Source organism: Oncorhynchus mykiss, chromosome 17 (assembly GCF_013265735.2).
Source record: "Oncorhynchus mykiss isolate Arlee chromosome 17, USDA_OmykA_1.1, whole genome shotgun sequence".
Lineage (NCBI taxonomy): Eukaryota > Metazoa > Chordata > Actinopteri > Salmoniformes > Salmonidae > Oncorhynchus > Oncorhynchus mykiss.
In genome coordinates, this window is record NC_048581.1 from 54,385,391 (window position 1) to 54,528,713 (window position 143,323).

General features: G+C 41.9%; 8 protein-coding genes and 1 long non-coding RNA gene across 39 annotated transcripts; 5 read left to right on the forward strand and 4 right to left on the reverse strand.

Annotated features, from left to right (window-relative positions):
* Positions 1-9,868: 9,868 nt before the first annotated feature.
* Positions 9,869-25,146, reverse strand: LOC110494106 (POZ-, AT hook-, and zinc finger-containing protein 1). 2 transcript variants are annotated; one of them, XM_021568826.2, is made up of 6 exons: positions 23,778-25,146; positions 23,533-23,596; positions 22,218-22,389; positions 20,556-20,708; positions 16,575-16,772; positions 9,869-13,306 (listed from the first exon to the last, which is right to left on the reverse strand). In XM_021568826.2, the coding sequence occupies exons 1-6, from the start codon at positions 24,995-24,997 to the stop codon at positions 12,786-12,788; spliced, it is 2,328 nt and encodes a 775-aa protein (XP_021424501.2). In that variant the 5' UTR covers positions 24,998-25,146; the 3' UTR covers positions 9,869-12,785. The 2 variants fall into 2 exon arrangements, with proteins under 2 accessions (XP_021424501.2, XP_021424503.2); XM_021568828.2 differs by lacking the exons at positions 16,575-16,772; positions 20,556-20,708 and having other exon boundaries at positions 23,778-25,141.
* A 1,184-nt stretch (positions 25,147-26,330) lies between these two features.
* LOC110494107 (eukaryotic translation initiation factor 4E transporter) lies at positions 26,331-40,804 on the reverse strand. 7 transcript variants are annotated; one of them, XM_036950149.1, is made up of 20 exons: positions 40,664-40,804; positions 39,415-39,586; positions 39,250-39,323; positions 39,009-39,136; positions 38,528-38,787; positions 36,226-36,418; positions 35,211-35,380; positions 34,396-34,428; positions 34,164-34,302; positions 33,222-33,401; positions 32,683-33,008; positions 31,744-31,824; positions 31,360-31,543; positions 29,704-29,801; positions 29,211-29,350; positions 29,047-29,119; positions 28,598-28,712; positions 28,143-28,421; positions 27,743-27,898; positions 26,331-27,552 (listed from the first exon to the last, which is right to left on the reverse strand). In XM_036950149.1, exons 2-20 carry the CDS (start codon positions 39,538-39,540, stop codon positions 27,353-27,355), a joined length of 2,955 nt encoding a protein of 984 aa, XP_036806044.1. In that variant the 5' UTR covers positions 39,541-39,586; positions 40,664-40,804; the 3' UTR covers positions 26,331-27,352. The 7 variants fall into 7 exon arrangements, with proteins under 7 accessions (XP_036806044.1, XP_036806047.1, XP_036806042.1 ...); XM_036950152.1 differs by having other exon boundaries at positions 32,734-33,008; positions 40,460-40,779; XM_036950147.1 differs by having other exon boundaries at positions 40,460-40,779.
* Positions 40,805-40,994: 190 nt separating this feature from the next.
* Positions 40,995-48,870, forward strand: LOC118940476. 11 transcript variants are annotated; one of them, XR_005037015.1, is made up of 13 exons: positions 40,995-42,534; positions 43,151-43,219; positions 43,415-43,504; positions 43,646-43,754; positions 43,975-44,069; positions 44,266-44,327; positions 44,577-44,950; positions 45,064-45,152; positions 45,445-45,529; positions 46,646-46,972; positions 47,191-47,266; positions 48,490-48,578; positions 48,785-48,870. It is a non-coding gene; the product is annotated as an uncharacterized LOC118940476 (long non-coding RNA). The 11 variants fall into 11 exon arrangements; XR_005037008.1 differs by having other exon boundaries at positions 43,975-44,327; XR_005037012.1 differs by having other exon boundaries at positions 44,266-44,950.
* A 100-nt stretch (positions 48,871-48,970) lies between these two features.
* On the forward strand, positions 48,971-68,363 carry zgc:172271 (PBP2_transferrin domain-containing protein). Of its 11 annotated transcripts, none has more exons than XM_021568848.2 (26): positions 48,971-49,128; positions 49,241-49,301; positions 50,253-50,286; positions 50,608-50,684; positions 51,107-51,263; positions 51,354-51,408; positions 56,402-56,674; positions 56,875-56,929; positions 58,420-58,577; positions 59,005-60,027; positions 60,372-60,535; positions 60,688-60,787; positions 61,206-61,382; positions 61,940-62,102; positions 62,182-62,246; positions 62,389-62,546; positions 62,804-62,990; positions 63,109-63,257; positions 63,370-63,460; positions 63,565-63,624; positions 63,704-63,886; positions 65,929-66,076; positions 66,239-66,321; positions 66,507-66,691; positions 66,817-67,003; positions 67,112-68,363. In XM_021568848.2, exons 10-26 carry the CDS (start codon positions 59,973-59,975, stop codon positions 67,153-67,155), a joined length of 2,199 nt encoding a protein of 732 aa, XP_021424523.2. In that variant the 5' UTR covers positions 48,971-49,128; positions 49,241-49,301; positions 50,253-50,286; positions 50,608-50,684; positions 51,107-51,263; positions 51,354-51,408; positions 56,402-56,674; positions 56,875-56,929; positions 58,420-58,577; positions 59,005-59,972; the 3' UTR covers positions 67,156-68,363. The 11 variants fall into 11 exon arrangements, with proteins under 11 accessions (XP_021424523.2, XP_036806048.1, XP_036806053.1 ...); XM_036950153.1 differs by having other exon boundaries at positions 51,354-51,403; XM_036950158.1 differs by having other exon boundaries at positions 49,241-49,291.
* On the forward strand, positions 67,963-75,932 carry sirt4 (sirtuin 4). The gene is made up of 4 exons (XM_021568851.2): positions 67,963-68,070; positions 74,337-74,827; positions 74,945-75,239; positions 75,462-75,932. Exons 2-4 carry the CDS (start codon positions 74,337-74,339, stop codon positions 75,612-75,614), a joined length of 939 nt encoding a protein of 312 aa, XP_021424526.1. The 5' UTR covers positions 67,963-68,070; the 3' UTR covers positions 75,615-75,932.
* A 9,124-nt stretch (positions 75,933-85,056) lies between these two features.
* tomm6 (translocase of outer mitochondrial membrane 6 homolog (yeast)) lies at positions 85,057-86,472 on the reverse strand. The gene is made up of 3 exons (XM_021568853.2): positions 86,344-86,472; positions 85,866-85,988; positions 85,057-85,755 (listed from the first exon to the last, which is right to left on the reverse strand). The coding sequence occupies exons 1-2, from the start codon at positions 86,445-86,447 to the stop codon at positions 85,892-85,894; spliced, it is 201 nt and encodes a 66-aa protein (XP_021424528.1). The 5' UTR covers positions 86,448-86,472; the 3' UTR covers positions 85,057-85,755; positions 85,866-85,891.
* Positions 86,473-86,568: 96 nt separating this feature from the next.
* On the forward strand, positions 86,569-88,496 carry LOC110494110 (ubiquinol-cytochrome-c reductase complex assembly factor 2). Its single transcript, XM_021568852.1, has 4 exons — positions 86,569-86,780; positions 87,355-87,429; positions 87,666-87,735; positions 88,322-88,496. The coding sequence occupies exons 1-4, from the start codon at positions 86,643-86,645 to the stop codon at positions 88,432-88,434; spliced, it is 396 nt and encodes a 131-aa protein (XP_021424527.1). The 5' UTR covers positions 86,569-86,642; the 3' UTR covers positions 88,435-88,496.
* Positions 88,497-88,558: 62 nt separating this feature from the next.
* tspo (translocator protein) lies at positions 88,559-94,255 on the reverse strand. Of its 4 annotated transcripts, none has more exons than NM_001124626.1 (4): positions 93,879-94,088; positions 89,644-89,821; positions 89,300-89,438; positions 88,559-89,087 (listed from the first exon to the last, which is right to left on the reverse strand). In NM_001124626.1, exons 2-4 carry the CDS (start codon positions 89,817-89,819, stop codon positions 88,908-88,910), a joined length of 495 nt encoding a protein of 164 aa, NP_001118098.1. In that variant the 5' UTR covers positions 89,820-89,821; positions 93,879-94,088; the 3' UTR covers positions 88,559-88,907. The 4 variants fall into 4 exon arrangements, with proteins under 4 accessions (NP_001118098.1, XP_021423086.1, XP_036803783.1 ...); XM_021567411.2 differs by having other exon boundaries at positions 88,561-89,087; positions 93,871-94,255; XM_036947888.1 differs by lacking the exon at positions 93,879-94,088 and adding an exon at positions 92,311-92,369 and having other exon boundaries at positions 88,561-89,087.
* A 7,414-nt stretch (positions 94,256-101,669) lies between these two features.
* frs3 (fibroblast growth factor receptor substrate 3) lies at positions 101,670-114,936 on the forward strand. Its single transcript, XM_021568854.2, has 7 exons — positions 101,670-101,949; positions 104,578-104,702; positions 104,798-104,886; positions 106,922-107,108; positions 107,436-107,597; positions 109,693-109,817; positions 110,002-114,936. The coding sequence occupies exons 3-7, from the start codon at positions 104,821-104,823 to the stop codon at positions 111,394-111,396; spliced, it is 1,935 nt and encodes a 644-aa protein (XP_021424529.1). The 5' UTR covers positions 101,670-101,949; positions 104,578-104,702; positions 104,798-104,820; the 3' UTR covers positions 111,397-114,936.
* Positions 114,937-143,323: the final 28,387 nt, after the last annotated feature.

Sequence of the window (143,323 nt, forward strand, 5' to 3'; positions counted from 1 at the left end):
ATCCAACTGTAGTTTTGAATGGTGTGTAATATTGAATTGTTTAGAACAGATTGTGATAATAAATGATGTATCCTTTTGTTAGATTGGAAAATCAACGATCGAAGTTAATAAATGTCTACAGGCTTTCAACTTTGGTCCCGTGCGGTCTATCATTCCATAGACATCCTTCATCAAAACCTTTGTTACAGCAAGAACATGACGACCTAAGATTTGTCCGAATAAACAAGACCATTCCAGCCATCTGTCTATGTGAACCACATTAATAAGTGTACTGTAGAGTCAGGTGGAGGACCAGCAGAGAACAGTGAGTAAGATAAACTAATCGATTACACAGTATGATAAACATTACACGTAAAGGGAGACCCCATGTCTTTGCATATTCTTTATTATGGCTGCAAAGTTTACGTTCAGTACAGATCGTTGTTTTATCAGTTAAATTGGCATCCCCATGGTTTTTCATAAATAGTGCATTGAAATACCAATTAGACAAATTATCTAATTTTGAGAAAGCAGTCATCAAATACATACGATAATGCTAGACATTTCATTTATGAAAATCTAACTGCTATATTTATCTGCCATATGCGCATGAAAATTAATGTTAATTCATGTTTTATTCTCAACTTGCGTTAGGAAATCAGTTCAGAAGTTCAGTAGAAAAAAATGCAGTTACGCCTTTGTCTGTTTCTTTATTCTTTTTAGAGATCAATTCTCTATTAGTTTTTTTTTTGCCAATAACAATCACCAGTACGATGATGCTCAGTCATCAAAACACAAACAAACAGGGAAAAAGAAAGGCAACTTAAATACAATAGTAGAACAAAAAAAAAACATGATGGCGTACACCCAGAAAAAATATTTTGTGTGGAGGTGCTGACTAATGGCGAATAAACTAAACCAAAACAATAAAGAGAGTCGCACACTCCATATATAAACTCCTAGTAATTTATTTGGAAAATCACCAATGTTTCGGCATCCATGTGCCTTCTTCAAGGTGAGGCGTTGGCGATTTGCCCAGTAAATTACTGGAAGTTTATATATGGAGTGTGCAACTATCTTTATAGTTTATAACTTTAAAACAATGCACAATACTTTTCCAATACATAACTTACAGTATCAAACCAAGTCGGAAATGACTGTTTTATTTATTCCTTATATATATTCCTTATGTGCTCGATGTGAAACTAGGCTTTGGGCAACACCTGTACTGTCCAGTTTACAGATGGACATGTTCAGACAGTGTCTCACGGAACAATTGGTAAGTTATTTCTGTTGTATCAACACACTTCCCTAAACGTTTATCCCTTACAAAAAAATTAAACCTAATGCCAAACAGGACACAAGCGAACATGATGTAACTTAGTTTTGGCTGAAATGCTGGAGTCACAAGGCCGGGGCTCGATATCGGTGGGAAGGAACCTGGTGAGATCCAGTTTGGACCAGGAAGATGTTAATTCTCTCGCTTCCCCCAATGTCAAGGTTACCTTCCACTATTCGGCTGAATGATCAACCCATACGGTGTGATGAGTAACAGGGACAGGGGGAGAGGGTGGCGATTATTAGCCCATGGGCCAGCATCATGTGATCGACCCAATGTCTACCTCCTCTCCTGTTCCAACCAGCAACCAGGGAGCCTCAAACGGAAAGATAGGAGAAGCACTCAACGACCTGGTAAGACAATAGAACATCAGTTACACAATCGCTGATGGAATTGTTCAGTAAATAGTACAAATAAATATATATACTGCACACTGCAATTTCTGATCTCATAGTGACATCCTGAAATTACAATTTCATACAAATATCTATTGTTGAGTCAAAACTTTACACAAAACTTAAGCATCTCATTTGACTGATCTATCAAATTTGAATAATGTCTTTGATATTAGCGTTTGTTTCTGTCACGATCTTTGAAATGAGCGGACCAATGCGCAGCGTGCATAGAGTTCCACGTGTTTATTAAAATGAAATTCAACAATAAACAGCAAACGAGACGTAACTACTGGAGTGCTCACAGGCACTACACAAAAACAAGATACCACAAACTAAAGTTGGAAAAGGCTGTCTAAGTATGATCCCCAATCAGAGACAACGATAGACAGCTGCCTCTGATTGGGAACCATACCCGGCCAACAAAGGAATAGAAAAACTAGAATGCCCACCCAAATCACACCCTGACCTAACCAAATAGAGAAATAAAAAGGCTCTCTAAGGTCAGGGCGTGACAGTTTCATTGAGAAGTTTAGAATTTGTAGTTAGTCTAAGACATCCTTCTTTATATTCTGGTTGCAGTACTGGAGGCCTTGCCTGTTGAAGTTGGTATTGGGAATCGGGGGATCAGCATGGGATGCAAGTTTCCATCATGGCTTCTCCAGATGAGGTAAGAAAGCTGTCTGATGATCAGCTCTGTGGAGTTGAATATAAACTTGACAGTGAAGAATAACATTGTGGGATAAAAGTGAATCAACAGTTCATCAACATTTCAGCTTTTTCTCAAATCCAATTTATTACAGATCCAACTGTGCATTGTCATATCATGTGAGCAGAGAGAAAAAAACATGGTGGGGTTGAGGTTACAGGAATCCTGTTGGCATATGTTAGCACTGTATATGATAGGCAATGCATATTATGCGTGATACTATTTGAAGTATGGCCAACATAAGCAGGGTTGTCTACTAACCATGGGTTGATCAGTCAACAGAGCTTCATCCTGTTCACTTCCTAAGCACTGGGATGACACACATGATAAATCAGCTGCTTACTCAGCTAAACCTCTAGTTTAAGTGGAAATTAATACACTAATATCTAACAGAGATATACGCGTTTTTGCTCAATTAGAATAGTCTACATTCAAAGTACTTGCACAAGTGATCATCCAACCTGGTTGTGTGGCGCCAGGACAACAACCTCTCCCTCAATGTGATCAAGACAAAGGAGATGATTGTGGACTACAGGAAAAGGAGGACCGAGCACGCCCCCATTTTCATCGACGGGGCTGGAGTGGAGCAGGTTGAGAGCTTCAAGTTCCTTGGTGTCCACATCACCAACAAACTAACATAGTCCAAAGACCATCAAGACAGTCGTGAAGAGGGCACGACAAAACCTATTCCCCCTCAGGAGACTGAAAATATTTGGCATTGGGTCCTCAGATCCTCAAAAGGTTCTACAGCTGCACCATTGAGAGTATCCTGACTGGTTGCATGATTGCCTGGTATGGCAACTGCTCGGTCTCTGACCACAAGGAACTACAGAGGGTAGTGCGTACGGCCCAGTACATCACTGGGGCCAAGCTTTCTGCCATCCAGGACCTCTATACCAGGTGGTGTCAGAGGGAGGCCCTAAAAATTGTCAAAGACTCCAGGCACCCTAGTCATAGACTGTTCTCTCTGCTACCGCACGGCAAGCAGTACCGGAGTGCCAAGTCTAGGTCCAAAGGGCTTCTAAACAGCTTCTAACCCCAAGCCATAAGACTCCTGAACATCTAATCAAATGGCTTCCCAGACTACTTGCATTGCCCGCCCCCTCTTTTACGCCGCTGCTACTCTGTTATTATCTCAAATCAAATAAATGTTATTAGTCACATGCTCCGAATACAACAGGTAGACCTTACAGTGAAATGCTTACACACAAGCTCCTGACCAACAATGCAGTTTCAAAAAATACAAATAAGAATAAGAAATAAAAGTAAGAAGTAATTAAGAGCAGCAGTAAAATAACAATAGCGAGACTATATACGGGGGGGGGGGGGGGTACCGGTACAGAGTCAATGGGCGGGGGCACCGATTAGTTGAGGTAATATGTACATCTAGGTAGAGTTATTAAAGTGACTATGCATCGATGATAACAATAGAGAGTAGAAGCATTATATCTGGCCATCATATCTGGTCATCATCTCGTCTTTCATCATCTGGTCTTTTATCGTGTCTGTGTTCAGCCTGGGAGGATGGGTCGGGCTATAGACAGTGGCAGCTTCTCTGTCACCCACGGTCGGTTAGGCACTGTTCACAACAACACACACACACCGAATGTACAAAACATCTCCATGACGTAGACTGACCTGGTGAATCCAGGTGGAAGCTATGATCCCTTATTGACGTCTTGTGCTTTATGTTTTGGATCATTGTCTTGTTGGAAGACAAATCTCCGTCCCAGTCTCAGGTCTTTTGAAGTCTCCATCAGGTTTTCTTCCAGAATGGTCCTGTATTTGGCTCCATCCATCTTCCCATCAATTTTAACCATCTTCCCTGTCCCTGCTGAAGAAAAGCAGGCCCAAACCATGATGCTGCCACCACCATGTTTGACAGTGGGGATGGTGTGTTCAGGGTGTTGCTTTTACGCCAAACATAACGTTTTGCATTGTTGCCAAAAAGTTCAATTTTGGTTTCATCTGACCAGAGCACCTTCTTCCACATGTTTGGTGTGTCTCCCAGGTGGCTTGTGGCAAACTTTAAACAACACTTTTTATGGATATCTTTAAGAAATGGCTTTCTTCTTGCCACTCTTCCATAAAGGCCAGATTTGTGCAATATACGACTGATTGTTGTCCTATGGACAGAGTCTCCCACCTCAGCTGTAGATCTCTGCAGTTCATCCAGAGTGATCATGGGCCTCTTGGCTGCATCTCTGATCAGTCTTCTCCTTGTATGAGCTGAAAGTTTAGAGGGACGGCCAGGTCTTGGTAGATTTGCAGTGGTCTGATACTCCTTCCATTTCAATATTATCGCTTGCACAGTGCTCCTTGGGATGTTTAAAGCTTGGGAAATCTTTTTGTATCCAAATCCGGCTTTAAACTTCTTCACAACAGTATCTCGGACCTGCCTGGTGTGTTCCTTGTTCTTCATGATGCTCTCTGCGCTTTTAACGGACCTCTGAGACTATCACAGTGCAGGTGCATTTATACGGAGACTTGATTACACACAGGTGGATTGTATTTATCATCATTAGTCATTTAGGTCAACATTGGATCATTCAGAGATCCTCACTGAACTTCTGGAGAGAGTTTGCTGCACTGAAAGTAAAGGGGCTGAACAATTTTGCACGGCCAATTTATCAGTTTTTGATTTGTTAAAAAAGTTTGAAATATCCAATAAATGTCGTTCCACTTCATGATTGTGTCCCACTTGTTGTTGATTCTTCACAAAAAAAATACAGTTTTATATCTTTATGTTTGAAACCTGAAATGTGGCAAAAGGTCGCAAAGTTCAAGGGGGCCGAATACTTTCGCAAGGCACTGTATATGACAATATGGGCATAGCCTGTGGTGTTAGTTTTTGTAGCTTACCTATTAGTTTGTGTAGCTTACCTATTAGTTTGTGTAGCTTACCTATTAGTTTGTGTAGCTTGCCTATTAGTTTGTGTAACTTCCCTATTAGTTTGTGTAGCTTGCCTATTAGTTTGTGTAGCTTGCCTATTAGTTTGTGTAGCTTACCTATTAGTTTTTGTAACTGACCTATTTGTTTTTGTAACCTCTCCCTCCCTTCTCTCGCTCACTCTCTCTCTCTTTCTTTCAATCTTACTCTATATATCTCTTTCCTCATACCGCTCCCTCCTCTCTCTCACTATCTGTGGTTTTAGGCCTGGGGCTGAGTGTGCACCTGGTGTACCTGGACGAAAGTTCACCTAAGAAGCTGAGAGGATTCCTGACCCTAACTAGCTCCATCTTCAGTGGCTTCAGGAAGGTCATGGTCAGATTGTCAGTACCCTTGTTACTTAACCACCTAACTCGCGTCCTGTGGTCCGTTTACCCTTTCAGTGGTCAGTTGTTCTAGCCTGGTCAAGCATACTGACCTCGGTGTTGTGCTCACAGTGCAGCGGTCACTCAGTCTGGTTGATGGGCTACAGTTCATGTTCATGACACCTTAATACGTCCTCAGTACCCACAATCACAGTGGAGTTACATAGATTGCATCCATAGAGTCAAAGAGGGCAACATACAGGTTAGCTCGGCCACAGTGACAGTCTCATTCTGTAAAAGATGAAGCCAACTCTCTTGCCATCTATCTTACTTAGAGAAAGAGGAGAACTTTCAAGGTTCACACCATTCAGTCAAATCCCCTTCTGAATGTTCCAGTTGACCGCCCTGAGCCTTCTCCACTCCAAATCGGACCAGCTCAACCCCACCATCATGTGCCCTGGATTACCCTGTCCTGGTCCGGCTGGGCTGAAGAACAAGATTCTGAACAACTCATCGGACAAATTACTAGAAATGGAATCCCTTTGTAGCATGATGTTGTACACATTTATGGCAAAGTTCTCAAAATAAATATGTGAAATAAATTCTAATAGGAGAATTTTAGCAAGTTTGGAGGTTGATGTTCAAGTATCAAACATAGAATTAGGATGGAAGGAAGAAAGACACAGTGTGGTTGAGAGAGGACCTGTACTCATGGTTTCCCTATGTTAACGTTACCCTCATCTTCTTTGTCATCTGTATTTATGGACTAGGACCTTGTGAGTACATCATTTCTTATGTATTATGCATGTCTTATTTTCACAAGTCTACAGCTGTAGGCTAAGTGGTGTGTGTACGATTCCAGATCTGAGTATTGGGAGTCGAGTGAGCTACGTAGTGGTCAAATGCTGCTCCAAGTCAACATACACACAGAACCGCAAAGTTACAAACATTTCAGTGATCAAAAAGACTGCCATTCTAGACAGTTGCATATCTCTGAGGTCCTACTGTCTGTCTGTACCCTTATCTTTTGTCCGGGAAACTGTCAAAAAAATTGTTTAAGTAAGGACTACTTGATATAACTTAGTGCCGATTAAAATTGTATATTCCCATTGATTAACCAACAAGACACTACATTTGGGCCCTCTGTTTTCATTTGACAGTCAACCGACTAAATCTATACCATGAGCCCCAATAATATGACACTGAAAACAAAATAGCCCATCAAAACAATGTTGCTGGGCAAGAAATGTCATGACTGTCTTTCCTTTTCAATACCTAAATGTCACCACTTTGGAGCCGATGTCTATGCAGATTGGTTGTCTGGAAGTGAGTAGAAATATATACTGAACAAAAATCGAAACGCAACATTCAACAATTTCAATGATTATACTGAGCTACAGTTCATATAGGGAAATCAGTCCATTGAAATTTAACTAGGCACAAATTTATGGAATTCCCATGAGCAGGGGCGCAGCCATGTGTGGGATTGGGAGGGCATAGGCCCACCTACTTGGGAGCCAGGCCCAGCCAAGAATGAGTTTTCCCTCACAAAAGTACTTTATTACAGATCTCAATACTCCTCAGACAGCCACACACACACACACACACACACACACACACACACACACACACACACACACACACACACACACACACACACACACACACACACACACACACACACACACACACACACACACACACACACACACAAAAAAAATCCTGCAGGTGAAGAAGCCGAATTACACACGGTCTGCAGTTGTGAGGCCGGTTGGAGGTACTGCTAAATTCTCTCAAATGACATTGGAGGCAGATTATGGTAGAGAAATTAATATTCAACATCTGGCAACAGCTCTGGTGGACATTCCAGGAGTCAGCATACCAATTGCATGCTCCCTTAAAATTTGAGATATTTATGGCATTGTGTTGTGTGACAAAATTGCCTTTTATTGCCCCCAGCACAAGGTGCACCTGTGTAATGATCATGCTGTTTAATCAGCTTCTTGATAAACCACACCTGTCTGGTGGATGGATTATCTTGGCAAAGGATAAACGCTCACTAACAGGGACGTAAACACATTTGTGCACAAAATTTGAGAGAAATACGCTTTTTGTGCATATTCAACATTTCTGGGATCTTTTATTTCAGCTCATGAAACATGGGACCAACACTTTACATGTTGCGTTTATTTTTTGTTCAGTATATACACACACACATATATATATATATATACAGTGCCTTGCGAAAGTATTCGGCCCCCTTGAACTTTGCGACCTTTTGCCACATTTCAGGCTTCAAACAAAGATATAAAACTGTATTTTTTTGTGAAGAATCAACAACAAGTGGGACACAATCATGAAGTGGAACGACATTTATTGGATATTTCAAACTTTTTTAACAAATCAAAAACTGAAAAATTGGGCGTGCAAAATTATTCAGCCCCCTTAAGTTAATACTTTGTAGCGCCACCTTTTGCTGCGATTACAGCTGTAAGTCGCTTGGAGTATGTCTCTATCAGTTTTGCACATCGAGAGACTGAATTTTTTCCCATTCCTCTTTGCAAAACAGCTCGAGCTCAGTGAGGTTGGATGGAGAGCATTTGTGAACAGCAGTTTTCAGTTCTTTCCACAGATTCTCGATTGGATTCAGGTCTGGACTTTGACTTGGCCATTCTAACACCTGGATATGTTTATTTTTGAACCATTCCATTGTAGATTTTGCTTTATGTTTTGGATCATTGTCTTGTTGGAAGACAAATCTCCGTCCCAGTCTCAGGTCTTTTGAAGTCTCCATCAGGTTTTCTTCCAGAATGGTCCTGTATTTGGCTCCATCCATCTTCCCATCAATTTTAACCATCTTCCCTGTCCCTGCTGAAGAAAAGCAGGCCCAAACCATGATGCTGCCACCACCATGTTTGACAGTGGGGATGGTGTGTTCAGCTGTGTTGCTTTTACGCCAAACATAACGTTTTGCATTGTTGCCAAAAAGTTCAATTTTGGTTTCATCTGACCAGAGCACCTTCTTCCACATGTTTGGTGTGTCTCCCAGGTGGCTTGTGGCAAACTTTAAACAACACTTTTTATGGATATCTTTAAGAAATGGCTTTCTTCTTGCCACTCTTCCATAAAGGCCAGATTTGTGCAATATACGACTGATTGTTGTCCTATGGACAGAGTCTCCCACCTCAGCTGTAGATCTCTGCAGTTCATCCAGAGTGATCATGGGCCTCTTGGCTGCATCTCTGATCAGTCTTCTCCTTGTATGAGCTGAAAGTTTAGAGGGACGGCCAGGTCTTGGTAGATTTGCAGTGGTCTGATACTCCTTCCATTTCAATATTATCGCTTGCACAGTGCTCCTTGGGATGTTTAAAGCTTGGGAAATCTTTTTGTATCCAAATCCGGCTTTAAACTTCTTCACAACAGTATCTCGGACCTGCCTGGTGTGTTCCTTGTTCTTCATGATGCTCTCTGCGCTTTTAACGGACCTCTGAGACTATCACAGTGCAGGTGCATTTATACGGAGACTTGATTACACACAGGTGGATTGTATTTATCATCATTAGTCATTTAGGTCAACATTGGATCATTCAGAGATCCTCACTGAACTTCTGGAGAGAGTTTGCTGCACTGAAAGTAAAGGGGCTGAATAATTTTGCACGCCCAATTTTTCAGTTTTTGATTTGTTAAAAAAGTTTGAAATATCCAATAAATGTCGTTCCACTTCATGATTGTGTCCCACTTGTTGTTGATTCTTCACAAAAAAATACAGTTTTATATCTTTATGTTTGAAGCCTGAAATGTGGCAAAAGGTCGCAAAGTTCAAGGGGGCCGAATACTTTTGCAAGGCACTGTATATTAGACTAAATTGTGTTTGTCATCAATGATGTAGCGTTTATGCTACCATGTTTTATTCAGGACCTTTATTTTAGGCAAGTCAGTTAAGAACAAATTCTTATTTACAACGACGGCCCAGGAACAATGGGTTAACTGCCTTGTTCAGGGGCAGAACATTTCATAATCTATTCTGCACAGTGACATCTTTATTTTCTACTTATGGCCTCATGAAAAGTTTGAATCCAGTCATAGTGGCGTGGCTAAAGTGACCCGTGATGTGTCATGCTCAAGAGAAAATCAAAGTCAACTCATCCTAAACTTAAGCACAATAATAAACACACCAAAGATAACACACTCAGGAACAGTTTCAGATACATCTTTATTGAATCCCCATCTCTGTATCAATTAGACAGAGATGACAGACTCAAAAACAGTGTACAAAAACAGACATCTATAGAAAAGTATGCTTATATTGAAATATGTCCAAAGGTTTTATAACAAAACATGTAACTCCATTTTTTTTTTTTTTTTAAGTTCAACGATCTTGCAGAGTACAGAGATAAAATACCAAGGTAACATACATATACAAATGTACATCTTCTGTGTGTGCATGTTTTTATGCGTACAAAAGTGTCATTGCAAGTCAATCTGCGCATGATTTACCATTTCAAGAGAAAGGTCCTTTTTTTTAATCTCGCGTTTCAAATCCACTGCCGTGCACAATCAGTATTGGGAAGGCACTTTGCAACAGACCAACAGAATAAGACAAGAAAACAGCAAAGGTAAGTATCCAAGCAATCAATCAAAACATCTATTATATTGAAGTACCAAACAGATGAGATAAATAAAACAATACCACCAGATGATTTGATTAGCATGTATGGGCGATCCCAAGTGTTGCCACAACCACCAATTATATAAGGGCATATTTCTAAACAGCATCGGCTCTCACTTATCCAATAAATAACACAAAACAGGCCTTTATAAATGATTTTTTACTCCATTCGCTGTGTGAAAAGCATCGCTATTTAGTGGGGATATAAAAAGAGCTTAATATGACCTAAACAGACTGATTGATCAAAGCCATGGGTCCTATCACTAAACTGGTAGTGTACACTACCAGAGCCAGGTAACAGCGGCGTGAACTAGACCTGGGTTCAAATAGTATTTGATTTAGCTTGCCTGGCACAATAGAAGAGTCCCAAAAGTGCAAACCCACCCATCAGTCACTCCAGCCAGACTCAAGCAAATGCTTTTCGAGTACTTTTTGAACCCAGGTCTTCAGTGAACAGCGAAACCTCCGTCACCATCCACACCCCCAAAAAAACATTTATATCCAGAACAGTACACAGCAGACCATAGGTGTGCACTGTGAGGAAAACCTTTCAAATCAAACCACCAAAACCTACACACCTCTTTCCATCATTGGCAAGGAAGGAAAAAAAAACATTTTATATATATATATATATATATATATATATATATATATATATATATATATATATATATACACATACATATATATATATACACACACACACACACACACACGCAGGATCCCCATTAATTGACAAACTATTAAAATCAATCATTAGGTTTGATCACATATATACACATTTCATATATACATATATATGAATGTTATATACACTCATTACAATCATAATATAACTATAAATAAAAGCAGGAATGTACTGAAAGTAATAGAGCAAAATTATCTGAAACAAATTAAAGATCAAAAGCCTTCTGGTTGATTACATTCTGAGGACAAAAGCACACATATCAGAGCACCAAACACGCACACACACACAGATATTTCAGCATACATACTCTTCTTGTCGCTCCCTAGTAGGCCTCCCGTATCTAGCATAACTTAAAGAGTAAAATCAGCACAGCACATCGACATCTCAAACGTTGATTTAGAAAAAATAAAAATAAAACAACTTTGTGCACAACACGGACAATAAGTTAATAAAATATATATTCTACATTTCTCACGATTTCTAATAGTCAAACCTGAACTTGGTCCCTGTTGAATACCCAGAACTGATTTCACAAGTATGTGACTAACAAATACATCGGTTCTTTAAAATGTCATAATAAGAGAATACAACATTATCAAATGTGACAGCCATACTGAGGCATAAGGTTATATTCTTGCCCTGCAGAATTGACTGATTATATTCAGTTGAATATATTCAGTCGTACAACTGACTAGGTATCTCCCTTTCCTTTATATTCGGAGTTGGACTAGATGTCCATCTGCAGCCTCTTCCCATCAGAGGCTCTGTCTGAAGTAAGGGGGAACCTTGGGTTAGAAGGCGTCACTGCAGCTGTGAAAACCATGTAGATAACAAAGCATTTCAAAATGGCCCAGTCAACATATGTACTAACCCACAGATTACCAATATGACTAGGACCTCAGGGTTTTTTCTGCATAGAAAAGTCTTGGCCGGGCCGCCTAAATCCAAACAGTGAAAACGTTTTCAGTGTAAACGGCTAAAACCAGATATAACGTATGTTGAAAAGATAATGGACCTAGGCATATTTATTTTTCAAACAGATCCTCTTTGGATCTAAATGTAAAAAACTAGACAGTCGGGGAGAAACTAAAATGTTTAAAAAAAAAAAAAATGTCCCCCATTGATTTTGTTTTAATGTTTGAGTCACTCAGCTAGCATAAGAATGCGCATAAGCCATGGTAAAGTGTGTACAATCGCAGGAAATCCCCCCCCCCCACAGCGCCATGATAAAATGTGTGGAACTGCAAGAAATTAGCTTGGTGAAATTGCAGGAAATTTTCTCTCGGTGCCCAATCAGGACTCCATGGCCACGCCCACTGCCACCACCTAAGCCCCATTTTGATTGAGAAAAAACCCTGGACCAGACATAACAACAATAACAGCATTGACTAATATATGTTTCTTATATGTGCATGTGTTTGGTAATGGATCATAAGCGGATGGTCATGTCATAAACAATAGAAATACAATAAAGACAAAAACATGACTGACGGTAGACTTCAAAGACAGACAGCAGATTCAAAAAAGCTTTTGAAGTTGATTAATGTTAAAATGATTCACGTTTATGTACATTTTATATATTGCTATGAAATGGAACATTTACATTGATAGTAATAGCGAGGTCCATGACACAGAAAGGTAACAGAAGGTGATAAACAACAACAGTGAGAGATGATGCAATGAACAGCAAAGTAGTCTAAAGACAACATCATTCCCTTCCATCTGATAGGCTGAACAGACCTAGGGCGTACGGGTCACTTCCCCCCCAGGTCCATCCCACTATGCCCTGCCTCAGAGTCCACCAGCGACGAGGCAAAGGCAGACTGGACAATCTGGAAGCCAAACGACTCCAGCAGAGACATGTTCTGTTGTGGGGAGAAGGGCGAGCCCAGCGAAGGACCCAGCTCCCCCAGACCTGACCCCGACCCTGCACCCACCACCAGACTCTTCTGGACCCCATGATGATGCACTCTGTTGACGTGCTTGTTGAGGTAGGATTTTGTTCGGAAGGTCTGGGTGCACTCGCTGCAGGGGAACTTTTTCTCTGGAGAGTCCTGGCTGGTCTTGGCTTTAGCGCCACCTGGTGGCGACCTCGGCACTGTCCCGGTACCAGCAGAGGCTCCGTTGCAGGCGAATGGTGTCGGAGACCCAAGCTCCTCCCCCTCAGACTTATGCGGAGATTTCATCTCGTCGCCATTGGACAGCTCCCTGAAAGACGGCTCGTCTCCCTCAGATTCTCCCTGATGGGGACATTTCCCGGCATTCTCTTGCCCGTCTGAGGTAAAGACAAAGGGGGAGAGGGACAGGGACATGAGTTGGGATAGTTGGTGGGATGGGGAGAGTACAGAGTGGGTTGGGGAGAGGGGAATGTCACAGGGAGAGTCAGGAAGCAGGGGAAGGATAAAGGGAGAAAGAAAAACATGAAAATTAGGCCATGCGCACAACACAAAATCTTGCTAGACCTCGAGGCAGCACTGCTCTTCACCACCATCACCTGCAACATAAACAGGACAGTTTAATGCTTTGTGTACTAACCATCTACTCCCATCTGCAGTATTCTTATAGTATTGCTTTTAAGTAGAATTGTACTGCAATTCTTAGAAGACATGGTGGTCATTCATATCAAATCAAAGTTTATTGGTCACATACATAGATTTGTAGATGTTACCCGCAGCCAAATGCTTGTGTTTCTAACTCCAACTGTGCAGTAATACCTAGCAGTAATAATAAAATAAATATACACATAAATACAAAAAAATGAGTTATATAGGCTGAGCCATGACTAGAATACAGGAACAATGGACATCTTAAAGCAAGTGGGGACAACAGACAGGAATATGGAGAGATTGAATATGTCCGTAAAGACTCCAGCCAGCTGGTCTGCCCATGCTCTGTGGGCGCGGTTTGGGCGCTATTTCTATGCTTCCCGTTCTTAAGTTTAGTTTTTGCATCTTTTACTTTCGGTTTAGTACACCAGCTTCAAATACATAATTTTTGGTTATTGAAAAGATATGTCTTAGTAGTTTAGATAGTACAATTCTCTCTACACTATGCATTGCTTGTTTTGTCACAAACTGAAATTAGGCAAACTATTAGAATTTTTACAACCAGAAAGGCGGATCGATTTCTGCATATTGCACATTTAACATGTTTAAAAGACTTACGTCGGCCGTGGAGAACGAGAGAACACAGTCCTCGTGAGTGTTGGGGGCCCGCGTCTCAATGTTGTTTTCATCGAAGTGGGCAAAGAAAGTCTTTAGCTCATCAGGGAACGAGGTGTCGGCGACATGGCTGTTTTTTTCCCTTTGTAATTTGTGATTGTCTGGAGTCTCTGCCACATATGTCTCGTGTCTGAGCCGTTGAATTGCGACTCCACTTTGTCCCTGTACTATCGTTTTGCCTCTTGATTGCCTTACCGAGGTCGTACCTGGTCTGTTTGTAGACGTTTATGTTCCCAGACATCTTACCATGGTTAAATGCAGTGGTTCTGGATTTCAGATTTGCGTGAATGCAGCCATCTATCCATTGTTTTTGGTTTGGATAAGTTCTATATCGTCACAGTGGGAAACACATCCTCTATGCACTCCAAGATGAACTCAGTCACAGAGTCAGTGTATACGTCGATACTATTTTCAGAGACGACCCAGAACATTTCCCAGTCCGCGTGATCAAAACAATCTTAAAGCATAGATTCCGATTGGTCAGACCAACGTTGAACAGTCCTTATCATGAGAGCTTCCTGTTTAGGTTTCTGCCTATATGTGGGAAGGAACAAAAAGGAGGCATGATCTGATTTACCGAAGGGAGGGTGAGGGAGGGCAGTCCCGGAAGGGAGAGTAGCAATAATCCAGGATCTGTGTTGGGCGTCTAGCACAGCAGATGTGTTGATAGAATTTGAGTAGCGTTTTCCTCAAATTTCCTTTATTAAATCTCCAACTACAATAAATGCAGCCTTATCATATGCGGTTTCCAGTTTGCACATAGTCCACCAGTTACCACAATCACATCATGAATCATTAATCATGAAACAAACCCCTGCACCTTTATTTTTCCCGGAGAGTTCTTTCTTCCTGTCCTCGCAATGGATGGAGAACCCCGCTGGCTGAATGGACAAGAACAACATATTTGGAGAGAGAGCCATTATTCTCTCGAAGGAACTCCTCAACCTGAGCTCGTCTACTTTATTTTCCAGGGACTGAACGTTAGCGAATAATATACTTATAGGAACAGAGGGCACATTTGTTCAGATTATGCGGTAAACAAACATTCCGCAGTTTCATTCCTTTACCCAATAGATAATATGCTTTCATTGAGAGCAAAAAGTATGTTTCTTCCTTGTGAGTTTCAGGCAAAAAAAAAAACCACAATTCTACACAACTGCTTTGTTGGCATTTCCTTACACTTAAGATTTTCACCTGGAAACAAGTGTTGGTTGGTAGCAAGCCATGGCAGATTATTTTAGCTCTGATTGTACAATATCAGCCCAGAATATCTGATATGAAAAAGGCCAGGTTTAGGCAACTTTGATGGGGGTGTGAGCCTCCGTCACCATCCACATGAGGGCGCAGCAGTGGTTCGCGGGTCTGCGTATCCACATCCATACCCACACATGCAGTCATAGCCGGCCCTAGCCTTTTGGAGGCCCTAAGTGAAATTGACAGTGGAGAGAAACAAATTCACTTTTAGAGTTCATTTCCTGCAATTCTACACATTTTTGCCATGGGGCGTAGAGAAAATGCAGCCGTTTTAAAGAAATTTGCTGCAATTCTACACATTTTGCCATGGGGCGGAGAGAAGATTTTGCAATTTTTAACAAATTGAATGTATTTCTACTCATTTTGCCATGGGGCAGATAAATAAATGACAAGTTTTACAGTGGATTTCCTGCAGTTCTACACATTTTGCCATAGGGTGGAGTTAAATGTTTGCAGTTTTTTATATGATATCTGAGTGAGAGACTAAAATAAAATATATGGGGCATCCCCGGTCGGTAATTCGACCATGATTACTTCAAGTTTAGATCGCCGGCTAGAGTAATTTACCAATCCCAAATTTTTTTTGCTGACATGGGTTACTTGAGTGACTGTCAGTGACTGACATAAGAGAAACTGCTGATGCAAAACCAAATTTTGAAATTGCACCGTGTGTATTCTATTATTCTAACTCAACAGTAAGTTGAGTCCCCGAGTGAGTACCTAAAAAAAAAAGGGCCTACAAAAGGGGGGGGGGTCACCAGTTGCCCATCCCTGAAATAGTCTATTGTATCAGTTTTTTTCACGATACCAAAACCACATCGGAACTACTCCTGCGACATCTCATGTCTCCACATCCGCTAACTTCTAGCGCTTATTTCCAGGAAAACTTACTCATGCATCCCGTCAACCAAATTTCCTTGACTCTTTATACCCATACACCCATAAAGGTTGGAATCTCCTCATCCAACCAACCCTTTACAGTGGAACCCTTGTTACCCGTCCAATCAGTGGGCCTTGTTAGCGCCCAGGCACGGCCCAGCCCCCACCCTCCGGCTGGCCCGTACTGACCTGGCAGAGGCCCGTGGAGGGGTTGGAACCCAGGCGGGCCGGCAGAGCATTCCCAGAAATACGGAGCCCCCCCAGGCCCTGGTTTCCCCAGTAGCAGCTCGGGCTGCAGGCCCAGGAAGGGAGGGCCGGGCTGGGGGAGAAAGCAGTGACCCTCTGCCTCTTGAAAGGTGACCAGCAGCCGGCGACTGGTGCACAGGTCTACACCACCGACAGACAAACACCAGGCCACCAACAGAAAGTAGAGTGGGGACAGCAGAGACAACAGACAAGGCCAGCGGAAACCATACAGTCAACGTAGTCCGAATGTTATCCAGACCTCACGAAGTCTTTCACTTAGTAGTTTTACTTTGTCCAGTGGAATGAAACTTTTTCCTGTATTACTTGCCAAGCCAGCAGACTGCTAGTCTGTTCTAGAGAATTTAGTGTTTGCAACAGTATTTATTCTCTGTCAAATAACATTTTCCTTTAGGAAGTTTACAGCTATTCTTTATGCTATTTCTTTCTATTTCCTTTATAAAATATATTTTATCTTCATGAAGCATTTTTCCATTCTTCAATCCATACTCTTATCAGCTCCTCCAGGTCGCTTTAACTCTACTACTCACTCCTCTCGAACGGGGTTCTGTCTGCAGCACAGGACCCTCATCTCATGCCAATCAGGCCAAAACAGTTGACCAATGGTGCTGAATGAAGATGCTATTAAAACTGTCATGATCAGTCACACTACAATGGCATTCTACAGTTATTTATTCTAAATAAAAGCAGTTGGTCAATAGATTTTAAATTCTGGCATTCTGTCACATTTTTTCATTGATTTTAGATTGGAGATATGTAATCACTAGGAAGCCCATTTCTACAACCAAAAAACAGGTTTTTGCGCCGCATCTAAACTTCTCTCCACACTGCTTTGGCTATCTCTCGGAGTCGGACGTACTGTACAGCAAAATCCATAGGCTGCTGCTGGTTGCCATGGCAATAATATAGTTGAAAAAAGCTCCATTGAATCCAGAGGAACATTGCACAGTACAGTATGACTCAATAGACATGCAACAACATTAGTGCATTGTTTGACCAATGGCCACAAGGCGATGGAGATGACAGCAAGCGACAAACAGCGTTTTCAGACAGAGTTCACATTGCCATGCTGAACAGACAGAGATGGGTGTGGCACTAAGGCTATTAGGCTTAACAGTCTATATGTCTGAGCCTTGATTTGGAAAATGGGGTGGCATACATACACCTCTTTGTTGTAGATACTGCAGTGTCCAAAAATGTACCACTGGGGGGCAGTGACCCATTAAAAAAGACACCAAAGGCTACAATTTAAAATGTTCCTTTCACCTTAAGTCATATTTTAACTTCAAGAAATAGGCCTATACAAACTCTAACCTATTGAGCAAAGTTATTCTTATTAAAAGATGAATTCACATGATCTAAAAAAATCTAAACGTGAAGTTCCCCATTCAACTTCTCACTTTCCTCACCCTCTCTTCGCCATAAAGCCATGCAGAAGAGCACCCTATTTAAAATGTTTGCGTTGTGCTCACCATCATTGAGACACAGCATACAGGCTGGGTGTCATGTTTTGGCTGAATAATGTACTAAAATGTGAATACAATTGAAATGTCAACTTTCTCAAATGGAACCACAAAGATGGAAATCAGACAATGTCGTATTGAGTGGGAATATACACTGTTTTAAATTATACTGTCAATATTCCATAGGAAACCTATTGAACTAGAAATATGCATAATAGAATAGACATTCAAATTGGTATTTGACGGTGGGTGGACCAGCCACCATCATTCTGTAGTAATTGGAAGTTAATGTTTCAATGGTGTACCAGATACATTGCAGTGGTCTGAAGGGATAGGTCCATTCTATGAATTAGATTTCTATGATCGAAATGACACCCACCCTTTATTCAAGAGTATGCGGTGTCTCAACCGATGACGGGCACAACAAACACCTCAGGTGATGTAAAATAGGGCCTAAGCTTGAGGTCTTCACGGGTCAACCTGAACCGAATACCCGAGACCTGAGCGGGTCCAGGTCCAAAATTCTAACTATTCCCTTGGGTCCAGGTCAGGTCCTGTTTCATTGTCATTGGGTCTATATAACTACAGGTGATATACATATTGTACATATATACAGTACAAGTCAAATGTTTGGACATGTCTACTCATTGAAGGGATTTTCTTTATTTATACTATTTTCTACATTGTAGAATAATAGTGAATACGTCAAAACTATGAAATAACACAAACGGAATCATGTAGTATTCAAAAAAGTGCTAAACATACCAAAATATATTTTAGTTTGACCACAGAATGAAGGAAAAGCAGCCAACAAGTGCTCAGAATATGTGGGAACTCCTTCAAGACTATTGGAAAATAATTCCTCATGAAGCTGGTTGAGAGAATGCCAAGAGTGTGCAAAGCTGTCATCAAGGCAAAGGGTGGCTCCTTTGAAGAATCTCAAAAATAAAATATACTTGGATTTGTTTAACACTTTTGTTAACTACATGATTCCATAGGTGTTATTTCATAGTGTCTTGACTATTATTCTACAATGTAGAAAAAAAGTAAAAAATTAAGAAAAAACGTGAAAAGAGAAGGTGTGTCCAAACTTTTGACTGGTACTGAATATGTATGTATATATATTTTGGGGGGAGGAACTGTCGGGATCTTACTGTTGAGAGTTAGAATAGTAGAATACACAAGGTGCAACGTGGAGTAATCATGGTCGAATTACCGACCGGGGGGACCCCCATTAATTTTGTTAGTCACCCTCACTCAGATATCATATTTTGTATTATTTTTTGTTCCATGGCAAAATAAGTAGAATTGAATTAAATTAGATCAAATAAATGCTAAATCGTCTCTCCGCCTCATGCTTAAATGTAGAATTAGAGCAAACTTGGTTTAAAAGTGCAACATTTTCTCCTCGCCCCATAGAACATTTAGTAGAATTTCAGGAAACGAACTCTAAAACTTCAATTTTCTCTCCACTTTCAAAAGGCTAGGGCCAGCTCTGTGTAGGTATGGATGTGGTTATGCAGACCTGCCAGCCACTGTGACCCCTAATGATATTTGCAGATTTGTTTTGTGCCCACCACCGCCATTAAAAGTTGCCCATCCCTTCTATTGCATATTTATTTTATGCTAATAAGGTGAATTTATTAACTTATAGAAGGCCTAGCCAACAGGAAGAGCAACATGGCTGATAAACATACTTTTTTTTGTCACTCGGGTCGAGTCTAAATCCAAACCCATTAGGGTACAGGTAGAGTCTAGGTCTGGCTGTTGTCCGGTCCATTCGTGTTCGAGTCTGATTGTTCTCGGGTCTGGCTCCAACGTTTTGGAACAAAGAAGACCTCTAATCTAGGTTACAACATATGTTTACGCGTTTTTGAGATAATTGACATTAAAAGGTTAAAAGAAAATGGCACAAACAGTTTAACAACCCTGTTTGTACACTTTCAAATCATATCAAACTCAACCGTTTTACTTTTTCAGTGATGAAGACATGGATGTCTACCAAGGGGCAAACATGTTTTGAAGATTTAGTTCAAATCAAATGGGGTGCAGTCAGAAAGTGCATTAATACAGAACGACCCTATACACAATATCAGCCAGGACAGCTATTTCAGCCAGGACAGCTATTTCAGTCAGCTTTGTAAGTATGGCGCTTCTTCTGAAGACAGTGTCCCTACCGTTAGCTGATGGAGGCGCAGAGAGCGGATAGATCCTTTGGCGTTAGCATTACTGCACAGGCATAGACAAGCATGCCTATATATTTTATGTGCGTATGTGTTTGTGTATGCTTGTGTTTTTGGTCAGGCTTTAAAAAGACAGACAGAGCAGGTTTCCCCCACAAGCAGCAGCAGAGCAGATTATGATCCATACAAAGCAATAAAGAGACATATGCTGGGGGGGGGGGGGGGCAAGGTGGAGCGGAGCAGGGTGGGCGGCTGCTTGCCTTCCACTGCGCACTGGCGTCCCGTGTGGTAGAGGGCACCGCCGTGGTTCTGCGGCTCGGGGAAGGCACCGTGTGCTGGGGCGGTAGCGGGGAGCAATGGCGAGCCGTGGTGCGTTTTTACGTGCACCTTAAGGTAGGATGCAGTGGAGAAACCTGGAGACCAGGAGAAGAACACAGAACAAAAGGGCAGTGGCACTACACATCCAGCTGGGAGAGAATGGATGCTCCCTGTTGTCATGTACCCAAAGATGACTGTGGGACAACAACAAAAACTTGTTCCCACGTCCACCTTTCGTGAAACTGTTTTATATTTTCATGCAGACAAGCATAAGAGCTGGTACCAGGGATAATAATATGATTTTGTTGAACTGAGCTGAGCTTTTGGATGATGTAACAAACCCTCAAAAATAAATATGAAGCGCATCTAACTTCAAAAGGCAAGGGAGAATGTGAACCTGCAAAAGGAAGGGTAACCTCAAGCAAGAGTCAAAAACTATGCAACCACTGTTCTCTCTTATCTAAGAATGACACCATCTCTAGCCAGGTAACTCAAGACAAAAGAAGCAAGGTAAATGAAGACAAAAGAAGCCTAATACAGTATTTTGGGGCAAAATTTCAGACCTTAGGTCTAAAGACAAACGGCACCGGGGGGGGGGGGGGGGGGGGGGCTCAGTAATTTACATTACTGAGCTATATTGTATGTGCCAAAAAATTGGGAAATTATGTTATTTTATACATTCAATTGCTCAAAGAGAACCCCATACGAACTGTAAAACATGGTGATGGATCTTTCATGTTAAGGGGATATTTTGCTTCCACTGGTCCTGGGGCGCTTGTTAAGGTCAACGGCATCATGAACTTTACCCAGTTCCAAGGACATTTTAAACAAAACCTGGTTGTTTCTGGCAGGAGGCTGAAACTTGGCCGCAAGTGGATCATATGAAAATCCACAAAGAAAATGGTTAATTGGCCACAAAATATGCATTTTACAATGGCCATCTCAAGTCTATGGGTGTGAAACCCATTGAAAAGCTGTGGTTTGAATTGAAGAGGGCAGTCCATGAGTGCAGATGACGGATACCAAGGATCTGGAACGATTCTGTATGGCGGAATGATCTAAGATCCCTCCCAATGTGTTCTCCAACTCATAAAACATTTTAGAAAAAGGCTGAGGGGAGGTTTTGAAAACAGGGGTGTCAATTCTACCCCTACCTTTGAGGAAAAAAAAACATATTACTTGTTAAACAAAATTTCTTTCTTTCAGCAATTGTTTTAGTATAAAATCATTTCATTTTTTTGGGGCACATACAATACAGCTCAGTATTTGAATTATTTATTTTATACACTCATTTTTGCTGGTGTAAATTATTTCAGACCCCACTGTGTGTACTACCTTGCAGGTCACACATGTAGAAAGCAACCCAACTTCTTTGCACCAGCTGAGGTAGTTACTTACATTATTAGATTTGAATAGTAAAAATATTGGTAGATCATCCTTGTGGCAAGATCGAAATACCATTCTGGAAGAAAGGCAGGTTAACAACAACAACAAAAAACATACACATTTAAGAAACAAGAAGACACAGTTATAGAAGGAAGCTGCCATCCTGATTCTCCTGACATGTATGAGGAGATGATGCTGCACACTAGGCCTGAGGTTACCTTTGTTGCATATGCTACAGTAGTTGTGAGGTCCTTCACTGTGTTTCTTGAGGTGGTCGGTCATGTACGCAGCCCGGAGGTACTTCCCACATACCTGGCACGGGATCTTGTCCTCGTGGCAAGCCAGGTGGGACCGCAGACGATCTCTCGTAGCAAAGGAGGCATTACAAATCTGAGGAGGAGGAAAATGCAGGTAAAGAGCATGACCTCATACGTTACCTACAGAAACAGTATTCATTTACCGTCAACCATGTTCTAATCGACAAGAATGAGTATGTTTACATGCAAACAAATAATTCCATATTTAACTGATTATGGCAGTAGGCCGAATATGGCAATAGCCATAAACACTTTACTCTGCTTATTTTAAAGATGCACTATGTAAAAATTGCTCTGCCATTTCCTGGTTGCCAAAATTCAGTCCTCGTTTTTAGTTTATGTGACAAAACATGCAAGTATTGTGTAGAGAGTCACGGTAGTATCTAAACCACTGTGAAATATGTTTTCCATTAACCAAAATATAGTACTTTCAGCTGTTTGAAGCTGGTGTAGAAAACCGAAAGTAAAAGATGAAAAAAACTAAACTTAAGAACGGGAAACAAAGAAATAGTTTTTATGGATCTGTGGGCTTGGCGGCAAATATGAAGCGAGGGCCAGCTAACGAGGGCATACAGGTAGCAGTGGTGGGTAGTATATGGGGCTTTGGTGACAAAACGTATGGCACTGTGATAGATAACATCCAATTTTCTGAGTAGAGTGTTAGAGGCTATTTTGTAAATGATGTAGATTAAGGCAGCCCCCCGCACCTATCTGATTCAGAGGGGTTGGGTTAAATGCGGAAGACCCATTTCAGTTTAAGGCATTCAGTTGTACAACTGACTAGGTATCCCCCTTTCCCTAGTCAAGTGAGTAAAACAAAACTGAAAGTAAGCATCTTAAAAAAAGTTCACACATAAAAACTTTGTATGTCTCAACTCAGAATCAAATAGTCTTTGCAAAAATAACATGGTATGTTGGTAGAATGTTTATTTTGATTGGCGATTTTCGCCATTTATTTCAGTCCCATCAGGTAGCCTGATTTCAGATGTGTCCATGTAAACTGGATTATTAGAGAAATCGTTCATTTTGCAAAGCACGTAAATGTTTTAAACTATTATATTAGTTTGTGTTGTCATTGAGTAACCATATTCAATGACAATTCAATCATTAAAACAAATACCACACTGACTGATTTGAAGTGTTGTTCATTCATTGTGACAAATATTGCATCCACATCAACTCTCCTAAGAGAATCCAGTTGTCACTATTGTCTCACCTGACACTTATGGGGTCTCTCTGTTGTGTGAACCTGCTTGATGTGTCCATTAAGATGGTCTGGCCTGAATTAAACAAACATAGGCATGTTGAGACAGATGCAGACAGTACAAGAATGATTCTGAGTAGGAAGACCATTTGTCTATATTTTCCCTGGGAACACAGAATGCTTAGAATAGAATAGGGAATGACCCTGGAAGTAGTGATGGTAATGTAGGTCTACCATAATAACTGTCCATAGCTCACCTTGAAAACCCCTTTCCACAGCTTTGACAGACGTAAGGTTTGCCCACAGATCCATCGTGTGACCGCACATGGTATGACATCCTATCCTTGCGCTTGAATCGCAGGCCACAGACATGGCACGCATATGGCTTTTCCCCGGAATGAGACAATTTGTGTCGGTTCAGGTGGTAGACATCCCGGAATACCTTTCCACAAATGTCACAGCCAACGTGACGTCTCGTCCTCTCTCGTTTACGGCTGATATCTACTGTTCCATGCAAGGGCATGCCATTCTCCAACAGACCGGGCTGACCAGAGTGCGTTATCAAGGTAGGGCCGCCTCCGCTACTCGCGCCATGGCTGGACGCTCCATGCTGCGCTTCGTGATTTCTCAACCGCACAGCCTCTGTAAATGCTTTGCCACATATTCCACAAGGAAATAGCTGCTCAATGTCTTTAACGTCAGAGGTGCTGTGGTTATAATGTATATGCTCTATGGCTGTCGCTTTCTTTGGTCGTCCCCTGCCTCTCTTAGAACCCGGAGATCCCTCTTCTTGGAACGGGTTGCCCGTCTTCTCTGATGGAGACACGGGCTGCAGAACTGGAATAGTGGACTGGGGGCTGCTATCCGAAACAAGAGTGTCATTGGCATGACTTCCGTCCACATTATGTGTGTGCCCATTGTTGCTATTTTCCAACAAGCCATTCCCATTTGACATGTCTACCGCTAATTTGAAACCCAATTCAGAGCCCCCCGTGGCACGGAACAAACTGACGTCGCCTCCTCGAGAGGGTGGTATAAGGATTTGTACATTGGACTGTTTTATTACTTCTTGGCATATCTCGATGACAGAACGCATTAACAGAAACTTAGCAGCTGTCATCAACTCGGGGAAACATTCCAATCGTACCACAATCCTAGAGGTGTAGACAAAGTCCAAAATGTCTTTAAAAACTTTGGGGCTTATCGTATGCATCTCGAGTTCTTTTGCCTCCCCGTCGCCCTCCGGTTGACAACCAAAAACGGACTCGAAGTACTCGCTGCACGCCGCCAGTACCGCCTTGTGGGCAGGGAAGCTCTCTTCGCCAACGCGCAAGATCACATCGCAAAACCTGCCTCCATCTTTCCTCTGAATGTTGAGGTTGTGTAGCATCTCCGCGCTATGATTGCTCACCTGATAGGTGTATGAAGAATTCCACGACTGCTCCGCTATTCTCTCCATGCCGAATTCATTCAACATCAATTTAGGTTAACGACTAGGGGTGGCGAAACAAATAGTGTATAAAGCTCAATAGTCCGAGTAAATTAAATAAAAAACACGACGACCACCCTTCCCTGTTTAGCATCTAAAATGTTAGCAGGGAAAAATGGCAGCCCCCCAGCTTCCTGTGAACTTTAACCTTTTTCGTTTCAAATGGGGGGGGGGGGGGGGGGGGGTGGTGTAATCGTTCTATATTTCCACGTCGCTTTTAGATACTCGACAAAGTGTGTCATGTAAAATGTATTATTCTGATACTACAGCCATTTAGCCGTCAAGAGGTTGGGTTGAAGTTGTCAAATACATTCATAATATTCCTCTTCCTGGTTTCTCCCTTCATCTTTTTTTCTCCAACAAGCCCCCTCCCCCAGCCGCCGCTGAGAAAAGGCTGACCGTCTAGCTTTCAGAACAAAAAAAGGGTGCGACCGTGCGCATGTTAGAATATAACCCCAAAAATGAAGTTGAACTATACAGACGACTCCAATCATAACTTTGATGCGGCAATATTTTATGACCCATCCAATTCTGACACTACACATGTCTATAACACATAGCTTGCTGCCATTCACACATTGCAGATGCCTTTGGAGAATTGCCCAATTTGAAAAGGCGCTACTCGCATATGCAAATAACCAGCTCATGACAGTAAGGCAAAGAAATTACGAGAACCGAAACTCAAACATGGAATTTTACATTTTCAAATTATCGTCAGTTGCCACCCCAAAAGCAGAAAGGTAAACCAACCATGACATTCAATAAGATTCAACCATGACATTCAATAAGATTGCCCCCCCCCCCCCCCCCCCCCCCCTTAACTGTCCTGTGGTTCCAATTAAATATGACCTATAATTCATTAGAATGAGTGATCACTTAAATGTGGAAGGAAAACTTAAAAAGTAGCTTATGTTGGAATGTGGGCATACCATAACAGAATGGTGAGTGTGTACCTGTGATAATATTCACCCAAGTAAACCTGATTGGCCAGCTCAACCAATGACATGTTCTACAAATAAATGGCAAGCATTTTTAGATATTTTTTTTTAAACAGGCAGATGTTTTTCCTCCAATTTATGCTTGGCCCACAAATGAGTATACTGTAGGCTGAGTCAACATTTGGGTATGCGTTAACAGAATATGCATTTAAGTGAGATTGTCACGGTCTAGTGACAATAACAAATCAGGCAATGCCACAAATGATATGACTTAGCAGCTCATTGTTCAAATATGCAGTATTCACATTCTCCTGCATTTTCAAAGGCACACGTGTTAAGGCTTCAGCAATCTTAGTTCAAGACGCACAAATAGAGAACAAAGCCATTGTGATACATTTTTATTGAACATTTTATTTATTCTGTGCTTTTATAACTTAATAGCACATTAACAAACTGAATCTCTACCACCTACCCCCAAATATGTGATAACGTGATTCAGAAGTGCTTCTCTGTTCCAGTGACTGGCAGAGGGGGAGGGACGCAGTAAAGAAAAAAAAAAAGAAGCTGTGGGCTCTCAAATATTACCTTAATTCCTTGCATCATTTCACCTTCTCAAAAACACATTGGAGAAGGTGCGACAGAAGGGACCTCATGCCTTCTCAAATACTGCTGAAAAGGAGGCAGGCGAGCCGATGGGATGCAAGTAATCATGGAAAGATGAATTGAGAGTCAGAAAGGCACACCCAGCACTTGCTGTTCCCCCTGTAACACTCCAGTCACCTTTCCAGACAGGGCAGGCAGTGCCACCAACTGACCAAGCCGTAGGGAGGACATCTTGAGGGTACACGCAGGGCAACTCCACAAGCAAACATTGAACTTGTCACCCCTTTCTCAGTGCAGCTCAAATCCATGGGGGGGGGGGAATAAAACTACCAGGACACACGACAAAGACGCGCCACTACCCTCGCTTCACAGCTCTACTACGTCTGACTGCGGCAGTCCGCACTTAAACAGCAAGATACAACCTTCCCCTTACCAAGAAAATCATATTTATGTACAGGTAGAAGAATCAGATCCATTCCTACAGTCTGTACAATGTTGGGCCTATAAATTATTTACTTCATCTTTACTGCAAAAAAAAGATAGAAAAACATATCCCAAAACATGCTGCAAAAAAGAAAAAATCTTATAGAACTCAGTCTTTCCCTTAAGTTGAGGCCTCTTCAAAACTCTTAACAGTGACTTCAAGGTTTAAGACAACACATGGACACACTCCTCGTTCTCCAGGAACTGTGCTTAGTCTTAAATTAAAGTCCACCTTTTTTGTTAATGGGGAGGTGGAGAAAGGAGGGGGGGGAAAATGAAGTCTTCCATTATCCAGCATTCTGGTTGTATGAAACTCTTCTCAGGGCTTGAACTCCAGTTCATCTACACTTATGACCTTAGCAGGCATGGAAGGAAGGGGCTGCTGCAGCACATCTGAGCCAAACCACTTAGACAGACCAGCTCCCCCCACACCAGTGGGGCTACCCCCATGTTGCTGGGAGTGGCTCGTCCGGTCAGGGCCGAGGTTCTGCGACTGGTGGCCTGGGACTGATGGATGCACTGGGAGGAGAGAGAAAATGAAATTCATCAGTAAAGGCCATTCGGAACATTGGGAAACTAATGTCCTTAAAAAAAGGATCCACTGTGCCAAGATTGTGGTGCCCTCATCTCTGCATAAACACTAGTAAAACAAATGCAAAACAGGTGTTCATCTTGAACAACGGCAGACTGAACAGAAAATGTCACTCACTTGGTCTCGGTTGCTGCTGCATTAGCTGCATGTGATTGCTGGCTCGGGGAGGTAAGAGGGGGTGTCCTGTCGCCCCTAGGGGGTAGAGGGGTTGTCCTAGCAGGGCAGGGGGCAAACCCTGAAGCTGAGCAAGGTCAACGTGCTGTGGAAATATGCCTAGGATGGAAAATGAAATGTCAGTGAGCTCCTCAGCAGTTCCCCACACACCTCAACCATACACTGCAGGTAAACTCATCCTGAAAACAAACTCCAACTATAGTTTTTCTAAATACCCCTGGTAATATAGGCATGAGTGTCATTTTCAATAGGCCAACTCATCTTGACACTATAAAACCTGTCAGTGGCCTTATGCGATGGCTTAGAATAGCTAGGTACTGTAAACAGGTAGACCAGTACTAACCTGCCTGCATCAGAGCAGGGCCTAGCTGCTGTGGCTGGATGCCCTGGGCCAGCATCCTCTGCACAAGGCTGGGATGGAGCTGGGGCGGAGGGGGGCGCACCATGGGCACATGTCCGTGGGATAGCAGTGGTATCGGGTAGATGGGGCAGGGGTGCCCAGCAGAGCCTGGCCTGGGGCGGTCCTGGGAGTGCTGGCGAGCCTGGGAGGCGGCCTTCACCCCTCCCAACTGAGAACCACTACTGCCTATCCCATCCAGAAAAGAGCTGGGAGAGCGCCTGTCTATAACACAGGCGCACAAATGCTACATTAGACAAGACAGTAGCAGAAACAACATTGCACAAGTAAGGAGCAGAGACATGGGAAGTCATCCACCTGGTTTTACCTGAGGTTGCATTCAATGCATTTCCCAAACAATGTCATTACTGACATGCAAAAACAGCCGTTGATGAACGTACCCTCTTGGGAGTGGCCTTCCTTGCTGTCTGGACGACTACCTGGCTCATCTCGACTCTTCTCTTTCGTCTCGTACATCTTACGGATCACAGACGTGGGCACGAAAGATGGTGACAGCTGTACAACACACAAGCATCAGTAGTTAAGTTATTTTACTTATATAGGAGGGCATTAAAATAAAAAAAGCAACTTAAACCAGACAGTTGATCAATACTGAGCAGATGGGAAATGTCCACTTTAAAGGAAGAGTAACAGACAAGTGCTTATTTATCAAACGGTTTCCTGAAACTACTATGGGTTTGAGTCAGTGGAGGGATTGAACAAGGTTACAATGTTTTCACTGGAAAAATGGAATGAGTGTTTCTTATTGGACAAGTTCAGGTAGTCCCGCCCCATTTTGGTTTTCTGGTTGGCGACTAATGAATACAACGCAGACAACCTTTCGACGTACCATGCTGGTGACTGTGTTGCCAGGGGAGTGTCTGCCTGCAGGATGAGTGCCTGGACCAGGGGATCGGTTCATCCTGGGTTGCCAGATAACACACGTCAATGTAAAATGTCACCCCCATAAATTGTGAAAGATGTCAAATTTGAACCCTTTTAACCCTCAGTCACCTGTTGTGTTGGTAGACCTTGTTCGGAGGCAGTTTGTTGTAACCGGGCTGGAAGGTGTTGTGGGCATGGAGAGCAAGGTCCTGCTGGTTAATCAGAGCCTCCAGGTCAGCCTGGTCCACAGCCATGGACAGCGCCCTCATCTGGAGGCAAAGTCATAAACCACCAGTTTTTACTTACACCACGAGTCAAACGCATTCCACAGAGGGCTGAGTGTCTGCGGGTTTTCACTCCTCCCTTGTACTTGATGAATAAAGGTCTAATTGGTAAAGAACTCTCCTCACCTGGTTGTCTAGGTCTTAATTGAAAGGGAAAACCAAAACCTGCAGACATTTGGCCCTCCATGAAATGAATGACACCCCATCTCAGGTTTCAGTTTGCATGCCATAATCGTTTGGTTACCAAGAAAAGGCAAGATCTAACAAAGGGTGTTGCACCATAAAGAACTATAGATTTGATGTGCTTCAGATAAGGTTTACTGTAAACAACATCCAACCTGTTGCTGGTGTAGGGTGGGTCCATGTCCAGGGCTGAGGGATCTATGCATATCTGGGAACTGCTCCCCCATCATGGGCGCCGCACCAACAGGGTACCCTGAAACAAGACCAATCAGACAAAATCACTTAAAAGTGAAGGAGCACAAAAACATTGGAGCACAATGAAAATAAGAGTGTTTATGATAAATTACTAAGTTAATGAATGAAACATTATTGGTGTTCCATGCTCAATAAAGTACAACGTACCCTCAAATAGTCACTTAGGTGAGACAAATGTTCAGCTGCCCCTTTAAGGGGTGGGCCATCACTGTGGCAACAGAGGGACTCAAACGCCTGAGATCAGCAGTGTTGGAAACTTGGTGACTGTCGCTATGTTTTGTGAGTTCAGACTGCACCAGCCACTTAACGGTCAAATATTCAAGAGACAAATTCAGCTACTTCTCAGGCTGCTTTTGGGGTAGTTTATAAATAGCATTTAGCGATTTTTCACACAACTCTTCAGCAAACGAGAGTGGGAGAAGATATCTGGAGAAGTCACAGCAACAGTGCACGTACAGGAAGGAAACAAGGGTGGGGGGGCAAAAACGCTATGTCGGGGACCGCAGCAAGGCAAATGGGTGCTGTGACATCGTCACGGCAAAACGTCACCTATCGATTAAACAAGGAGCCAGGAGACGATTTCGCTGAAAAATATTTGGTAACATTGGAGATTAGATGCACCGACGTCTTTCCTAGCAGTTGAGAAAGGTCGAACAAAGATTGACAAACAATTTAACGTTAGCGTGTGAAGAAAACGATGTAAACTGCCAAGAAACACTAAAGTCACTAATAGACTTTCAAATAAATTCAAACTTCAAGCCTGTGAGCTTCTAAAAAATGAATCTTTCAGGAGAACAGGTTGCTGCACGAGGTGGGATATGAGACTACAGACTGACCAAAAACAAAACATGTCGTGTTGGTGGTACCACGTTTCATGAGCAGAAATCATCCACACACAAATCTTGAGTCTCAAATTTTGTGCACAAATGTGTTTACATCCCTGTTAGTGAGTATATCTCCTTTGCCAAAATAATCCATCCAAAACATATCAAGAAACTGATTAAACATCATGATCATTACACAGGTGCACCTTGCACTGTTCTGCACCTGTGGGATCATCTAATGGGGGGTGCTGAGGAGTATTTCTGTCTGTAATAAAGCCCTTTTGTGGGAAAAAAACTCATTCTGATTGGCTGGGCCTGGCTCCCCAGTGGGTGGGCCTATGCCCTTCAAGGCCCACCCATGGCTGCACCCCTTCCCAGTCATGTGAAAAGCATAGATAAAGGCCTAATACATTAAATTGACCGATTTCCTTATTAGGAACTGTAACTCAGTAAAATCTTTGAAACTATTGTTTATTTTTGTTCAGTATAGTTCTGTGATTAGCTACCCACAAAGAAACAAAACCGCAGAATTAGTTTGAAAATAGTCAAGGCAGCAATTTTGTTGCTATAAATCACAACCTCCATGTGCTCATACTTGACTTGTTCAGTTCTCACATCTATTTTTAGGCGCAAATTCAAAAGTGGTCGCACTGTAGTGCCCAGTTTTTTCCGTAGCTACAGTGTGCCCTAAATGAACACCACCCTTTGCCTCCATATTAATGTAATGTTTACCAGCGGGTGGTCGCATGCGTCCATGGAAGTAGTCAGGCAAAGGTGCTCTCTGTAGGAAGAGTGGAGGCGAGGGCCCCCTGTGCTGAAGACCAGGCCCAGGGGGTGGAGGGGCGTCAGTGCTGCCTAGCACGCTGTGGAGGGTAGGGGAGCCGCTACGGGGAGGGCCCTGGGCACCTAGAAGCTCCTGTAGCAATTATACACACTGCTCAGACAGGACCAACACGCCAACTGAGCCACACAACATAATACCAGCCCCTTATTTCTTAGAAAGCACCCCAACCAGAATGCTACAGCCTATCAAACTCAATAGCTTATAATAAGTACTATTTTAACAGAGTTCCACACACCCACCCTGATAACACGAGCTAGCCCCAAACTACACACCTGGAATACGTTCCTCTGCGATGGGGCAGGCACTGTGGCTTCAGGCAGGGGCACTATAGCAGGATCCGTGGGCTGATTGAGCTGTAACGGGTGGAAGAACGTGGAATCAGACAGCAGTCTTGGTTGTGGACACGCCTTTAAAACCAATCCCTCTGGGCATTTCTCACTTGCATAAATGTTTTGCATCAGACCAATTAACATTGTTAGACATTGCATTGCTACAATGTTGTCAAATGTCCAAATACAAGTTACTTAGACATCATCCAATGGAAAATTATGAGATTGTACTGACGTATATGTAACAACTTATGACTAAATTCTAACGTTGCAGCAGATGACCAAAATGCAACATTAATTGATCATCAGATATGAAAAGCCCATTGGGATGGAGAAGAGCATAGCATGGCTCAGCCAGAGGCAATGAAATGGTCTTGAATGTAGATATCCCTCCATGCCCAGAGACCAAAGTGACAGACCCTGACAAATTCACCAGGGCACAACCCCCCCCAAAATGTCACAGGACATAAGGGTAATCCAGTCTAATTTGATAAAGGATAACATTAAGGTTAAATATAAACAAATCTTCCGTATGCAATCATTTGATTGACATGTTAGTTCATAGGGGTTCATGTGAATCCAGAACTCTTGGGAGGAACTCAAACTATGCAAATTTATGCCCATCATTTTCCAGACCTGACAACTATTAGTCTAGGAGTTCAGTTATGGTTAGGACGCTAGCTTGCATGCATCATTTGGTTTTGAGAACCTACATGTGATGTAAGAGGCCAAACTTTCAGCAGCACACACGCAAGGGTCAGTTTACCTGAAGCAGCATGCAGCTCAAAGCCGTTATGGTTTACACATCCAGCGTTACCTGAGGCAGCTTGCCGACAGGACAGTCGGTGCTTTCTAAACATCATCCAAGAGCGGCACACTTACGTTGCTGTTCACTTGGTTGGCTTTGGGGTGGGTAGGCAGAGTTCCACTTGCCTTCATGCTGCTGACCAGCTTGTTGAAGGCTGACATGTCAGGGTCTCTGGCCTGTGACCTAGGTGGCCCTGCACTGGGGCCTACACCGCCTGTTAGAGCCTGCTCCAAGTGCTCAGCCATGAAGGGCGTGCCACTGCTGGTGCTGCCTCTGATTCCTCCCCGATGCGGATTCTGGTGCAGTTTCCGATGAGACTGGTGGTTCTGCTCAGAGCCCACCTTTAGCCCCTTCAGGCCTCCCTCCACCTCCTCCAGAGAGAGCACTACACCAGAGTTAGCTAGGGGACAAGATGAGGGCTTTACAAGTGTTGGAAAAGCGTACATGTCTTACTGCAAATTCACCATATGACATTAGGCAGCATGGAAACACGGAACTGCCTGGAACTGTTTAATAAGAAACAATTGTTTTCCCATTACAAAATGTTTTAGTGCTCGAATTAAACGACCCTAATGGAAATTAAGTACTGGTCACATGAACAATTGCTACTTACTGCTCTGCTGTAGCCGTTGTTTGTTGACGTTGAGGCTCGAGAGGAGAGGCTTCAGGTCTATCTTGGCCTTGTGTAACAGCTCCAGAATGTCCACCTTGTCCCGGTGCTCCACTGACTGGATGGGGGTGAAGTAGGGGACAGGGCCCATCTGGCTGGGGGACGTGCAGCGGGGGTCCTGTCCTGAGAAACGGTAAGTAACAGTTTCCAAAAACCTCATTAGAAAACATGCGCAGTCATCAAAACAGAAAGCATCATGGAGTCCTTAGAGGGGTTTGTATATAATTTCAGAAATTGTCTATAAAAAAAATATATATATATGAACAGTCATATCAAAACAGAAACATTGTGGCTTTATGATTATAATATGAAAAATGTTTCAGGGTGGTCCTCCATATGCAAAAGACTGCATATAATTTCACATGTTTAAAAAAAATATTATACTGAACTAAAGGAGGGCCAATGTTTGCTAGGATGTGTTCCACAGGTTGCTTAGCAACCGCTGTACCAATATGCATTTCCCTTACTTGAATTCCATGCTGGGTTACAAAAAAAACTAAAAATACAATGTGCAATTTCTCTCGCAAAATCAACAATAACTGCTCTTTTTCCACATAGTAGTAAAATAATGGCAGTATTATATAAAAATTGTTTTTAAAAAACCCTCATGGCAGTACAAAAGAGGGCTCGCAATTTCAACCAATCACTACACATTTACTGCATTATATGGCTCAATCAAGCCACATGTCAAACTCTCCCTCGTCAGCGCATTTTCCCCAACAAATATCCCACATTGCCATGCAAAACAGTAGAAACAAAAAAAGTGCATTTTTGTACGCAATTATCACAAAACCTCCCTGCAAAGTCCTGGAGGGACTGTTTGATCCTTGAGGGCAACACATTCGTATTAATCAAAAACATTTATTTCAGAAGCAGCCCTCTTACCAGCCAGTCTCTCCAGCTCCTCATGGGGTGTGGAGCGCAGGCTGGAGGAGCGGCTGCCCGAGGGACTCAGGTTGCTGGAGAACCACCGGCTGAAACGGCTGGCCGAAACAGGGCCCTCCCCCAGAACATCCTCTATCATCTGCAACACAGAACCAGAGGCCAGTCAGATGCAAGCTGCTGGTCCAGAGTGGCAGACTGCTAAAGGGTGGGTGTGAGCAAAGGTTGCACTTACGTTTAAGGCGCTGTCCATCTGCACACTTTTGGGCTTTTTTTGGATGCATTTTGTCAGTGCTTTTTGACGGTATTGTATTCTTTCTTCATTGAATCTGTACTTTATTTCCCTATCCCATAGCTAATTTCCTTTATAGATTCCTTCGCAAGGTATTGTAATAAGTGCTGAATAAACTGGAACAGATGGGCATAAATTTGCATTGACTGAAACCTAACAAAACCACCCTACTGGAGGTAAAAACCTGTTGCCTTACGATGTTTCACTGGAAAATGACAATACGTCAAGAAAACCTTAGAAAGAAACAGTTCTAGCCAGGGTGACAATACTGCCGGCACCACCACCCATCCAAACAGGCAAAGGACAGTACCACGTGCTAAAACCATGGAACTAACCAGTGTAGGTTAAAGGGATAGTTCACCCAAATTACAAAATAATATTGGTTTCCTTACCCTGTAAGCATTTTGTGGACACGGTATGACAGCAATCTATGCTTTGGTTTGATTTCCATGGCACAGTTTCCACATGCTAACAAATGCTAAAAAATGTGCATGTGGAAACAGTGCCAGGGAAAATAAAGCACGGACTGCCAAAACACTTGGTCCACACACGGCTTACATGTTAAGGAAACAAGTGTAATTTTAGTTAACTATCCCTTTAAACTACACTGAACACTTAAAAGTAAAAGGACCATGTGTAGCCAACTACAACCCAGTGTGTGATGCACTTAGAACACATTACTGTGGATATTAGCCCAGAGAGCACAACTTCTAGCACCCAAAACACACCTTAAACATGCAGTGCTCCCCAGGACTTACAGAGGCCAGTCCTGGCATGGTCTTCTCCAGATTGAAAAACTCATTGAAGTCAAAGTCTCCAGATGTCTGCTCTGGGAGGACCACTGGGTGTGGGACCTCCTGGTCTGCTGTAGAGTGGGAGTCTTTTACTACCTGCTCCGGCTCCTCCGCAAGCCCACCATTACATTCCACTGCAATAGACAAGAGTGCAAATTAACATTCAGGGTAGCTTCTTTCCGTAAACAATCCGATGGCATACAGTAACATCATACAGAAAGTACTCTACTGATCATTCGGTGTCTGGAGCCCCCCTCCCACCCCCCAAAAAAACACCTAGGACATACCTGTACATTGTAAAGGTAGAAACATTACTATGCTCATGACCCAAACATTGACCCTCACATCAGTGTGGCCATAATTTGAAAATAAATGCACCACAAGTCATCAAGGAGCCTATTCAGACTTGCGATAAGTTAATTTGGATATTCTACAGTACTTTTGTATGCTTTTAAGCCAGTAGTTCTGAAAGTAGCGCCCACGAGCCAACTGTCCCAGAAAATTGCCTACTACGTCAAAATGTACAGATATGTGCACCACGTTAAGGCTCCCTTCGCTCTACTACGTGTTCATTCAATGGCTGACACTCAAATTGCTGGGGGGCTGGCTCACGTGGGTGTAGTGGAAATTGTGCTGCACATCTTCTGGAAAACAGTTGCTTTCAAACTAGGGATTTCATGGCTAATTGAGGTAAGACTAATTCTGCTCAGACTATGCATGTATGAACTACACATTCACACAAACAGCTCAAGGTGGGAGGTCAAAAAAGTAAATACAAATCCAAGTACCAGTGCAGTAACAGACTTCAGTAAAAAATTATTTATAATAAGTGTTTACTTAAGCCCATGTTGTCTACTTATATCAAGCCTGAACCAAACCCAAGAAAATAAAACACGGCATCCATAACAATGCAAAGCCAATGGGATCCTTTTGGGGGACAATCCAAAAGTTAAAGTATGAAGAACCCAGCATGACATGCCTTCTCTCACAGAGTCAGTCCTCTTCCTGGACCGTTTGGGTCTGCGCTTGTCCTCCTCCAGGATCTTGTCGTCAAAGCCAATGAGCTCTATAGTCTCTGATTGGCTGGTTGGGCCCCCTGAGAACCACTCTGGCTCCTCTTCCGCTTCGTTCCTTCTCCTCTCACTGAACACACGCTTGTCCCCAAAGTCTCGCTGCAGAAAAAAATAAATAAAATGTGTAATATTATATATATATATATATATATATATATATATATATATATATATATATATATATATATATATATATATATATAACATAAGTTTGGGGTCACATGGAAAAGGGCATTTCTATAAAAACATGAAATTAGTAGATCATTTCCTATTCATTTTGCAAGACATTAACAAGGTTATAAATAATGGTTAATTGAAAATGTCCTTCAAACTTTATTTCACCAAAGCATCCTCAATTTGCAGCAATTACAGCCTTGCAGACCTTTGGCATTCTAGTTGTCAATTTGTTGAGGTAATCTGAAGAGATTTCACCCCATGCTTCCTGAAGCACCTCCCACAAGTCAGATTTCCTTGATGGGCACTTACGTACCTCATGGTCAAGGTGCTCCCACAGGCGACTGTGTTGGCCACTCCATTATATAGACAGAATACCAGCTGACTGCTTCTTACCCAAATAGTTATTGTCCTGTTGTAGGAGGAAATTGGCTCCAATTAAGCGCCGACCACAGGGTATGGCATGGCTTTGCAAAATGGAGTGCTAGACTTCCTTCAAGATCACTTTTATCCTGTACAAATCTTCCACTTTACCACCACCAAAGCACCCCAAGACCATCACATTGCCTCCACCATGCTTGACAGATGGTGTTAAGCACTCCGCCAGCATCTTTAAAATAATTTATGCGTCTCACGAATGTTCTTTGTGATCTGAACACCTTAAACGTCTGTCCATAACACGTTCTCTCAATCTTCCTCTGTCCCGTGTGTGTTCCTTTGCCTATCTTAATCGTTTATTTTTATTGGCCAGTCTGACATATGGCTTTTTCTTTGCAACTCTGCCTAGAAGGCCATCATCCCGGAGTCGCCTCGTCACTGTTGACATTGAGACTGGTGTTTCGCAGGTACTATTTAATGAAGCTGCAAGTTGAGGGCTTGTGAGGCATCGGTTTCTCAAACTAGACACTAATTGTTGTGCACCGGGGCCTCCCACTCCTCTTCTGGTTAGAGCCAGTTTGCGCTATTCAGTGAAGGGAGTAGTACACAGCGTTGTACGAGATCTTCAGTTTCTCGGCAATTTCTCGCATGGAATAGCCTTCATTTCTCAGAACAAGAATATACTGACGAGTTTCAGTAGAAAGCTCTTTGTTTCTGGCCATTATTTGAGCCTGTAATCGAACCCACAAATGCTGATGCTCCAGATTATCAACTAGTCTAATAAGCACAGCAGTTCTCAGCTGTGCTAACAATTTCAAAAGGGTTTTCAAATGATCAATTAGATTTTTTAAATGATAAACTTAGCTAATCTAACACAGCTTGCCATTGGAACCCCAGGAGTGATGGTTGCTGATAAAATTAAAATAGCTATAATAGTCACTTACAACATTAACAATGCATTTGTGATCAATTTGATGTTATGTTAATGTACAACAAAAAAAACAGTTTCTTTCAAGAACACTGACATTTCTAAGTGACTCCAAACGTTTGAACTGTAGTGTAAATACATTTTAAAACACTTGAGTCACTGGTAAACATTGAATCTAACACGCTGCTAAATACCATGGGATATATTTAAAAAGGTGCCATATGCAGAAATGGCACAGCCATTTCCTTTTTGCTTAAAAGTCAACAGTTCCCCTAATTTCCGCTTGTGACAAAACAAGAAATGTATAGTTTTGAGAACCATTGTACCATCTAAACTGCTGTGAGAAATCCGTAACCAAAAATATTTTATTTTCAGCTGGTGTACAAAACCGAAAGTAAAACGCACAAAAAAATAAACTTCAGAACAGAAATAGCCAACAGACCAGATCGCTTTCTTTTTTACCTTTATTTTAGAGTCTTAGAGTTGCTTTCAATGAGATCTAAAACTCACATTTCTACCCAAATTTGGTCAGGTTACATATTGCATTTTAAAAAGGAAATAATGGAGTGTACACAGCTCCTGATGATTGTCATTTAGATTACCGCAGAACATATGCCTCCCCTTGAGGCACAACTGCCATTTTGTGGGGTCGGAACATGTAGATAGAATAGCCCTCTAAGGATAAATAGTTTCAATTGAATGCAGATCAGGAAGCAACAGACACTAACCCTGAACCTCTTATCTTTGAAGTCCCGTTCCTTCTCCATGCGGGGTTCCCTCTCGAAGCCTCGCGCCGCCATGATGCGGCCACTGCCAATGCGCCGCGCACCACCCAGCCTGAGACTCTCGTTCTCCTTATTCTCTAGGGGGCTGATGGGGCGGCGGGTGGGTGCAGGCAAAGCATTGCCAACACAGCCCCCTCCAAAGCTACGACGCTGGGGGCTGAGCACCACGTCCAGGTCATCCTCCTTTAGTCGCTCGCGGGGATCTGACGACAGCATCACAAGGAACAAACATAACATCCACTATAATGCTTTATGTTGTATTTTACAAAGCATATGTGTAAGCAATATGGCACTTGTAAGGGTAGCCAAATTAATTTGAGCTTAAAACCACTCAACCCTTAATGAATATGCAATAGATGATTTTAAATGTATGCCACAGGGATTTGAAAATGAGCTTTGAATATATACTACACAACTTATTTACCTGCAATTCTACGTTTTAGAGGGACCCTATCATCCACAAAGTCCTTCTTATATCCATCCACAGGAGAGCTGCACTCTGAGGTGGGGTACAGCGAGGCATGCCACTTCTCGGGGTCCCAAACACAATCGCTGTAGCCAAATGTAAGACCAAACCAGAGGGACAAACTCAACAATTAGCATAGAACCAACAAGCCTTGTAGGGTGTCAAGTTAATCCAAAGTGTGACAAAGTAAAACACTCACCTGTCATATTTTTCAGAAAGACAGTCTGGCCTTTCATTAGAAATTGGGAAATCTTTTATCTCCAAAAGCTGCTCCTGTAAGAACACATTATGTGAACCTAAGTCCATGAAGCAATCCAATAACTTGCACATCTAGCAACTTATACTAGCCATATCTCCCAAATACCTTGGTGTATCTGTAAGGGGATGGTCCTGTTGATTCCTTGACCACTTGGTCTTTCACCACCACTGTGTCACCATTCTCCTGCTCCTCTACACAAGCATCCTCCTCTACACAAGCATCCTTTTCCATGACTCTTTTAGGGGGCTAAACCAAGCTTGTGAGACTAGTAGTTGACCTGTTGAAAAACGACATGCTGTTATGACATAACCCTCACAGGCTTAACAAAAGTAATTACAATTCATAAACATAAAAGTAATTCTATATTGTCAGGAAGACACTGCTGATAAAGTACGTGCAAAGACATTAAAACAACGTATTGGCACACTTAAAATGTAGTTTGTGTAGTAATATCGATACAATAGTAAAACGCAACAAGCTTAGATCAATGAAATTAGTCGAAAAATCTATACCATAGCACATTAAGCACCGAGGTATATTAACGACATTAGCGCAAGGGCTTCGACCGTGGACTGGTGATAAAATCCGACTCAACCAATTCGCCAAAGGAAGCTGGCCTGGCAACATGTCATCCATACCTGAGCAGCACAGGCAAACTAAATCATAGCAATAGAGTAGCTAAAATTGGCTACCATTAGCCTACTAGGAAACTGGCCAAAATTAATTAGCAAGCTGTCAATCTACTGGAAGTAGGTTAAATTAACTAGCATATTTGCGTAATTAATTAGCTAATTGGCAAAACTGCGTTGGCATATGTAGCTAATGCATATGTTGATGCCAATTTACAAGACCGGCGTCAAATATTTGATGGACGGCTGACAATTAGCTAAATTACACGACAGTCGTGTTTGGTTTACTGGTAACTAGTTAGCGAATATTAGCTAGTTAGCTGCCAAAACTTCAGTTTAGCTAGTTAGCCTGAAAGGCGACTTGTCGGCTAATCCGATAGCTAGTTAACGTGTGTGTTCGGCTACTCAATTGATAAACGCCGAGTGCATATGTAACGTTAACAAAGCAAACAAACAGGCCATCATATCACTCTGGATAAATTGCAGATACTTATACATGTAGAAGGTAACCATTAACTTACAATGCTGTTAAGAAAACGTTTGAAGCCGACTCAGAAGCTAGCTACGTTTGCTAGCTAAACTAACTCTATGGCTAGTTAGCCAGCTAGCTTGCTGGAGATAAAGCCTTCCAATAAGTGCGATACGTTTTTCTAAACAGCTAAGGTTGTTATTTTGACAAACAGCCAACGCCCGTGATATTTCTACGAACTGAAATCCGAACGTACACTAGCGTCTTCCTAGGATTGTATTCGAATGTCGAAATATACTTCTCTTTGGTCTCTTCTCTCAGTCGTAGCAGTGATTTTTCTCCGATCACCGCTTCTGAATGAGGGTCCTTCGTAGGATTATATAGTGCCCATCACTAGTGCCTTACTCAAACATATAAAATAGTATAAATCATTCATTTAAACCATTACTGTCTTTGACATTGTCTCTTTTGACTACGAAATTAATATATATTAATTTAGATGAAATATCAACGACTGCTTTTATTTTACGATTGAGTAATTTCATATCAGGCATTATGTATGGACAGCTAATTGTTGACATTACAAAGCGGATCGATGAAAGCCCAAACTGATCGATCGTTGTCATACTTTCAATGTACTTTTTTAAACAAACTAGCCCTTTCATTAATTAATGATTTGACGTATAGGCCAACCAAATGGCACGCAACACATCCACCTTTTTTATTTATTTGTAAATGATACCATACCCTGTCATTTTAGGGTAAAATTCGATGTACTTTACATCACGCTCATCAGTTCAGTATTTGTACAGAAGGTTGCTACAGTAACGTTTGCAAGACAACACGCGGTCACTGTGAGTGGTAGTAACGTCACCGTCATTGGTTCTATCATAAAAATCCGCATGTTTATTAATTTCACTGGGTATGACACAAAGATAGCTAATTTAGCAGGTGTGGTGATACTGATGATTTTGGGCACAGATGGTTTGTTTACATAGCAGTCAGGATAATTAACGTCGCATGTTAGGATAATTAACGTGGCAGGTTACGAGAACTAACGCAGCAGGATATGTGAATTAATGTAGCAGGTTATGAAAAGAGTTAGGATTAGTTAATGCTTCGGTTGTCAACAGCTGTTTTCCCCGACGCGACCACTGGATAGAGATGTAGGCCTACCCCATCTAACCACAACAGAGGAAACGTAAACAAACCATATGTGGCGACAAATTACAGAGGAAAAGGCTAAACGAGAGGGTTTACTCAGCCCAAAAAATCTAAGCGAAAATAAAACCATGAGAGTGTCGAATTTGTTCAACGAAAATGTAATGTCTTATTTTCTACCTGAGGTTTATTTGATCGAATAGAAGTTTCGTTATGCTTAAATTGTTACGCGTATGCTGATATAAATTGGACACGTGACATCCCAGCAACTTTGAGAAAAAAACACTTTATATTGGAGTTGTCTCGAGATGGTTTAACGTCGTATTAATGTAATGTGGCTGTAGCATATAATCTCTCGTCATTGAATATGGGCGGTTGAAGTTAACCACCCTCATCGAATATTAAAAACAAATAACAATAAATAGATGTATCCACCAATCCAAAAAATAGGCGGGAACTAGACAGCCAGCCGTGCCACTTTGTGAACAACGACTCCCATTGTTAGGGCGGAGAGACATGTAGTCTTGTCAGTTTTCCATAATCTTTGGTTTGATGAAAACATCTGGTGGGAAAATGCATATTGTTTTAGGCAGATAAGGTTATGCGCATGAAAATCTGACCCAAATTGGTTGGAAACCTAGCTATAGACGTGAAACTAGTTAGGGAATTAAGAAAATGTAATGGTAGCTAAGTTATTCATATGAAGATAATGAAAGGGTGATTTCTGTTCGGCTAGTTGAATAAGTCAGTAATCTGATTGACAGCCAGTATAGTACGAGCTAGTGAGTAACGTTACTGTTCTCGGGTTGTTAGCTAGGCAACTGTTGTGGCAATGATTTCTAGAGGTAGAGGAACCCAAAAACCAAACATATCTGGTACAAAAGGAACTCCACGCATGGCTATATCCAGTTATAAACAATCGGATACACCTGGAACCAAGGTGGAAGACAAGGCGCCGAGAATAAGGTGAGAAGTACCCCCTTCAAATAAATTGCATTTTCTATCTGGAATCCCTGGGACGTCCCTACCCCATTTGAAGTTTACATTTTAAAATGGGTAGGTGTAGCTCTCAAACTCTAGGCGATGTTCTGCCTTCGATCTACAGTTTCCGGCTGACGTTAATTAGCTTCGCCCACGCCTACCTCACCTGAACTAGCTACAATCCCGACGCGTTGTTTTAGAAACGTCAATAATCATCGCTTGCGATACGGCTTTCGAAACACATTATCTTTCATCAGCGAGAAAGAATCCTTCAAATAAAAAAATATATGAGTCCAATGACTTGTGTTATGTAACGGAACTGAGAGTCACGATCAAGGGCTAGGACGTCCCAACGATTCGAAATGGCACTAACCACAAATACTTGACCAATCCACATGGGGGTACTTGAGACTACTCATGAGACCATAAACCTACGGGTAAAATGTATACGAGGACGTATTTCAGGGGTACCCGTACCCCCTCACCAGAGCAAACTTCAGTTGGTGGTACAGTAACCGAAAAACGTTGGGAACCACTGATTTAAGGTACTGTATGTTTAGTGACTGGAGTTGGCCATCCCTGAAATCGGTCTTTCTTCCAGGCAACTTGCATGGAGTTCTTCAAACTATGGATACAGGACTTTTGGATTGGTTCATCCTTACAATGCCAGGTGCACTTTCTCAGGAATAGCCTATAGATTACAGACAGATTACATCACTGCTTGAATTTATAATGCATTGCAATGTTAATTCCAAATGGTGGGGAAATAACATTGGTAAAGCTCTTGATACTATACTGTTAATATATCCACTGTGTGTAGCCTGAGTTCGCTAACTGGAAGAATGTTACCTTGTCCAATCTGTAGGTCTCACATCACAGAGTGGGGCTGGAAGGATGAGTGGTGGACAGCTAGGAGGGAGTTGAGGCTCACAGTGAGGGCAGAGTGCCATTACAGGTCAGTGTCCGGCTCTACCCTCTACCTGCTGCTCAGCTGTGGAGTGACCATACATGCCCATCAGTACTTACGGCGAAAGTCTGTTTGTGGAAATGATATTATTACAAAAAAGCAGTAACAAGAGTTGCTCCTGTATGCCAGCTGAGAGGCGGTGTCTGCGTTTGGCTTGGGACAGCTGGGAAGTGTACATGAGGATGAAACACAGGATGCAAGAATCTGCTCTTCAGTTCCAGAAACTCACAGCTCTATGGTGAGGCATTACGACTGATAGATGATAGGTGGTTTTGTTCATTTTATATGAAATTACTTTGAATTAGGAACAATACACGGCCTCTGGGAGGTTAGTGAGCTTCCTACTTACAGTCATTGTGTGAGTGATTTATATATGTGTGTTGACAATATAATAATTTGTGAGTAAAAGGGGAGGAGGCAGCCTGTGTTACTGCTGATGTGTGTTTCCCCCAATACAGTTGGGTGTGGACTATGTGGCAGACTAGGATGTGGAGGAGGTATGATGCATGTGATATGGAGGACCAAGCACTGGGCTCTGACTCTACAGAGTAAGGTGAGTTGATTACATCAATATTTATGTGGCTCTTTTTCAATGAATCTTTCCTTGATTCCTCACATCCTCATCACCCCTCAAAAAACACAATGGAGAGGAAGGTCCATTCACTACCTTGTTGTCTGTGAATGACAATTTGCAATGAATGTCCATTCGCATAATTGTATGATTTATGCATGTTGTTATTCTGTCATAGGCACTACGTTCATGCCTGTATAAGCTTTGTTCACCTCCGCCAAGCTAAGAGGAAACCACAAGGTGCCATCTTCTGTTAATCATGTGTACTACTGTACCTCTTATCACAATCACTGGATGGCATTCATGGTCCAGGATAATATACTCTCAGTTTAGGATATCAGAAACTTATATTGACAATTGTAGCCAAACTTGGGTTGTCTCCAACACATACTACAGACCTGCCTGTTGTCCGCTAGAACTTGCGTTCACATTACCATTGCTTTCTGTTGTTGTTAACCCTCATGTATTGGTCTACCTCCTGGGTTCCAGCTGTTGCTGTGCGAGCCTGGCAACTCCGCTTGGTCCTGAGGTATTGGTATGTGTGGAGAAGTGGACTACAGAGAGAGGTGGACAGAGAGCAGGGTGTTGACCATGTGGCACAATGCAGCATACAGCATAGCGCTGGAGACACTATCCTACCCCACACACACTGACAGATGTGAAGTCACACACTATTGCAAGAACAACATTAGCAATACTCACCTTATGGTTAACTTCATGTGCCGTCATCTACCTCAACATCATACTTCGTAACATATTGCAAGAAGATTAAGTGAATTTCCTGAGTTTATGTGCAGATTTGGACTTGTGCATGCAGGAGTCAGAGAGATCAGTCAGCAGCAAGTCAACACCGCCATCTATTGGTGAGATGGAGCAAAGCACTTCTGAATTATTTCTGCAATACTCTGTCCATAGACAAGTTGCTGTACCACAGAATATTCCTTAACTTTCTGTCTCTAATTTGTTCTGTCTGCAGCACGCTGGTCTGAGAAGTCTGGCCCTTAATATCGCTCAGATACTCATCGACTCAACAAGAACATCGCTGTCCAGCATCATCATCACACTGTAAGAGTTATGCTGCTACAGTACTATAATATCCATGTTAGTATATTCACCCTGCATTAGTATCAGTACAATTTTGAAGGTTTCATTTGTATACATGTGTGTATATACCCTATATATTCTAATCCTTTATACTGTATCCTACGTGTTTTTGTGTTCTATGTTGTTATGCGTCTTGTACGTACCATTCATCACACAGGAAGTTCCCGCCCAGGAAATAATAGTTATTTGAATTTAATTGTTCCGGAGTTAGTACCACATCTGCTATGTTATGTGTTTTCTCCGTATCTTACAGGCAGGTATTGGATACTCTGGCAGCAACGTCTGGAGGAGGCTGAAGATTGGGTACTTCAGATGCAGATGACACACACCCACTACAGGTAGGCAGGCTCCTTTTGGCAAATTTCAGCAACGCACGCTGTCCATACACATGTTTTTTTGACTTCCCAGACAACTAGTGTGTTGCGTGTTAGAAGAGTAATTCTGAAAGTACCTTCTCTGGCCCGACGTCACTACAGAGCTACTGCTTGAATCACTGGAGAGAGCAGTTTGTTGAGCACTGACAAATGCAGGTACACACACACCGATGTGTAACTGTCAAAATAAAGGAAACGCCAACATAAAGCGTCTCAATAGGGCATTGGCTCCACCACGAGCCAGAACAGCTTCAATGCACCAGTTGGTGTTGATTCTGCAAGTGTCTGGAACTCTATTGGAGGGATACGACAACACTCTTCCACACAAAATTCTATAATTTCGTACTTTGTTGATGGTGGTGGGGAAACCGCTGTCTCAAGCCCCACTCTGAATCTCTCATAAGTGTTCAGTTGGGTTGTGATCTGGTGACTGAGATGTCCATGGCATACGGTTTACATCATTTTCATGGTCGTCAAAGCATTCCGTGACCACTTGTGCCCTATGAATGGGGTCATTGTCATGCTATGGAGGCATAGCCATGGTAGCTAAAATAATGGCCTGCCAAGCGTTTTTGTACGTGACCCTAAGCATGATGGGATGTTAATTGCTGAATCAACTTATAACCACACATGTGTAGAAGCACATGCTTTCAATACACTTTGTTAATCAAGTGGTTATTTTTGGCAGTTACCTGTACATTACTGTGTGTGGTTGTAGGGTCTGGAGCGTCGTGCTCAGGCCTGGTTTGCGAACCACATCTTTCCACAGTGTCTGAACTCCTGGGTTGAGTTTACCTGCCAGACGAAACAGCACAGGGAGAGGCGAGACGACACAATCCCATAATCACATCCTGTTTCTGAACTAGTGCTGATCTAGGATCAGGTCCACCCAGTCCATGTGATCTTATTAATTATGATCTGAAAGGTAAAACTGATCCTAGATCAGCACTACTACTATTATACATGTTTTTTTTTTTAAAGGGCCCTGGGCTACGTTTATGAACTACATATAGCTAGCCTTGTGGTAGTGATGATGACGTTTGTCTTAATGTGTGAAACACTCTAACCGTCTGTGGGCAGCGTCAATACACCTGGGCCTTTTACACCTGGTGGGGACATTCAGAGGAGAGAAAGGATCAGAGGCTGGCTGAGAGGATGGTAAAACAGCTGTCCTGACACACACACACACACCATCACGGTACAGCCATACACCCAGACAGAGCCCAGCTGTCCTGCCCTTTGGGCCTTGCTGCATGAAGAGAGGTTGTGTTTAAGTAGAGCCTGGCACCACTGGCAGTGGAGGGCGGGGAAGGAGAAACGGAGAGCCTCTGACATACTGGACCACCATACTGTAGTCCACAACACACTGAGCCAGTGGAAGGACAACGTCACCATGATCCGGGACAGGTACTGTACGACTGACTGTAAAATATCAGTGAGGATCAGGATGATATTTTTCTTGATTGTTATAATGCACATTAATGACCTGCTACTTACGCTGACTGTTGGGGACCAACTGGTTCAGAAAGACGTAGACTGGTGTGTGTTCTTAACAGGATTTGATTAGAACCTTTTGAGATTTTGGTTAATCCTTCAAGTGTGTTTTTTAAAATGTATCTCTTAAGGCGAAACCAAGAGGCGCAGGCAGGTCGACATGGGGATGTGTCTTGTGTGCGACGCGCCCTGAGTGGCTGGAGTGAGGTACAGCATCTTACCATATACAGTATAGTTTACCATTAGCCTTGCTCTGTTTGGTTTCTCCAGGGTAATCCTACATTCTTTGATGTCAGTGTGTCCAGCACAGAGGAGAGAAGAACAGCAGGCTGGATCAGTTTGTCTTCATGGCATGAGTCAGACTTCTCAAACACACCTTACAGGCCTGGAAGGCACAACAGAGCTCACATCCTATACATCACGGATGGGCAAAATATATAATATATATATATATATATATATATATATATATATATATATATATATATATATATATATATATATATTGCTTTCTTTCGGAATTCCGGGTCTGAACTTTTGACAGTTAGAATAGTAGAATACACAAGGTGCATCTTCGAAATTTGGTTGTGCATCATTACTTTATCTTCTGTCACCGACAGTCACTCAATTAGCCCATGTCAACTAAAATGTATTAGATTGATAAGTTAGTCTAGCGGCATGCTGTCTAAACTTGTATTTATCATGGTAGAACTACCAACCAGGGGGGGCCCCAATTGATTTTGGCAGTCACTCACTCAGATATCATATTAAAAACTGCTAACATTTCTCTCTGCCCCATGTCAAAATCTGTAACATTGCAGGAAATTAACTTTAAAACTTAAACAACAACAAAAAATTGCTCCGTTGTAAAGACGGGGGGGGGGGGGGGGGGGGACACGAAGGCCGACGCGCTGTCCCGTCTCTATGACACGGAGGATCGGCCCATCGATTCTACTAAAATGTTTTTCTCATGAGGTGGGGCCCCGCCAAAAGGCTAGGACTGGCTCTGACTGCATGTGTGGGTATGGATGTGCGTATGCACCCCTCAAAGTAGCCCATCCCTATTTATACGTTAACTGTTCTGAGTGTTGTTAGTTAACACTTCTATGGTTCATTCATTTGGTCATCATGTGTCGTCTGACCTGACTGATGCTCCTCGCAGAATAGGCTCCACCCTGCCTTGTTTGTTTGTGTCCGAGGGGACGTGCTGTAATCGCTGCCTATGATCCCCTGTGGTGGCATCACCTCCAGACAGAGCAGGTCGATGAGCTTGTCAAGGAGCACTACAGCCTGCATCAGCATGACTTCCTCCAGCATCAACCCAAATGGATCCACCGTCTCAATCTCTTTATCCCCACCGTCTCTTACTTGGAATGTTGATTTTGGTCATCTTTCTGACTGACACTTGTATTACTTTACTTTCTTCCCAGGAGGGTTCTGCGTGTGTGGAAGGAGACTGCAGCAGCCAGGAGCAGTGAGAAGAGGGCAGAGAACCACTACCGGCACTGTTCAGGCTAAGGTGTTAGAGCAGCTCTATCTGTTACCTATGATAAAGTCTCAGGCTTCATTGAAAGTTTTGTAGAAGCTCTATGACTTAGCTTCTAATTTATTTCTACAGCTTCGTATGTTATCAGTACTGTTACCACGACTGATTCTGGGTGCAACTACTGCTCAAGTCAGTGTGGAATACTCACCAACAAATATCTTCTTCTTTTTTTCCTATAGGTGCTGTTGGCATGGAGGAAAGCCACATCCTGTGTCAAACTGTCACCAGCAGTGAGCAGGGCTCCGAGTCGCATGGATAATGGGAAAGAGATACTAAGATGAAGACAAATTGTTCATTATTCAATGCTATTTTCTGTTAGATCAGTCTCCTGGCAAGCCTACTGCCACCATTTTGTATGTCTCAGTGAGGCAGCGGTGGACTTTCAGGAGATGGTGGGAGCGAAGCAGAGCGGTTGTGGAGGAGAGTACAGGTGTGGAGAAAACCAAAAGGCACCACCACCACTCTTCTTTGCAGTATGTTCAGATTGGGGACTATGTACCGGCAGCATCAGCAGAGCTATAAGGTAGATGGATACTGCGTTCGGTCCTGTGTTCGAGTCTGTTGTGTGGTGTTTGATACATTCTGATCCTATGTTAGTCTGTGTTTAATATTGTGTTTTTCATGTCCTTATTTAGGTGACGCAAGAAACGGGACACTCAATGTTGAGACGGGCCCGCCCTCAGGTGGTAAGGGGAGGTAACAACACAGCCGCCATGCTTATCCTCAACACGGGGGCCCCTCCTGTACCCCCTGTTCACTCATGACTGCACGGCCAGGCACAACTCCAACACCCTCATTAAGTTTGCCGATGACACAACAGTGGTAGGCCTGATCACTGACAAGGCTGAGAAAGCCTATAGGGAGGAGGTCAGAGACCTGACCGTGTGGTGCAAGGACAACAACCTCTCCCTCAACGTGATCAAGACAGAGGAGATGATTGTGGACAACAGGAAAAGGAGGACCAAGCATGCCCCCATTCTCATCGACAGGGCTGTAGTGGAGCAGGTTGAGAGCTTCAAGGTCCTTGGCGTCCACATCAACAACAAACTAACATGGTCCAAGCACACCAAGACAGTCGTGAAGAGGGTACGACAAAACCTATTCCCCCTCAGGAGACTGAAAAGATTTGGCATGGGTCTTCAGATCCTCAAAAGGTTCTACAGCTGCACCATCGAGAGCATCATGACGGGTTGCATCACTGCCTGGTATGGCAACTGCTCGGCCTCCGACCACAAGGCACTACAGAGAGTAGTGCGTACGGCCCAGTACATCACCGGGCCAAGCTTCCTGCCGTCCAGGACCTCTATACTAGGCGGTGTCAGAGGAAGGCCGTAAAAATTGTGAGACTCCAGCCACCCTAGTCATGGACTGTTCTCTCTCATAAGACTCCTGAACAGCTAATCAAATGGCTACCTATACTATTTGCACCCCCCCCCCCCGCACTTCTGCTACTGTCTGTTATTTTCTATGCATAGCCACTTTAACAACCCTACCTGCATGTACATCATTGTTAATTACCTCGACACCAGTTCCCCGCACATTGACTCTGTATCGGTACCCCCTGTATGTAGCCCCGCTATTGTTATTCACTGCTGCTCTTAATTATTTGTTTTTCTTATCTCTAACTACTTCATTTTTATTTTTTAGGTATTCTCTTAACCGCATCGTTGGTTATGGGCTTGTAAGTAAGCATTTCACTGTAACCTGAAACAATACATGCCAGCTCTTTTTTTCTTTTTTTGCACGCTGGAACATTGTGGTGAGGTTATTGCTGTTTTAACATGGTTATTTCAGATATTAAAGGTCAACTTACCAAGACTTGTGTGAGAAATTGTGTTCAAATTACTTTAAAATACAATGATTTAATTGAAAAATAGTGTTTTTGGATGTTTCTTGGCTTTAATGATCTCCTCTTTCTATGATCCATCTGTGAGCTTCTGAGTGTCGGGGTAAACTCCTGGCTGTTATGTAACTCAGTGTTTTTCTTCCCTGGCCTGCACAGCTGCAGCACAGAAGGGGAGAGAGGCTGAGCAGACAGAACTGGCCCTCTGGCATTGGTCCCTCAGTCTGCAGGCCAAGGTAACACCTGGACACATATTTCACTGGCAGCTGGCCTTCAGCCTAACTAAAACATGAAATATTATCCCTGTCTCTGTTTGTCTGTAGTGGAGGACGTCTCTCCTGTATGATTACCACTGCTGACCCTGTTAATGTACAGCCTGGGTCCAGATCTGTTTGTGCTGTCTTTCCAATGACCATAGTAGTTAGCAAGACCGCAGAAACGGCTCTGTGACCAGGCTAATGGGTGTAACGTCAGAGACCTGCTGGAGGCTATTTTCTTCATTGATGATATCCAGGCCACAGCTGGAATAAGGATATTAAAGGGACTCGATAGACATAATGAATGAGATATCCCCTGGTGAATAGAGTGGAAATGAATAGTGTATACTCCTCAGACACACTGGATGAGACGGAAGATCCCCTGGTGTGTTCTGTTCCAGGTGCTGGAGGCTATGGGTCGCGGAGCAGCACCGGAAGCAGGAGAGGCTGGCCCAGGCTGCCCAGTTCTATAGAGACCAGCTTCTGAGGAAAGGGGTGGCCCACGCCGCTCACATGGGCAGCTTCTGCACCAACATAGCACTTCACAGCCAGAAGCAGGTGTGTGTGAGCAGATGCTGTGTTTTATTATTCTAGTGTGTCTTGTCTGTGTGGAACTGTATCAAGTCTGTCTTTTTTTGTGCTTTACAGAGTTCTTTGCGGTGTCTCCAGGGGTGGTGTTGCAATGGAAACAGACAGCAGTGAGGTTTTAAAAAATTAAATATTATTTCACCTTTATTTAACCAGGTAGGCCAGTTGAGAACAAGTTCTCATTTACAACTGCAACCTGGCCAAGATGAAGCAAAGCAGTGCGACAAAAACAACACAGAGTTACACATGGGATAAACAAACGTTAAGTCAATAACACATTACAAAAATCTGTATACAGAGTGTGCAAAATTAAGTAAGAAGGTTAGGCAATAAATAGGCCAATAGTGGCGAAGTAATTACAATTTAGCATTTAACACTGGAGTGATATACGTGCAGATGAGGATGTGCAAGTAGAAATACTGGTGTGCAAAAAAAAACACATTTGGGGATGAGGTAGATAGTTGGTAGGATGGGCTGTGTACAGCTGCAGCGATCGGCAAGCTGCTTTGACAGCTGACGCTTAAATTTAGCGAGGGAGATATGTCTCCAGCTTCAGTGATTTTTGAAATTCGTTCCAGTCATTGGCAGCAGGGGACTGGAAGGAAAGGCGGCCAAAGTAGGTGTTGGCTTTGGGGATGACCAGAGAAATATACCTGCTGGAGCGTGTGCTACGAGTGAGTGTTTCTATGGTGACCAGTGAGCTGAGATAAGGCGGAGCTTTACCTAACAAAAACGTATCGATGACCTGGAGCCAGTGGGTTTGGCGACAAATATGTAGTGAGTACCAGGTCGCAGTGGTGGGTAGTATATGGGGTTTTGGTGACAAAACAGATGGCACTGTGATAGACTGCATCCAATTTGCTGAGTAGAGTGTTGGAGGCTATTTTGTAAATGACATCGCCGAAGTCAAGGATTGGCAGGATAGTCCGTTTTACGAGGGTATGTTTCGAAATCGGAATCCGATAATAGATTTAATTTTGGATTGGAGATGCTTAATATGAGTCTGGAAGGAGAGTTTACAGTCTAGCCAGACACCTAGGTATTTATAGTTGTCCACATATTCTAAGTCAGAACCGTCCAGAGTAGTGATGGTGGGCGGGTGCGGGCAGCGATAAGTTGAAGAGCATGCATTTTATTTTAATAGCATTTAAGAGCAGTTGGAGGCCACGGAAGGAGTGTTGTATGGCGTTGAAGCTCGTTTGGAGGTTTTATAACAGTGTCCAAAGAAGGGCCCGATGTTTACAGTATGGAATTGTCTGCGTAGAGGTGGATCAGGGAATCACCTGCAGCAAGAGCGACATCATTGATATACAGTGCCTTGCGAAAGTATTCGGCCCCCTTTGACTTGGCCATTCTAACACCTGGATATGTTTATTTTTGAACCATTCCATTGTAGATTTTGCTTTATGTTTTGGATCTTGTTGGAAGACAAATCTCCGTCCCAGTCTCAGGTCTTTTGCAGACTCCATCAGGTTTTCTTCCAGAATGGTCCTGTATTTGGCTCCATCCATCTTCCCATCAATTTTAACCATCTTCCCTGTCCCTGCTGAAGAAAAGCAGGCCCAAACCATGATGCTGCCACCACCATGTTTGACAGTGGGGATGGTGTGTTGCTTTTACGCCAAACATAACGTTTTGCATTGTTGCCAAAAAGTTCAATTTTGGTTTCATCTGACCAGAGCACCTTCTTCCACATGTTTGGTGTGTCTCCCAGGTGGCTTGTGGCAAACTTTAAACGACACTTTTTATGGATATCTTTAAGAAATGGCTTTCTTCTTTCCACTCTTCCATAAAGGCCAGATTTGTGCAATATACGACTGATTGTTGTCCTATGGACAGAGTCTCCCACCTCAGCTGTAGATCTCTGCAGTTCATCCAGAGTGATCATGGGCCTCTTGGCTGCATCTCTGATCAGTCTTCTCCTTGTATGAGCTGAAAGTTTAGAGGGACGGCCAGGTCTTGGTAGATTTGCAGTGGTCTGATACTCCTTCCATTTCAATATTATCGCTTGCACAGTGCTCCTTGGGATGTTTAAAGCTTGGGAAATCTTTTTGTATCCAAATCCGGCTTTAAACTTCTTCACAACAGTATCTCGGACCTGCCTGGTGTGTTCCTTGTTCTTCATGATGCTCTCTGCGCTTTTAACGGACCTCTGAGACTATCACAGTGCAGGTGCATTTATACGGAGACTTGATTACACACAGGTGGATTGTATTTATCATCATTAGTCATTTAGGTCAACATTGGATCATTTAGAGATCATCACTGAACTTCTGGAGAGAGTTTGCTGCACTGAAAGTAAAGGGGCTGAATAATTTTGCACGCACAATTTTTCGGTTTTTGATTTGTTAAAAAAGTTTGAAATATCCAATAAATGGCGTTCCACTTCATGATTGTGTCCCACTTGTTGTTGATCCTTCACCAAAAAATACAGTTTTATATCTTTATGTTTGAAACCTGAAATGTGGCAAAATGTCGCAAAGTTCAAGGGGGCCGAATACTTTCGCAAGGCACTGTATATACAGAGAAAAGAGTCATCCTGAGAATTGAACCCTGTGGCACCCCCATAGAGACTGCCAGAGGTCCGGACAACAGGCCCTCCGATTTGACACACTGAACTCTGTCTGAGAAGTAGTTAGTGAACCATGCGAGGCAGTCATTAGAGAAACCAAGGCTGTTGAGTCTGCCGATAAGAATACGGTGATTGACAAGAGTCAAGCCTTGGCCAGGTCGATGAAGATGGCTGCGCAGTACTGTCTTTAATCGATGGCGGTTATGATATCGTTTAGGACCTTGAGTGTGGCTGCGGTGCACCCGTGACCAGCTCGGAAACCAAATTGCATAGCGGAGAAGGTATGGTAGGATTCGAAATGGTCGGTGATCTGTTTGTTCAGGTCTGTAACAGTTTGGGACAAGAGTATCTCCCCTTTTGAAGAGGTGGATAACCGCGTTCCAGTCTAGGAATCTCCGATGATACGAGAGGTTGAACAGACTAGTAATAGGTGTTGCAACAATGGCGGCGGATCATTTTAGGTAGAGAGGGTCCAGATTTTCTAGCCCAGCTGATTTGTAGGGATCCAGATTTTGCAGCTCTGTCAGAACATCAGTTGTCTGGATTTGGGTGAAGGAGAAGTGTGGGGGCTTGGGCCAGTTGCTGCGGGGGGTGCAGAGCTGTTGGCCCAGGGTTGGGGTAGCTAGGTGGAAAGCATGGCCAGCTGCTGAAGAGAGTGACTGAAATTCTCAATTTTCGTGGATTTATCAGTGGTGACAGTGTCCTAGTCTCAGTGCAGTGGGCAGCTGGGAGGAGGTACTCTTATTCTCCATGGACTTTACAGTGTCCCAAAACTTTTTGGAATTAGTGTTGCAGGATGCAAAATTCTGTTTTAAAAAGCTAGCCTTTGCTTTCCTATCTGACTGTATATTGGTTCCTGACTTCCCTGAAAAGTTGCATATCGCGGGGAATATTTGATGCTAGTGCAGTACACCACAGGGTGTTTTTGTGGTGGTCAAGGGCAGTCAAGTCTGGAGTGAACCAAGGGCTAATCTGTTCTTAGTTCTACATTTCTTGACTGGGGCATGCTTATTTAAGATGTGAGGGAGATATGTCTCCAGCTTCAGTGATTTTTGCTATTCGTTCCAGTCGTTGGCAGCAAGGAACCTGAAGGAAATGTGGCCAATTTTGGGGGAATTAGTGCTGCAGGATGCAAAATTCTGTTTGAAAAAGCTAGCCTTTGCTATCCTAACTGACTGTGTGTATTGGTTCCTGACTTCCCTGAAAAGTTTCATATCGGGTTAACCTCTACATTAACAGAGGAGGAGTAGGATGAGGGTACGGCCTAAGGCTATAAGGCCTAAGGCTAAGGCCTAAGGCTATAAGAACTGGTCGTCTAGTGCATTGGGAACAGAGAATAAAAGGAGCAGATTTCTGGGCGTGGTAGGATAGATTCAGGGCATAGTGTACAGACAAGGGTATGATAGGGTGCGAATACAGTGGTTGTAAACCAAGGCATTGAGTGACGCTGAGAGAGGTTGCATCTCTGGAGGCGCCAGTTAAGCAAGGTGTGGTCTCTGCGTGTGTGGGGGGTGGGACATGGGGGCTATCTGAGACATGGGGGCTATCTGAGACATGTTGAGCAGGACTAGGGGCTCTGCAGTAAAATTAAACAATAAGAGCTGCCCTAAACAACGTATACAAGGCATATTGACATTAGAAAGAGGCATAAAGCAATCACAGGTGTTGATTGGGAGAGCTAAGACAACAACGGGGAAACAGCTAAGACAACAGCAATGGGTAAATGGCGATGAATGGGCAGAGAGGGTCAGTTGGCTACACAGAGGGCCTGAGTTTGAGGCTGGGGCCGACAGATAAACAAAATGAAGTACCGTGTTAATGAACAGTCCAGCCGGCAGCTGTGTAGCCGAGTGATCATAGGGTCAAAAGCAGCAATAGATGAAATAGGGAACCGTTGGGTAGTTGATTGCTATACTAGGCGAGCGGGAGACACGGCGTTCAGGAAGCTAGCGGGCCGAGGATAGCAGATGGATCATCATCAACATCCACGACGCAGAGGCCGGTTGAGAGCACATCGGACTAATTATGTCAGCAGACCAGTCGTGATGGATCGGCGGGGCTCCGTGTCGACAAAGGGTCCAGGGTAATTGTCAAGAGAGGTATTGTAGTTGGTGTACTTCGTTTGCTAGCAGGGAGATGGGCCTAGCTCGAGGCTAGCTCGAGGCTAACTGGTGCATGCTTCTGGACAAGGGTGTTAGCCACAATAGCCACTCGGTAGCAGCTAGCTAGCTGCGAAGATCCGGTGTAATGGTCCAGATCGTGACCCGTTTGCCCAGCCTTGGTGCAGAGGGCCTCACCCACAGCTGGTTACAGACTCAGTGGTGCAGGGAGCGGGAGACCGCACACTCAACTACCTGTACTGGTGGCCACTATGTCAACATCAGACCCTAAACCTTACGGGGAGGGTTTTCCGAATACATGGAGAATCTCAATTCAAATCCCTTTTTACTCCAGGGCAAGGCTTAATGTTTGTCTGGGAAACTGGCCCTATGTCTCCTATCCTTGGGAGTCTTACAGTAACTCTTTCTGTGTGCAGGGTGGCGGTGCGTGCTTCCAGATGACAACCACAATGGCCTAGAGTTCTGCTGTACTCCCCGGTCAAAGAGCTGCTACCACCTGCAGCTCCTCTACCACCTCCAACCCAGGTCCCAGTGACAGCGAGCCTCCACCATGCTGCAGCCTCCCTCCCCATCAGTCCCATACTGGCACGCCCAGCGCCCCCATCTCAGTCTCCCAACAGCCCCACATTATGGATCAGTAGACCAGACTGCCCCTCTCCTCATTCATGACCACCTACACTCAAACTAAGGTAGCGGTTACTATATTCCAAAAACGCATGCGTGTGTGTGTTTTGAATTAGATTTTTTTTTATGCAATATTTAAAAAAAATCTAGCTACGGCAGCCTAGTGGCTCATGGGTCACAAACCTGTGAGTCCTTACTGAAGTTGCTTGCAGTCCTGTTGGAAGAGCTGCAATGAAATCCAAATAAAAATCTATTTAAATTACAGGTTGTAATGCAACAAAATAGGAAAAAACACCAAGGGGGATGAATATTTTTGCAAGGTACTGTACGCCCTACAAACACACACACAAATCCACCAGAATGTATTAACAAGGTCCAACAGTAATGTTAATCACAGACCTGTGGGTCCTTACTGAAGTTGCTTGCAGTCCAGGTGGATATTGAGCAGCTCTATGGTCCAGGCTAAGGTGGGAGGGGGGGGGGGCAGTACTGTACTGCCCCCCCACCTTAGATTGCACACAGGTGGACTTTAAGTGTCACATGATCTCAGTATATCTACACCTGTTCTGAAAGGCCCCAGAGTCTGCAACACCACTTAACAAGGGGCACCACCAAGCTTAAGAAGACCACCAAAAATTCTGAAATTTCCATCCCCAAGCAAGCGGCACCATGAAGACCAAGGAGCGCTCCAAACAGGTCAGGGACAAAGTTGTGGAGAAGTACAGATCAGGGTTGGGTTCTAAAAAAATATCAGAAACTTTGAACATCCCACGGAGCACCATTAAATCCATTATTAAAAAATGAAAAGAATATGGCACCACAACAAACCTGCCAAGAGAGGGCTGCCCACCAAAACTCACAGACAAGACAAGGAGGCCATTAATTAGAGAGGCAACAAAGAGACCAAAGATAACCCTGAAGGAGCTGCAAAGCGCCACAGCGGAGATTGGAGTATCTGTTCATAGGACCACTTTAAGCCAGACACTCCACAGAGCTGAGCTTTACAGAAGAGTGGCCTGAAAAGGCCGTTGCTTAAAGAAAAAAACAAGAAACACTTTGTGTTTGCCAAAAGGCATGTGGGAGACTCCCCAAACATATGGAAGAATGTACTCTGGTCAGATGAGACTAAAATTGAGCTTTTTGGCCATCAAGGAAAACGCTATGTCTGGTGCAAACCCAACACCTCTCATCACCCCGAGAACACCATCACCACAGTGAAGCATGGTGGTGGCAGCATCATGCTGTGGGGATGTTTCTCATCTGCAGGGACTGGGAAACTAATCAGAATTGAAGGAATGATAGATAGCGCTAAATACAGGGAAATTCCTGAGGGAAACCTATTTCAGTCTTCCAGAGATTTGAGACTGGGACAGAGGTTCACCTTCCAGCAGGACAATGACCGTAAGCATACTGCTGAAGCAACACTCGAGTGGTTTAAGGGGAAACATTTAAGTGTCTTGGAATGGCCTCGTCAAAGCCCAGACCTCAATCCAATTGAGAATCTGTGGTATGACTTTTTTCGATTGTTGTACACTAGCGGAACCCATCCAACTCGAAGGAGCTGGAGCAGTTTTGCCTTGAAAAATCCCAGTGGCTAGATGTGCCAAGCTTATAGAATCACCCCAAGAGACTTGCAGCTGTAATTGCTGCAAAAGTTGGCTCTACAAAGTATTGACTTTGGGGAGTGAATAGTCATGCACACTCAAGTTCTTCTTTTTTTCACAAGAAAAAATATTTTGCATCTTCAAAGTGGTTGTGTTGTGTAAATCAAATGTTACAAACCACCCCCAAAAATCAGTTTTAATTTCAGGTTGTAAGGCAACAAAATAGGAAAAATGCCAGGGGGGTGAATACTTTTGCAAGCCACTGTAGCTAAGACTTGAAGAGGTGTTGAGAAGCTGGCTGCAGACGAGTGGAAGTGAGGGAGAGACTGCGGAGAGGAACACAATCAGCCAAGGGCTGGATGAGGTAAGACTTGAAGGGAAGATGCTGCGGTCATTGGTATATGTAAGGGCCACAATGTCTTCAAGGCAGAGTAATTAAGGATTTATAAACAAACAATGGTGATTATGAAAATAAAAAAAATGGAGGAAAAAAAAGTATACTGGCTATTCACCAGTCCATAAAGAACCAGAACCAATCATTGAAGTAATACTTTTTTCATTGGTTTCCTATCCACTTATAAATGAATAACTAAACTGATGGCTTTGATTTAGCATGCATTCCTCTGGAGGTGTCATTTTCATGTGAGCCATAAATCTTCAGCTATGAAAACGGAGCAGTCAGAATTTACAGCAAGTCATGTATATAATAACCATGCCATATTGTGCAATGATTTTTCCCATTTTGTGGCCATTCCAGATTCATTTCCAGCTCTTTGTATTGTTATTGACAGATGGAGTGTATTGGCAGGCTGTCAGCTGAGCTGGCAGAGCAGAAGCCTGTAAATATCTTGCATGCTGCCAGGATCCACAGAGAGTGTTCTCCACAGCAGCACAGCCACAGGACAGGGACTGGGACTGGGACAGGCGGTTCTCAGCAGGCCTCCAGAGCATAGGGCTACTGAGCATTACTCTGTCCACCACACTAGATGACAGACCGGACCATGGTCGCCCCAGTGGTGTAAGAGAATGACATGTTGCCATTCTCCACTGGTTGTTTTTTATAGTATAAAAACATCATTATTCAAAATAGAGGAAGATGTATGGAAATTGTTCAATTGAAGCTTTTGAATTAAAAACCCTGATCTTGGTGATAATCGGTTGGACTGAAAAATAATGGCATATGGCAAGGCAGCTGTTTGATTTATGTTTGCCTTGACTATACTGTAATAGCATTTTTTTATATGTATAATGTTTTGGTGTTAGTACATTTTAATAAAATATTGGCTACATGCCTAATTATGTTGGTATTTTCTGCATTAAACTTTGCAGTGCTGGACTGTTTTTCACAAAACTATTACCAAAATAAATATAACACTCGATTTTTATTATTACATAATCATGCATTCAATGTGTTCACCGCGATAAGCCAAACAAACTGGAGGTGTGAGATACTGGCAACTGTTCTACAGATCTCAAACGCGTAAAAGTGCTTGGATGCGGGTCGTCCGCGTGACGTTACATGGAAATATTTTCCAGATGCGCGCAGAGCAGTGGCGCAGAATCCCCTATTTTTTGGCTATTTCGGAAGTTCTACGCTTGCACAATAGTTTGATTTCTTTAGGTCGCCTGTAGTAATAAGAAATCATGTTGAATTATGAAGACGGATTTCAGGACGAATTGGAAGGGGTCCGCCAACCTCGCTGCGTAAAGTAAACTGCGTTTGGTTTGTTCAGCTCTTCAGTCCTTTTCAGAGACCAAAATGAGGGCAATGCATGCCATTCTAATAATTTTCATCTGCCTTCACTATAGTTGGGGTAAGTGTTCATCCAACCTAGTATAGTTTTGGGTGGAGGTACTCAAAATTCCAATTGTTAATCGTTTGGTTAGCCTTGCTGGATAATGTTGCCTTTTTCAAATATATTATTGCTTTTGTGGTTTCACCTAATTTCAGGGATTGTTCTGAAAATGTTGTGGTCCTATACATTTTAATTAATCTTATACAGTATTGTAACAATGTATTCTCCCTCTACAGCAGTTGTTTATTTATTTCCCATTGGAAAGGAAATAGTGAGTTATGCATGCAGGTTAATAGTGATGCTATTTCTTAGGCCCTAATATTACTATCCTTAACCCCAGTTTTATTTCCCTTTTGTTTTAGGTAAGAAGGTGCGCTGGTGCACGGTGTCTGAGCAGGAGCAGAAGAAGTGTGCTGAGCTGGCCAAGGCCCTGGTGGCAGTGTTGCCTCCTGCTGCTGTGGCAGCATTCGCAAGGCTCTCCTGTGTCCTTGCCTACAGCACCACTGACTGCATCAACAAGATCAGGGTCAGAAAATACCTGCTCTCTCCAGATACCAGAAAGACTCACTATTTGCCCTAACCACTCATGTTGTTAATGCTGATACTGATTTCAGACAGGGCAGGTTTACTATACAGATGCTCCTTCATAGCCAACTGTATCTGATGCTTTTCCTCCAGGCTAACCGTGCTGACATAGTAACATTGGATGCAGGGGAAGTCTACACTGCAGTGAAGCAGTTTGGCCTCACTGCCATTGCCAAGGAGATCTACAGTGACGGTTGGTTAACGACACTTAAGATTTGGATCCTTTTAGTCCAGAACTAGGCACAATCTGTGTACGGGAAACATTTAAGCAATAAGGTACGAGGAGGTGTGGTATATGGCCACTATACCACGGCTAAGGGCCGTTCTTATGCACGACGCAACGTGGAGTACCTGGATATACAGCCCTTAGCTGTGGTATATTGCCCATACACCACAAACTCTCGAGGTGCCGTATTGCTATTATAAACTGGTTACCAATGTAATTAGAGCAGTAAAAATAAATGTTTTGTCATACCTGTGATATACGGTTTGATATAGCACAGCTTTCAGCCAATCAGCATTCAGGGTTCGAACCACCCAGTTTCTAATTTTGTTTGACATTTTGTGTGCCTGTGTCCAGTTTATTGTATGTCTGTCACCTGTTTGCCCAGGAGGCTGTATTCTGTCGGTGGCGGTGGTGAGGAACCGCACCCTGGACGTGCGCTCCCTGCAGGGCCAGAGAAGCTGTCATACTGGGGCCCGCTGGACGGCAGGCTGGAGTCTACCCTTGGGCTTCCTGCTGTCCCGCAACTACCTGACCTGGGCAGAGGAGCAGCCACTCAGTCAGGGTAAGAACATAGACTGACATATCCATCCAAATTGTTGAATTTGATTTGATTAAGTGTAATCCCGGTTACCCAAAAGTTTGTCATTTTCTGTTTTACTTCTGGGGGGAATGCCGTTATCAATTGCTCACTTCGGAAGAAAAGGAAGTGAGCCTTGACAAGTTCTCGCCGTTTCATCTGTCCATGAGAATCTGTCCACGAGAGCTTGTTACATTTTAAACTGCGTTTCCAAAACTCAGTCCTGGGGACCCCAAGGGGCACATGTTTTATTTTGATGACTAGTTGATTATTTAAATCAGCTGTGTAGTGTTAGGGCAAAAACCAAAACGTGCACCCCTTGGGGTACCCAGGACAGAGTTTATGAAACGCGGGTGTTTCTGGTGGCATTAGAACCCGGGACTCCCGCTCGCTAATCCAACTTCTTAGAGGACATGCTCAAGGTCAGAGGCTGACAATAGGGCTTCCAAGTCTCAGGCAGGCCTAACTTATCACGAGAGCGTGATTCCAAATCACCTCCGCTACAAAGGAATGGTCTCTATCCCCACTCTTCTCTTTGGCAGCGGTCAGTGCCTTCTTCAATGCCAGTTGTGTTCCTGGGGCGGCTGCCATAGCACCTGGCCTGTGTACCCTGTGTCAGGGTCAGAAGTCCTACATCGCCCAGCGCAACTTCCACTGTGAGACGGCACATGGCGAACCCTTCTACAACAGCCAGGGGGCGCTCAGGTCAGATGGGAGGGTCATATCAGGACAGACACATTGATAATGATATGGTCATTTAAAAATGATTCTCGTTGTCTATCAGGTGTCTCAAGACTGGGGCAGGGGATGTTGCTTTTGTGGACCATACAGCCCTGGAGGGTATTGAAGGTACACAAAAAATATAGATATTCTGGAACAATACACAACTACCATTCAAGTACTTCAGAGTTCTTTCTCAAGACTAGTCAAATAACTGTTGAAACATCCCCCTCCGCTGGATCTCTATCCCTGTTTTTTTTTTCTCTTCCAGAGAGTGAGAGGGAGGATTACCAACTGCTCTGTACTGATGGTACCCGTGCGCCACTAAGCCACTATGGGAGCTGCAACCTGGGAAGGGGACCAGGACAGGGCATGGTCACTCGACTCAGTGTTCGTAAGATCGCACGCAAGTTCCTGGCAGCAGCACAGGTAGTAACCCATTCTGTCTTCAACCACTTCTAGAAGCAGCAGATGTGGGACTTGTCGGGACAGCTCAGGGCATCCAGCCCTCTACTCAGGATGACCACTTGTGAAACAGGGTTGGGTTTGCAAGGGAAAGCGTGTCCACTGTATTTAACATCAGTGTATATCACATTTGTATCCATCCACCTGCATGTGTCATCTATAGTATGTCCCTTGTTTGTATTTTTGTTGCTGAGAGAATGTCCAATGGATTTCCTAATCAGATGGCGTTTGGCCGGCGGGGTCGAGAGAGGCAACGTTTCCAGCTCTTTAACTCTGCTCCGTTCGGCGCCGCTGATCTGCTCTTCAAGGATGTCACAGAGAAGCTGTCCATTCTAGAGGATAACAAGGACATCAGTCAGGTGCTGGGGCTGGACTATGTGGCTCTCCTCAAAGGCCTTGGTCATGAAGGTGCCTACCTACTCACATGGGCAGTGGGGGTGTATGTAGGCTGCTCATTGGGAAAATGAATTTGCTGCTACATTATGCATCATAACTAAATATGTTTTATTCTGTTGTGTATCTATAGGAAGCTCATTGGAGGACAGTGTTGTGCGTTGGTGCTGCATTAGCCATGCAGAACAGAAGAAATGTGAGCAGTGGGCTCTCAGCATTAAGTCAGACCCATTGGTGTGTGTTAGAGCCATCTCCATGAGCGATTGTGTCGAGAAGATTAAGGTAAGCAGACTAAGATAAAACTACAGGGTGTGGAAAATCATAACCCTATCCATAACCTACTGTCATTCTATGCAGCCCTACATCTTGATCTCCACTTACTGTGTTGTCACAGAGAGATGAGGTGGATGCGGTCTCGCTGGACGCCACACACGCATTCATCGCTGGGAAATGTGGCCTTGTCCCCGTGGTAACAGAGTATTATGGTATGCCTGATAATAATGTAATGGTTACAGAACTAGTTATTTATCATGGACGCTCACTGCAGTCAGTGTCTGTCGTCGACTCTTTCTCTCTCCGCTTCTCTCAGGGAAGACGTGCGTACCGGCTGAGGGAGGAGCTGAAAAAGCAGGCCATTTAGAGACAGATGGTGAGCTGAACAGAAGGGAAGTCCATTCATCTGTAAATGTACATGATTTTATTCTAAGCCGCTCCTTGTGTCCCCACAGTTTTGCCGTCCGTCGTTGGTGTGGCGGTCGTGAAGCGCTCCACCAGGGGTGTGTTCTTTGGGAACTTTGGGGGCAGGCGCTCCTGCCACGGCCACATGTACAGCCCTGCAGGCTGGCTTCTGCCCTTTAGACACACCCTCAGCCTGGAACACAACAACACCTCTCCCTGCGAACCAAACCAAGGTACCATTCCTGCCTGACAGTTGCATCTCCCTTTCCTGTGTGTGTGTGTGTTTTATATTTATATGTATGTACCAGTCAAAAGTTAGGACACACCTACTCATTCAAGGGTTTTTCTTTATTTGGACTATTTTCTACATTGTATAATAATAGTGAAAACATCAAAACTATGAAATAACACATAAGGAATTATGTAGTAACCAAAACAGTGTTATAAAATATATTTTGATTTGTTTATTTGAGATTCTTCCAAGTAGCCACCCTTTGCATTGATGATAGCTTTGCACACTCTTGGCATTATCTCAACCAGCTTCATGAGGCAGTCACCTGGAATGCATTTCAATTAACAGGTGTGCCTTCTTAAAAGTGAATTTGTGGAATGTATTTCCTTCATGCATTTGAGCTAATCATTTGTGTTGTTACAAGGTAGGGGTAGTATACAAAAGATGGCCCTATTTGGTAAAAGACCAAGTCCATATTATGGCAAGAACTGCTCAAATAAGCAAAGAGAAACGACAGTCCATCATTCACCTAAGACACGAAGGTCAGTCAATACGAACAATTTCAAGAGCTTTTGAATGTTACTTCAAGTGCAGTCGCAAAGAATCATCAAGAGCTATGATGAAACTGGCTCTCATGAGGACCGCCACAGGAAAGGAAGACCCAGAGTTATCTCTAATGCAGAGGATAAGTTCATTAGAATAACTGCACTTCAGATTGCAGCCCAAATAGATGTTTCACAGAGTTCAAGTAACAGACACTTCTCAACTGTTCAGAGGAGACTGTGTGAATCAGGCCTTCATAGTCAAATTGATGCAAATAAACCATTATTAAAGGACACACATAAGAAGAATCTCCTTGCTTGGGCCAAGAAATACGACCGGTGGAAATCTGTCCTTTGGCCTGATGAGTCCAAATTTGGTATTTTTGGTTCCAATGCAGAGTAGTTGAACAGATCTCTGCATGTGTATTTCCACCATAAAGCATGGAGGAGGAGGTGTTACGTTATGGGGGTGCTTTGCTGGTGACACTGTCTGTGATTGATTTCATTTAGAATTCAAGGCACACTTAACCAGCATGGCTACCACAGCATTCTGCAGCAATACACCATCCCATCTGGTTTGGGCGTAGTGGGACAGTCATTTGTTTTTCAACAGGACAATGACCCAACACACCTCCAGGCTGTGTTAGGGCTATTTTACCAAGAAGGAGAGTGATGGAGTGCTGCATCAGATGATCTGGCCTCCACAATCCCCCGACCTCAACCAAATTGAGTCAGACTGCAGAGTGAAGGAAAAGCGGCCAGCAAGTGCTCAGCATATGTGGCAAATCCATCAAGACTGTTGGTGAAGCTGGTTGAGAGAATGCCAAGAGTGTTTAAAGCTGTCATCAAGGCAAAGGGTGGCTATTTGAATATTCTCAAATATAAAATATATTTTGATTTGTTTCACTTTGTTTGTTTACTAAATTTACTACATGATTCCATGTGTTATTTCATAGTTTTGATGGCTTCACTATTATTCTACAATGTAGAAAATAGTACAAATAAAGAAAAACCCTTGAATGAGTTGATGTTCTAAAACGTTTGACCAGTAGTGTATATAAGGTCCCACAGTTGACAGTGCATGTCAGCAAAAACCAAGCCATGAGGTCAAAGGAATTGTCCGTAGAGCCCCGAGACAGGATTGGGTCACGGCACCGGTCTGGAGAAGGGTACCAAATCTGGGCCTGACTCCCAAGTGGGTGGGCCTATGTCCTCCTAGGCCCACCCATGGCTGCTTCCCTGCTCAGTCATGTGAAATCCATAGTGTAGGGCCTAATGAATTTATTTCAATTGACTGATTTCCTTATATTAACTGTAAATCGTTGAAATTGTTGCGTTTATATTGTGTGTGTGTGTGTACTAGTATGCAGATAACTAGCTCGGGTATACTGCAATTCACAATTTTATCCTTGTGTAGACTACAACATGAAATGACCCAAAATTCTTACAGCACAATAGGCTGATATTTGGTGAGGATGTGTATTCTGCTCATCTCTCCTAGTGTACAACGAGGTGTTCTGGAAGGGCTGTCTCCCTGGTTCTCAGGGAAACCTCTGTAAAGTGTGTATGGGGGGCACTGGGGAGGCTGCCACCAAACGCTGTGCAGACAACCACAACGAGCGTTACTACGGCAACATGGGGGCTTTGAGGTGAATGGTGGCTCTCTTGTTGCATGTTCGTATTCATTGTTCATGGATAAAAAATGCAGTCATTCAATCTTACATCAAGTTGTCACAGTCCTTTACAGAAACCTGGCAATGTGAAAGATTTGTTGTGATTGTTATGACGTTGCCCCATGGTTATTTGTGCAGGTGCCTGGTAGGAGATGCCAGTGGGAAGAGCTATGGAGATGTGGCCTTTGTTGAGCAGCACAATCTAGAGAGCAACATCCTCAGTGAGAACCTCATACAACTCTTATACATAGTTAGGCTACATATGGCCACCACACTCACACACTATGAAGTAATAATGGTATATGTTCAGGCAAACAGTTACAGGTTATAATAATGTTCTTGTTTTTCCTCATTTGGTTTGTGATACTTTTGATATTACATTTAGTTTGTTTGTGTTGTGCTCCAGGTCTGAGCCCCAGTGGGTGGGCGGATGGGTGGCTGTCCTGGGACTTTGAGCTTTTGTGTGGGGATGGCCGGCGGGAACCTTTATCTGAATGGGAGAACTGTAACCTAGGAGCCATCCCACCCAACATCATCATGACAAGACCTGTGCTCACTTCTCGCGTCTACGACTTCCTCATGAAGTCACAGGTGAGACTGCGGAGTCAGACAAACAGGAATCTAAACCAACCTAATTATTTTGGCGACACTGTATTCATTTCATACTATTTTTTTTTCTTCTAACAAGCCATTCCAAATGTTCCCATCCCTTGAAGGAGACTCTGGCATCCAACCCAGACACAGAATTCCGTCTGTTTCAGTCCCAGCAGTATGGAGAGAGTGATCTGCTGTTTAAAGACGCCACCCAGTGCCTCATCCACACCAGTCACCTGGACTACCGCACCATACTTGGAGATGAGTTCTACAGACTAGCAGAGACTGTCTTCAACTGCACACACTCAGGTGGAAATTGATACTTTGTCATGTGCATGTTTATACTGAAACTGTGTACTGTTGAAATGTTATTGACTTTAAAGTAGCCAATGTATGTATTAATTTTCTCTCTGACAGACATCTTGGAATTTTGCAACCAGGACGTGTGCAGCATATTTTGAGCAACTGAGAGAAGAGAAATCACATGTTTCACATTGACCTATTGTGGAAGCCCTGACCAAAATGTTTGCCAAAATGTAATATTGTTTCTTGCTTCTTGTAATTCCTCAGTCCACACCCACCTGAATGTTAAGAATATATATAGAATTGTCAGATACATTTCAATGAAAGCTTCTTTCTTTTCAGCAATATGTCATTTTTCAAACTTTTGGTAATGTGTGCAGGGGTTCCAAAAGTAGGGTCTGTAGCAAAATCTCTAAATATTAAAACAAATATTTTATTTTTATTTTAGAAAAATTACTATCTACAACAAATTAAATGGATTTTGGACAAGGGATCCGTGGAAAAAGTTGAAGTTACAATACAATGTCATATTCATGTTCTTAGCCCTTATATGCACAACATGGGCCTGTGAGGCTCACAGATTGGTCTTCACAATACTCCATCAATGATCTTGTTCAACAGAATTCTTCTTCTATTCCGCCAAAATTTGGTTTTGAACACAGTGCATTATTTTAATATTGCAAAATGTGTAGAATTGCAAGAAATTAGCTTTAAACCGGTATGGTATTGCCAAGGTCTGGACATGCACTGTTTTAGTCAACGTAAAACTGCTTGTATGCTATTTTTAATGCCGTCTACAGTAGGAGTTTTATTCTGATGAGGGCGACTGATGCATTTGCTGACACGAAATGGGTCCCCGACGCAAACAAAGTTTGGGAACCCACTTGTGTACCACACACACTGAGCTATGTACGTTGGTAAATTCCACCGGACTACAAGTCCCAGCGTGCATAGCGGGGGTTGCCGTTCTTCGTTACACTGGTATTTCCTGTCGCTCTTTTTCGTAAGAGTTGGCTGCCTGCTACACTGTCGGCTGTTTATTCAATCAAACGTGTACCTCGTGCCATTGTAAGGTACGTTACATGACGCTTAATTTTATTACTACTTACAATGTCTAATTCATGCCTTTTTGTGGTTCTATGCTTCTTATCGTATTTACTCCACGTAACCTTGTTACTGATGACAGGAGTTCAAATGGTGAGCCAGAACTTGTACACAAATCAGCCTTGACAAAAAGTCGAATACCGTAAAAGACTAAATGAACAATGACTGTGTCAGATAAAGCTAGATACATATAATTATTGCTTGGTGACCATAATTATATTATTTTAAATAAAAGATGTGACAAGCTTGCGAGGAAGCATCAGGGCATGTCCATATTTTCTTGAATTTACATAAGAGAAATCTAAATAATTTACAGCTCGCGTCCTATCTCTCTCGTTACCTCCTTCTCGAAACCCATTGGATGAGAGAGCCAGAGGTCCCGCCTTTCTGACCTTTTCTTCCAATGGGTTTTGAGAAGGAATGGAGAATCTCCCATCAACAGATGAGATTTTGGTTGCAATCCAAAGTCAAAGTAGACAATCCTATACCCTCAGCCTTTGAATAAAATGTTACATCGTCACATCTGAGTGTACTACCAAGCGAGTTATGATCAAAGACGCAATCTTCCTTTATGGAAATCTTGAAGTTGCGCTAATAAACAACCAACCTAAAGCAATTAATGTACCTAGCAAGCTAACAGTTACCCATAGCTGGCTAGCTAGTTTTATAGTTGTGATTTTATTCCAATACATTTCAGAATTCCCCCAAAATATTTTTATGAAGCTAGGTACTTTTTAAAGGCTCCTCACTATGAGACTAAGACTATTGGCAAACGTTGAAATCAATGTCATATCTGTTGAGCGAACTCGAGTCATAATTTTGTCTGACATGCCAAAAGTGCCGCCGTGTTGAATGAAGGCAACGCTTCGCTCCCACTGAGTATGACACGTGACTACAGTTTTGCTTTACATTGTGGGCCAAATCAACCCCACAAGTGATCGTGACAACCATGGAGTTTATTACCCAGTGAAACACTTGATCCCACAGCATGCAACAGTCGTTCCATGTCATTGCAGCAAGCCATGACACCCGCGATCTCAGATTGTTTTTTAAATAGTTTGTGGTTAGAAACAGGTTATATTATTTTGTTGACATTTTAATTTGATCTATGCGAAATTAAGTGAATTTATTGCACGCAAATTGGCCATTTTAATAAATAGGATTCAGATATTAAATAAATATAGTACCAAACTTTTTCCTTCACCCCTCCCCCACCTATACATGCCCCCTTGTAAGACCCAATGATCCGTGAACCGTACATGATACAGACAACACCTTGGTGTCATTGTACTCCTTAGTGTGGTTTAAAATATGGAGTATCGCTACATTCTGGAATACAATTTTACACATGCATTTAATTTTAAAGCTATTAATATTGATCTCAAAATACATCACATTTCAAGACTGGGTTCCCTGCTACTTTTAAAGTTACGATAAATGTTATGAGCACCACCAACACAGGGAATGGATTCAAAGGGAACTCCCTCTGCTGGTGATTTGTTGAATGGGCAATCCTACAGGAGGGCTGTGATTGGTTAATGACCTATACTTGTCCATTTCTATGTATAACGTTTAGTTTTTTCAAGTAGCAGAGAGCCCACTGGAAATTGTATATTGTTCCAAACAATGTCTAAATGAATCAAACATGAATACATTAATGTGAAAAATTGTATTTCAGAATACAGTTCCTTCAGAAATTATTCACACCCCTATACTTTTTCCACATTTTGTTGTTAGTGTCTGAATTTAAAATGGATTCAATGTATATGTTTGTCACTGGCCTACACAGAATACTCCATAATACAAAGTGGAATTGTTTTAAGAAAATTAATACATTAAAATGTTTTGACTCAAGTATTCAATCCCTTTGTTATGGCAAACCTAAATAAGTTCAGAAGTAAAAATGAGTTTAACAAGTCACATAAGTTGCATGGACTCGCACTGTGTGCAAAAGTGTTTCAACATGATTTTTTGAATGACTACATCATCTCTGTACCCCACAAATACAATTATCTGTAAGGTCCCCGTCGAGCAGTGCATTTTAAACACAGATTCAACCACAAAGACCAGGGAGGTTTTCCAATGCCTCACAAAGAAGGGCAACTATTGGTAGATGGGTAAATGTAGATGGATTGTGCATCAATACACCAAGTCACTACAAAGATACAGGAGTTCATCCTGCTGAAGAGGAAGGAAACCGCTCAGGGATTTCTCCATGAGGCCAATGGTTACTTTAAAACAGAATTTAATGGCTGTGATAGTAGATAACTGAGGATGGATCAACAACATTTTAGTTACTCCACTATACTAACCTAATTGACAGAGTGAAAAGGAAGCTTGTACAGAAAACATGCATCCTGTTCGCAACAAGGCACTGAAGTAATACTTTAATACAAAAAATTGGCCAAAAATTTACTTTTTGTTCTGAATAGAAAGTGTTATCTTTGGGGCAAATCTAATACAATACATTACTGAGTACCACTCCATAATTTCAAGCATAGCATATTATTTGTACTATTTTCTACATTGTAGAATAATAGTGAAGACAACTCAAAAAGTGTATGTTAGATTCTTCAAATTAGCCACCCTTTGCCTTGATGACAGCTTTGCACACTTGGCATTATCTCAAGCAGCTTCATGAGGAATGCTTTTCCAACCGTCAAGGAATTCCCACATATGCTTAGCACTTGTTGGCTGCTTTTCCTTTACTCTGCAGGCCAACTCATCCCAAACCATCTCAATTGGGTTGAGGTCGGGTGATTGTGGAGGCCAGGTCACCTGATGCAGCCCTCCATCACTCTTCTTGGTCAAATAGCCATTATACAGCCTGGAGGTGTGTTTTGGGTCATTATCCTGAAGAAAAACAAATGATTGTCCCACTAAGCGCAAACCAGATGGGATGGCATATCACTGCAGAATGCTGTGGTGGCCATGCTGGTTAAGTGTGCCTTAAGTTCTAAATATATCACAGACAGTGTCACCAGCAAAGCACACCCACACCACCTCCTCCATGCTTCACGGTCAGAACCACACATGCAGAGATCATCCGTTCACCTACTCTGTGTCTCACAAAGACACGGCGGTTGGAACCAAAAATCTCATTTGGGCTGAGGTGCAGTTATTTCTAATAAACATGTCGTCTGCAACAGAGGTAACTCTAGGTCTTCCTTTCCTGTGGCGGTCTTCATGAGAGCCAGTTTCATCATAGCGCTTCAAAGTTCTTGAAATGTTCAGTTTTGACTGACCTTCATGCCTTAGAGTAATGATGGACTGTCATTTCTCTTTGCTTATTTGAGCTGTTCTTGCCATAATATGGATTTGGTCTTTCACCAAATAGGGCAATCTTCTGTATACACTCCAACGTTGTCACAACACAACTGATTGTCTCAAACGCATTACGAATGAAAAAAATCCACACATTTACTTTTAACCAGGCACACCTGTTAATTGAAATGCATTCCTGGTGACTACCTCATGAAGCTGTTTGAGATAATGCCAATAGTGGGCAAAGCTGTTAGCAAGGCAAAGGGTGGCTACTTTGAAGAATCTCAAATATAAAATATATTTTGATTTGTTTAACACTTTGTTGGTTACTACATGATTCCATATGTGTTATTCCATAGTGTTGATGTCTTCACTATTATTATACAATGTAGAAAATAGTCAAAATAAAGAAAAACCCTTGAAAGAGTAGGTGTGTCCAAACTTTTGACTGGTACTGAATCTAACTAGACATGTTCATATACAGTGCCTTGCAAAAGTATTCGGCCCCCTTGAACTTTGCGACCTTTTGCCACATTTCAGGCTTCAAACAGAAAGATATAAAACTGTATTTTTTTGTGAAGAATCAACAACAAGTGGGACACAATCATGAAGTGGAACAACATTTATTGGATATTTCAAACTTTTTTAACAAATCAAAAACTGAAAAATTGGGCGTGCAAAATTATTCAGCCCCTTTACTTTCAGTGCAGCAAACTCTCTCCAGAAGTTCAGTGAGGATCTCTGAATGATCCAATGTTGACCTAAATGACTAATGATGATAAATACAATCCACCTGTGTGTAATCAAGTCTCCGTATAAATGCACCTGCACTGTGATAGTCTCAGAGGTCCGTTAAAAGCGCAGAGAGCATCATGAAGAACAAGGAACACACCAGGCAGGTCCGAGATACTGTTGTGAAGAAGTTTAAAGACGGATTTGGATACAAAAAGATTTCCCAAGCTTTAAACATCCCAAGGAGCACTGTGCAAGCGATAATATTGAAATGGAAGGAGTATCAGACCACTGCAAATCTACCAAGACCTGGCCGTCCCTCTAAACTTTCAGCTCATACAAGGAGAAGACTGATCAGAGATGCAGCCAAGAGGCCCATGATCACTCTGGATGAACTGCAGAGATCTACAGCTGAGGTGGGAGACTCTGTCCATAGGACAACAATCAGTCAAGTCGTATATTGCACAAATCTGGCCTTTAAGGAAGAGTGGCAAGAAGAAAGCCATTTCTTAAAGATATCCATAAAAAGTGTTGTTTAAAGTTTGCCACAAGCCACCTGGGAGACACACCAAACATGTGGAAGAAGGTGCTCTGGTCAGATGAAACCAAAATGGAACTTTTTGGCAACAATGCAAAACGTTATGTTTGGCGTAAAAGCAACACAGCTGAACACACCATCCCCACTGTCAAACATGGTGGTGGCAGCATCATGGTTTGGGACTGCTTTTCTTCAGCAGGGACAGGGAAGATGGTTAAAATTGATGGGAAGATGGATGGAGCCAAATACAGGACCATTCTGGAAGAAAACCTGATGGAGTCTGCAAAAGACCAGAGACTGGGATGGAGATTTGTCTTCCAACAAGACAATGATCCAAAACATAAAGCAAAATCTACAATGGAATCGTTCAAAAATAAACAAATCCAGGTGTTAGAATGGCCAAGTCAAAGTCCAGACCTGAATCCAATCGAGAATCTGTGGAAAGAACTGAAAACTGCTGTTCACAAATGCTCTCCATCCAACCTCACTGAGCTCTAGCTGTTTTGCAAGGAGGAATGGGAAAAAATTTCAGTCTCTCGATGTGCAAAACTGATAGAGACATACCCCAAGCGACTTACAGCTGTAATCGCAGCAAAAGGTGGCGCTATAAAGTATTAATAAGTATAGTTAACTAGCGAGAACTGCTACAAGTTGTGTTTCTAAATAGTGATCTAGTTCGTCTGTCATTATTTTATACCTGCTGCTGAAATGTCGTCGTCTATCTCCCCCGGCACTGGCACACACTGAAGGGTAATTGCCGGGGGAGATAGACTACGACATTTCAGCAGCAGGTATAAAATAATGACAGACGAACTAGATCACCATTTAGAAACACAACTTGTAGCAGTTCTCGCTAGTTAACTATAGCTAACTAAGCATTCATTTCGTTATCGCACGGCAGAGCCTAAAGAAATCTGCACCGTTAGAAAGCTGGGATTTACCTCTATAAAACAGTAGCCATGTAACGTTAATTGCGATAATGTTAAAAAATAATGGCGGATATGTCGTTTTATTGATTGATCATATTTAAGTGTGCTTTCATGAATTACAGTAACAATTATTAAACTCATTTCCATGACCTGACAAACCCTAATTGGACAACTTGGATCAGCACATCATGCTATTCAGGCTGGCGCATTTTCAATCTGCGCAATCTCGGAACAGTTTACTGTCAACACAGACTAGTATCAAATACATTTGAACAAAGCAGAATCAGGAAATTAATGCGGACTCTCTATTGCTATTCAATGAAGATCCCGACTTCGTTCAGCTTTTGATCAACCTGTTTTGCCTTGGTGTGTGAATCTGGGCCAGCGATAGGGTACTTTGTTTTTATAGAGGAGCTGGTACGCAATTCCCCCAAAATTAGAAGTGCCGGTAAGGCGTTCAGGACAGTCCCAAATCAAGCACTGTGGGTATAACACTGAATGGAGCTAAGCACAGGCAATATCCTAGAGGACAACATGGTTAAATCTGATTCCCACGACATTAGGAGATGAATTCACCTTTCAGCAGGACAATAACTTAAACTACAAGGCCAAATCAACACTGGAGTGTAATGTTTCAGGAATGCTAATCTTATCTGTTACAAACTACAGAAACTATTTCAGAACAATCTGAAATAGTGGGTCGAAATCCTCAAGTGCTTTTTGAGGTGGATCGACCTATATGCATCAATCTTACACTGTACTCTGTATGCAGATGCGGTTCCCATGGAGACCCTTGGCGCTGTGTTGCGCAGCCCCTGGGAGACGGGCATCATCATCAGTTCCCGAGGGCATCCAGAGCTTTGTGCCTGCCAGCAGCACCATCGATGCCCACACCCTGGAGCAGCTACAGGCCTTCTTGTCCCGTGCCACGCGCCTCTTCGTCATCACTGGGGCGGGTCTGTCCACAGAGTCTGGCATTCCAGACTACCGCTCAGAGGGGGTGGGTCTCTACGCCCGCACAGACAGGCGACCTATGCAGTATGCAGAGTATATACGCAGTGCCAAGTCTCGTCAGCGCTATTGGGCTAGGAACTATATGGGCTGGCCACAGTTCTCCTCTCATCAGCCGAACTCTGCCCACCTGGCTCTGCAGCAGTGGGAGGAGCAGGGAAAGGTGCACTGGCTGGTAACTCAGAATGTGGACGCGCTTCATTCCAAGGCAGGCCATCAAGGACTGACTGAACTGCACGGCTGCGCACACAGGTAGTGAGGTAGAAATGTACTGTGTCACACATACAATACAGACTGACTTCTTCTTCAAGGACATTGGCTTAGAACAACACTCAGCTTTTTACCTTTGTGTGTGTGTGTCCCTCTCAGGGTGTTGTGTCTGGGCTGTGGTGCCGTGTCTCCAAGGGAGGACCTCCAGAAACGGTTCAAAGCACTGAACCCTAGCTGGGGTGCACATGCAGGAGGTGTGGCTCCCGATGGTGATGTCTTCATTGAGGACGAGCAGGTCCTCCACTTCCGAGTGCCTTCATGTAAGGATTGTGGGGGTATATTGAAGCCAGAGGTGACATTCTTTGGGGACACAGTGAACCGAAGGACAGTGCAGTTTGTACATGAGAGACTAGCTGAGTCCGATGCGGTTCTTGTCGCTGGATCTTCTTTGCAGGTGGGCATGATATATATATAATTGTTCACGACCTACCATAAATGTTTAAATTGATAGTGTTGCTATGTTGTTGATATAGTCAACTGTTTGTTACAGGTGATATTCTGTTATGTTTGTCTTACTGATATGGTATACTTATAAAAACATGTCCCTGTGACACAAAGGAAACAACTCAATAGCCTTACAATATGTGGAAGTTTCACATCCCTTCTAATTTTCCAGGTGTATTCTGGATACAGATTCCTACTGGCAGCAGCTGACCAGAAGATCCCAGTAGCCATCTTGAACATTGGGTCTACCAGGGCCGACCACCTGGCAGAGTTCAGAGTCAGTGCTCGTTGTGGGGAGGTATTGTCTGTCATTCAGCCTCACTGACCACAAAGACAGACGGAAGGCCTCACTAGGACTTCAGTCACTGATCCACAGATACCGTTGTATTGTTTCGAGAACTATTCAGTGGGCTCTACTATTCTAACTCTTGGTCAACCTGGCAGCAATGCAATCAGCTTTAGGACATTGGGCTGAAGTGATGGACACTACTAGTAACCAGGAATCATGTGTTATGGGCTTGTACATGTACAGTGCCTTTAGAAAGTATTCAAATCTCTGTACCCCACAGATACAATTATCTGTAAGGTCCCTCAGTCGAGCTGTGAATTTCAAACACAGATTCAACCACCAGGGAAGTTTTCCAATGCCTTGCAAAGGGCACCTATTGGTAGATGGGTAAAATAAAAAGCAGACCCTTTGAGCATGGTGAAGTTATTAATTACACTTTGGAGGGTGTATCAATACACCCAGTCACTAACTACAAAGATACAGGCGTCGTTCCTAACTCAGTTGCCAGAGAGGAAGGAAACCACTCAGGAATTTCACCATGAGGCCAATGGTGACTTTAAAACAGATACAGAGTTTAATGGCTGTGATAGAAGAAAACTGAGGATGGATCAACAACATTGTAGTTACTCCACAATAGTAACCTAAATGACAGTGAAAAGAAGGAAGCCTGTACAGAATATAAATATTCCAAAATATGCATCCTGTTTGCAATAACACAAAGTAAAACTGCCAAAAAATGTGGCAAAGAAATGTACTTTATGTCCTGAATACAAAGCATTATGTTTGGAACAAATCCAACAACACACTCTTCATATTTTCAAGCATGGGTGTTATGGGTATGCTTGTCATCAGCAAGGACTAGGGAGTTTTTTTAGGATAAAAAGAAACGGAATAGAGCCAAGTACAGTCAAAGTCCTAGAGTAAAACCTGGTTTAGTCTGCTTTCCAACAGACACTTTGAGAAAAATTCCCCTTTCAGCAGGACAATACCCTAGAATACAAGGCCACCTATACACTGGTTGCTTACCAAGATGACATTGAATGTTCTAGTTACAGTTCTGAGTGGCCTAGTTACAGTTTTGACTTAAATCGTCTTGAAAATCTATGGCAAGACTTTAAAATGGCTGTCTAGCAATGATCAACAACCAACTTGACAGAGCTTGACAAATTATTTTGAAAAGTATAATGTGCAAATATTATACAATCCAGGTGTGCAAAGCTCTTAGAGACATACCCAGAAAGACTCACAGCTAAAGGCCTAATCCCTGCCAAAGATTAGTCTAACATGTATTGATTCAGCGGTGTGAATAGCTTATAGCACAAAAAGTTTATATTTTTTAAATGTTGTGCACAAATTTGTTTACATCTCTGTTAGTGATCATTTCTCCTTTTCCAAGATAATCCATCCACCTGACAGGTGTGGCATATTAAGAAGCTGATTAAACAGCATGATCATTACACAGGTGCACCTTGTCCTGGGGACAATAAAAGGCCACTCTACAATGTGCAGTTTTCTCACACAACACAATGCCACAGATGTCTCAAGTTTTCAGCGAGCGTGCAAATTGGCATGCTGACTGTTGCCAGAGGATTTGAATGTTAATTTAGCTACCATAAGCCACCCCCAATGTCATTTTAGAGAATTTGGCAGTACGTCCAACTGGACGGATCGTATAAGACCAGCCACCCGGACAGCTGATGAAACTGGGTTTGCACTGGGTTTGCACAACTGAAAAATTTCTGCACAAATTGTCCGAAACCATCTCAAGGACGTTAATCTGTGTGCTCGTCATCTTCACCAGGGTCTTGACCTGACTGCAGTTCGGCGTTGTAACCAACTTCAGTGTGCAAATGCTCACCTTCGATGGCCACTGGCTCGCTGGAGAAGTGTGCTCTTCACGGATGAATGCCAGTTTCAACTGTCCTGGGCAGATGGCAGACAGCTTGTATGGCGTCGTGTTGGAGAGCGGTTTGCTGATGTTAATGTGAACAGAGTGCCCCATGGTGGCAGTGGGGTTATGGTATGGGCAGGTATTAGCTACGGATAACAAACACAATTGCATTTTATCGATGGCAATTTGAATGCACAGACATACCGTGACAAGATAATGAGGCCCATTGTGCCATTAATCCGCCGCCATCGCCTCGTGTTTCAGCATGATAATGCACAGCCCAAAGTCGCAAGGATCTGTACACAATTCCTGGATGCTGAAAATGCTCCATTTCTTCCATGGCCTGCATACTCACCAGACATGTCACCCATTGAGCATGTTTGGGATGCTCTGAATCGACAGTGTGTTCCACAGTCATTTGAAGAGTGGGACAACATTCCACAGGCCACAATCAACAGCCTGATCAACTCTATGCAAAATATATATGTCATGCTTTGTAACCGATGTGAAATGGCTAGCTTGTTAGCGGGGTGCTTGCTAATAGCATTTCAATCGGTGACGTCACTCGCTCTGAGACCTTGAAGTAGTTGTTCCCCTTGCTCTGCAAGGGCCACGGCTGTGGAGTAATGAATCTTCGAGGGGGGCTGTTGTCTATGCGTGCAGAGGGTTCCTGGTTCGAGACCAGGTAGGGGCGAGGAGGGGGACGGAAGCTATACTGTTACAGCTGCATGAGGCAAATGATGCTCACACCAGATACTGACTGCTTTTCTATTTTTTTTAAGGTATCTGTGACCAACATATGCATATCTGTATTCCCAGTCATGTGAAATCCATAGATTAGGGCCTAATGAATGAATTTCAATTGACTGATTTCCTTATATGATCTGTAACTCAGTAAAGTATTTGAAATTGTTGCATGTTGCATTCATATTTTTGTTGTGTAAATGAGATTTCTGCATTGAAATGAAAATACATTTGCAAACATTTCTAAAAACATGTTTTCACAGTGTGGTAGCCAATATGAGGTATCGTGTTTAGATGGGTGAGAAAAAAAATCTGTTTAAACCATTTTGATTTCAGGCTGTAAGACACGTGTCAAACTCATTCCACAGAAGGCCGAGGGTCTGTGGGTTTTCACTCCTCCCTTGTACTTGATTGATGATTGAAGGTCACTAATTAGTATGGAACTCCACTCACCTCGTTGTCTAGGTCTTAATTGAAAGGAAAAAAACAAAAACCAGCAGACACTAGGCCTTCCATGGAATGAGTTTGACACCCCTGCTGTAATACCACAAAATGTGGAATAAGTCAAGGGGTATGAATACTTTCTGAAGGCACTGTATACTCTATGGCTGACAGGGCAATATTCTGAAGTTAACCCCTGCCTTATTGATCCTCCCTGGAAGTAATAGTCATCCATAGGAATGAATGGTTATTATTCTACTTTTCACTTAGCCTATCCATCGCTTTAGCTAACTAGTATATACTTTACAGACAACCACCAATATGGAAAATAGGTGCAATAACTATTTTAGAGTTTTAAAGATGAGCTTTAGATATGTAGGCCTACTAATAATAATATTGTGGGGGATCTAGTCTTGTCAGTGCACAGACATGGTTTAGGTCATGTCAACACCACAGTAATGCATTTACCAAATGAGGGGGATTTGCATTTCCAATAAATGAATAAACCAACTTATGTAAATCCATGTTATAGTATGTTCTATAATATCCATCAACAAAGTGCTATTGGAATCACAGAGCCACAGAAGGTAAGGTGACAGTTGATCTGGTCACACTGAGTCAGTCTGCGCTGAAAGCCTTCCTGAAGTTTAGTCCAGTTATCCAGAACTGACTGAATCTCTGCCTGTAGCAGAGCTAGGCGATTCTCAAAGCTCCTGCTCTGGTCAAACCAGTAGGTGGAGTGGTAGCCCAATAGAATCCCAAAGAGAATGCACAGATTCCACGTGTCACAATATCTTTCTTCGATACAGAGGACTATTCCTCACCATCTCTGTTGCCCGAACTGTCTGATATGAGCAAGTAAAGCCTGAATCGTCCCTGATAGCTCCCCACTGTAGCTCAGTGACTGCAAATCAAATTTTATTGGTCACATACACATGGTTAACAGATGTTAATGCTAATGTAGCAAAATGCTTGTGCTTCTAGTTCTGACAGTGCAGTAATAGCTAACAATTCCACAACAAATATCTTATACACACAAATGTAAAGGGGCGGAATAAGAATATGTACATATACATATATGGATGAGCGATGGCCGAGTGGCATAGGTAAGATGGAATAGATGGTATAAAATAGAGTATATACAGTGGGGCAAAAAAGTATTTAGTCAGCCACCAATTGTGCAAGTTCTCCCACTTAAAAAGATGAGAGGCCTGTAATTTTCATCATAGGTACACTTCAACTATGACAGACAAAATGAGAAAAAAAATCCAGAAAATCATATTGTAGGATTTTTAATGAATTTATTTGCAAATTGTGGTGGAAAATAAGTATTTGGTCACCTACAAACAAGCAAGATTTCTGGCTCTCACAGACCTGTAACTTCTTTAAGAGGCTCCTCTGTCCTCCACTCATTATCTGTATTAATGGCACCTTTTTGAACTTGTTATCAGTATAAAAGACACCTGTCCACAACCTCAAACAGTCACACTCCAAACTCCACTATGGCCAAGACCAAAGAGCTGTCAAAGGACACCAGAAACAAAATTGTAGACCTGCACCCGGCTGGGAAGACTGAATCTGCAATAGGTAAGCAGCTTGGTTTGAAGAAGTCAACTGTGGGAGCAATTATTAGGAAATGAAAGACATACAAGACCACTGATAATCTCCCTCGATCTGGGGCTTCACGCAAGATCTCACCCAATTGCACAGGATGGGGTTGAGACCCAGGGCCTTCAGCTTAATGATGAGCTTGGAGGGTACTATGGTGTTGAATGCTAAGCTGAAGTCAATGAACAGCATTCTTACATAGGTATTCCTCTGAGAGACTAGTCAAGAATCATATAACCTCCACCTTACCTGCCACCCTAGACCCAATTCAGTTTGCATACCGCCCCAACTCAAGCATAGCAAGTTTGCGGGGGAACTATACTGAACAAAAAAATAAACGCAACATGTAACATTTTCAAAGATTTTACTAAGTTACAGTTCATAAGGAAATCAGTCAATTTAAATGAATTAAGCTGGGCATCTGCACAGCCATGGGGGGCCTGGGAGGGCAAACGCCCACTCAGAATGAATTTTTCAGACGATCCCACAGTGGAAGAAGCCAGACCCACAATGCAAACTGTAGTCAGGTGTCATTCTCCGGTGGCGGCGAAGTGTAACATTTAATCAACACGGCTGCATTTTTGGCATGTCAGACAAAATGATGATGCTAGCTTGCTGAAAAATATATATAAACAAACACATATATATATATATATACAGTGCCTTGCGAAAGTATTCGGCCCCCTTGAACTTTGCGACCTTTTGCCACATTTCAGGCTTCTAACATAAAGATATAAAACTATTTTTTTGTGAAGAATCAACAACAAGTGGGACACAATCATGAAGTGGAACGACATTTATTGGATATTTCAAACTTTTTTAACAAATCAAAAACTGAAAAATTGGGCGTGCAAAATTATTCAGCCCCCTTAAGTTAATACTTTGTAGCGCCACCTTTTGCTGTGATTACAGCTGTGAGTCACTTGGGGTATGTCTCTATCAGTTTTGCACATCGAGAGACTGACATTTTTTCCCATTCCTCCTTGCAAAACAGCTCGAGCTCAGTGAGGTTGGATGGAGAGCATTTGTGAACAGCAGTTTTCAGTTCTTTCCACAGATTCTCGATTGGATTCAGGTCTGGACTTTGACTTGGCCATTCTAACACCTGGATATGTTTATTTTTGAACCATTCCATTGTAGATTTTGCTTTATGTTTTGGATCATTGTCTTGTTGGAAGACAAATCTCCGTCCCAGTCTCAGGTCTTTTGCAGACTCCATCAGGTTTTCTTCCAGAATGGTCCTGTATTTGGCTCCATCCATCTACCCATCAATTTTAACCATCTTCCCTGTCCCTGCTGAAGAAAAGCAGGCCCAAACCATGATGCTGCCACCACCATGTTTGACAGTGGGGATGGTGTGTTCAGCTGTGTTGCTTTTACGCCAAACATAACATTTTGCATTGTTGCCAAAAAGGTCAATTTTGGTTTCAACTGACCAGAGCACCTTCTTCCACATGTTTGGTGTGTCTCCCAGGTGGCTTGTGGCAAACTTTAAACAACACTTTTTATGGATATCTTTAAGAAATGGCTTTCTTCTTGCCACTCTTCCATAAAGGCCAGATTTGTGCAATATACGACTGATTGTTGTCCTATGGACAGAGTCTCCCACCTCAGCTGTAGATCTCTGCAGTTCATCCAGAGTGATCATGGGCCTCTTGGCTGCATCTCTGATCAGTCTTCTCCTTGTATGAGCTGAAAGTTTAGAGGGACGGCCAGGTCTTGGTAGATTTGCAGTGGTCTGATACTCCTTCCATTTCAATATTATTGCTTGCACAGTGCTCCTTGGGATGTTTAAAGCTTGGGAAATCTTTTTGTATCCAAATCCGGCTTTAAACTTCTTCACAACAGTATCTCGGACCTGCCTGGTGTGTTCCTTGTTCTTCATGATGCTCTCTGCGCTTTTAACGGACCTCTGAGACTATCACAGTGCAGGTGCATTTATACGGAGACTTGATTACACACAGGTGGATTGTATTTATCATCATTAGTCATTTAGGTCAACATTGGATCATTTAGAGATCCTCACTGAACTTCTGGAGAGAGTTTGCTGCACTGAAAGTAAAGGGGCTGAATAATTTTGCACGCCCAATTTTTCAGTTTTTGATTTGTTAAAAAAGTTTGAAATATCCAATAAATGTCGTTCCACTTCATGATTGTGTCCCACTTGTTGTTGATTCTTCACAAAAAAATACAGTTTTATATCTTTATGTTTGAAGCCTGAAATGTGGCAAAAGGTTGCAAAGTTCAAGGGGCCCGAATACTTTCGCAAGGCACTGTATATATATATATATATATATATATATATATATATATACAGCACCAGTCAAAAGTTTAGACACATGAAATCATGTAGTAACCAAAAAAGTGTTAAACAAATCTAAATATATTTTATATTTGAGATTCTTCAAAGTAGCTACCCTTTGCCGTGATGACAGCTTTGCACACCATTGGCATTATCTCAACCAGCTTTATGAGGTAGTCACCTGGAATGCATTTCAATTAGCAGGTGTGCCTTGTTAAAAGTTACTTTGTGAAATTTCTTTCCTTCTTAATGCGTTTGAGACAATCAGTTGTGTTGTGACAAGGTAGCGGTGGTATACAGAAGATAGCCCTATTTGGAAAAAGTCCATATTATGACAAGAACAGCTCAAATAATCAAATAGAAACGACAGTCCATCATTACTGTAAGACATGAAGGTCAGTCAATATGGAACATTTCAAGAAGTGCAGTCGCAAAAACCATTAAGTGCTATGATGGAACTGGCTCTCATGAGGACCGCCACAGGAAAGGAAGACCCAGAGTTACCTCTGCTGCAGAGGATACGTTCATTAGAGTTACCAGCCTCAGAAATTGAAGGCCAAATAAATGCTTCACTGAGTTCAAGTAACAGACACATCTCAACCTCAACTGTTCAGAGGAGACTATTTGAATCAGGCCTTCATGGTCGAATTGCTGCAAAGAACCCACTACTAAAGGACACCAATCAGAAGAAGAGACTTGCTTGGGCCAAGAGACATGAGCAATGGACATTAGACTGGTGGAAATCTGTCCTTTGGTCTGATGAGTCCAAATGTGACAATTTTGGTTCCAACCGCCATGACTTTGTGAGAAGCAGAGTAGGTGAATGGATGATCTTTGCATGTGTGGCTCCCATCATGAAGCATGGAGGAGGTGTGATGGTGCTTTGCTGGTGACACTGTCGTGATTTATTTAGAATTCAAGGCACACTTAACCAGCATGGCTACCACAGCATTCTGCAGTGATACGCCATCCCATCTGGTTTGCGCTTAGTGGGACTATAATTTGTTTTTCAAAAGGACAATGACCCAACACACCTCCAGGCTGTGTAGTCTATTTGACCTAGAAGCAGAGTGATGGAGTGCTGCATCAGATGACTTGGCCTCCATAATCACCTGACCTCAACCCAATTGAGATGGTTTGGGATAAGTTGGACCGCAGAGTAAAGAAAATGCAGCCAACAAGTGCTCAGCATATGTGGGAACTCCTTCAAGTCTGTTGGAAAAGCATTCCAGGTGAAGCAGGTTGAGAGAATGCAAAGAGTGTGCAAAGCTGTCATGGCAAAGTGTGGCTACTTTGAAGAATCTCAAATATATTTAGATTAGTTTAACACTTTTTTGGTTACTACATGACTTCATGTGTTATTTCATATTTTTGAAGTCTGAACTATTAGTCTACAATGTAGAAAATAGTCAAAATAAAGAAAAACCCTTGAATGAGTAAGTGTGTCAACCTTTGACAGGAACTATTGTATGTGATGTAGGGGACTTTTAATGTTTGTGCTTTTCTTTTAACTAATTTCTGTCTTCTATTCATGTGCTGTTCTAATAATCAATTTATGTGTTCATGCAAGTAGCTGACTGTACAAATCCTCACTTATCAGTAGCTGCAATTTGGCAGTACGTCCAGACCGTGTTTTGAAAACGAATGATAGATATCGTTTCAAGGTCTCAGTTTAGAGAGAAGCCTTGTGAGGTGTTGGTCTGTCACGTGTTGTGAAACAGTATTGGTCGGTCACAAGAATGAAACAAAACGGTATTGATTAATTATGCTATATCATAGCTGTATATTAGACAACTGCTGGGTCTGCCCAGGCATAGCTCCTGATTGACTTGTGTACTATTGTGCAATGAGTTGGTTGGAACCTTTCCAGCGCACTGACAATAAACAATGATTAATTTAAGATAGACTTTGAGAGTCCCTGTGTAAGAATTTCCATGACAATGACATTGATTTTAGAGATGGCAAATTGGCTTAGTCTCAGAGTGAGGAGGCTATAAAACTTAGCTGGCTTCATAAACATATTTTTGGGAATTCTGAAATGTATTGGAATAAATTACCAAACTATAAAACTAGCTAGCCAGCTAGTATGGGTAACTGTAGCTAGCTACATCAATAGCTTTAGGTGGGTTGTTTTTAAGGTCAACTTTAAGATTTTCACTAAGGACATTGCGTCTCCGATCAACACTCTCCCTCGCTTGGGCAAGAGACATTTAAGGAGCACTCGGATGTGACAATGTAAAACATCATTCAAGGGCTAAGTGCTGTCTACTTTGAGATTGGACCGCAGCCATTGTGTTGTGTGACAAAACTGTACACTTGAGTGGCCTTTTGTCCCCAGCACAAGGTGCACCTGTGTAATGATCATGTGTTTAATCTGCTTCTTCATATGCCACACATGTCAATTGGATGGATTACCTTGGCAAAGGAGAAATGCTCACTAACAGGGATGTAAACAAATTTGTGCACAAAATTTGAGATTGAAGCTTTTTCTGCATATGGAAAATGTCTAAGATTTTTTATTTCAGCTCTTGAAACATGGGACTAAACTTTACATGTTGCATTTATATTTTTGTTCCGTGTAATTAGCTAGCACAGTGTAGCTAGCTAGCAAAAAAAAACAGCTAGCCTAGTAATAAATGGTACACCAGTTCAACGCTTATGCCTTTCTTACCACATATAATTTACTTTGACTAATGAATTATAGATCATTGTTTCTACAGTTTGTTTATCAATCTAACGGTAACTTCAAAGTATGCCTGCTTCTGGTCGTCACATTTCTTTGTTGACACTGACAGCAGTAGCATAGTGCAGACTGGTTCTCTTGCCCCCATGGCTTAGTGGGCATGCACAGATTTAGATTCTTGAAGAATTTCTGTTTTATGATTGATTCCACACCAAGCTCAGTTTTGAAGTTCTCTCTAGCACTTAAGATGCAAGTTAAAGTATTATGAACTTTATTTAAGCAGGTAAATGATTGCCATAAGTTGTCACTGTGTGCATTGGATCTAACATGTACATAATGAAGAGAACTGAAAGTGTGTTGATACTGAAAGCAATACAGTTCAAATAAAGTAATTATCAGTCACACCAGTTTCCAGACTATCTTTAACATTATTCCATCACCAACCAACAAAATAGTAAATATAAAGCATATATCTTGTCTCTTCGACTGCCATTTTGGTCCGAGATACCTGAAAATAAAATAGAGATATTAATACTGATGTTCATTCAACTAGCAAAAAACAATATTACACATATACCAGGTAATCAAACATTAATTGAGGTGAGGCCTGCCCTGTACCTCCCGACATCCATCCAGTTATTGCACTACGTGATTGGTTGAGGAGACATCAGGTCAAAATCTGAGAGATTCCTGGCAACCCAAACTCCAGCTGCAAAAAGGCCCAGGTTGACCAGTAGGTTCCTAAATAAAAGACACATTAAACAATGAATTAATATAATTATATACAACAAAATGATCTTCATGAATAAAGTCACGGGAGACAATACAATAATTCATTACTTTACCGAGTTAGTTCCACGTTGACTCTTACAGTTTGTGTGTTGGGGGGTATTGTTATGGGGTTGCCCAACCCCACAACGTATCACAAAATGTGTCCCAAATATCACAAAAACATGTTCGTTCGAATTTGATGTTATGTTTGCAATGACTGCTGAGCAATTAGCTAAGGGGTGTTCATACCGGTATATCCAAGGGCAAAGCATGCACATGTTTAGCAAGATAGCTAGCTACAATGTGAATGTTTAATCATAACTACCTTCGAAAATCATTCCTATCTGTAGCGAACCGACATGCGGTACTGATCCATTCCCCGACACCACCAGACGGTGCCCCGACAGCCTTTTTTCCAGCTCCACTCATATTAGCTTTTTAGTGTGAGTGCTTGCCTTTCTGCTAAATAACGATTTCCCAGCGAGGGGAAGGATTGACATGTAACACCAATACGGAATGCTATGAAGTTGAAACTACGGTCGCCGATAGCAGCCAAACTCAGGTCGTTCAATGATGTCTTTATCTAAGATATTCATAGTCGTTTTTTGCGTTCCATAACAGAAAATGTCTGCAACACGGTACCGTCGGTTTTTGAAACTCTGCGAAGAATGGCCACGGGACGAATCAAAGAAAGGCCGTGATTTAGGAACGTTTCTAAGACAGAGAGTAGCCCTTGCCTTTCGTGAAGGTGAAAACACACAGGTAAAACGATTCCGCTTCATATGTCGGACGAGAACGCTAACCAATGTGGCTAGATAGCTTCAGGCTGAAGTTTAGCTAGCGTAGGATGGTGATGATAGGGCACCCATAGCTAGCGTAGGATGGTGATTGATGATAGGGCACCCGTGCATATCGACCTTGCAGTTACAGGCTAAACAAACATGTTTAGTAATGACAATCGCAACCTTTAGAGCTATAATCAAATGTTTTTCAATATATTGTATTGAGTTGTGAGACACGACAGTCCAAACAATCATTCAGTAGCACGGAGGGACTGGTTTACTTACGAAAGGCAAAAGGCATTATCTGTCATTTGAAAAGCCTTCTGCCACTGTTTGGTAAATTGAGGAATGGGGCTGAGGAAATGTAGCCTCACCTAAGATCAACATGATGGTTTTAAACATATTTCTTAACTTTAAATTAGTAATTTTCACACTTTGTATTTTGAAATTAAACAGCATGAAATCTTACAAAATGCCCTTATCTGTATGTGGATAGCTGCTAGATGTGGATATTGTATGGTCCCCCTATTAACTGTTCTGATCTTTCTTGACAGCTCTCGGATCCAGAGAAGTGTGATCAAATGTATGAAAGCTTGGCCCGGATTAACACTAACATATACAGAGAACGAGTAAGTATTCCCTTATATCCCTATTGATATTGTATTGGCTTTAATGTAGAGACTTTCATATCATAGCATAGGCCTAACCAACCCATAGGCCCAAATCCACAGCCAGGACCACTCAGTGATATATGTTCATTACTCGATACATTTGCTTCTTGCGGCAGCTATTAAAGAGCTTGGAATCAGCCAAGTGATGTCAGTCAGGGTTATCATCACCTTTCTCCTGTAATATCTGTTCACAGTTCCCCCGCACAAGAGACACCAGTTTTACAGGTGTCACAGTGGAAGAATGTAGAATGCTATTAGCAACAGGTATGGACACAATATCTCTACATATCCATTTTCCCAAGTATATCACTTTCTTTCTTTATGCTTGCAGCTATGTGAATATGACATTGTCTAGTTATTAGGTCTAGTTATGTTGCAATAAGTTATCCATCACAAGTAAAAATGCTTCTGTATTTATTTTGAGGACATACACACCTCCCTATTTCTTTTCAATACCAAATGTTCTATTAATAGTCCATGTCTTCTACTACTGTCAGTTTTAGACACATCAATGAAAAAGCATAGACTACTATATCAGTCATGATGTTGTCTCAAAAACAACACCTGTAGTGTTAATCGGGCTAATAGCACTATCTAGTGGACTTTGAGGATACCAGCATGTTCATAGAAGCTTTTTCCTTAGAGAGGAGAAACAGACTAGCACTCGCCTGGGGGCCCTCTGGCAGACTAGACACCCGCACTCTTTCAGCAGGAGGCTGGCACCCAGACTGCAAGAGAGCCAAAACAGCAAACTGGCACACAGGCTAAAGGAACTCCACAGGGTGTTCAGAAAATGCATGGTAATGGTTCTGATGTCTATAACCCCTCTCTTGTATCTTCCCCCTCACAGGTAGCATGCAGCAGATGGATGAAGAGAAGAAGGGCTTGTGGAAAACTCTCACAGAGCGTTTCTCCACCAAACCAGAAGATGTCACCCCTGAGAAGGTTCCTGAAAACAAGTAGCACTTGTGCTGTGTATCTTTCCTTTCCCATTCAGCCACTTTAGAAATAAAACGTTATTCTTATTTCTTTGGATCTCTTGTCATTTAAGCAGGGCCATTGTACCATACAGAAGAAACGGGGCATATAAAGTATGATGTTTTTTAATATGAACAGCATAATAGGCAAATGTAAATCAAATCTGATATACTTAAGGCTTTGCTGGCATGTACTTTCCTTGTAATAAGACAAGGAAATATCGGTATAATACAAAGCCATGGTAAGTTTCTTCAACAGAAATATTGGAATAAATTAAAGGGCATTGAAAAACATTTCTTAAATCTTGCAAAAGCCAAGCCCCAATTTCTTCATTGGTGATTAGGTTATGGGAGAAACCTTTATTTTATGTAAAAAAGCAAAAATGCAGTAGCACATCATCATTATACAAATTGTTTGGCCAATGGAGCTGGAACCAAGTACAGAAAATACCGTGTTGCCTACTCCTCCTTTTCATCCTCATCCGGGTTATCTCTCCATATGCAGTAGTTAAGGGAGGTGGCCAGGCACAGCCATGCAAGGTAGGGTGTCAGGAGCAGGCTGGCCGTGCGATTGACGGGATACCAGGATACCATGGTGGCTCCAACGGCACCAGTCAACATCACTATCTCTATGAGTGCCTGGGGGTGAGAGGACACAAAATTGATCATGTCGCACTCACAGCAGCAGAATGGAGGTGGTTTTTACAATGGAATGTGTCTATGGATCACCTATTGGAAAAAATTATATTCAGAGAAATTCTCATTTTGAGTGTACTGCTCCTCATTATCTCAACCTGAAGCCATGAGTCCTTTTGACCAGCCCACAACCATTGCATTATCTGAGAGCTCACCATTTTCAACTTGTGTGCTCCAAAGAAGATCGGAGTCCAGGCCCAGTTGAGAGCCAGCTGCAACCCATAGAAGCCCAAAGGTACCACAGCATCCTCAGTGAAACCCCCACACTCCTTCCACACCAGGTAGGAGCCATACCTATCAGGGTGATCATCAATGATAAAATGCTTTTCTGAATGAAGTGCATGAAGCTGATTTCCACCACATTCAGTTGGGAAACAGCATACTTTATGTAGAATCTAGATAGGTGTACAGTACCATATTGGTTGCAATTAAAATCGGATAATGGAAGGGGTTTAGAGGATTGTTTTCAAACTGGCAGAGTATGCTGTCTCACACTCACCCCATGCCTGTGTAGAGGGTGGTCCACACTATTGGGAACGCAGCATTAGGTGGACGCCATGACGGCTTGTTGAGAGTGGTGTACCAGGTTTTCACCTGCTTGCGTGTCACGTAGCCTCCATAGAGCCCCCCTAGATGAGGCAGGGCAGTCAAACCAAGCATAGGCAGCCACGACATGTCTGGAGAAGAGAGGGTGCTGCCTGTTAATGATTAACCAATTACATTGGTTAAACCTGTTAATTATTATTCTGTAGAATTTATTACACTTGTAGGCTATAATTTGATGGGACACACTCCTTTCAAGGCATTTTGCTCAGTGGGCGTGGGTTTCAAAGTGCAAGTACTGTCTGATGCGCGTCCACGTTCCAACGAGAACCCTCTGCCTGTTGTCTCGGTATCAGTCGTTTTAGCTAACATTACTTACACCACAGGTTTTCCAGTCCTTTCCCCTCCTGTCATTTGCAAAGTTATTTCTGGTCATTAAATTTTTTTTTATTAACCTTTATTTAACTAGGCAAGTCGGTTAAGAACAAATTCTTATTTACAATAACAGGTCTTGTGCCGAAAATCTCTCCCTGCCAGAATCCCCCCCTTCACGTAAACGCGCACGCACTCAATTCTTCATTGCTGCGAATTGCTTGCTAGTTGAGATTTCTGCTCTTCACCCCGTTGTCAGTTTAGCCTACATTTCACTGATCTTTGTAGCAGAAAGCATTTTTTATGTGTCCTTTGATCGCGGGGGAGGCACTAGTAATCTCTCATCTCTCCCAAAATTCGTCATCTCTCCCATGTCTTATTCGACTAGTAGTTGTTCTGAAATGTGTATTGCTTGCCTACATTTTACTCCCTCCTCTGTTTAATATAACACACATTCAATCATTATTCATTTCGGTTGCCTATCCTGACGTGAAGTTTGTTCTATAGAAAGTATTTGACTGATGTCTGTCACAAAGTATTTGACTGTAGTGACAAAATTAACGAAATTAGAACGGGGAGTACTTTGGCAAGGCCATGTTCTTTCCTGTCGAAATCCCCCTTTCTAATTTCCTTAATTTTGTGGCTAGAGTCAAATACTTTCTGTGGCACACACTACTGGTCAATATGAGCTACCACCATAAAAAATAAAAAAACGAAACGCAGTCTAACGTGATCATTGACAGCTGCCTTGACGGACACAAATAGAAAATGCTTTCTGCTACTAAGATCAGAGAAATAAAGGCTAAATTGACAACGGAGTGATGACAACAACTGCGTATGACACGGAGTAGGCTACAGGGAGTGGAATGAAGTAGCTGAAAAGAGACGGCAACCAGGCTACTCCGCCTGAGAGCTCATAAATAAATTAAACTATGGTGGGTTTATAGTTTAAATTTGCACTTTCATATTAGTGACGTTACATCGTTTTGCTTTATTTGAACTAACGATAGCTAGCTACCTAGTGGCTGAGTGTTGAACGCCAAGTGTTGGCTGCTAGCCAACAAATAACCTCAATATGCCGCTATCAATCCAATCTAGCTACTAAATTTACCAGAATTAAATATGAACTGATCATGACTAGACAATCTAATTTCACTGCCATGTGTTAGTCAACATGCAATAATACCTGTGGACTACTGTCAATCACTGAGATGCATTGCTGGCTTCATTAAAATCGTTTAATCTGATGCATTTTGTTGTCTTTTGTTTTATTTATTTGTTCGAAAGCATAACATGAGGCAAACTACCATGTAATCCTGGAGTGGAGGCATACACACCCAGTCTCACAACCTAGGGCGCGTTCGCAAATACACTGAGTGTGCCAGAGTGCAAGATAATCGAGGAATTTACGAACGCTCAACACCAGTTGAATATGGCAGGTGCCAGTAAACATCGGCAAAAAGCGTAATTAAATCATTGACCACATAACAATTACAGTCACCAACACTCTGGCTAATATGAAAACAGCATAACCAGCTCTGCTGGGGCGAGTAAAATGGTCAAAGTGAGTTTTTTTGTCTGGACAAACTAACCTACCGTAACCTGTTAGCTTGGTTGCTTGACTGCCTTAGTCTTTTCAAATTCAGAGCGTCCTGACCTCACAATCTGGCAATGCTCTGAACTGGCAAAGGGCCAGAGCTCACTGGCACTTCAGAATGAATTTACGAACACAACCTGTGTTCAAATAACCATACTAACATACTGCAACGACCCTTGGTTTAAAAGAGCGGATATCGACTCTGCCGCTTGAGCATGCTTTTGGGGCACAATCGACAGCGCGCTGGACTTCGGGCTAGGTCGAGACCTGCTTCTTGCCTGTTTCATTACAATACTGTATACTCCATAATGAGTATATACTGTAATGAAGCAGCAGGAATAGTATACATTAATTTTAGTACACTGTAAATGAACAGTATCATTTCAGTTGAACATTCATTACTCTGCGTTCTGGTACACTCAGACGAGAGTGCTCTGAAATCAAGAGTAACGTTAGATAGCCAGAGCGAATTTAGAAATGACCCGAATGTCCATTGAGATCGCTCGTCTATACCATAAACTAAGAATGACGGGAATAATTAAGTCAATAAACGTTGGGTAGTTAGCCTATAGTTAATATACTGGCACGTTTTATGCATAAGTGGCCAAGTAACATTTTCATTGGCATTTGTCATAATTAGTTAAAGCACTGAACTTGAATTCGCTCTTGTTGTACTCGGGCTGCATATTTTCCGCCATTTTCTTCAAATCTGAAAACGCCGTGAAGTCACGCCCATTTCCTGAAGAATTGCATTATGGGTCGTAAAGTATTAGCGTCCTCTGCGTGAAGACTTCATATTTTGGCGAATTTAGTACGACATCCGGGAACTTTTGGCATTCTAACTAAATCCATACTATGACCAATAAGCATGCTATATACTAAATTAACTTAACAAATAGTACGGTTAGTGTGGGTAGTATGAGTATTCAAACACAGCTCTAGTCTCATTAGGATTACTTTGCGTAAATTATCAACTTAAAAAAATGTGAAATTCGAATACTAAATAATTTAGTTAGCTTCTTTCGTTGTCTGCATGAAATAGCAAACATTCAGCGATTACATTGGTTTACTTAATCTTTGTAGCACCCTGATGAAACAGCAACATCCATTACTATAGTTCCGTTTAGCCAACCTGCTCTCTATTACTGCTTTTCGACTGTAACACCAGTGTTACACTAGTCTATACACCCTGATGTTATAAATTGTGTTTCCATAGCTATGACTGACAGTGGGGACTTGTGAAGAGAGAATCAACAATCTCTACATAATCAAAACAGTTGCTTTGTGAGACGGTGTTAACCTTAAAATGTGTACTGTAAACCCATGTTCATAGTTAGCCATTGTTTTGTTAATGTCTTCCGGAAAACCCCAGCGGCCTTGCCTTGGCCCCAAGTTAAAGCAGGTCCGCTGGAGTCATGGCCCAGTGAGACACAGGTGCTGGCCCGCGTAGATGGTAACACTACAGTCTGAGCCTTTTGGGTTAAACACTGGGGTAAAGCCTCATTGTACATGCACAGTGTGTTGAATAGTTTCCAAGATCCAGACATGAGTAAGGCTTGTTCTCAACACTGTGCACGCATATGTGCGCTGATATCTATAGCAAAGGTGTGTCCCATAATTTGATGTGCCTATTGCAACTTCAGAATTAAAATGACAGTTCAAACGGCTGAACTCTAAATGGTATAATACATTAAAAATATTGAATAATTGCTAATAGCCTATAGGCCTGCATGTAAAATTTATAAACTACAAACACTTTCCTGGAAACTAGTTTAGAGTAGGCCTATGTCAATTGCAAATCCATTTCCCTTTTAGGACCTAAAACAAAACGGTCGTTCAATCACATGATGTAAAAGGGCCGTGCGCATTCACTTCTCCTGGCAACACATCAACAAAGTTATAGTAGGCAAAAGGCTAGGCATATTAGGACAATTTCTCTGAAAAATAAATGGCATTATCAAGCTATATACGTTTCGTTTTAAATAAACACATGACACATAACGTAAATGCTTTACAAAGATCCCATTAATGCATCAGAAGAGGAAATTAAGACACATTTATCAAATACCAAACCATTCTAGCTACATTCTCCACTCTGTTCCGTTTATGATTATTGAACCTTATGGTTAATTTGCAACTTTGTAACAACTAACAAGTTAAATGGCAACATTGTCAAACTTGTGTCAATCGAATGTAACAATGCAGTCTTCTTACCTGCTTACCTGTTAGATAGATGAGTGCGATAGTTCGAGGATGTTGTTACACGGAGCTTGGTAGGCTACGGTTCGGGAAAGGTGAAATGAACAAATGAAATGGTGGCCTGACACCACCTTTCTAAAACATTCTGAAAAACGAAGATAAAATGTTTCTCTCAAGGATCGGGTTCTCTTATCATGCAGTTCTTGTTTAGGAGGACACTCCCAATGTGTTACAAAACCCTTCTATAACCACTAGTATGCTGCTAACAGCACAAAACGATGAACTACATTCGTATGATAATGACCGCATTTAAAAAAAAATCCAATGTGGATAATTCATTCAAAATATATTTAATCAATGGCCAACAAGAAAAGGCAATAAGTAATTTATGAAAAAAAAAATGTATGACCAATAATGAAAATGTACAATGTTGACACGGGTATGTTGAGAATATTGGTCTGGAGAGATAACTTGCCTTTCTACATGTCTACGCTAAAGTATGGTGGAAAATTATCCTTAGGGTCTTTACTAACCAAATATGGTTAGGTTTTTGAGGGGGACTATCTCACACAGCCTTCTGCTGGCTTTCACTCCGCCCCTCCATAGCCCCCAATGCAATATACTGTAATACTAGACTGTACGTGGGATAGATGTTGGCTTGTAGAGATAACTTTTCTACCTGTCTCAACTAAAGTGGGGTGGAAAATACTCAGTACGGTCTCTGCTAACCAAATATGTTTAGTTTTTGAGGGGGACTGTGTCGCATGGCCTGCTGCTGGTTTTTTACTCCGCCCCTTCATATCCCCAATTGCAATACATTGTAATAGTGTAGGCCTCATTGTAACTAAGCATTTGTTCTTATTAACTGACCTTCCTAGTTAAATAAAGGTTAAATAAATAAAACATGACTGTACATGGGGTACATATTGGGTTGTAGAGTAACAGTTACCCAGGTACTTGGGAAAAACGGCCCTTTTCTAAAAACAACATTTCACTAAATAACAAAAAAGTGTAAACTGTAGCCACTTATTTCCCTTCATAGTTTGTTTGCCTATGCATGTCCATCATCCACATAACATTTTTTTTAAATAAAAAACATTGCTTTTTGTGTCAGCAATTGGACATTGTTCTTAGGGGGGTAGCTACCCCACGTAATCCTACCAGTATTTGTGTAAATTTTCAAAATAGGTCAATTTATCCATTTATTTGTTCAATGGTGGTTGCAGTGCTGTAAAAAACAGTTGTACTGCACTATAGTGCTAAAAAGCCCCGGATATATTTGCAGCAGGACTCTTATTTAGAAAATACATTATCGACGATCGTGCTGCAGCATAATATCCTGCTGCTAAGAGAACGGTAATTCAATAACCTCTACCAGTCGTTCTATTGAGTAGAATCAATGCTGCGCAGAAGCTGCGCAAGCTTTCACTTTTTTTAAAGCCATACTCTGGAAGGTGTGGATACCATACCATCATCACAGAGTTGGCCTGGGGCCCATCAACAAAAACACTAACAATGAAGTAAATACGTATATGTAAGCTATTTGTTACGTGTGAATTGTGCTGTTTTGTGTTTTTTTTATTTAATCCGAATGCCACATGGTCTATCTAGGGGAGATAGTCATTCTATTCTATTCTACTTATATTCTATTACATTCTATCATATTTCATACATCACACCCAGGTACAGTTGAAGTTGGAAGTTTACCTACACTTAGGTCCAACTTAGGTTGGAGTCATTAAAACTCGTTTTTCAACCACTCCCCAAATGTCTTGTCAACAACAAATAGTTTTGGCAAGTCGGTTAGGACATCTACTTTGTGCATGACACAATACATGTTTCCAACAATTGTCTACAGACAGATTATTTCACTTATAATTCACTGTATCACAATTCCAGTGGGTCTGAAGTTTACATACACTAAGTTGACTGTGCCTTTAAACAGCTTGGAAGATTCCAGAAAATGATGTCATGGCTTTAGAAGTTTCTGATAGGCTAATTGACATAATTTGAGTCAATTGGAGGCGTACCTGTGGATGTATTTCAAGGCCTACCTTAAAACTCAGTGCCTCTTTGCTTGTAATCATGGGAAAATCCAAATAAATCCGCCAAGACCTCAGAAGAAAATTGTGGACCTCCACAAGTCTGGTTCATCATTGGGAGCAATTTCCAAACACCTGAAGGTACCACGTTTATCTGTACAAACAATAGTACGCAAGTATAAACACCATAGGACCATGTAGCCGTCATACCGCTCAGGAAGGAGACACGTTCTGTCTCCTAGAGATGAACATACTTTGGTGCGCAAAGTGCAAATCAATCCCAGAACATCAACAAAGGACCTTGTGAAGATGCTGGAGGAAACAGGTACAAAAGTATCTATATCCACAGTAAAGGAGTCCTATATCGACATAACCTGAAAGGCCGCTCAGCAAGGAAGAAGCCACTGCTCCAAAACTGCCATAAAAAAGCCAGACTATGGTTTACAACTGCACATAGGGACAAATATTGTACTTTTTGGAGGAATAACCTCTGGTCTGATGAAACAAAAATGCAACTGTTTGGCAATAATGACCATTGTTATGTTTGGAGGAAAAGGGGGAGGCTTGCAAGCTGAAGAACACCATCCAAACCGTGAAGCACAGGGGTGCTTTGCTGCAGGAGGGACTGGTGCACTTCACAAAATAGATGGCATCATGAGGTAGGAAAATTATGTGGATATATTGAAGCAACATCTCAAGACATCATTCAGGAAGTTAAAGCTTGGTCGCAAATGGGTTTTCCAAATGGACAATGACCCCGAGCATACTTCCAAAGTTGTGGCAAAATTACTTAACGACAACAAAGTCAAGTTATTGGAGTGGCCATCACAAAGCCCTGACCTCAACACAATTGAAGATTTGTTGGCAGAACTGAAAAAGCGTGTGCGAGCAAGGAGGCCTAGAAACCTGATTCGGTTACACCAGCTATGTCAGGAGGAATGGGCAAAATTCACCCAACTTATTGTGGGAAGCTTGTGGAAGGCTACCCGAAACGTTTGGCCCAAGTTAAACAATTTAAAGGCAATGCTACCAAATACTAATTGAGTGTATGTAAACTCGGCCCCAGTGATGTGCTGGGCCGTACGCACTACCCTCTGTAGCGCCTTGCAGTCGGATGCCGAGCAGTTGCCATACCAAGAGGTGATGCAATCAGACAGGATGATCACGATGATGCAGCTGTAGAACAGATGTGAGTGCTACGGGGAAGTAGTCATTGAGGCAGGTTACCTTGGCGTTCTTGGGCACAGGGACTATGGTGGTCTGCTTGAAACATTTAGGTATTACAAACTGGGTAAGGGAGAGGTTGGAAGCGTCAGTGAAGACACATGCCAGCTGGTCAGCGCATGTTCTGAGTACACGTCCTGGTAATCCGTCTGGCCCGGCAAATCAAATCAAATCAAATTTATTTATATAGCCCTTCGTACATCAGCTGATATCTCAAAGTGCTGTACAGAAACCCAGCCTAAAACCCCAAACAGCAAGCAATGCAGGTGTAGAAGCACAGTGGCTAGGAAAAACTCCCTAGAAAGGCCAAAACCTAGGAAGAAACCTAGAGAGGAACCAGGCTATGTGGGGTGGCCAGTCCTCTTCTGGCTGTGCCGGGTGGAGATTATAACAGAACATGGCCAAGATGTTCAAATGTTCATAAATGACCAGCATGGTCGAATAATAATAAGGCAGAACAGTTGAAACTGGAGCAGCAGCACGGCCAGGTGGACTGGGGACAGCAAGGAGTCATCATGTTAGGTAGTCCTGGGGCATGGTCCTAGGGCTCAGGTCCTCCGAGAGAGAGAAAGAAAGAGAGAAAGAGAGAATTAGAGAAAGCACACTTAAATTCACACAGGACACCGAATAGGACAGGAGAAGTACTCCAGATATAACAAACTGACCCTAGCCCCCCGACACATAAACTACTGCAGCATAAATACTGGAGGCTGAGACAGGAGGGGTCAGGAGACACTGTGGCCCCAGGACACCCCCGGACAGGGCCAAACAGGAAGGATATAACCCCACCCACTTTGCCAAAGCACAGCCCCCACACCACTAGAGGGATATCTTCAACCACCAACTTACCATCCTGAGACAAGGCTGAGTATAGCCCACAAAGATCTCCGCCATGGCACAACCCAAGGCGCTGCGCCAACCCAGACAGGATGACCACATCAGTGAATCAACCCACTCAGGTGACGCACCCCTTCCAGGGACAGCATGAGAGAGCCCCAGTAAGCCAGTGACTCAGCCCCTGTAATAGGGTTAGAGGCAGAGAATACCGGTGGAAAGAGGGGAACCGGCCAGGCAGAGACAGCAAGGGCGGTTCGTTGCTCCAGAGCCTTTCCGTTCACCTTCCCACTCCTGGGCCAGACTACACTCAATCATATGACCCACTGAAGAGATAAGTCTTCAGTAAAGACTTAAAGGTTGAGACCGAGTTTGCGTCTCTGACATGGGTAGGCAGACCGTTCCATAAAAATGGAGCTCTATAGGAGAAAGCCCTGCCTCCAGCTGTTTGCTTATAAATTCTAGGGACAATTAGGAGGCCTGCGTCTTGTGACCGTAGCGTACGTGTAGGTATGTACGGCAGGACCAAATCAGAGAGATAGGTAGGAGCAAGCTCATGTAATGCTTTGTAGGTTAGCAGTAAAACCTTGAGCCTTTCGAATGTTAACCTGTTTTAAGATCTTACATCGGCTACCGAGAGCATGATCACACAGTCGTCCGGAACTCCAGGTGCTCTCATTCTTGCCTCAATGCGAGCATTGAAGGCATATAACTCGTCTGGTAGGCTTGCGTCACTGGGCAGCTTGTGGCTGGGTTTCCCTTTATGATCCATGATAGTTTGCAAGCCCTGCCACATCTGACGAGCGCCAGAGCCGGTGTAGTAGGATTCGATCTTAGTCTTGTATTGATGCTTTTCCTGTTTGAAGGTTCATCAGAGGGCGTAGCAGGATTTCCTATAAGCATCCAAATTAGTGTCCCGCTCCTTGAAAGTGGCAGCTCTAGCCTTCAGCTCAGTGCAGATGTTGCCTGTAATCCATGGCTTCTGGTTCGTATATGTCCAGTACAAGTAAAACGTTTGGACACACCTACTCATTCAAGGGTTTTTCTTAATGTTTTACTATTTTCTACATTGTAGAATAATAGTGAAGACATCAAAACTATGAAATAACACATATGGAATCATGTAGTGACCAAAAAAGTGTTAAACTAATCAAAATAAATTTTATACTTGAGATTCTTCAAAGGAGTCACCCTTTGCCTTGATGATAGCTTTGCACACTCTTGGCATTCTCTCAACCAGCTTCACCTGGAATGCTTTTCCAACAGTCTTCAAGGAGTTCCCACATATACTTAGCACTTTTGCCTGATTTTCCTTCACTCTGTGGTCCAACTCATCCCAAACCATCTCAATTGGTTAGAGGTTGGGTGATTGTGGAGGCCTGGTCATCTGATGCAGCACTCCATCACTCTCCTTCTTTGTCAAATAGCCATTGCACAGCCTGGAGGTGCGTTGGGTCATTGTCCTGTTGAAAAACAAATGATAGTCCCACTAAGCGCCAACCAGATGGGTAGGATATTGCTGCAGAATGCAGTGGTATTCATGCTGATTAAGTGTACTTTGAATTCTAAATAAATCACCGACAGCGTCGGCAGCAAAGCACCCCCACACGATCACACCTCCTCCTCCATGCTTCACGGTGGGGAACTGCACATGCAGAGATCATCCATTCACCTCTCAAATTTGGACTCATCAGACCAAAGGACAGATTTCCAACGTACTAATATCCATTGCTCATGTTTCTTGGTCCAAGTAAGTCTCTTCTTCTTGTTAGTATCCTTTAGTAGTGGTTTCTTTGCAGCAATTTGACCATGAATGCCTGATTCATGCAGTTTCCGCTGAACAGTTGATGTTGAACAGTTGTGTCTGTTACTTGAACTCTGTGAAGCATTTATTTGGGCTAAAATTTCTGAGGCTGGTAATACTAATGAACGTACCCTCTGTAGTAGAGGTAACTCTGGGTCCTCCATTCCTGTGGCGGTCCTCATGAGAACCAGTTTCATCATAGGGCTTGATCGTTTTTTGCGACTGTACTTGAAGAAACGTTCAAAGTTCTTGAAATGTTCCAGATTGACTGACCTTCATGTCTTAAAATAATGATGGACTGTCATTTCTCTTTGCTTATTTGAGCTGTTCTTGCCATAATATGGACTTGGTATTTTGCCAAATAGGGCTATCTTCTGTATAACACCCCTACTTTGTCACAACACAACTGATTGGCTCAAACACATTAATAAGAAGGAAATCAATTCCACATATTAACTTCTAACAAGGCACAACTGTTGATTGAAATGAATTTCAGGTGACTACCCCATGAAGCTGTTTGAGAGAATGACAAAAGTGTGCAAAGCTGTCAAGGCAAAAGGTGGCTACTTTGAAGAATCTCAAATATAAAATATATTTTGATTTGTTTAACACTTTTTTGGTTACTACATGATTACATATGTGCAATAACAGAGTTCCTCTGTGCAGTGTCTGTGTTATTTTGCCCATTTTAATCCTTTATTTTTATTGGCCAGTCTGAGATATGGCTTTTCTTTACAACTCCGCCTAGAAGGCCAGCATCCCGGAGTCGCCTCTTCACTGTTCACGTTGAGACTGGTGTTTTGTGGGTACTATTTAATGATGCTGGCAGTTGAGGACTTGTGAGGTGCCTGTTTCTCAAACTAGACACTCTAATGTACTTCTCTTGCTCAGTTGTGCACCTCCCACTCCTATTTCTATTCTGGTTAGAGCCCGTTTTCGCTGTTCTGTGAAGGGAGTAGTACACAGCTTTGTAAGAAATCTTCAGTTTCTCAATGCCATCATTTCTCAGAACAAGAATAGACTGACGAGTTTCAGAAGAAAGCTCTTTGTTTCTGGCCATTTTGGGCCTATAATCGAACCCACAAATGCTGATTCTTCAGAAACTTAACTAGTCTAAAGAAGGCCAGTTTTTTTGCTTCTTTAATCAGAACAACAGTTTTCAGCTGTGCTAACATAATTGCAAAAGGGATTTCTAATGATCCATTAGCCTTTTAAAATGCTGAACTTGGATAAGCTAACACAACGTGCCATTGGAACACAGGAGTGATGGTTGCTGATAATGGGCCTCTGTACGCCTATGTAGATATTCCATAAAAAAATCTGCCGTTTCCAGCTACAATAGTCATTTACAACATTAACCATGTCTACACTGTATTTATGATCAATTTGATGTTATTTTAATTGATTTAAAAAAAAAAAAATCTTTAAAAAACAAGGACATTTCTAAGTGGCCCCAAACTTTTGAATGGTAGTGTACATATAAAATATATAAAGATATTATATCTTATTATATTCCATTTAATGTACTTGGATATCACATAGAATATCACAGAATAGGAATAGAATAGAACATAATAAAATATAAGGTTGAAGGGCAGTGATATTACTCCCTTTAGGCCTATACAAACCAGCATGGTCCAGTAGTGTACACCTGGTGATGAATTAGGTAAAAGTAGATGACCTTCAAACTATGAAGCATGTTTTTTTTCTCATTATTCTTCTAATGGAAGATTGGAATGGTTCGTGACTCAGTGCTCACAGAGCATTAGGCTATGGATGGAAAGGCCTCTTCTGATCATACTGGGATGATTTTCTCCACCTACAGTAACTCACCGTCCTATAGAAAACCATATTTATACCTTCAGCATCACATTCAGTCCTCCAGCGTTCTATACCTTCTTGTCGCTCCACAAAACCTCGTTGTCTGATTGTGAACTCTCAACCCGGTGGTCGGGAAATGTCAAAGAGAGGCCCGTGCTGCAGCAGGGGGCGTAAAGGGGAAAAAACAACAACAGTTTATTGCTTTAATTTCACGTAATTTATTTTTCTTTCTTATTAAGCAAGTGTCATATCCAATAGCATCAGAAACCGAATCCTAGCTGACCAGCTCTCGCAGCCGCCGTTGACAACAATTTGCAGCCTTGATCGTTCCCGATTCGTATAGCCAGCCTAACAATCCTTGCCAAACATGTGAGTAGCAACCGCTGCTATATGTTTCATTTAGCTAGTAAACCTGTTATATCTGCGATATGGCTTTCTCATATGTTTCCCCTCCCATTTTCACAGACAAACAATGTCAGTGCAGTGTTTCATACACAAAAAAACTGTTATGTTACAATCAAACCTGTTCGTCTGTTGCGCTGTAAATTGATGAATGCAGTCGGTGTCATCGTGCGTTTGTATGGCGACGTCTCGATTCATTGTATTTTTTTTATTTTGAGATATCCCCATGCGTTGTGTTTTCTTAGTGTCTGGATGCCGAAATGAAATCAATAATATTAAGTGCCTTATTGATTATGGCTATAGCATCTCTTTTGAAAAGGAATGACGTTTTCCTCCCGCTTAATAATACAGGGTAGAACCTATATCACATCAGGACAGGATCGCGAATGTCAGCACCGTGATAGAGGCTACTTATGTTATTAATAAACACCACAAATGATTACCGTAGTCTATATTTTGTATACATGTTGTATGTAAGCCCTAACAGAAATCACGTGTGTGAATGATCAAAGCATTTGTCTCATATTAGGGGCAGGTAAGACATATTGACAGCTTCTAAAGTTATAACATGGTAGGCCTAATAAACATGTTAATGTAGCAAATGCAACATGACCATCAATTAAAATACACGATGCATCATAGTAGTGGAAATACCAATATCTGGGCCAGCTGACATGCTATTATTTATCTCTGGTCCCAAGGGTGACACCAGACTACTCTAAAGGCTTTGGATTTATGACCCACACTTCTAATGTCTGGTTTTATCTTGGATAATTTTGTCCTCATTTATTTCTGGTATACAGGTGATGAATTAGGCCTAGTCGACTTCATACACATAGTTTGGGTGATAGACTTGTTGTTTTACTCAAACTTCACTTTGGTCATTAAAAATGTATTAAATACAGTACCAGTCAAACGTTTGGACACACCTACTCATTCAAGGGTTTTTCTTTATTTGACTATTTTCTACATTGTAGAATAATAATGAAGACATCAAAACTATGAAATAACACATATGGAATCATGTAGTAATCAAAGAAATGTGAAATAAATCTAAATATATTTTATATTTGAGTTTCTTCAAAGTAGCTTCATTTTGCCTTGATGACAGCTTTGCACACTCTTGGCATTCTCTCAACCAGCTTCACCTGGAATGCTTTTCCAACAGTCTTGAAGGAGTTCCCACATATGCTGAGCACTTGTTGGCTGCTTTTCCTTCACTCTGCAGTCCAACTCACCCGAAACCATTTCAATTTGGTTGAGGTCAGGTAATTGTGGAGGCCAGGACATCTGATGCAGCACTCCATCACTCTCCTTCTTGGTCAAATAGCCCTTACACAGCCTGGAGGTGTGTTGGGTCATTGTCCTTTTGAAAAACAAATGATAGTCTGGTTCACTAAGCGTAAACCAGATGGGATGGCGTATCACTGCAGAATGCTGTGGTAGCTATGCTGGTTAAGGGTGCCTTGAATTCTAAATAAATCACTGACAGTGTCACCAGCAAAGCACCCCACACCATCACACCATTAACTCCATGCTTCACGGTGGGAAACACACATGCAGGGATCATCTGTTCACCTACTCTGCGTCACACAGAGAGAAAGGTGGTTGGAACCAAAAGCCTCAAATGTTGGACTCAGCAGACCATGAAGACTGCGTGAATCGACCATGAAGGCCTGATTCACGCAGTCTCCTCTGAACAGTTGATGTTGACATGTGTCTGTTACTTGAACTCTGTGAAACATTTATTTGGGCTGTAATATGAAGTGCAGTTATTCTAATGAATTTATCCTCTGCAGCAGAGGTAACTCTGGGTCTTCCTTTCCTGTGGCGGTCCTCATGAGAGCCAGTTTCAACATAGTGCTTGAAGGTTTTTGCGACTGCACTTGTAGAAACTTTATAAGTTCTTAAAATGTTCCCGGATTGACTGACCTTTATGTCTTAAAGTAATGATGGACTTTCATTTCTCTTTGCTTATTTGAGCGGTTATTGCCATAATATGGACTTGGTCTTTTACCAAATACGGCTAACTTCTGTATACCACCCCTACCTTGTCACAACACAACTGATTGGCTCAAATACATTAAGAAGGAAAGAAATTCCACAAACTAACTTTTAACAAGGCGCACCTGTTAATTGAAATGCATTCCAGGTGACTACCTCATGAAGCTGGTTGAGAGAATGCCAAGAGTGTGCAAAACTATCAAGGCAAAAAGTGGCTACTTTGAAGAATCTCAAATATTAAACACTTTTTTTTGTTACTACATGATTCCAGATGTGTTATTAAATAGTTTTGATGTCTTCACTATTTGTTCTTCAATGTAGAAATGAGTAAAAAATAAAGAAAAACACTTGAATGAGTAGGTGTGTCCAAACTTTTAACTGGTACTGTATATTGTAAACCTGGGCACATATTCATAAGGTGTCTAAGAGTAGGAGTTCTGATCTAGGATCAGTTTAGCTTTTTAGATCATTATTGATTAGAGGGGTGCATGATCCTAGATGAGCACTCCTACTCTGAGACACGTTATGAATACACGCCCAGTAGTAAACCTTCTTTGCATTATTTAACCATGTTACTCTCCTCTCTTGCAGGAGGGAGAAAATACTGCTCCTGTTGAAGATTTCCATCAAACCTACTAGCTCTCTCTCAACCATGACACCCAGCAGAGGACTCTGGGATTGATGCTGGGATCACTCCCACTGATGGCCTGGACTGGGTAGGAATACTGTGTGTGTGTGTGTGTGTGTGTGTGTGTGTGTGTGTGTTCATGGGGTAATGTCTATCTACTGTATCTTTCCCTCTGTACTGTAGGTTTCAGCTGTCCTGCTGAAGCTATGGGGAGCTGTTGGAGCTGTCTATACAGAGACCCCATCCAAGACAACCATCTCACTAAATTCAAGGTTAATCTCTAAACCCTCATCTGTTGGCTACCTAGTGTGTGGTGTATCGGCTACCTACGCTCTTAGAAAAATGGGTTCAAAAAGGGTTCTTTGGCTGTCCCCATAGGATAACCTTTTTTGCTTCCAGGTAAAACCACTTTTGGTTGCAGGTAGAACCATATTTGGTTCCATGTAGGACCCTCTGTGGAAAGGGTTCTACATGGAACCCGAAACGGTTCTAATTTGAACCAAAAGAGTTATACCTGGAATAGAGGTCAACCGATTAGGATTTTTCAACACCGATTCCGATTATTGGAGGACCAAAAAAAGCCAATACCAATTAATCGGACAATTAATTTTTTAAAATTTGTAATAATGACAATTACAACAATACTGAATGAACACTTATTTTAACTTAATATAATACATCAATAAAAATCAATTTAGCCTCAAATAAATAATGAAACAGGTTCAATTTGGTTTAAATAATGCAAATACAAAGTATTGGAGGAGTAAAAGTGCAATATGTGCCATGTAAAAAAGCTAACGTTTGAGTTCCTTGCACAGAACATGAGAACATATGAAAGTTGGTGGTTCCTTTTAACATGAGACTTCAATATTCCAAGGTAAGAGGTTTTAGGTTGCAGTTAATATAGCTAACTAGCTAGCCATTTCACATCGGTTACACCAGCCATTAGGCTGATAGGCTTGAAGTCATAAACAGCGCTGTGCTTGCGAAGAGCTGCTGGCAAAACGCACGAAAGTGTTGTTTGAATGAATGCTTTCGAGCCTGCTGCTGCCTACCATCGCTCAGTCAGACTGCTCTATCAAATCATAGACTTAATTATAACATAATAACACACAGAAATACGAGCCTTTGGTCATTAATATGGTCGAATCCGGAAACTATCATCTCGAAAACAAAACGTTTATTATTTCAGTGAAATACGGAACCGTTACGTATTTTATCTAACGGGTGGCATCCAGTCTAAATATTCCTGTTACATTGCACAACCTTCAATGTTATGTCATAATTACATAAAATTCTGGCAAATTAGTTCGCAATGAGCCAAGCGGCCCAAACTGTTGCACATACCCTGACTCTGCGTGCAATGAACGCAAGAGAAATGACACAATTTCACCTGGTTAATATTGCCTGCTAACCTGGATTTCTTTTAGCTAAATATGCAGGTTTAAAAATATATACATCTGTGTATTGATTTTAAGAAAGGCATTGGTGTTTATGGTTTTTATAAGATAAGTTTAATGCTGGCTAGCAACTTACCTTGGCTTCTACTGCATTCGCATTATAGGCAGTCTCCTCGAGGAGTGCAATGAGAGGCAGGTGGTTAGAGCGTTGGACTAGTTAACTGTAAGGTTGCAAGATTGGGTCCCCCGAGCTGACAAGGTGAAAATCTGCCGTTCTGCCCCTGAACAAGGCAGTTAACCCACCGTTCCTAGGCCGTCATTGAAAATAAGAATGTGTTCTTAACTGACTTGCCTAGTTAAATAAAGGTATTAAAAATCAAAAATCTGCAAAATCGTCGCCCCAAAAGATCGATTTCCGATTGTTATGAAAACTTGAAATCGGCCCTAATTAATCGGCCATTAATCGATCGACCTGGAACCAACAAGGGTTCTTCAAAGGGTTCTCCTATGGGGACAGCCAAATAACCTTTTAGGTTCTAGATAGCAGCTTTTTTTCTAAGAGTGTCGTCCATGGTATATTATTGTTATGAGGAACTGTTCTTTCCTGTTTTTTTATCCTGTACCCCAGGCTATTATGGCTCACATAGAGCAATGGATAGTCAGCTATCCAGCTATCTAACAATACCTAATATCTGTACTGTGCTCTGTTAACCTTTTGTATACATACAGTTCATGTCTGCATTATAGACAATGTACCTCCAAATACAAATTAGCCACATATTTATGCTCTGCATCTATGTCGTGCATACAAAGACTATATGTATACTAAATAAAGCCTTTATAAGTTGTAAAGTGGGACCACAAACCTGATTGGGATAACTTGATTGTACTTTTTGGTATTTTCCAGGTAACCAATGTGGATGACGAGGGGAATGAGTTGGGCTCTGGGACCATGGAGCTCACCGAGACCGAGCTCATCCTGCACACGCGCAAGAGGGATGCCATCCGGTGGCCCTACCTGTGTCTGCGGCGCTACGGCTACGACTCCAACCTCTTCTCATTCGAGAGTGGCCGGCGCTGCCAGACTGGACAGGGTGAGTCTGAACCACCTGGCCTAGCTAACACTACATAGACAAAATGTTGCCCTATGAAATGTGTGTACGTACGTGTGTATATGCAGTGCTCTACTTGTTCTACTTTTGTATGAAAATTAACCACAATTGTAATGGGAGAATTGTACTTAACTGATTAGATAGCTGCTGTTATATTAGACGCCTAAAGTTGGTTGTTGTCAATGAGTGAATTGTTTCAGATAACTTCTACATTTGCTTCTGGGTTTTCTTTTTTTGGTCAGGAACAGTTTTAGATTAATTTAAGATAACTTAAACATGTATGTGTGTGTTTTCTCTGTGGTCGTGCAGGAATCTTTGCGTTTAAATGTTCTCGTGCGGAGGAGATCTTTAACCTCCTCCAGGAGCTGATGCAGTGCAACAGTATCAATGTGGTGGAGGAGCCTATGATCATGACCGGCAGTGGACACGCACGAGAGATAGACATGCCTCGCACCCCACAGACACCCAACAGTAAGCACAAACACAAATATAAACACACACACACACACACACACACACACAAACATCCAGTACACACATACAGTACATGATTGCTTCTTTGCTTTTGTTGAATGCTGTGAAGGTGTTTGTGTAGCAATTTCACTGCAATGCAGGACAGATGTGACGCTAAAGCTGAGAATATGTTTTTTATGTTTTGAAAATAATTTTGGGGGGGAAAACTCCGTAATAATTCCAGAGATCAGGGATCTGGTGTCGAAATGTCTTACAGTAAATTATTTCGTCAAACCCAGTTTCCGTGCTCCAACCTGTTCAGAGGCAGGGAGGGAGGTGGATAGAGCAGACAGGGAGGTGGAAGGGTAGAAAGTACAATGACTTGTGGGTAAAACAAAGGTTACATTACAAATCAGTCTGTGCAATACACCACAAACATAGACACACACCAGGGTTTCCTTTAGGAAAATGTGGCACCGGACAATTGACCGGTAGCATTTTAATTGACCAGACATTTGCGAATTTCACATTTGCGAAATTGGCTGCATAACCTGATTAGGTGCTTAGAATTACCGAAATCACATTTAGATTATGGTCGTTCATCTTAACAGAACATGCAACTCGAGGATGCAATGGCGTGTGTCCTTCCTACCTAATTCTGATGCGCACTTTGAAGATGTTAGAATAACTGTCCACATTTCCTCAGCCAACAAGACAAGTAACGAACAGCAAAATCACTAGCCTATGTCAATCTACTATCCCCCTTGGTAGAAAAGTTTACCTCTTCTATTTGTCAGCTTGTCGTTCTGTGCAAGAAAGAAATAGCCTATTCCAAACAGACTCTGGGACAGTTGTGGGACAATAGATCCCAAATTTATACAACCAGGCTACATAAAAATACATGTAAAAAATAATTGAGGCTGATGCAACAGACCAGAACGTTTAGCTTAAAATGTTGCTAAACTATAATTTCTTCACATTATAAGCGCAGCAATGGGCACATGGCAGTAGGCTACACGCGAATGTTTGTCACATAATGCCAAAGAAAGACATTTGCAGGAAAACACTGTGCTGCACATGCAAGCGATTTCATGTGAAACTTAGAATACGAAACTGTACGTTTAAATTTAGATAGAGGGGAAATCTAAAGATTTAACAAATAACATGGGTTGCTAATATGACTAAGATTGTGCCTTTGGCTACTGGACAATTAATGAAAGTTGATTTGAAAACCAATAGAACATGAGAGAAATATGTTACTGGCTGTAATGTGGAAGTCTTTTTATAAAATAATTGCCTCCACAAAATGGTCAGATTTTGGCTAGGCTACTTTGAAGCAAGGTAAGAGATGCCTCATAATATGACGTAAAACATTCAGGTTTCAAACAAATAAGTGTATGGTTTCAAAATGCTTACTGCCTCCAGCTTGTTGCAAGGGGGTGTGTGACACACTGAAGCCTGCGTAACGTTGCATATACTGTAGATGCACTTAATTGGCAAATGGGAAGCGCACTTCAATTAGGCTACCAGTTGAGAAATAAAAATAGTAGCTCTTTTTAATCGTGGCCATTAAAACTGTTTTTAACATGCGATTGTATTTAGAATTGTTGCGCAATGATTGGGCTTATTAAAGCACGTTTCACTACAGCAGCAACGAACAATCTGTTTGAGGAGCTGTAGCAGAAGCTCTCCTGCTGTCTGACAGATTTTCCACTGAAACTAGGCTCTATATCTGCATGCTGTGCGCATTTGATAAATAAGATACTTAAGAACTAACGAAAACACGTATGCACCAATTTAATTCCACAAAATTATGCAAATGAACATATAGACCGATAAGCATGACCAGTCAAATGAATTTACATAGCCTGGTATTTCCGTCAATGAATAGGCTTAAAAGTCTTATTTTGCAATGAGATTTTTCTTCTTCTCCCGAACAATTGGCCGGCGGCAATTTTATTTAGCGGCTTTTCATACTTTCCCCCCCGCCAAAAGCCAGCTATTACCGATTTACGGTGACCCTGAAACACACACACACCATTAGACATAAAAAACATCTAACCTCATTCACCCAGACTCCCATTCAACACTGTGTATTGTTCTCTGTCTTCAGCTCCAGCATTCCCTGTCCAGGGTTTTCCCAACGGGTACCCGGGGTATCCCATGAGAGCTGAATCCTCCCAGCCCTCTCTAACTGACGACCCCCACGGCCACAGCCACATGGGCCTGGAGGACCAGGTAAGACTGACCCCTAACCATCTATAGTATGATTTTCTGATTATAGTGCCGGATCAAGCCGCACTGTAACCACTGCTGACTCTTCACCTCGCAATATGTCGGTAATATCCTAGGGAAGTCCTTGCCAATATCTCTTTTCTCTCTCTCTCGCTCTCTCGGTCTCCTTCTCCCTCTCCTTCTGCAGGCTCACACCTATGTGAATACCGTTACTGTGGATGGGGAACTCTCCAGTCGACACTGTGTACACTCCCTACCCGAGGTGCGGCCCACTTCCTTCCCCGAGTCAACCCGGGGAGCCATGCCTGTCGTGGTCCCAGGAGGTGGGCAGACCAGCATGCACTGTTGTCCCCTCGAGGAACAACGCAAGGAACCCCAGGTATTCCTTCAGCCTTCCTCTCAGGAGGTCAAATTCATGCTGGGACCCACCCCTGCACAGCGCCACCTGCTGGAGAGAGAGAGAGAGAGGCACGGGGGCCACAATCCACACGCCATGCGGCCTGTAGAGGGCGCCACAGGTTCAGAGACAGAGGGGGACGAGCCTCCTCTGCACGTGTACAACTCCCACTCCTATCACCACCCTCACTACCACCACGTGATGCACCGGCACCCTGGCCACGAACACCAGGAGGGCTGCCAGCTCACCTACGAGAATATCAACGGCCTGAGGGGGGGCCGCAGGCTGAGACTTAGCCCCAGCAGCATGTCCCAGTCTGTGGGCTCCAGCAGCAGCAGCAGCACCACCGGAGACAGTCACTCTCACCCACAATCACATCCCCTCAACCCGCACCCCCATGGCCCATCTTCTCTGCCCCCCCAGGGGTACCCCTGTGAGCGGGGCGCGGGGATGGGCGGTGGTCACCGGCGGACAGCTCTGCTCAACTACGAGAACCTGCCGTCACTGCCCCCGGTGTGGGAGTACCGTGCCCTGCAGAGAGACGAGGAGCAGGACGAGGATGACGAGGAGCAGGATGAGGAGGAGTACGAGGAAGAGGAGGAGGACTTTGACGAGTACGAGTTTTCGGAGGGTCCGGGGACGCCCAACGGGTACCACCAGGAAGGGCTGGGGAGGGGGGGGATCCACCGTGACGCCTTGCAGAACTATGTCAACACAGAGCAGGTCCAGGTTCAGGTCCAGCCCAGCCGGCTGCGACATGCCTGCCCCCCTCAACCCCAGCACCTCCAGCCCTGCCACCGCCAGCCGGACCGGGGCGGCCGAATATTCAGCTTTGATTTCCGTAGGCGGCCTGGAGGAGGGTTTGGTCGGGGGGAGGGCTGCGAGCACGGTCACATGCCCCCGTCGAGGCAGCTCAACTATATCCAGGTGGACCTCGATGCGGAGCCGCCTTGCCAGACCCTCGGGGGGGGTGGAGGAGGGGGAGCCCAGTCTCAGCCCCAGCCTCAGCACCAGCGCCTACCACCCCTCAAATGTGGCCCCCAGCAGGCCCCACGGCGCAGTGAGTTCTACGCTGTGATTGACCTGAAGAAGACAGCAGCCATGTCCAACCTGCAGAAAGCCCTCCCCCGGGACGATGGGACATCGAGAAAGACTCGCCACAACAGCACAGACCTGCCTCTGTAGATGCAGTGAGGAGGAGGAGAGATGGAGAAAGATGAAGGGAGGGAGTAGAGAGAGAGAGAGAGAGAAACAGGTTTGGGTGGAGCGCTTGGCTGGACAGACAGGTATAGGCAACTCAGCAGCACACTGGACCCCTCACTCTCATCCAGCCACCTGCCTGTTCTGTCCTGTCCTGTCCTGGCCAGCTGGATCATATACAGGTACCTAATTAGAAAACGAACTAAAACTTATCTGTGCATATTCCACTTTATGGAGCAAGATTGGTTTGAAGTTGCCATATTATTGTGGGTCACCTTCTGACTGTGGTGAGATGCTATCTGAGTTAGCAGCAGAAACCTTGGTCGTGGTTGGCTGGGTTTATGGGGAAACCCTTAAGCTACCGTTGTTTTTGGTTATACCTTTTGGCAATGTTCTTTTTTTTAAAAAGCTTTGTGGTGGTTGCGTTGAGTGCCAAGGCCCCGGGTTTGGTTCAGGGTGGGAGCAGGAATGGACGAGTCAGGTCTCCAACTTTGTGTTTGACCAGTGATGGTTGATTTTTAGATGTAAGAGTATTGCCCATCATAAAGTAGCTAGGTTCCTCATTCCGTTATCATTCAGTGTTGTTTGATTTATTTGACCTCCCCGTTTACGAACATGGGCTCCTATTGAGTTCAGGTTTACTGGTCCACATTGTAAAATTGACCGAACATTTTCTGACATGAAAACAGTTTGTTATTCCCTCAATTGAATTATAATAATGTGCATTCTTCACCTCACAAGCACTTTTTTGACCCCGTGACTGATAGAAAGGACAGTTGATGATATTTATTTATAACTATCTGCCCTCAGGAATTAGTACAGATCAGTACAGTTTGCACATTATCCTTTGGAATTGTAATCTTACATCCTATCCAGTATTATATTTTTAGCCCCCCCCCAAAAAAATGACCCCAAAGCAGAAAAAAAATGTTGAATAGATTTTCTCTCTTAATCCAATATTAAATATCATACATTTTTCATGTTGAAATTGAATCTAAAATGGAAATAATAGTAACCTTGATAGCATGAAACAGTCAGTGTGTTGATAGATTTCCAACATCCGCGCACACACACACACACACACACACACACACACACACGCACGACACAACTATTGAGACGATTTAATTAATCTCTGACTCCATATCATTCCACTTGAATAGGAATCCATATCTAATTCCTAAACTATGGTTACCTTTGCACTTTTTTACCTTTGAAGTCCCCACAGTTCCGAATCCCTCATCTGGAGCAACAGAAAGGTTGTGATCTGACAAACTCCTTCGAGATGGTGATGTCATCACACAGACCCAAATATTGTATGGATGTATTTTTTTTATTTTTTTTGAAACATTATAGAGACCTATAGCAACTTACATTTTTTTTTTAGAGAAGAAGTTGATAACCTGTGATAATGGCTTAAAGATATTAATAATAACCTCATATAAAAATGACCGGTTGACTATTTTAGTAAGTATCAGATTGATAACTGAGGGTTGTCAACTGAGGGTCTGTTTTAAAGGGGAATATATCAGTATGTTTAATGTTAACTGTTTATGGAAAGTCTTATATCATTGAGCGTTTGGCTGAGGATATGTATTTATTTATTTATTCATTGAGATGTCTATATGGTGATTGTTTTGCATAAAAATGTGACAAAACAGTTTTTCGTAATCTAGCCAGTAGGTGATTTGGAGACCAAAGTATCACCAGTCATCGTCACACTGTCTGGGACACCATTGTAATACCATTGTTATGCCTGTAATTAATTACCTTACATTCTGAAGAAGAAAGACTGTATTAATATATTAAAGTGCCAAATCTTTACTGTTACCTGTATGAACGTAATGAATCAAATCAATGTGCCATTAGGATGTGTAATGGAAAACCTGAGGGCTAAGAGGCAAGGAGTTAGCCTACATGTCGAAAACAAAGGGAAGAGCTTGGAGGTCTATGTATCAAGAGTAGGAGTGCTGATCTCGGATCAGGTCTCCCCTGTCCATGTGATCGTATTCATTATGATCGAAAAAGGCAAGAACATTCCCACTCTGAGACGCTTGATACATACTGAACAGGGTCAGGGTTTATATATTGTTAACCCTTTGTACTCCTCCTCATGAATCTGTCTAGCTGACCCAGGTCAACTGGACAAGGAAGGGCAAGAAAGACACATTTCACCTCATAGGCTAGGCTATACATTGACAGCCATATCGGAGTGAGACAACGGATTCGTTATATCTTTCTAGTCTTCACAACTCCAGTGGTTTTATGCTGCTATAAGGTAGAAGTTCAGACAGTAAGAGGAGGTAGGGATGGTAGTGGCTATGCAGGATTGTTTCCCATATTGTTTAGTAAGTGGAACTACCATTTTCGTATTCACTCAAGATCACTGCATCAGGGCTACCAGTATGAAAATGTGTTTTAATTCAAATCAGTTTTCATTTCTCATTTCTATTTCTTATTTCTCTTGGATTGGTGTGATCAATCCACATACCAAACCTTGTTTTCATTACAATCTGGCTGTCTAATCTGAAGTAATGTGGCTGAAGGTGCAGCACAGGCCTAGCAACTGTAATCCTCATAACTGCTTATTTAATCTGATGGAAAGATATACGTAGGTCTACTCACTGTTTGTAGACATTTTTCAGACAGGGATATATCCGTTTGCACACATATATTTTCGTGATACATTTAAAGGGTGTTTACATTTCGCAATAATGGTTTAATAGAGATGTATTGTTGGAGATGAGGTTTATTCAGACCAATGTGTGTGAGGTTCGAGGTGCGTTGTTAATGGTTCCACAGGTCTGTTGTATTTGATCCCCTGTTTTTATGTGAATCAGCATTGGAACTAAGACCTCTCTCAGGCCCCCTGTTGACAATATTATAACTTTGATATTGTATACATGCTTAGATTAGAACGTGAAAAAAAATGTATGTTTCTGTTTTCTTGATTGTCTTATACAGCAAATTTGCGCTTATTCAACACCTGACTTAATTGTGCCATAAGTGACTGTTGCCAAGCTTTCTGGACAGCGTGTGGCTTTCGAATGTCGAAGCCTTTTAAAGGGCCAGGTTAGGTGTCAGAAGGCATACGGCAAATATCTCTGTGTACTGTGTTTGCACTGATACAGTGGTTCGGACTGTTTCTAATGGTTTGACAGTCTGTATATTCATTAGTCAGTCATTGTTATCAATTTGGTGACACTTAATTGTAAAGGTACACAGGAATAGTACCTTAAAATGTGTTCCTTATACTAAAGTGTTACCAGAAATATTGTCCAGAAATGACTTTTTGGGAGCCGTATCTTGTCATATCAATGTTGTCATTTTGATTTTCCTTTGAAAAGTGAGAAAATATTAACAATGAAGGATTGTCCGGTTTAAATAATAAACCACTTAATTGAGGCCTAATGTATAGCTAATAAGACACAATAAAGGCCTTATGAGCTACGTACATACACACTTATAAACTACAAATTAGTGGCTAATATGTGTATCTTAAAATAAAGTCTGACCAGAATTGAATTCAAACAAACAGTTTTTTACTCTTTTATGTAATTTCATCACAACTGCCTGACCACCACAAGGTGGCGATGCTTGCTACAATGCTCGGGATGATGAGAAAATAAGTCATTTTCCTTCCACAGCCCCTCAAAATGCCACTCTAGGTCCAAAATGCACTTAGTTCCATAATATTACCAAGGTACAAACAAAGTAGCTCAAAATCTAAGGAATGTTACAGTGATTTGGTACTGTATTTCAAAATGTTTTTGTTTGTTTGTCCATTTGTTTATTTATTTACCATTGAATGCATGTGTAATATCCACTGGTGGGTGACGATGATGCAGACAGGGGTCCATTATTTTCATTCAATCACATGCTGAGCTAATGCTCTTCTAGTCCAATAAGGCCAGAGCAATTGAAACCTGTTGAACCTGTATGTTAATGGTGATAATAATATGTGTTGATTGGTTGATATAAAGGTTGGGTAGGCCAAAGCAAATGACTGTGATGTACACTAATATTTGACTGAGTGCCAAATGTGGTTTAGTACTATGACTTTGACGACAGGCCAGGGACACACCTGGCTGAGATTCACTAGGAACTCTATAGGACTCTCCCTGAGAGATGCCAATGACTCTCTCACCCTCTGGTCTTGGTTTTACCTTCGGTATGAATGTAATAAGCAAAGAGAGACTATATAGACGAAGGGCAACTATGCTTAATGTTTCTATCCTTGCTGGGGGGAAAAAAGGTGAGTGGTCAGAAGTGTTGTCTAAATTTAAAGAATTTGCAATCTGAGTTTCTTCTACGTATATTTGTATTTCTTGTAAGTATGTATCTCTCTGTATGTATGTGTGTGTGTGTGTGTGTGTGTGTGTGTGTGTGTGTGTCTGTGTGTGTGTGTGTCTGTGTGTGTATGTATATATATATATATATACATACAGTACCAGTAAAAAGTTTGGACACACCTACTCATTCAAGGGTTTTCCTTTTTTTATTTTATTTTCTACATTGTAGAGTAATAGTGAAGACATCAAAACTTTGAAATTGTATCCCCCCAAAAAAGTGTTAAACAAATCAAAATATCTTCTTCAAAGTAGATACTTTTTGCCTTGATGATAGCTTTGCACACTATTGGAATTCTCTCAACCATCTTCATGAGGTAGTCACCTGGAATTAATTTCAATTAACAGATGTGTCTTGTTAAAAGTTCATTTGTGGAATTTCTTTCCTTCTTAATGTGCTTGAGCCAGTCAGTTGTGTTGTGACAAGGTAGGATGATATACAGAAGTTAGCCCTATTTGGTAAAAGACCCAGTCCATATTATGGTAAGAACAGCTCAAATAAACAAAGATAAATGACAGTCCATCATTACTTTAAGACATGAAGGTCAGTCAATCTGGAAAATCTCAAGAACTTTGAAAGTTTCTTCAAGTGCAGTTGCAAAAACCATCAAGCACTATGATGAAACTGCCTCTCATGTGGACCGCCACAGGAAAGGAAGACCCAGAGTTATCTCTGCTGCAGATAGTGAGTTTATCAGAGATACCAGCCTCAGAAATTCCATCCCAAATAAATGCTTCATAGAGTTCAAGTAACAGACACATTTCAACATTGATTGTTCAGAGGAGATTGCGTGATCAAATTGCTGTAAAGGAAACTAATAATAAGAAGAGAGTTGTTTGGGCCAAGAATCATGAGCAATGAAATCTGACCTTTTGTCTGATAAGTACAAATTTGAGACTTTGGTTCCAAGCGCTGTGTCTTTGTGAGAGTAGGTGAATGGATGATCTCTGCATGTGTCGTTCCCACCATGAAGCTTGGAGGAGGAGGTGTGATGGTGTGGGGGTGCTTTGCTGGTGACACTGTCAGTGATTTATTTAGAAGTCAAGGCACACTTAACCAGCATGGTTACCACAGCATTCTGCAGCGATACACAATTCCATTTGGTTTGCGCTTAGTGGGACTATAATTTGGTCTAACTCATCCCAAAACATCTCAATTGGGTTGAGGTCGGGTGATTGTGGAGGCCTGGTCATCTGATGCAGCACTCCATCACTCTCCTTCTTTGTCAAATAGCCATTATACAGCCTGGAGGTGTGTTGGGTCATTGTCCTGTTGAAGCGATACACAATTCCATCTGGTTTGCTCTTAGTGGGACTATAATTTGTTTTTCAACAGGACAATGACCCAACACACCTCCAGGCTGTATAATGGCTATTTGACAAAGAAGGAGAGTGATGGAGTGCTGCATCAGATGACCAGGCCTCCACAATCACCCGACCTCAACCCAATTGAGATGTTTTGGGATGAGTTAGACCGCAGAGTGAAGGAAAAGCAGCCAACAAGTGCTGAGCATATGTGGGAACTCCTTCAAGACTATTGGAAAAGCATTCTAGGTGAAGCTGGTTGAGAGAATGCCAATAGTGTGCAAAGCTATCATCAAGTAGGTGGCTACTTTGAAGTATATAAAAAAAAAATATATATATATATATATTGATTTGTTTAACACCGTTTTTGTTACTACATGATTCCATATGTGTTATTTCATAGTTTTGATTTCTTCACTATTATTCTACAATGTAGAAAATAATAATAATAATAAAGAAGAAAAACCCTTGAATGTGTAGGTGTGTCCACACTTTTGACGTGTACTGTGTGTGTGTGTGTGTGTGTGTGTATGTGTGTATGACACAGTGAAGGTCTTCTCTTATCTTCATTGGAGTTACTGTAACTAAGCTACTTTTTGCTACATCTATTGAAATGTGGAAAGATGAAGCTCATAGCATCTCATTATATTTGTGGGATAAAAAACATTCTATATACCACCATGCTGAAACAAGATGTCCAGCATAATACAGGATGTTGTCTGCACCCCTCGCTGTCCCTGTCCCACCCATGTCCCAATACAAAACTAAACAGGAATGCCATTTGGTGAATGCTATAATGGTGAATGTATGCCATTTGGCGAGAGTTATGGTATATAAACCATTTGAGAGCGGGACTTGTATGAAAATATGTATGTGACTAAATGTAATGTCAACATTAAAATTCTACTGTAAAGAAATGTATTTACATTTTTTGTATTTTATCCCCTTTTTTGATCTTGTATCATCGCTGCAACTCCCCAACGTGCTCGGTAGGCGAAGGTCGAGTCATGCGTCCTTCGAAACATGACCCTGACAAACCGCGCTTCTAAACACCCGCCCTTCTAAACACCCGCCCGCTTAACCTGGAAGCCAGCCGCACCAATGTGTCGGAGGAAACACTGTTCAACTGACGACCAGGGTCAGCTTGCAGGCGTCCGGCCCACCACAAGAAGTCGCTAGAGCACGATGAGCCAAGTAAAGCCCCCCTGGTCAAACCCTCCCCTAACCTGGACGACGCTGGGCTAATTGACACAGCCCGAGAACGAACCAGGGTCTGTAGTGACGCCTCTATCTATGTGATGCAGTGCCTTTGACCGCTGCGCCACTCGGGAGGCCCAAGAACATTTTATTTTGATGACCATTTTAATTACATTTTACACTGAATCTTTCCATTGGACAAAATTATCAACAGCTGCCTGTACATGTTCAAATTGACCTCAAAGTCATTCCACCTCAAAAAGCACAACAAATAGGATTTTGACACCCACATCAAATATTGGTCTGAAATGTTGTTTCTGTAGTTAGAAACAGATTAGATAAGCAGTCTTGCAACATTATTTTGTTGAAAGATCATTTGAGCTGATTGATTGCACCCAAATTGGCAATTTTAATTTGCTGGATTGGTATAATATTCAGTTAATATAGTACCCAACATCTTCTTAACAATGATTAAGACATGAGGATTTCAAACCTCACACCAAGCCCACCCCAACGGCCAGTATACCGTATCAGTTCTCTATGTAGTATGAAGCTGTGGCTTGCAGTATTGTTTATTCATACTATGTAATGTATTCTTGGTAAATTTGGTGATTGTTTCTTTCCCTGTTTAGAGAAATTAGCCATTGAAATTGCTTGTGGTCCCCCCCATAAATTAGTGTGAAAGTACCAGGTTTTGCCCACTAGAGGCTACTGCTCCTGCTATTGCCACACCCTTTTATAAATTGTTCTGCATTTATTAATTGGATCACAACGTGTCCTTTTCAGCTTTGGGTAGAAAACCAATAGCTTTTGCTCATGATGAATTTTTTTTTCTTCTCAAAATTCAAGACAGTCCTCCATGAAAGCAATTCAGTTTGTACTTCTCTTAGACTTGATATGTGTCAAGGAAATGGCCCCTGTGTGTGTGTGGTTTATTTCCTTCAAAAAAGGTCTGGATTAGTTAGTGGTGAACAAGTAAACCATTAGGCTACCGCAGATTTAGTTTCAATGTTATGTTCTCTAAGGGTCTAACTGATCCAGACAAAAAATAGAGATGTTTTCTAATCATTTTATTGAAACATAACCATGCAATGGTTTATAATTTTATAATTGTATTAGGGTTGTCACATTTTAGTCATTAGCCCATTTATCCATCAAATTGCTGGGCTTCATATGATAATTGCACCATAGGGATAGCCCTCTTAGTGAGCTGGCAGTTGTTGGACTATTCAAAGAGAGTTGGGCTGATGCAATAGGTTGCTAAGAGAAGTAAACATTTCATTTATTTCATGGAAGACTAGCTGGACTCTGAACAGGGTGGAAAATACACAAAATTAGCTGAGAATACTTTACATAGTATGAATAAACATGACTTAATGTTGCAGCTTCATACTACTTGTCAAACATAGAGAACTGATACTGTATACTGGCCATTGGGTGGGCTTGGTGTGGGGTTTGGTGGGTCTGTGGGTAGCTTTTGACCGTTTATTTGGATCCCTCATGTCTTAATCATGGTTAAGAATATATTTGGTACCCATCTGATGTTGGGTACTATGTTTATTGAATGTTATATGAATCCTATATATTTAAAATTGCCAATTTGGGTTAAATAAATTAGCTTAATTTCTCAGTTTAAATTGTCTCTGAAAAAAATGATGTTGCAGGAATGCTTATCTACTCTGTGTCTAACTACAGAAACCATTTCAGAACAATCTGAGATGGTGGGTGTCATGGCATGCTGAAATGAAATGACTCTCTCAGTACGAGTGGAGAATTTACATTTTAATAGGTTATTACTTAGTTATCCTGTTTTACCTTTGTTTTACGAAGAACCTGAAATTCTACATGATATTCATTTTGAGACTGCTTTAGGCAAGTGAAATATTGTTTACCTCTTTACTTTGAGCATGCACTTGGTGTCTGCCTGTGTAACACGTTTTGTGATGTTCTGTACAGAGAGCATGGTTTTGTAGTAAGTACTAGAGATTTTGATCCAGCTGTAAATATATATGACTTATATAGTTGTCGTGTTGTCTGTCTTGTTTCATGGCTAATGAACCATTGTGTCAAAAATAAAGCAGAGCTTTTATTGTTTTTACTCCGTTTGGTGTCGGTAATATAAGACGGTTGAGGAAAGATCCCAACCAATATTAATTTGAGATCAATAATTCATGTTCATAGTGTTAACAGCAGAACCCATGCAGTGTAACAGATCACGTTGTGAATGTTATGCTTTTGAGCATTGACATCCTATAGGCCAACGTTTCTCAACCTCTGGTTCCTGACAATGAGCGGCACCTGAAATGGTAACCTGACAATAGTTTGGTCACTTCTACAGTGCTGGTTTGAAAGTACAGTAATCAGTCCCCCGAAGAAGGAAAGATTATAGAAGATCAAACACTAGCTTGCCAGTCCATGATACAAACAGGTTGAGAAACACTCCTGTAGTTAATGGTACCTTAACAGAACTAGAATGAGTTCTCATCGCATTTCTATGGGTATCTTTGAACTACATTATCTATGATAAATATGTTTACCTTTAATGGTTCTCTGTTAATCCCAGAGAAGGATATCATCTTAGAAACCCAAACAGTTTGTTTCCAAACCAGTGGGTTAAATGTTAATGACACAAGCTGGTAAACATATTCACACTATAGGGCTGTCCCGAACAATACTACGCTGGCTTGTATATTTTCTTTTCACAGTGTCCTTTTCTGCACGGTTCCTGCTACTATGGTGGATATGTAACCAGGCCCAGTAACCTAGTGAAAAGTTTACACCTGCACCTTAACATTCTCTGAATGAAGGACATTTCAGAAGATTTTAGGCAAAAATAAGTACTGCATGACAACATTACACCTGGACACTTCAACTGCAGTCATTTTTTATTTAAAATGTCTTTAATATTTTATTTTACACTGCACATCTCAGAAATGCACCCTAAAATAGAAGTTTCTGTGTTATTTTAACAATTTCATCCATAACTTGTCATGAAAATGTTTCTGTTATACATTCAAAGTGTTTTCTCTAATACTAAGAGACTGAGAAATTGCCGATTTGGGTCATTCTACGAAAATGGTGGCTTTCTAACCCGGCCTTATTCATCAGGAAAAACACCAGAAAATGTGAGATAATGACACAAAAAACATTTTGTTTTGTTGTAATTGAAGTATTTTATTATTAATAAAACAGATGTAAGACAGTTATATTGCAAACATGTTTTAAAAAAATATATTGTAGAGCACGGTCAGTACCATGAAATTGTCTTGTCCCTCTGGTAAGGAGTCATGGTTTAGTGACATTTTGAGTTAAAAAATATATTTCTCCCTCTTTAAATGTCATAATACAAAGGAAAGTATTATAGTTATTTAGTGGACTACTTAAAAATCTAAAATATCAAATAAATATTACAAACAATTTACAAGTAATAGCTGTTTCTTAATTTCATGTCACTGGTGTTAAAATGTATAAAACCACCACTTTGAAAAAATGCAACATCCTTAACAAATTCTTCCTGTGTCAAAGGTTAATTGTAGACAGGACTGTTTTGATATGTTAACAATTTGAAGATTAACTTGGTAATTTCATGTGAGGACTTAAGATGTGTCACTGGTGTTATACAGTTTATGGTAAGTGAAAAGGAAAATTGATTAAATTAATTGATAAAATTGCATTAAGTGATTTATTTACAATTTAAGAAGTGTGGTTTGAGCTACAGTGGCCACCATCTTCGATATGCCATCTTGTCTGCAGATTTGTCACTGGTGTTATCGTCACTGGTGTTACTGTTCTTGCTGGTAACACCAGTGACATGACGATAACGCCAGTGACAATCAATAACACCCCAAACTTTTTTCTCAACATAATGTTTTATAAAAACCTCAACAATTATATAAAAAAAATACTTATTATCATTTTATTACTGTTTCAATATTGTAATCACACATCACTTGCAAGTATTCTTCAGAGATCCAGTCAGTTCACTTTGGGGGGGTCACACAAGCAACTAACGCTCCACACTGGTGGACGCACACCCAGCAGAAGACATGATCCAGCAGCCATATGGGCTCACCTGGACCCCATCTTGGGCATGATAAAACACCAGTACCCTGCCGTGCAACACCTTCATTTCTTCAGTGATGGTCCTGCCACACAATATAAATAGAAGGGCAACTTTTACATGGTTTGCACAGAACCATGTTTTGAAGCCAGTCACGGTAAAGGTGCTCCAGATGGAGTGGGGTGTTCATTAAAGAGGTCAGCCGACCTCTTGGTCCGCCACGCCAGAGACATAACGGAAGCAATGTCTTTCTACCAGGAGTTGAGGGACTCTTACAGTCAAATACAGTTGCATTATATCAGCGAGGAAGAGGTGGAAAGAAAGGCACAGAAGATGTCTGAGGTATCTCTGGTTACCGTGAAAGGAACCATGCGAACCCTAAAATATAGAGATGTAAGTTGTCTCTGCCAAGCAGCGGAAGGCGTGTGGGGTTGCCCATATTATGGACAGCCAGCAGCGTACTACCCTGCATCCTACTGCTGGATTTCTTCTGAAGCTAAGCAGGGTTGGTCCTGGTCAGTCCCTGGATGGGAGTCCAGATGCTGCTGGAAGTGGTGTTGGATGCCAGTAGGAGGCACTCTTTCCTCTGGTCTAAAAAATATCTCAATGCCCCAGCGCAGTGATTGGGGACACTGCCCTGTGTAGGGTCCCGTCTTTCTGATGGGACGTTAAACGGGTGTCTTGGTGTTAACCCCAGTGTCCTGGCTAAATTCCCAGGCTGTCCCTCATACCATCATGGTCCCCTAATCATCCCCAGCTTACATTCGGCTCATTCATCTCCCCTGTAACTATTCCCCAGGTCGTTGCTGTAAATGAGAACGTGTTCTCTGTCAACTTACCTGGTAAAATAAAATAAATAAAAATGGACTCCAAGAAGTTCCCATGCTGTCTAATGGCTATGATCTCTCACCTCCACATCAACCAGATGTCATTGACCTGGATACCTCACCTCCACTTTGTCCAGATGTCATCGAGTCACCACAGTGGACAGTAGTGTATCTTGAACTACGATGAACAACCATACCCTGGCATTATACTGGAGGTTGAAGAACATAATGTCAAAGTAAAGTGCATGCACAGGAATGGTGTCAACAAGTTCTGCTGGCCAAGCCCAAGAGAGGATATCAACTGGTATGGGGATGACCAGATTGTCTGTCTGATGCCAGAGCTGCTGCCAGTGAACAAAAGATCAGTTCAAATTTGCCACAGTATCTGGAAGTACTCATGGTTAGGAAAACAGTTTAAGTTCATGTTCAATGTTAGTGTTTCTAATGTTCTAGTGGACATGTTTTATATGTTTGTATGACAATGTTGTGTTTTGAAAGATACATTTTAGTCAATAGGCTTCATCTAAAAGAAAGGAGGACCAAGAATTGATTAAAATGCCTTTATTAGTATGGCATGTTCAATAGAAACAAAGTTTTTTTTTTTTTATTATGCGTTTCGGATGCATGGCCTTCGTCAAGGAGTACAAAAAAGAGGTCAAGGTCCTACAAGGTATACAAGGTCCTCTTTTAAACAGCTTATCAATTAGCCCTAATTGGAAGAGGGAGTGGTTACACAATTGATTGGACACACCTAGTAAGCAATACTATACACATTGAAATACTGTAGCTATGTTATCATAAAAATACAACTCCAAACTAGAAGTATGAGAACACTAAATGGTAGTTCTAATCTTAAATATGACTGGGAGAAGTGTCAAGAATAAGAAAGCTAAATATACCATTGTACACTAGAACACAGCAAAACATGAACAACAACAGTCTAACCATAGCTGAGGGCAATAGAGCAAAATGTCCACTAGATGACAGCAAATGGACTCATCACGACCCTACAGGAAGGGTGAGAAATCCATTTCTTCATTTAAACCAGGGTATTTAGTGGCCTGTAGTTTGTAAATCCAAGGCTTCATCTTTTGGTCTTAATCTTTGACCAATAACCCTCATTTAAATTGTTCATATTTAATCAACCCATTTTTTAAAATCTGAAATGATTTGTAATTAAAAATATTACTAATAAATTGATCAAATTTGTTTGAAATAATCTTATGTTTGTCATTGGTTTCACATTGTGTTACTGGTATTACTGTACGGCATGTTGGTGTTCTGGCAATTTAATTTAATATGGTTTTTGTATCAACCTGACTGTTGCTACATTCATTAGTAAACATTTTCAGGATATGATCATTCAGTTTTGATGACTCAACCTCAATTATTTCTTAGGTTACAAAAAAACAACAATAGTGTCAATGGAAAAATGTCAGACAATATAACTTTACACATGCATGTTGAAAGTAAATTATTACTAATCCAAACAATTTCTTAGTATTACCATGAACCTTTTCTGTCTGATTATATATGATTATATATGCAAATTAAAGACTGAAATTACATTCTAGAAAGCCTGAATTGTCATCTAAAATATAAGTAACACAATTGACAAAAAGGCAGCACAAGTATTTTAATGTAATGTAGTAAAGATATAAAAGTCTTAAGCTTTATGTTGATTTATAATGTTGATTTATAATGTTAAGGGGTTAACTATTATCTAACTAAGTTTTGATTTTGAAAAAATTATTCAAATGTGTAAAAGTTGGCTGTTGAAAAAGCCACCATTTTCATAGAATGACCCATTTAACTAATTGGACAAATGGCCACCACTATGGGAGATATGGGCTCCATATTAGATTTTCCACTCTAATTTTACAATGCTACGGTCTATTAACTCAGTTCCAATTTCATCTGAAAGATGAGACTCTCAACTTGGTATGGAGACATTGACTGGAGGCTAAATACTGGATGTATTTATATTTTTTGAATTACAGTAACTGTACAATTGCAATTTCATCAAGAAAGTGCCCAATATATTGCACAAACTGAAGTATTAGAATCCAGGTATCTCTTGAGACATTTACATGGTAGATACAGTATATCCTCCTTGGATTTAGTGGGACCTCTAATACATAGAAATCACCAGAAGGGGGGTGTTAAGGGGACTGTTGGTGCCTGAGGGCAATTGAATGCAATGACAAGTGGGCTATGACAGTACAAAATTGAGCTGTAAAGTCAGATTTGCTGTATAGCTAGATTTCACTCTCTTTTTCTCCGTAAATCTAGCTCTGTGACAGATTTGGTGCGTTTATCTCAAAACAGTCTTCCTGAATTGTAAAACAGTGTTATTGTCGTAAAAAATAAATATATATTACTTTTTAGTGATACATTCTTTTGGCCATGTAGGGTATGTGGACAACCCTTTAAATTAGTGGATTTGGCTATTTCAGCCACAGCCGTTGCTTACAGGTGTAAAAATCGAGCACACTGCCATGCAATCTCCATAGACAAACATTGGTAATGGAATGGCACGTACTGAAGAGCTCAGTGACTTTCAATGTGGCACCGTCATAGGATGCCACTTTTCCAACAAGTCAGTTTGTAAATGTTTTGCCCTGCTAGAGCTGCCCCGGTCAGTTGTTATTGTGAAGTGGAAACGTATAGGAGCAACAACGGCTCAGCCGCGAAGTGGTAGGCCACACAAGCTCACAGAACAGGACCGCCGAGTGCTGAAGCACGTAGCGGGTAAAAATGATCTGTCCTCGGTTGCAATACTCACTACCCAGTTCCAAACTGCCTCTGAAAGCAACGTCAGCACAAGAACTGTTCGTCGGGAGCTTCATGAAATGGGTTTCCATGGCCGAGTAGCTGCCACAAGCCTAAGATCACGCGCAATGCCAAGCATCGGCTGGAGTGGTGTAAAGCTCGCCGCCATTGGACACTGGAGCAGTGGAAACACATTCTCTGAAATGAGGATTCGCGCATCACCATCTGGCAGTCTGACGGACAAATCTTGGTTTGGCGGATGCCAGGAGAATGCTACCTGCCCGAATGCATAGTGCTAACTGTAAAGTTTGGTGGAGGAGGAATAATGGTCTGGGGCTGTTTTTTATGGTTTGGACTAGGCCACTTAGTTCCAGTGAAGGGAAGTCTTAACGCTACAGCATAAAATGATATTTTAGACGATTCTGTTCTTCCAACTTTGTGGCAACAGTTTGGGGAAGGCCCTTTCCTGTTTCAGCATGACAATGCCCTCGTGCACAAAGCGAGGTCCAAACAGAAATGGTTTGCCGAGATCGGTGTAGAAGAACATGACTGGCGTGCACAGAGCTCTAACCTCAACCCCATTGAACACCTTTGGCATGAATTGGAACGCCGACTGCGAGCCAAGCCTAATATCCCAACATCAGTGCTCAACCTCACTAATGCTCTTGTGGCTGAATGGAAGCAAGTCCCTGCAGCAATGTTCCAACATCTAGTGGAAAGCTTTCCCAGAAGAGTGGAGGCTATTATAGCAGCAAAGGGGGGACCAACTCCTTATGAATGCCCATGATTTTGGAATGAGATGTTCGACGTGCAGGTGTCCACATACTTTTGTACTAGTGTACATCTACCATTTTATCTCAAAGTAAATTTTTTCAGCATAGTACTATACAAAAGAGAGATTATTTTACATTCCTCCATATTAACACAGAAATCATAGCAAATTGTTTTTGTTGGTAAGTAGTTTGATTACAAAGTCCTAAAAAAGGATTTAAAAAATGCTTTCAAAATTGTCCTTTTTGGCACGGGCACGTAGGGTAAAAATGTACCCCCAGTTGACACTTTTAGAGTTAATAATATATGAATAACAGTTAATAACAGGTTATAACAGTTAACACGGATAATACAAGTTAATAACACATCTAATAGAAGGTAGTTATAGTTAATAACACTGCAGTGGAGTAATATTTGATGAATATAATATATATTGCACAATCGACCCATAACAATACTTTGCAATTTAATATGACAAAGTCTGTTAAAATATTTATCGGACTCCATAAAGCTGATTTAGCAAGAAAGGTCTGAGAATTGTCTATATCAAAGACAAATAGATTTAATTGTAAAATGAACTAAACATTAAACAAGGCATGAAGCGTAAGTTACAAGGTAATACTGACATTAACACAACATGAAGTATCTAAGCATGATCAGAGAGGGAGAGAGAGAAATGGCCCATAGCGCATGGAAGAGGGCGAGAGAAAAACAGTGTCTCTCACCACAGCAGGTCTGGAACAGAGAAGAGACAGACAATGAAAGTGAGACCCCTTTATAACATCTGAGTTGTTGACCAATAGCATTACTGTAAAGTTAACCTCCAATCAGATATCATATCTACAGGATGTAAAGACAACAACACCTACTGCCAAGCATGTAGGCCAACTACTTGTAATAGGCTTATCCTGATGTTGTGGGTAGAGTGCACTTTTTTAATTATTATTATTTTTTTGTTGTCTCACAGCCATTCTACATGAACAGTAAGCAAATGTCTATTCAAATCTCAGTGTATTTATCAGGGGCATGAACAATTAATTTGAATATGATTTGAATATGAAAAAATATACTAGAGATGTGGTTGTTGCACTTCCTTATTTTACAGTCCTCTTTCAGTTGTTGAACTAATGTTTACTAGGGTATCATTTGGTTACAATACATTATTTCCGGTACTTACTTCCAAATACACAAATAGCAATTATCTAGTGCTTGTTTTAATTGATGCCCAGAAAACATTATGTTTTGATCATTTAATTATTAGGTTAGTATCATTATTAGGTTACCATTTAATTTATAAGTAATTAGTAAGTATCAGGTCAAATAAAAGGGTGGGGGAGGAGGTTTGTAGTTTAGCATGTCTTTTGGTTACGCTGACCCGCTGAGTCCACTAGATGATAGTACAGGACGTGTCTTGCAGGACATGCGTGATAATATAGGCTATGTCTGTACAAGTCAGACAGAAATGTACAACAGCCGTGTTGTAAGCTTCTGTATGTAAACACACTCTCAATGCTATTGGATACCTGAATGATAAGGAGCAATTCAACCATTCACAGACATGGGACAAACAGATGCACAATCATTGTTGTTATGTGTGGTGTGCAGTGGTGATTTTAACATGTAAATTTTGGTGGGGCAAACAGAAATCCATCTGGTTTGCGCTTAGTGGGACTATCATTTGTTTTTTAACAGGACAATAACCCAGCACACACCTTCGGGCTGTGTAAGGGCTATTTGACCAAGAAGGAGAGTGATGGAGTGCTGCATCAGATGACCAGGCCTCCACAATCACCCAACCTCAATCCAATTGAGACGTTTTGGAATGAGTTGGAGTCAAGGAAAAGCAGCCCACAAGTGCCCAGCATATGTGGGAACTCCTTCAACACTGTTGGAAAAGCATTCCTCATGAAGCTGGTTGAGAGAATGCCAAGAGTGTGCAAAGCTGTCATCAAGGCAAAGGGTGGCTGCTTTAAAAAATATTTTTTGATTTGTTTAACAGTTTTTTGGTCACTACATGATTCCATATCTGTTATTTCATAGTTTTGGTGTCTTCACTATTATTCTACAATGTAGAAAATAATCAAAATAAAGAAAAACCCTTGAATGTGTCGGGGTGTCCAAACTTTTGACTGGTACTGTATCTATATATTTAACTTTTTCTATTTAACCTTTATTTAACTAGGCAAGTCAGTTAAGAACAAATTATTATTCACAATTATGGCCTGCCAAGAGGCAAATGGCCTCCTGCAGCGACAGGGGCTGGGATTAAGAATAAAAATGTAGGTTTAAACATACATCATGACAAGATAGATACCACAACGCTACATAATGAGAGACCTAAGACAACAACACAGCATGGCAGCAACACATGACAACACAGCATGGTAGCAACACAACATGACCAACACGGTAGCAACACAACATGGCAGCAGCATAACATGGTAGCAGCACAAACATGGTACAAACATTAATGGGCACAGACAACAGCACAAAGGGAAAAAAGGTAGAGACAACAATACATCACACAAAGCAGCCACAAGTGTCAATAAGAGTGTCCATGATTGAGTCTTAGAATGTAGTTTGAGTTTTTTTGCATCTCATTCCAGTCGCTAGCTGCAGTGAACTGAAAAGAGGAGAGACCCAGGTATGTGTGTGCTTTGGGGAGCTTTAACAGAGTATGCAATGTTTCAGCAAGATAGTGACCGTATCCTCCCTTATGAAAAAAGATTGCAATCAGAGTGCAGTATAACTGCAGTACACTGCAGTAAAACTGCACTATGCTAGAAATACCGCATCCAAAATAAAACATTTTTTTTTTACTGCAGTACTTTTGCAGTGTAACTGCAATTACAGTGCATTGTAGCGACAGTACACTGCAGTTATCTGCAATTACTGCATCCAAAATACCACAGTCAACTGCAGTTACTGCACTTTGATTGCAGTTTCAAAATGGCAATTATTTTTTGTACTGGGTGAATACCCATACTAACGGACTACATACTTAAACTGCATACTATGCTGCATGCTATACTATTTAGCTTGTACCGTTTAGTAAAAAGTATGGGCTATGCCAAGGCCATAATAGTTTGTATTTGTGTTCATGTTCAGTTTTCCCTATTAAAACATGGACACCTACCACGCCGCTAATTGGTCCGATCCTTGTTTCACCTCTTCAGAGGAAGAGGAGGAAATCTGCCGTGACAGTATTTGTCTAAGGTGTATGTAAACTTCCGACTTCAACTGTAGGCCTAATCTTAAATATTTCCCCAAACTATCTAAGTGCGCAGTATTTTTTTGGCATGTATTTTCAAGCCAAGTTTGAACTCCGATGTCCAAACAAAGGTTTTCATTTCCAGCCTATATTATGTTTAGATTTCACCCCTGTAGTGCTGTGGTGCTTGAGTTTAGCTGCTGGGAATTGACACAGAGGTATAGCCTACTTATTCAACTGTCATTCAAAGTAACATGATAGATTTTAGCTGCTAGTTTTGGAAGTCATTTTGTGTGACCATTTAGTATGGCTGGTTTAAAACCACGGGGTGTCTATTGACAAAACAAACTATGGCTCCGGTCTATGCAAGAACAATAAACATCCTGTATGAACATTACTTGTCTTGAAATATTAAACTTGTCTTTAGAATGTTTTATTAAATGTGGTTCATCTGATGGAATTCTGGGAGTAAAAGGTGCTGAATGGTCAATCTGGTGTCTGCATTTGCTGTGCAGCATTTGCGTTGATATGGCCTTCACAGACGTTGTAGCAATCACTCTAATTGCGATTCATTCTTCCTGCATTGCAGGAAAGTTCTCATGAAACAGAGTGATCAAATTAAGACCCTACATCTGTACAGTTACTATTGCTCTCCTTTTGCCAACTAGTATGTCAACACACATCCTTCTAAACGAATTCAACCTAATAGCACACAAGTCTCATAGCAGTTCAACATATTGTCAATGTGTTCAACATAATACTTCATCATCATCAGGGCAAATCAATAGGACTCAATCCTAACAGCTGTATTCATTTTAATTTGGGAGTTTTTGCAGCTGCTAATTGAAGATAAGAGTCTTGAGTGCAGAAGTTATCATACAGTTAGTGTCTGACAGAAAAGGTCTAGGAATTGGACCACTGGCGTTGCGGACCCACGCAGAACCCAGAGGTTGGGCCCCCCAGATAGTAAATGAGCATGTCATACGCCAGGACATGTGTGTTAAAACTGCAACATTTTCTCTCTGACTCATGGCAAAACATGTAGAATAGCAGAAAATTAGCTCAGGTTTTCTCAAAAATCAGGCACAATCCTTGTCCTGCAGGGAATGTTTTTTTTTCTCGAACTTCAACAAATTCACTCTAGACCCAAACTGCTACAGACGTATATTTATCCTACCCTGCATCTCTAAGTACTTCGAAAGCCAAGTTAACAAACAGATTACTGACCATTTTGAATCACATCGTACCTTCTACGCTATGCTATCTGGTTTCCCAGCTGGTCATGGGTGCACCTCAGCCACGCTCAAGGTCCTTAACGATATCATAACCGCCATCGATAAGGGACATTACTGTGCAGCCATATTCATCGACCTGGCCAAGGCTTTCGACTCTGTCAATCACCAAATTCTTATTGGCAGACTCAACAGCCTTGGTTTCTCAAATGATTGCCTCGCCTGGTTCACCAACTACTTCTATGATAGAGTTAAAATCGGAGGGCCTGTTGTCCGGAACTCTGGCAGTCTCTATGGAGGTGCCGCAGGGTTCAATTCTAGGGCCGACTCTCTTCTCTGTATACATCAATGATGTCGCTCTTGCTGCTGGCGATTCTCTGATCCACCTCTACACAGACGACACCATTCGGTATACTTCTGGCCCTTCTTTGGACACTGTGTTAACTAACCTCCAAACGAGCTTCAATTCAAATCAAATCAAATCAAATCAAATTTATTTATATAGCCCTTCGTACATCAGCTGATATCTCAAAGTGCTGTACAGAAACCCAGCCTAAAACCCCAAACAGCAAGCAATGCAGGTGTAGAAGCACAATTCCATACAACTCTCCTTCCGTGGCCTCCAACTGCTCTTAAACGCAAATAAAACTAAATGCATGCTATTCAACCGATCATTGCCTGCACCTGCCCGCCCATCCAGCTTCACTACTCTGGACGGCTCTGACTTAGAATACGTGGATAATTACAAATACCTAGGTGTCTGGCTAGACTGTAAACTCTCATTCCAGACTCACATTAAGCATCTCCAATTAAACATTTCACAACAAAGCTTCCTTCACTCATGCTGCCAAACATACCCTCGTAAAACTGACCATCCTACCAATACTTGACTTCGGCGATGTCATCTATAAAATAGCCTCCAACACTCTACTCAGCAAACTGGATGTAGTCTATTACAGTGCCATCCGTTTTGCCACCAAAGCCCCATACACTACTCACCACTGCGACCTGAACGCTCTCGTTGGCTGGCCATCGCTTCATACTCGTCGCCAAACCCACTGGCTACAGGTTATCTACAAGTCTCTGCTAGGTAAAGCCCCGCCCTATCTCAGCTCGCTGGTCACCATAGCAGCACCCACTCGTAGCACGCGCTGCAGCAGGTACAGTGCCTTAAGAAAGTATTCGGCCCCCTTGAACTTTGAGACCTTTTGCCACATTTCAGGCTTCAAACATAAAAATATAAAACTGTATTTTTTTGTGAAGAATCATCAACAAGTGGGACACAATCATGAAGTGGAACGACATTTATTGGATATTTCAAACTTTTTTAACAAATCAAAAACTGAAAAATTGGGCGTGCAAAATTATTCAGACCCTTTACTTTCAGTGCAGCAAACTCTCTCCAGAAGTTCAGTGAGGATCTCTGAATGATCCAATGTTGCCCTAAATGACTAATGATGATAAATATAATCCACCTGTGTGTAATCAAGTCTCCGTATAAATGCACCTGCACTGTGATAGTCTCAGAGGTCAGTCAAAAGCGCAGAGAGCATCATGAAGAACAAGGAACACACCAGGCAGGTCCGAGATACTGTTGTGAAGAAGTTTAAAGCCGGATTTGGATACAAAAAGATTTCCCAAGCTTTAAACATCCCAAGGAGCACTGTGCAAGCGATAATATTGAAATGGAAGGAGTATCAGACCACTGCAAATCTACCAAGACCTGGCCGTCCCTCTAAACTTTCAGCTCATACAAGGAGAAGACTGATCAGAGATGCAGCCAAGAGGCCCATGATCACTCTGGATGAACTGCAGAGATCTACAGCTGAGGTGGGAGACTCTGTCCATAGGACAACAATCAGTCGTATATTGCACAAATCTGGCCTTTATGAAAGAGTGGCAAGAAGAAAGCCATTTCTTAAAGATATCCATAAAAAGTGTTGTTTAAAGTTTGCCACAAGCCACCTGGGAGACACACCAAACATGTGGAAGAAGGTGCTCTGGTCAGATGAAACCAAAATTGACCTTTTTGGCAACAATGCAAAATGTTATGTTTGGCGTAAAAGCAACACAGCTGAACACACCATCCCCACTGTCAAACATGGTGGTGGCAGCATCATGGTTTGGGCCTGCTTTTCTTCAGCAGGGACAGGGAAGATGGTTAAAATTGATGGGTAGATGGATGGAGCCAAATACAGGACCATTCTGGAAGAAAACCTGATGGAGTCTGCAAAAGACCTGAGACTGGGACGGAGATTTGTCTTCCAACAAGACAATGATCCAAAACATAAAGCAAAATCTACAATGGAATGGTTCAAAAATAAACATATCCAGGTGTTAGAATGGCCAAGTCAAAGTCCAGACCTGAATCCAATCGAGAATCTGTGGAAAGAACTGAAAACTGCTGTTCACAAATGCTCTCCATCCAACCTCACTGAGCTCGAGCTGTTTTGCAAGGAGGAATGGGAAAAAATTTCAGTCTCTCGATGTGCAAAACTGATAGAGACATACCCCAAGCGACTTACAGCTGTAATCGCAGCAAAAGGTGGCGCTACAAAGTATTAACTTAAGGGGGCTGAATAATTTTGCACGCCCAATTTTTCAGTTTTTGATTTGTTAAAAAAGTTTGAAATATCCAATAAATGTCGTTCCACTTCATGATTGTGTCCCACTTGTTGTTGATTCTTCACAAAAAAATACAGTTTTATATCTTTATGTTTGAAGCCTGAAATGTGGCAAAAGTTCGCAAAGTTCAAGGGGGCCGAATACTTTCGCAAGGCACTGTATATCTCACTGGTCACCCCCAAAGCCAATTCCTCATTTGGTTGCCTTTCCTCCCAGTTCTCTGCTGCCACTGACTGGAACAAACTGCAAAAAGCACTGAAGCTGGAGATTCCCATCTCCCTCACTAGCTTTAAGAACCATCTGTCAGAGCAGCTCACAGATCACTGCACCTGTTCATAGCCCATCTGTATACAGCCCATCTATCTACCTCATCCTCATACTGTATTTATTTATTTTGCTCCTTTTGCGCCACAGTATCTCTACTTGCACATTCATCTTCTGCACATTTACCATTCCAGTGTTTAATTGCCATATTGTAATTACTTCGCCACCATGGCCTATTTATTGCTTAACTCCCTTATTTGACCTAATTTGCACTAACTGTACATAGACTTTGTTTTCTTTTTATTTATTATTTATTATTATTGACTGTATGTTTTGACTGTATGTTTTGTTCATTCCATTTGTAACTCTGTGTTGTTGTATGTGTCGAACTGCTATGCTTTATCTTGGCCAGGTCGCAGTTGCAAATGAGAACTTGTTCTCAACTAGCTTACTTGGTTAAATAAAGGTGAAATAAAAAAACAAAATAAAAAATAGATTTTGTTGCGTTATCTTGAGCTCAACATTTACATTTAGGGAAATTTTATCCCAATTTCAAATTCTCCAAAAAAGTAATAATGGATATTAACTGAACAATTATCTTATGTAGTTTCTTGCAATAGCCCTCTGTGACTTTAAATAATATCTCTCTCAAAACTGTGATTCCTAAAATATGTGTCCGGAGATTTGTCTAAAATCCCAAATTCTTCGGGAATGAGCATGGTCAGCTATACCATAAGGTCCCCTTATTCATGCTCGCATTGTTGTGCAACAAGCCCACTCATGATCTGTAAAGTTCTCTACTTTTGATAGATTTAAGCAAACAATATTGTAATCACCATACATTTTGATTTTATTAGGTTATAGAGCCATAAAGCAACTGAGATTCTGTATACCACTTAAAAAAATACAAATTAAAAAGTCAACTCTATAAAGCCCCAACTCCATCAGATTTTTGTCTAACGTCAACTCTGTCAGAGTGCTGAAAAAGATGATAGGATGATTATGTTTCTATTTTGGATTTCCAAATTAATAATTTTCCATATTCTATAAACGTTTGTAGGCCTATTGAAATTTGATTTTTAGAGGCCAAAATATGTCTGTTTTGAGTAGACTATCTGTTGTCAACTCTGTCAGTGGCTTGTCAACTCACTGTTCTGCAACATATGCTTGAACAATTTAAGTATTTGCTGTGCTAGACCTGAGGGATAATGTTTGCTTTATTGTGAAATACACTGGGAGTCAGGAAGCAGGTGCAGATGGTGAGTTTAATAATAACGAACATGGAGAGTCACAAAACAAGCGAAGCGCCTGGACATGAAAACTGAATCAATACTGCCTGAAGAGTGATGCTAGGGAGTGCCAGATAAAGGGGGAATAATCAGGGTAGTGATGGAGTTCAGGTGTGTCTCATGATAGGGCGCAGGTGTGCATAATGATGGGTTGCAAGGACCGGTGATTAGTAGACCTGCGACGTCAAGCGCCGGAGCAGGAGTTGACGTGACAGTACACCCCCCCCCCCCCCCCTCCCCCAGACACGTGGCTCCAGTCGCAGGATGATGCCGGGCCAGGAGGACGGCCCTGAGGGTGAAGAGCGGGCTGGTCTGGACGGCGAAGGTGAAATTCTCGGATGGTGTTGGGATCTAGAATGTTGTCCACCGGAAGGGAGGGGTGTCGTGGGGGACGGCATCAGCCAAAGGACCAGGAACCACCGGCCTGAGGAGGGAAACATGAGAGATCCGGTAGTTAGTGGGGAGTTGTAATCTGTAAGTTACTTTGTTGACCCTTCGGAGGACCTTGAACGGTGGACAACAAACTGGGGACTCAGCTTCTTACAGGGCAGGCTGAGCGGGAGGTTCCTGGTAGAGAACCAGACACGGTCACCAGGATGGAACAGGAGCTTTGGTCTGTCTCGGATCAAGCGGGAAGGGAGTCAGCCCGGTGGAGGAGTGTCGCAATGAATTCAGGGCGTATTCAGCCCAAGGAAAGAATCGGGCCCACTCCCCTTGCTGGTCCTGGCAACATTTTAACCTAGGTTAAAAAAGGTAAAATAGCATTAGCTTATCTATAAAACCGCACATTTTTCTCTCTGCCCCCTTGCTTGGACCATGCCGGCCCCGTGGAACTACATTTAACCACCGAACTGGACAACTACAGCATTCTTGCTTTATAATATGATATCTAAAACATCTCAATATGTCTGTCTGTAAAACAGCGTTGAGGAAGGCAGGTTGTCCAACCCAACCCTAGTCCTCAAGGCTGTTCTCAGGGATTAGTGTTTGATTCTGACCATCTTGGAGAGTTACAATTAAGTCAATATCCAAAGGATTTATTTAATTAAAGATGTGTTATTTAATCAATCAAGTAGAGATAAGAATTCTTGATTAATCCAGAACAAGACACACATTGGTCTAAGGCTTATACCAACACATTTTGAAGATGAAGCCTCTGGAGCCAATTATACATTAGTCATGATCAGGGCCAGCGTTATGGACAGGCCTGAAGTGTAAACCAGAGTCAACGGATGCTGTTGACGTAGCTATGCGGCTTTGAGACCACAATCTGCGGGTGACACAGCCCAAATTCCCAACAAACGTGGCTCTGGTTTACATCCTCTAGTCATTTGAATGTGTTGACAGTTGGAGAAATTGCTTGAGCTGCGCTGAGAATTCAAAATGTTTGAAAGCCAACTGTCCAATAATCTAGAACACAGCTGTGCATACACTTACATGCACACCACTGGCACGCGCTGTTGAGTTTTGGCCCATTCAATTTATTTAGACTATTTAGCTAACCATCCTATACATCTCATGAGAAATTTGGTGGTGTTTTAGTGTAACAACAATGAAGTTATACTATGCTTTTATATTTTATTATGTTATGTAGAATACACATGAATCATTATGCGATCTTCCAAGACATGGATTCCGCTTTGATGTAACTTTAGGCCTACTTTGTGAGGAATGGGTGGCTCTGGCAGCAATACACCGCTGTTGTCCATTGCACTGAACAAGCAATTGAAGCGCCCCTATAGCCTACTCTTTTGCCTTGTGCAAAATTTGGGGATGTAGAAATGAGAGACCACATGTGTGGCCTTATGAAAATATTTGGCCAATGAAACATTTCTGGTTGGTCTCAGGGAATGTAAATCAGTTAGGGAGACTTTTAAAATGGGATTCAATGAGGTAGCAGCAAATACTGTATGTTGAATGAGCAACTAATAAGCATGGAAAGCCTCACATTTGATGAAATGACCTTATAGGCTCTCCTTCAGTATAATACACCAATTTACTTTTGTAGCTCTTCATCAGAAGCGCGCTTTTTGTAAGTAGTTAGGCCTACTGTCCTTTTCAAGTTTAGCTGGAATTTAGCCCTAAATTATTTGAGAAATAGCATTGGTTGACAGTTGCCTATGAAATTGGTCTTTCTCTGCTCTGCGCAGATTATCAGATCTCAACAACAATTGGAGAAGTGTTTAATATGACCAGTAGGCTTAGCTACCACATCCTTAAAATATATATTTTATCATAAGCGCAACCTGACTGTAAGAGACAGGTTGGAATGTCTGACTGAAATACAGGACAAATCAATATTTTTTTGGTGTTTGAATTTGTTGAGGTACATGATTGTTTGGTTGTGGGAAAAAGGGACAAAATGCGGGACTGTCCCACACAATCAGGGACATGTGGTCACCCCTAGACCTGGCATGCCCTACCGTACCTCCTTGCCCATTGATCATTTATTTAACCGAGATGCGCACAGAATAAAATAAAGCATCCCAGCGAGTGAAACAGTGCCCCCGTGTCTCAGTATGTGTAGTCCATGTTTCTGATGCTGTCTGGCCAAAAAGAGTAAGGCATGTCATACATAAAGTAAGACAGAGGGGTGCTGTTTTGCTCACTCGGATGCTCTCTCCGAGATAGTTTCAGCCCATTCCAAATTGAAGGACAGTTGGTATCACAGCCGCAGGAAGTAGGGGTGCTCAAGGTGCTGCAGCAACACCAGAAAAAAACGTAATTAAAACAAAATGTAAATACATGTATTTTTTAACATGGTTGGTGGGTTCACACTGTTCGACTGCTGGAATTATTTTGGACGATTGTTTGAAGGTAACCAACGTTTTAAAGTGATTCGCTTGACAATCAGATGAAAACATCATTACTGGCTGTAACTTCAGGAAAATGTTATGTTTGTGCTTTTCTAATAACCAATTCGACTGGGTTCATGCAAGTGACTGATTGATCGTGCATGGGAGGAATCCTCGTTATCAGTGTCTGCAATTTGGCAGTACGCCCAGAACATTGTTTTGAGAATAGAAAGGGATATCTGTCACATTGTATAAATGATTGGAGACCGGCGCAGGAATTTGTAAAATGGGGGGGTTTAATACTCCACCCAAAATATACAACATGCAATGAAAAAGCACGGGGATGAAGACCAAAACAAACACATATACAAAAACACAGGGATGTAACCCGAACAACAGAGCAAGGTAAAACCTCTAATAAATACACAGGATGAGACCCGCAATACACTACACGGGGCGAGACCTATAATAACAAATGCACAACAATTCACGGGATGAGACCCGTAATAACAAGTGCACCATGCACGCAGCACGAAAGCAGAAATAACAAAGCACAGGTACTCACAGAGCTAAACGGACATGGGAACAATAACCGACAGAACAATGGTGCACAGAGGGCACATGTATACAATTACTAATCAAGGGAAAGGGAATCAGGTGTGCGTAATGAGACAGTTAAGTGACACCTAGAGACCGGTGACGTAGACCTCCGGAGCTGGTGCACGGATTGAGCAGGGGTACCAGGGAAATCTGTGACAGTACCCCAAACTATAGTTTTGGCAAGTTGGTTAGGACATTTACTTTGTCCACGACACAAGTCATTTTTCCAACAATTGTTTACAGACAGATTATTTCACTTATAATTCACTGTATCACAATTCCAGTGGGTCAGAAGTTTACACGCAGTAAGTTGACTGTGCCTTTAAACAGCTTGGAAAATTCCAGAAAATTATGTCATGGCTTTAGAAGCTTCTGATTTGCTAATTGACATAATTTGAGTCAATTGGAGGTGTACCTGTGGATGTATTTCAAGGCCTGCCTTCAAACTCAGTGCCTCTTTGCTTGACATCATGGGACAATCAACAGAAATCAGCAAAGACCTCAGAAAATAATTGTAGAACTCCACAAGTCTGGTTCATCCTTGGGAGCAATTTCCAAATGCCTGAAGGTACCACGTTCATCTGTACAATCAATAGTATACAAGTATAAACACCATGGGACAACGCAAACGTCATACTGCTCAGGAAGGAGACGTGTTCTGTCTCCTAGAGATAAACGTACTTTGGTGCAAAACGTGCAAATCAATCCAAGAACAACAGCAAAGGACCTTGTGAAGATGCTGGAAGAAACAGGTAGCCGGTGAACACCATCCCAACCTTGAAGCACAGGGGTGGCAGCATCATGTTGTGGGGGTGCTTTGCTGCAGAAGGGACAGGTGAACTTCACAAAATAGATGGCTTCATGAGGAAGGAAAATTATGTGAATATATTGAAGCAACATCTCAAGACAAGTTAAAGCTTGGTCGCAAATGGGTCTTCAAAATGGACAATGACCCTAAGCATACTTCCAATATCGTGGCAAGATGGCTGAAGGACAACAAAGTCAAGGTATTGGAGTGGCCATCACAAAGCCCTGACCTCAATCCCATCTAACATTTTTGGTCAGAACTGAAAAAGTGTGTGCGAGCAAGGAGGCCTACAAACCTGACTCAGTTACACCAGCTCTGTCAGGAGGAATGGGCCAACTTATTGTGGGAAGCTTGTGGACGGCTACCCGAAACATTTGACCCAAGTTAAACAATTTAAAGGCAATGCTACAAAATACTAATTGAGTGCATGTAAATTTCTGACCCACTGGGAATGTGATGAAATAAATAAAAGCTGAAATAAATAATTCTCTACTATTATTCTGACATTCTTAAAATAAAGTGGTGATCCTAACTGACCTAAGACAGGGAATTTTTACTAGGATCAAATGTCAGGAATTGTGAAAAACTGAGTTAAAATGTATTTGGCTAAGGTGTATGTAAACTTCTGACTTCAACAGTATATACAATTACTAATCAGGGGAATTGGAATCAGGTGTGTGTAATGAGACAGTTCACTGATGTCTAGAGGCCGGTGACGTAGACCTCCGGAACTGGTGCATGGAAGGGCAGCAGTACCGTGGGAATCCGCGACAATATCTCAGTTTCAAGGTCTCAGCTTGGAGAGAAGAAGCCTTGTGCGGTTTTGATCAATCACATACACGAAACAAACGTTAATGATGAATTAATTATGAATAATGAATAAGCTAAATCATGCAAATATAACTTGTCAGTGTAAGCAGTATATAAGAGAACTAACAGGACTGCCCCGGTGGAGCTCACTTCAGACTGGTATTTTATGCATCTGTTTGGCTGTGACCTCTCCAGCTTGCTGTTAATAAACAATGATTCATTTAGTATTGACTTCAGGTGTCCCTGGTGGTAATTTCTAAAACATTTTTACAGTTAAATGACGTCTTTATTTTAAAACCCCCAAAATTGTGTAGCAGGTCCCGTGGAAAAAACGTGCCCCCTACGGAAATCAAATGCCTGTCCAATTGATTTGTTTTGGCGCCCCGTCCCTTGGTCAGGGTTACAATTCTGATACATAGTATCTTGCTTGAGAAAGTTTGTCTCGGCTGTCTGAAGTCCATGTCACTGTGTCCTGTTGAGATGTCACTGAAGCTAGATATAAAACCAAATCCTTTGGGTGTCTCTACCCAGAGCAGCAATCAGAAATGTGTGTTGAAGGTTATCTTCACTCACACCAATTGTTATATCATTAGAATAATATTTGCCTCTCGGCAGACGCTTTTATCTAACCTTTAAACTTTAGCTTTAGTGAAAGACCATTTATTTAACTTATTTATTGCTCTTTTATTACAACATTAAGCCAAACATAATAACCAAGCTTATCTTGTATGCCTAGGCAAGAAAAAGAAAAATGTATAATATTGGGTGACAGCGTTTACATTGATCCAGGCCAACCCAGGTGTGAAATTGATCATTTAGGTATTTTCCTCTCTTCATGTCCTGCTGAGTCAATCGGTAAGTCTAAGGAGAGGTAATGAGGTGTGTCTGGTATGTGGTGATAAAACAGCAGATGTCCTTTGGCAGGATGAGACAGATATAACCCAGCTAGCGCATAACGTTCTGAGAACCATATGTTCCTCAGATCGTTCTACGGTGGGAATTTCAGTACTTCAGCATAACGTTTCTTACAGGTTTTCTCATGGTTATATTTAAATTAATGTTTGCATATGTGTGTGTTGTATGTCAAGTTGGACACCGTGACAGGATTTCTGTGCAAATTACCAGTAAAGCAAGTATGGTAAAATGAAGGCCAGATTATCTATGGTAGCTGTGCATGTAATGTACCTAGTCCCAAAGTGGCTGCATGGTTCTAAGAGGCTCTGGTGAAGTTAAGTGTAAATGAGGACTTGGTGGACTGTATATTCTTTAGGTTAGGTTTTACTTTGTGCTCGCTCCTATGTGCTGGTAAGGGCACAGATGACAGACAGGTAGGATTCCAGTTGAGGTGGCTTAATAATGCTGAAGATGCACAGGCACGGAACAGCACCACAGAGAGTATGTAGTATAGATGAGCTAAGACACTTGGTCGTCTGGCAACTTGCTTCAACCAAAGTGTGTGTGTGGTCTGCAAGTAAGGAGATAAATAAGATACAATAGATAAAGATACAATGATTGAATACAATCTCCAATTCACATCACATATAAACAATATGCATGGCTATAACATGACTATGGTTACTTAATGCTATGCAGGACCATACAGAGCAATAAAACGTGACCGTGACTAGACTCATTTGAGATCATAGGGGTGCTGCCGCAGGTGTACTACAAAGCATAGCACTATCATTTTCAGTACAGGGCTACAATTGCACAATGAACTTGAACACCTCTAAACACTGAAATACAATGTAATACCATACACGTATACAATTACAGAGCATATAAACAATGCACTGGGGGATATTATCCTATACAAATACAGGGTTAAATGTCCGAAGTGATATGACAACCAAAACAGAGCTAGCCAGCATACACTAGTAAGCTCACAGAATAACCTACTAATTAGCATAACCATACATATGACATTACTGTCGCAGAGTGCATGTTAAGACATAAACTACCTGACAGATATGAAATACAGTACCAGTGAAAAGTTTGGACACACCTACTCATTCAAGGGTTTATCTTTATTATTTTTTTTACTATTTTCTACATTGTAGATGAATAGTGAAGACATCCAAACTATGAAATAACACATATGGAATCAGTAACCAAAAAAGTGTTAAACTAAGAAACATATATTTTAGATTTTAGATTCTTCAAGGTAGCCACAGCTTTGCAAACTCTTAGCATTCTCTCAACCAGCTTCATGATGTAGTCACCTGGAATGCATTTCAATTAACAGGTGTGCCTTGCTAAAGGTTTGTTTGTGGAATTTCTTTCCTACTTAATGCGTTTCAGCCAATCAGTTGTGTTGTGACAAGGTAGGGGTAGTATACAGAAGATAGCCCTATTTGGTAAAAGACCAAGTCCATATTATGGCAAGAGCAGATCAAATAAGCAAAGAGAAATGACAGTCCATCATTACTTTAAGACATGAAAGTCAGTCAATGCGGAACATGTCAAGATCTTTCAAAGTTTCTTCAAGTGCAGTCGCAACAACAATCAAGCGCTATGATGAAACTGGCTCTCACGAGGACCACCACAGGAAAGGAAGAACCGGAGTTACCTCTGCTGCAAAGGATGAGAGTTACCAGCCTCAGAAATTCCATCCCAAATAAATGCTTCACAGAGTTCAAGTAACAGACACATCTCAACTGTTCAGAGGAGACTGTGTGAATCAGGCCTTCATGTTCAAATTGCTGTACAGAAATCACTACTAAAAGACACCAAAAAGAAGAAGAGACTTGCATCGGCCAAGAAACACAAGCAATGGACATTAGACAGGTGGAAATCTGTCCTTTGGTGTGATGAGTTCAAATTTGAGATTTTTGGTTCCAACCGTCTATGTGAGACACAGAGCAGGTGAACGGATGTTCTCGGCATGTGTGGTTCCCACCATGGACCATGGAGAAGGAGGTGTGATGGTGTGGGGTGCTTTGCTGGTGACACTGTCAGTGATTTATTTAGAATTCAAGGCACACTTAACCAGCATGG

Coding starts and splice junctions, on each gene's coding strand:
- LOC110494106 (XM_021568826.2), bottom strand. CDS start 24,997: ATGTTGAATGAATTCGGCATGGAGAGAATAGCGGAGCAGTCGTGGAAT. Junction 22,390..23,532: donor AGAGACCCCATAAGTGTCAG/GTGAGACAATAG, acceptor CCTCCTCCTCAG/ATTTGTAATGCCTCCTTTGC. Junction 13,307..16,574: donor CCTCCACGGGCCTCTGCCAG/GTCAGTACGGGC, acceptor TCTTTACCTCAG/ACGGGCAAGAGAATGCCGGG.
- LOC110494107 (XM_036950149.1), bottom strand. CDS start 39,540: ATGGAAAAGGATGCTTGTGTAGAGGAGGATGCTTGTGTAGAGGAGCAG. Junction 39,137..39,249: donor CTTTCTGAAAAATATGACAG/GTGAGTGTTTTA, acceptor ATTTGGCTACAG/CGATTGTGTTTGGGACCCCG. Junction 29,120..29,210: donor AAGGTCTACCAACACAACAG/GTGACTGAGGGT, acceptor CTGGCAACCCAG/GATGAACCGATCCCCTGGTC.
- zgc:172271 (XM_036950154.1), top strand. CDS start 59,973: ATGAGGGCAATGCATGCCATTCTAATAATTTTCATCTGCCTTCACTAT. Junction 60,028..60,371: donor CTGCCTTCACTATAGTTGGG/GTAAGTGTTCAT, acceptor CTTTTGTTTTAG/GTAAGAAGGTGCGCTGGTGC. Junction 60,788..61,205: donor CAAGGAGATCTACAGTGACG/GTTGGTTAACGA, acceptor CTGTTTGCCCAG/GAGGCTGTATTCTGTCGGTG.
- sirt4 (XM_021568851.2), top strand. CDS start 74,337: ATGCGGTTCCCATGGAGACCCTTGGCGCTGTGTTGCGCAGCCCCTGGG. Junction 74,828..74,944: donor CTGCACGGCTGCGCACACAG/GTAGTGAGGTAG, acceptor TGTCCCTCTCAG/GGTGTTGTGTCTGGGCTGTG. Junction 75,240..75,461: donor TCGCTGGATCTTCTTTGCAG/GTGGGCATGATA, acceptor CTAATTTTCCAG/GTGTATTCTGGATACAGATT.
- tomm6 (XM_021568853.2), bottom strand. CDS start 86,447: ATGAGTGGAGCTGGAAAAAAGGCTGTCGGGGCACCGTCTGGTGGTGTC. Junction 85,989..86,343: donor GATAGGAATGATTTTCGAAG/GTAGTTATGATT, acceptor TCTTTTATTTAG/GAACCTACTGGTCAACCTGG.
- LOC110494110 (XM_021568852.1), top strand. CDS start 86,643: ATGTCTGCAACACGGTACCGTCGGTTTTTGAAACTCTGCGAAGAATGG. Junction 86,781..87,354: donor GTGAAGGTGAAAACACACAG/GTAAAACGATTC, acceptor CTTTCTTGACAG/CTCTCGGATCCAGAGAAGTG. Junction 87,736..88,321: donor TAGAATGCTATTAGCAACAG/GTATGGACACAA, acceptor TCCCCCTCACAG/GTAGCATGCAGCAGATGGAT.
- tspo (NM_001124626.1), bottom strand. CDS start 89,819: ATGTCGTGGCTGCCTATGCTTGGTTTGACTGCCCTGCCTCATCTAGGG. Junction 89,439..89,643: donor ACCCTCTACACAGGCATGGG/GTGAGTGTGAGA, acceptor TCACCCTGATAG/GTATGGCTCCTACCTGGTGT. Junction 89,088..89,299: donor GAGCACACAAGTTGAAAATG/GTGAGCTCTCAG, acceptor TCTCACCCCCAG/GCACTCATAGAGATAGTGAT.
- frs3 (XM_021568854.2), top strand. CDS start 104,821: ATGGGGAGCTGTTGGAGCTGTCTATACAGAGACCCCATCCAAGACAAC. Junction 107,109..107,435: donor GCGCTGCCAGACTGGACAGG/GTGAGTCTGAAC, acceptor GTGGTCGTGCAG/GAATCTTTGCGTTTAAATGT. Junction 109,818..110,001: donor ACATGGGCCTGGAGGACCAG/GTAAGACTGACC, acceptor CTCCTTCTGCAG/GCTCACACCTATGTGAATAC.